Below are 144,179 nucleotides of genomic sequence, written 5' to 3'. Positions count from 1 at the left end.
TTACGGTGCTTGAATGCTTGAGGAGCTGCCACTCACTGCTGCTGCCTGCACCTTCCCATTAGTGTTTTCTGGAAGGTGAGTTGTCACTGATGCCTTTTGGCGTCTCTTTCACCTTACATGCAAGGACCACCACTGTGACTGTTTGCCTATGTCCTCACACAGTACAGCCGACTCTGATGAGAAATCATGTGATGCTGATGATCCAGGTAAGATTTTGAGAACAGACCTGATGGCTTTGCCTTATGCCCCTTTAAAGCCTAAGACAGATGAATGTGACAGCAATGATAAGGTTAGAATTTTAGGGGGCCATTTATGGTGCCAGAAGAGAGAAATAAGATAACCAATTTTCAGCTTCTCTACTTCTAAACAAACTCCAGTCATTTGAGGTATTCCAAGGGAGGGGAAAATGTGCAATAAAGAAAGAAATGAGATTTATAGGTATTAAACTTGTATAAAATGGAATACTTTACTACCAGAAAAAGAACAGGAGAAGAAATGGGTTGGTTTTTTGTTTGTTTGTTTGGTTTTTTTTTTAGTTTTTAGGCAGGTCAGGCATTCATCTTGTCAAAGGTGAGTGAGAAGTGTCACCCAAGTGGCATTCTGTTCTGAAGTGCAATTGAATAAGTCTGCAGGTATCTCAGGTGGCAAAAATACCCCTCATATATACAATGATACCTAATCATTGAATATCTGAGTTTCAGAAGAAGCAATATGACCCATACTAGGACTTAGCTTCACATGGCTTGTTCCTATACACATCTTTCCCCAAAGGCATTGTGTCTACCAGTGCAGCTTGCCAGCTCAGCGCATGATCATAAGATGAACACACAGTGATTTTCCTGTGTGTGAAGGCAATAAAAAATTTTTAGTCCTATAAAGACCATAAAGCTAAAGGTACATACATATATTCTAAAATAGGAACAGTAGGGGCACATGCAATATATAAGATATGTAGTACAAACTTTGACACATAACAAAAAAGCACTTCAGGAATCCACTATAAACCTGGTGGAACTTGGTGCTGCTAGACTGTAGCCGAGCTGTGAACTGTCCTAAGTAGCACAGAAAAAAAATAACTTGCCAAAACACGTGGAAGAAGTCTAGTCAATTCACATCTATTACTTAATTGTTCAGTAAAGCTACTGCTTTCCCCCTAAGAAATCAGTTTTCCATCAAATCCAAATGCTAAGATCACTGATTTTCTATTGTCTTGCCAAAGTACTAATTCACGTTTACTTAATCTAGTGTAATGGTACCCACTTACCCAGTATTGCATGTCAATGAAGAGCCATAAAGTATATACACAGGAAAAGGAGAATGAGAGCCTATTGTCTTAGAGAAAAATAGAGCACGTGATACATCTTTTTAAAAAGCCATGCTGTGAAGGTTTCCTCTTAATGATGTATTTAATTCACAGTTCCTTTCTGGAAGCAGAAACACTGTGGCCTTTCAGGGTTCACTTCACATCTCTATAACCATAGAGACCATAACAATGTCTCCTTACAAATATTTTACCTATTTTTATCTGCTATCTACTTATTATCCTGAGCTTTTGGGTAATAGAGCAATTAAAGATGGAAAGAGTCCCTGGAGCAGCATAACTTAGATCAGGTTGTTCAGAGCCTTGTGTAGTCTAGTCTTGAATATCTCTAAGGATGGGGAATCACAACTCTTCCCTTCAACACATTAATTGATGATCTGAATCTAAAGAAGACTAGGTAAAGTGTTGTTTACCATTTGTCCTCAGCTTCTCCCATGGCTTTGTCCATGTGATATCCAGCATTACATTAATTTGTTTTACTTTTCCTCTATGGTCCTGTAGCCCAGGGCTTGCACAAGCCACCATGTAATGTCAGTGCCCCAGATCATCTTTGCTGTTCTCTTGTCCTCCCTCTCACTCTGATGGTACATACATGCCATTGGATGCAGCGGTGCTGAGGCACTGGGTAGCAGCTGGGAGCAGCTTGGCACACAGACCTGGTCCAGTCCATTTCCTCCACATGTTCCTGTGCTAAAATAAGCCCTTTCAAATGGCAGATTCAGTGCAGAGGGAGGCTGAAACTGGAACTGAACTGTGGAGCTTTTTTTCCCAGGCCATGAGAAAATATGACTTTGGTTTTAATTTCTTCATATCAGAATTTACTTCCCAGCCTTCTTAGACCTCAGGCTGCAGAGCTGAGATGTCTGTTGCAGCTACAACCCTGTGCTCTGACATGCTCCATCTAGAAGGAATAACTTCTCCTCAGAAATATTAGTACATACTGGTGGCAATGTTTGGCAGCTGTAGGAAGTAAATCTATTGTTGCTGCAGAATAGTTGCTCCCCGAATAGAGTGGTTATAGATAGAAGATATCCCACTGTGCTTTAATAATCTCATGGTGCAGAAAAGACACCTGGGTCTTGAGATTAAAATACTGATGAGCCTGGTGAATTAATGCAGTGATGGTACAGCATTGCCTCTCAGCATTTAGCTTGACTGCTGTCTGGTGTATTTACAGTGAATTAATCCCCAGACTTATGAATGAAACTGAATTTCCTGAGGCAATGTGTATGTGTGTATGTATAAGGGCCAGCAGGGCCCTTGCTAACCAACACAGAATCATAGAATCATAGAATAGTTAGGGTTGGAAAGGACCTTAAGATCATCAAGTTCCAACCCCCCTGCCATGGGCAGGGACACCTCGCTCTAAACCATATCACCCAAGGCCTCGTCCAACCTGGCCTTGAACACTGCCAGGGATGGAGCATCCTGTACTATGTGTTATGAATGCAACAGTCGAAGAAGCTTCATCGCATGCAAAACCTGAATTCACAGCAGCCTGAAGCCTGTGTTGGTGTATCTGATACAGCTGACTTCCCAGGGGAGAGCTGGACCTCATCCAAGAAAGGCTTCAATAACACAGGAAATGGAAGGAACACAGCAGTGCTGTGAGCAGACTGTAGAATTCAGATCTTTAGATAGTGTAAATTCTGCTGGCACCATGAATGTTAATGGCTCATCAGGAACTTTTCTTCTTCCAGACCCAGCTAGAACAGAATATTGATAGCTTTACAGTAAATTCTTGTTTACTGCAGGCTAGATTCAATCATGGAGCTGAATGATAATGTGGAGGTAGAGTTTTCTAGAAAGAACCCACATTTTTACATAAGCTCTAATTCCTTACAGTCAGCCATAAACTATTGCATTTTTAAGGATTAGGCCAGAGCTAAGAAGAAAAAAAACATACAAGATGTCCTTGTTCCCTGTCAACACAAATAATCCCACATGCAGTGCTGAAATTTAGCCTAGCTCTTACATAGGATACAGATAGTTCACGGGAAAAAAAATCTTCCAGATTATCACTACTTTATTGTCCCTTATTGCCACCTCCTATCCCCAGAAAAGTTTAGAAAAATCATTGAGAATTCTGGTGCTTGTGTCTCCATGTAATAACCCATTACATTAAAAGCTCCAGAGACTGGGGCTATAATGTTAGGAGCAGACCTCCAAAACTGCCATTGTGTCACATTGCACATGAGATGGTTGAAAATGAATCAGTTTTTGTGCCTGGCAGCAAATGGCAGTTGTCAATACCAGGATGCCATTAGTGTGCCTACAAGCTGTCTTTTCCATTTGCCTTTTTGATAGCTGATGGGATGAGCAGAAACTGGAATTCAGAGCAGGGAACTCAGGGCAATGCCTTAGTGTAAGACAAGGAAGATCTTCAGTGCTTCAGTTTGCACATCTTTGTGTGCAGCTATGTAAAATATTGCTAGTTCAAAGTAGTACTGTAAGAACTGAATCATGTAAAGTATTTGTGCATTTCTGGATATAAAGTACCATTAAGAACACATTTCTTGACAGTGTTCACGGTCAGCACTCATCCTTTTTTCTGATGACAGGCTTTTGCATAATTAAAATAGTTCCAAAACATCCTTGATAGCAGAGGATACCCCACTGTGTACTACCTCACTTGCTGGTGCAGGCGTGTTCTCGGCAGCTGGGAAATGATTCAATTTGCTGTTTCTGTTTTGTCCCTCCTGAATTTTCAGTTGGCTCAGGGCACTTCAAGGTTACCCATTGGCTCAGGGCACTTCAAGGTTACCCAGAGTCATACAAACAAGAAGTTGTGCTTTGCATCAGGAAGCTCTGAAGGTCAACTTTGAGAAAAAAGTATGGATAAGCCAATAAAAAGATGAAAATGAAAGCCTTTAGAAAGGTCAATAAACTGCCTTTATGCAGCTAGGAGTAGAATTTTAACCATAATTATTTTTTTCCCCATGAATTATTAACACGTACCATAAAAATGCTATAAGCAGAGGACAAATAGGACATTCTGTGAGAATTTCAGAGCTTGATATTTTCACCTAGAAACCAGAAAGAAAACACCCTCTTCAATGACACAACTATTAAAATAAGGCCAACCATTAAAGCTGTGAAACAGAAAGAGTTCTGGTCTCTTGCAGCTACCTAAAAAACCCCAGAAGACTGAAACAGGCCTACTCCTCTTTCACTAGCAACAAAGTTTACCATTTTCCTGTTATAACCAAGAATTAAGGCTAGTTCTCAGGAAATAAGTCGAAACAAACCATTTGGTTATATAAATGTCTTCCCCTGAAACTACTTTTCTAAGATACTGAGAGAATACAGCTCTGCCGGAGATCAATGTTTTTTTCTTTTTATAGATTTAACTCCTACCATAAATGCTTCTCAGGAAGAAAGAAATAAACTTTTCCTGGAAAATTATTTCAAGGCATGTTTACTGGACCTCAGACTCAACAGCAGGGTCTTGCTTTGCCTTCTTGTTTTCTAATAGGCTGTGCAACACAGCTGTTAGTTTAGTATTGGTATAGAAATAGTTTTGAAGAAGCCATGTATGTAGGATTTATCTGTTCTGTAATGTTCTCAGGTTTGCCTGATCCTAGGGCAAAATATAAATAACTCCAACACTAACCTGAAGTAATTAATGAGGGAACTGGTCCTTGCTCCAATAGGTGAAAGATTTTGGCTCCCTCAAGTAGCTTCCTCTGGCCAGCCCTGCCGAGGAGCAATCTGGCTGCAGGTTTCCTAATTCCTAACTCCCAGTTAGAAGAAATCCTGACCTAGCCTGAATAACACACTGAGGAAGAGCAGGAAGAGAACAAACCTTTGGCTAATACTGCCAGCTCTTTTTCTTCTATAAACTCCAGTTTATCTAAATGCCAGCAACGTCTTTCATTCTTGAGGTTATCGATTTTCCAGCTTTCACCAGTACCTTGCCCATATGTCCATCCATGGGGAGAATTACTCTTAAGAAAGGAGAGAAAAGATGGGCTGCATTGGAGGCAGCCACTTTCATAACTCCTCAGGTGCTGCAGACTTGAGCAAATATAGTTAGTTCTCAGATTTTAGGGGACATAAGTAGCTATGAAGAGTGCAATTGTAGACATTTGGTGAGGCCATTAGTCCTCTTTCCCCACAGGGTTCAACCCTAAATTTGTGATCAGCTTACAGATCCCTTAGGTGCACTATGTGACTCAGTCTGCAAAAGGTGAGAAAAAGCTTTGGACCCAAGTCATGCCTGCCTCTTTCCTAGCTCAGCCTCCTGCTCAATGAGGTCCCCAGCTGGGGAATAGGAAGTTTTGGATTGCTTGATCCAATTACCCTGTAAAAGCCTAGTCCTAAACTGAATAACAGCCCACAGACCCAGCCAAAGATGCATGCACCAAAACCCCTCAGATATCAGCATCAGCTACACTGCTGGTGATGGTCAAAATCCTACTAAATTCATGACAAAATTCTTGGGTTTTGGTTTGGTTTTTTTATAACCCTCACAGAAACCGTAACTTGGCACAAACTCTACCAAGAAAGAAAAGCAAAGCCCTTCCAACCTAGGATAACCAGCTGCTTACCATCTCCTGGGCAGGGGAGGCTGCACCCCCAAGTCATGGTGGGGGCTGCCTCCTCTAGGGCCCAGTGGGTGAGGGACAGCCCTAATACAGAGCAGAGACAAATATCTTCGTCATCCTGCAGTGTGAGTAACTGTGGCTAGGTTTCCTAGAGCTTATGCAAGAAACACCCCCAAAGGCAAAGAAAAAAGGTGGGTGATGCTGCAAGTTGGGCCATGGCCAGGCATCTGGTCTGCCCAGGCTGTCATTGAGGTTCCGTTTGGTCTTAGGGTTAGGGTTAGTTTATTGCCTTAACACTAGTAATTCAAAGAGTCAAAAGAGTATACCTTGACATTTTTGTCTGTTCTGACTCCAATGGTTTAGAATAATTAGAACTGATGGGTATATCGAGTAGAAAAATAACATATCTGTGTGCTGTGCAGCCAGAACATACTGCGGATGTAATTAAAAGCTCAACACCTGCTGCTTAAGTGACTGTACTAATCTGATACAAGCAATCTTAGAGTGGTTAACAGAGGTGCACAGGGCAGGGGATTTCTGAAGGCGACGCTTGCCAGGAGCAGCAGTAGGTGCAGGAGTGCAGACAGCTCGGCAGTGAGCCAGGAGGGTGGGGAGGAGGAGGTTGTCAGATGTAAGGCAAACACCCATGGCCCCCTGTGGGGAAAGGGGAGACACTGCTTTCCAGAGATGGTTTCAGGGCACCTGGATCATGAGGGCACCCTGATGGTCTCAAAAGCATGTGAACATCAAGGCTGCTCAGGACAAGCCATTGTGGTGTAGGAAGAAAATAGTTTTTGTACCATTAATTAATTAAAAAATAAAATAAAAACAACATTTGTTTCACATTTATCTCATCCTATTTTAATTTTTGTTTTTGTGCATGTTTCATAATGTTCATGCTATATTAGTACAGTTGTATATAATTTGTAAATAAATATACATATATTGGAGGTGCATGCTCAAATTTACTGATTTGCTTTCTCACTCATAAAACCAACCCTAACAGCAAACGTAAAACATGAGTTTCCTGTGGTGGCAGTGTCCATATTTTACAACCAAAGTTACAGAAACAGGCATGTGAGCTGTTGATGCCAAATCCATGATATCCATAACTGGTATTGTTGCAAAACTGTATCGATGATTTATACCCTCTGAAAGCTGTGCATTGGGTGCTGCAGAGAGTGAAATAACTCTCTGCCTGTTTGTAAGGAATACAGGAAAGATAACCACAATGACAAAATCCATGGCTCAAGACTCAAAAGATCTTTGAGAAAAAATTCTAGCTCATACCAGAAATTAAAAACTGATAAACGTATCATTGGGGGAACAGGGTCATTTTCTGCAGGGGATGGATGTGCACTGATAGGCATGGTTGCTGCAGCAAGAGAGCCCAGCTGCTGGGACCCACTCGGGGACTGTTAAACCACAGTCAGAGCTTTCACAAATCCACAGTGCTGGAGGAAAAGCAACCAACTTGGTTTTAAAATGATGTGGATGACCATTGCAGCAGGGCTGCACAATGAAGTGCTTCTTGCAGCACTGCAGCATTTTGTGTTGCCAGCCCTTTCACCAACACTGGCAATTCCTCCATCTTTTCCTACAGTGATACTGAGTGGATTAACTCAGTTGTCTGTAGTGCATCAGTTTGTGTCAGTAATTCTCTCCCAGATGAGAAACTCTCTCTCAGACTTCTTTTCTGCCTCTTTCAAACCCATCAGCCCAATATTTAGGTCTTTGTGAAAAACATTTTTACACTGCTTCTGATGGAAGCTCTTCACTTTTTTGCTCTTCATCTGGAAAGAAATTATGAGGGCAGTTACAGCAACATCAGTGAAATTAAACTAGCAATGACAACTTCATGAGCTAGCTATGGATTTCTGTACTCCACTTTGCACTCCTCATATCACTACAGCTGACACCAGGCAAGCATCTAATTAATAATTTTGTTACCAGATGAATCTTCACAAGGGCTCCTGCTCTTATTCTCCCTTTCCCAGCAGATGAAATGCAGATGAACTTCAGTGCCTGATTTATAAATTTTATTCTCCCTCTGGAGCCAGAAAACAGTAGTTGCATATATGAATCTCTTGAGGTGATACAGATGAATTAAAAATGTGCTGCCCAATTTAATAGGATTTAATTCTGCAGTCACTATCTTTAATCTAAGAAATAAATAGTTTTTACTAGCTTTCTTCTATTAACAATATCAACCACAGAAACCTCTCACAGTCCTGTCTAGAAGAATTAAATTAAGGCTTTTCAGTTGATGATGCTTACAGTACAGAAATAGATTGTTTCTAGTCAGCGGGATTAAAGGAAAGAAAAGCTCAGCAAGAATAAAGTTGCATTGCAGAGTTATCTCTATGTAGGCAGCAGACTGTAATTTCCATAGCTAGAGAGAAAATTCTCTTCTCACCACCGCTTTGGAGGTCAAAGACCCATTTTTAAATTCTCTTATCTTCTCTTCCTTAATTCCATCACTCCCTCCCCTTCTTTGCTTTATTGACAGTGAAATGTAGGAAAAAAACAGACTCAATGATTTTTTTAAGTATTTTTAGTTGTCTAGAAAATAGCTTATTTAGTGCAAATTGAAGACAGGGGAGGGGAGGAAATGCCCTTTAACGGTACTACCTATTGCAAGTCATGGTCGCCAAGGATGGTAACTGCGTAACTTAAAATCAGTATGTGACCTGTTTTTTACTACCAGGGTTGGTCCTGTAGGCCTCACTCCTTACTGCCTTCCTTGAGCCAATACTACCTTTGCCCAGCCAGCTGCTGAAATTTAACCTGTCAATGGCCATTACAGAAGTAAAGATTAGCTCTAAGCCAGATAAACTGTGGGATCCAGCTTATTTGCTGGCAATGTGAATACTGGTACCACTTTGAGGGACACCACAACATGTGGTCAGTGGCAGGCTGAAAGGTGATGGAGAGAAGATAAAAGCAACTCTTTTGATACTAGCTCACCCTTAAATCAGCTTTAATATATGGCGGAGCAGAACCTTCTTCCAGGCAACGTGAGGGCAGTCATGGAGCTTCCCCGTCAAAACCATGATTTGCACTGGATCATTCCCTATACAGGATATTGTAATAGGTGTCTGCTGTAACCCAGGCAATCACTTGTCCTGAATATAGTAAGAGAAGAAAGCTCCATTAATGAAATATGTAAATTGTAAAATAGTGACACTGATTTCTTTAGTCTTTGATTCAAAATCTCAAGATGACAAAAGTTAAATAAGGAGTAAAATCCTATGGTGGTACCAAGGCAGAGTCAGGTTGACAGCCCTGCTTGAAGTAATGGTGTGAAAATGGACATTGTGAGGTATGAGTCTCATGGCTTGTCAAAAATCCACTGAGATTAAACAGAAACTGTAGGACATACATTTTTTCTCACTAAGGTAAAGTTGCAGGAGGAAGTCCTGGCAAAGCAGACTGCCACTGGCTCCCTTCCCCTGGCAGAGCAGCCACACAATAGGGAATTTTGTCCACAGCAGTGAGACACAGCACCTTCCATTGCACTGCAGGGGATCACAAGGATGCCCAGACCCTCTCTGCACTATTTAACATGTATATGTTATATGTACATGTATAAATACATACATGTATATGTTAAATATATAACATATGTTAACATATATATAACACATATATATGTATGTATAATATATAAAATATGTTAACATATATATGTTAAATAATATATAACATGAATATATAACAACAATATAATTGTTATTTATTACTACTACTATTGCTGTTATTGTTATGATGGTGTATTTTTAACATCTCAGTCCTCAGTAAGTAATTAAATAATAACTTTGACAACTTTTTAATATCAGTATCCAGGTTCAAAAGAACAAACACTGGAGATGTTCATTTTTTATCTTTCCGTGGTAAAAAAAGAAAAATCTCAAGAAATTTTATTTATTCCTCCAAGAACATAATTCTTGGTTAGCCTATTCAAGCACAGAAAACCGTAGGCCAAATACTCAAGCCTTTCCAGTTGTGAGTGTGTAAAACAATCATACTTTTGATAGAAAAGGTGTTGCAGAATACCTACATTGAGTGCATACTTAAGAACTTAAAAACTAGTTACACACATTTGTTTTTCCCCAAATGTATATGCATGTGGATAAATATCAAAATACAGAAGACATTAACTGCAATATATACACATACCTAGGAGAAATATCTGTGAACAGAACATAATGAATAACATATCTTTTAAATACTTGCTCAGTAATAAATGTATTTATTCGCCTGCCTTGCTATCCAAATATCTTATTCAATTAATACGCCACTGGTTTGTCAAGCTGGCATGTTTTTCAACTAAATTAATAGCAGGGTTTATGGGCTCTGCTTCATTAATCTATTTAGGGATGGTACAGCGCACCAAGGAAAAGCAGAAAGGAGAAAATCATCACACCAGCCTTCAAGTCTTACTATTTCTTAGTGCCTTTGCATTTGGCTACAGCTCAGGGCAAGCCACTGTGCAGCCTCCTAACCCACCTTCAGAGGGGCTGAGCAAGGGGCTGACTCTGTCCCATTTGGGATGCTGGTGTTGCAAGCCTTTATCCTTGCTCTGCTTTCCAACTTGTTGATAGTGAAGCCATGATCTGAGATAATGCCAATCCTTTTCTTGTCATGACATGTTTTTGCACATCTGTCTCCATCATGGGAGGAGGCAGAGCCACCCAGGAGGAGCTGTGACACCACATCTTGGCAAGAACACCACAGGGGCAGGGGATCCCACAGGGACCATCACCCTCATGTACCCATTAGTGTGGTTCTCAGGGACCACACTCAGTGCGAGCCCTTAGGATGCCAAGAGAAGACTAGCTTTGCTCACACTTGTGTTATGTTTGGCACTGAGATAATTGGAAGAAATGAAGATGGAAAAGCAAAAGATTATAGTAATAACAGGAGAAAACCATATCCATGAAGGCTGGCAGGAGAGCTCCTTTGCATTTACCAGCAGTTTTTAAACATTTATGAATTTTAAACATTTTAAAATTTTTAAACATTTAAAACTATTATATTGTGATTTCTATATACTAACTGAACCTCTGCACTTCTGCACAACTTTTGCACAGTGCCTGTAATGAAATTCCAACAAGGTTATCTGGGACTTTCTGTGCATATTCAGCTGTGATTGACTCACAGCTCCTGGGAGTCTGGAATAAAATATATGCATGGCAGTTTTCTTAGCTCTTAACTTGCAGCACAGTTACAGACACCTCTGCGTGTTTGCATCAGTGTGATTGAAGATGAATGCAAAAAAGACTTTATTATTATGCTAGATCTCACCACTATAAAGACGCCACACACTTGTTCTGCAAAGAAAAGGAGGACTACATGGCATATTTGTAGGTTAAGCTCTGAGCAAAAGGGGTGTTTGATAGAGGTTTACACATAGCTGTTGTAAATTCTGATCTATCCCTGCTAATTTTGTCTCTGCTTTCAACTAAATAATAAATCCCAGCTGAGTATCTGAATCATTAAACGCTGACAGGACTTGCTGAGTGGAATAACTACAGAGGTTGTCCATGCTGCCAAAGTGAAAAGGAACTCCTTTATTCTGCACAGCTTAATCCCCATCAAAGCCCCCTTCCAAAAGCGCTTCTGAGGCCCATTACAGATACTGTATTGCTTGGGCTAAGGAAATTTCACAGGACCACATTGGGCAAAGAGCTGGGAGCCCCTGTCCCATCCCTCACTAACACACCTCCCAGGGCAGAAACAGGTATGTCCTCTGGGCAGTCCATGCAGACTGCTTTCAAAGCAGGTCTTTCTGGCTCCCGAGAAAAGCAGAGCACAACTTAGGTGCTGCCTTCTGCTCTGTTCCATTCACACAGAGACTGGTAGCAGCCCGGCTGTGAACCATGTGCAAACCACCAGCTTTTCCTCCTCCACACACAGGTTTTCCTTGGTCAACAGCTTTGACAAGAGAGACCAGGGGTTTCAGAGTGGTGAGCCTCCAGGGTCAGACTTGGTGCCTTTTAATAAGCACAGAAAATTTGGCTTCAGCTTCTTTTATTCCCAATCCATTGCTGACTTCCAAACAGCAGCTGGTATTTACTGCTGGGAAACATGTGGGCATCAGGCAGGGAAGGCAGAACAGGTTCAGAAAGAGAAAGAAGGCAGGAAACACAGAAGGCAGGTAGCAGAGATGGAAGAGTAAAGGTTAGGACCATAGGGAGGAAGATATGAAGGAAATTAGTGTGATATTTAACTCTGTAACACTATTGCTTGACTGTGTTGATTCAGGCAGATATACTGCTAATAAAACCTTTTCTAGTATTTAAGGATCTCTCCTGCACCGTCCCCTGGAGCATTTTTATTTCTTCCTTGGAACAAGCCCTGTAAACATCCTCTTCTCCTCGCATAAAAACTGGGCTCTTCTTTTTATCTTATGTTTTCTAGGCTGGCATGAGGCCCTCTGAGCTGCAGTTTCTTCAGGAAGAGTCAGCAGCTCCTTCCCTTTGGTGTCTGCAGAAGAGTCACACGGGAAAAGAAAACAGCATCAGGAGAAGTACCCACAGGTCTTTCGTAAGGCATCTGCTGGGGACCACATCATAGGCTGGTAAGCTTCCAGAATGAGCTTTAGCTGCAGTGTGGATCAATGCTGTGGCAGAATATTTGGGGCCTGGGGTGTTCCTGTAACAGTGGAACAGCAAAGACTGCGCTGTGACATGGAAAAGGAGAACTTGGGCTGCATCCACTGTTCATTCCAAAGGTGGCCCCAGCAGCCTGCAGGTACCTGCACTAGTGGGGCTGGGCTGCTCACACCAGAGACCAGGGGAAACTGTTGGGTTTCTTGTGTTGCAAGTGCAATAGACAGCTTTCTACCAGGTTCCTAGTTCCTATCCATCTGTGCACATTTATAGGAAAATTAATTATGCCTCCAAAATATATTGAAGAAAGTAAGTCACACAAACTGGTCCTGCCATTCTCCAGGGATCAAATGCTTTTTACTCAGGATCTGGCAATAAGGACTTCCTATTAGCACTGGTGCTACACCGTAAGCAACTGGGCAGCTTACACCTTAACTTGAGCCCGTAGATTGCTGGACTGGCCTAGTCTTGCACCAGCCTAGCCAGGACTGCATTTCCTGGGGATGTGACTTGGCAGCCACGGTGTACACTGCTATTCCTTGTGAAGCCATGTAACACTGGGCTGCAAAATGCAGGAGTTTGGGTGCAAACTGACACTTTGCCTCTCTCTCAAAGGCTGCAGGCGCCTGGCTGGGGAACACCCAGTGCGGCTCTGCTCCTCATTAGCTTACCCCACAGCCCCAGCACCCAGGGTGCTTTCTTCCTCCTGTGGAGACTGTTTTTCAAACAAAATATTCAGGACAAATGAAATGCACGAGGGAGAAAGCTTGCTTGCAGTATATGAGACTCTCACAGGACATACCTTGGTGATGGACAAAGGGTTGGACAGAGCCTTGATTGATATAGTTTAGTGTGAGGTGTCCCTGCCCATGGCAGGGGGGTTGGAACTAGACGATCTTAAGGTCCTTTCCAACCCTAACTATTCTATGATGTTATGATTCTATGCCTGTATGATGGTGTAAGGTGGGGCTGAGATTTCTGTAGTTATATCTGAGTTAGCATTAATCACGGCAGCTCAGACTAGTGTCACTGAAGCAGTGGGTTCAGCCTGGGCTCACTGCCAGGGGGTCTGCAAATTGCATTTGGTTGTGTATTTGGCTGACAGCATTGAGAAGCCTCAACTGACTCGTCTTTGACTCTGCATTCCCCAACCGCTTGCTCTGCCCTCGCATCACCTACTGCTTAGTTCTGGTACTGTTGTTTCTGCCATTTTACGGTGACCCAGGTACAGCTGAAGAATGAGCAAGCTGGAAGTGCTCCCTAAGCTTCCTCATCATGCTGCTCTTGAGCCTGAGAAGTGGGCAGCTGTGCCACGGTCACTGCGTGCCTTGATGCAGCTGGAGGAATAGCAGGCTAAGGGCTGGCTGGGCCAGGGCAAGCTGCCTTTGCACTGACCATGCAGCCACAGCCCAAGGTGCAATGGTTAAGGCTCCAGGTGCCCACACACAAGCTGTTGCCTGAATAGCAGGGGATGGTGCAGTTTCAACCCAGGGCATTAGGTGTAAATTGGAAGAAGTGGCAAAGCTCATGGATGCTGTGACATAGCAGCTGAGGGCCAGGACAGCAGCGAAGGCAGTCCCCATCTAAAGTCTTCCACAGATGAGATGATGCCATGGCCACCCTTCTGACTTCCCCGGTAACCTCACTCACACAGTTCTGAGCCATCCCAGTGGAGAGCCAGACAGTCAGACCCAGTGGCGCTTGTTAAACTGGAGTGGGATATTTAAACTTCTCTTTGTTCTCTGACATGGCTGTTTCCCTTGGACAAGCTGACTGGTTAACTTTTTCCCCCTTTTGCTTTCTTCACTGGCTTAACTTTCATAAATCAAATGGTCATGATTCAGAGGCAGGAAGAGCAGAAAGTCTACCACGGATGTCTACCTTGATCTTCTATGCAAACCACAGGACTACTCTGATTTGGTCTTTGTTACACTCCTGGTCAGTCTTTAAAAAAAAAATCTAGTACAAGCCAAATGGGTCATGAACTGGCTAACTGGGCAGTAGGTGTGTGTGTGCAATGAATGGGCCAGCTGGCATCTGCGCTACACAGAGTGAAGCTTAATCACAGCTGCCTTCCTCTGGTTGAGAGCATGAATGTGCACAATGCTCTGCCCAGTTGTCAGGACACTTATTGGCTGCTCATGTCTTTGGGATTTCTGTTTTCCTACTGCCTCACCTCAGTAACTTTGGTTGTAACTGGGCAAACATGTTTAAGATATTTTAAATGTGTCTGGGTGGGAGAGAAGTAGGAAAAACAAGGGATGGAACTGAAAGATGAACAGACAGCCCAACTTCATAAACTGTGCTATCCCTAGGAAACCATGTGAAAAATACTTTATATTTGGCCAGGTTGATTTTTCAGCTTTTGAATTTGTTTGTTAGCTTGAAGCCTAATTGTCATATCTCTGTTCCCTATGTTTAAAATGTGAAAAGCTCCCTGGCCAAAATACTTTTGAATAAACTAAATAATTCCTTGATTTCTCTCTCAAGAGACATGTTTTCCAGCCCATCAGTAATTTCTGTGGCTCCTTCCTGAATCTTCCCCAGTTTCCTCAACATCTTCCTTGAATTTGTATGCATCAAAAGGGACAAACATTTCAGCAGAAGTCTCCCTGTGGGCATGACACAAACCTCTCTGTTCCTTTTGCTCTGTGCTTTTATAATTGGGATATAAAAGATGATATCAGGTGGTTTTGCCATCATCATTCTGAAGCTCACATCATCATTCTGAAGTCATGGATGATGCACCACGACTTCCACTATAGTCATCCCCAGGACTTGACTTGAAGTCTTTTGTAGAGACATAGTTTCATAATGGGCCACACTCAAATATAGATTATTTACTTGCATCTCATTTACTGACAGATACATGTTGTTCTGTATCAGAAAACTGTTTTCTTCATAACTGATTAGTGCCCCCCCCTTTTTTTATGTTTGCAAATGACTGCCTTTCTGTATCCTGTTAATGATGAGTTTTAAATGGTATAATGCTAAAAATTTATCTCTGTGGGAACCAGTTGAAATACAACCATTAAAACAAAAACCCCCATTACATTTTGAGACCTACCAGCCAGTTTTTAATTCACTTTGCCTCTTAATCAAAATGCCATGCTGTACCACATCATACACCCTGCAGAGTCTATTACAACAGCCACAGTGAGCTTTTGCAATCAATCTTGTAATATTATCAACAGATAACAAGCTACTTTTTCATAATTGCACTTTGTTCAGCATTAGATAAACTGCTTCCTTTTAATTTTTTATTAGTTGACTGTCAGATCAGCCCCAGAATATTTTACCTGGAATTAGTTTCAGGCTATCAGGCCTATAATTACATGGACATTTTTATTTGTCCTGCTTGAGAAGGTTGGCAAGATACGTCTGATTATTTGGGCTTTTTTTTCCACAGATGCAGCAATCGGTGTTTATCCAAGTTAGAACGTGACCTTGGCTGGACTTTTTTTGGGAATATTTGTATTACAAGATGAGTGCATGAGACATCAGCCTTTTTGTCAGCTGGGAAGCTGCTGGGTTCTGGTCTACTGCAGAGCTCCTTTCTCTGAGTCTAAAAATTCCAGAATCTGAATGCTTTATCCTCCAAAGTCAGATAAGTCTTATCCATAAACAAAGGAGTGAGGTGAACCTCAGGTGTGATGCCAGGAGAGCAGGGGGAGAGCCGCAGGGATGCCGTGAGCGTGAGGGGAGTGTGGCTGTGGGCCACAGAGGCAGCATTGCTCTTGGTGTCCCTGTGCAGGACTCAGTTCCTTATGTCATGCTTATCACTGCTGCTTCCCTGAGCCTCTGTTCTTTGTGCTTCTGACCTCTTTCAGGTAGTGTGAAATTCCTCTGTTCTCTGGTCATTTGTGTCCCACCTCAGTTTTTCAACAGCCAGCACTGGAAGGGATAGAAACTGCAGCTTGCTGTGTTTCTGTTTCTTATTCTGTATCTACAAAAGAGACCTTGTATCTGCCAGAGTTCAACTGCTACTTGGATTTCCTGAAAAAACCCACCTTTCTCCACATGAAGCTAATGGAGAGAGGATGTTGCCTGTTTGAGATTTGTCTGCAACAGCAACATTGCTTTTCTATTTTTACCTTTGGCTTCCTCAAAAGGATTTTGATGTGCATACGACTGCAGTGGGAGGGGGTTTCTAGCTAGAGCCCAAAGCCAAGAACAATGCCTTTGGTGAAGCACAAGCCTGTGCTCACTTTCATTAACAGAGTGTGGAGTAGAGCTGAAGCTGGTGTGAATCAGGAGAACTGGTGTCTTCAGTGGACCTGTCCCTGGTGACATCTGTTGTGGATCTGACTCTGAAATGAATAGCATGCTGCACGAGCAAATATGGGAGCAATTATCATTTCTGATTATGGAGAATGGGTAGGTTCTTTATATAGAAAGAGTCAAATAAAATAGCTGAGATAATAAATGTGCCCTTTTGCCCTTCATAGGCAAGTAGAAAGTAAAATCAGCTCTTTCATTAAAACAATTTGGCATTAGAACTAGATTTGTTGGGTCCTTGAGATCATGCCTAAGATTTGTCCCAGTTTCCTCTTTTCCCCCGTCACCTGCACCTTTAGTATCCCCCTGAATAGTTGTAAAACAAAGACGGTGCTGGAAAACAGGGTTTATTTATTTATTTACTTTCATGAAACGTCAGTTTTAAATCCCCTGTGTGAATAAATAATCCATATGCTACTTGCATCTTTCATGACATGAATCCCAAAAACCAACTTGAAAAGCTTTCTCTGTTGTTTTGGAACTAGGTCAGAAAACTAGCTCAGGGAATTTTTAATGAGCTAGGCAGCCTCCCAGCTCTGGGTTACTGGTTCAAACACGAATCAGGTTAGTAGGGAACAGAATTTGTTTCTGCAGCTGAAGAATTAGGCCCAATCCTCACCCCACCCACCCTCATTGCCATGGCAATAGTGGCATAATGAGCACAAAACTTAGGGAAAAATGGGGAAAGGGTCTGGAATATGAGGACTGCTCAATCTCCTTTCTCTTAACAGCTGCTCTTTAATCCGTGCCTTAGCTTGGAGATTACTCTCCTGTTCCCTTAATTTCTTTCAAAACCCTCTCCACTACCTCCAGCTGTAAAGGGACCACTAACCACAGTTGGCACAGATAATGGATTAACTCCTTTTGTCAAAGGAAATCTTAACACAGTCAAACATCAGTTAACAGAAGTTGACAAAGTATCTTTCTCTGGAGTTCTGAATCTTCACTCTTGACAGAATTACAGTGCTTGATGTTGTCTTAACCAATACAGAAAGCCTACTTTTGACTCTATCACTGCTTATTACATCTTGTACAGATTGGCTCTGCCCAATTTTTTCAGGTTTTTTTCCCAATAATTTTATTAAGATTTACTCTTCCATGCTTCCTTTCTTCCTCATGCTTTCTCTGCCTTTGTATCTTCTACAAATTAGTAACAACTGTTTTGTACCACTGGTGTGAATCACAGAAGAACCTTAAGGAAAAAGCTCAGGGAGAAAAAGTGAGATCATGGAAATGCAGTTGATGAGATTTGTACTTTTTTGGTATTTTTAGATATATCTGTTAACATACACAGAGCAGGTTTTAGGGCTGTACCTCAATCTGTCTGACTGAGACATACATGTTACAAAATCTGATAAAACTCGATCGCAAGACTTTCAGGCTGTACTAGACAGCCCTGCTATCTGCTCACAAATCTCAATTCCCTTTTGTCCAGATGCTGGGAATGAGAAGATCTCCAAACAAAACAATATCTGTCTAACAGAAGAGAACCAGTTAGTATAGTAGGACAACCAATAAGGAATGCTTCTTTTTTATCCCAGGATAGTAAAAAAGGTGTTTTTGAGACATCACAGCCAGAGGGAGTTGTTTCCCGTGGGACCTAACCCCGTCATTAAGAAGCCAGGGGAATGATTCTCTTCATGCGTATGTCGATGGAAACTGTGATTATGCCCTAAATATCCAAGCATGGCAATTTTTTTATGCTGAAGGGAGGCTGTGAATTGCACTGGAGAAATTTTACTGAGTTAATATAAAAAAGAACTAGCAATAACAAAATACAAATAAGAACAGAAAATATTTACTATTTTATTTTACTTATTTCTTTTGTCAGCTGAAGAGCAAAAATGGCATGCATTTACTGAAGATATTTTGTGAACACTACAGATAATACCAAAATAGGCACTCCAAATATAGTGACCTGTTTACAGTAAAGTATCTAAGTGTTATTTAGGGTGGAGTAGAAAAACTAATTCTCTTCTCTCTCCCAGCTAAACCAGTCAGGCATTTAGGATCCTTTGGTTTACCTGGAAAGAGAAAAGCCAAGGTTAGGGCTGGCTGAATGACTCAGGAAAAGCTGTTTCTGGAGGAAGGAAGAAAGGAAGTCATAATGAGACAATCTGTGAAGACCCTAAGCATAAAGGCAGAATTGTTGGGCTGGGAAACAGTTGGGAAAAAATTGGCAGGGTTAGAAAGGTTAGAAGGAAGGCCATGTCTTGACTCCACTCCCTTTACGGAACTTGTGACACTAAATAAACTATACTCCAAGAAAAGCAAAATTGTGTTTGGAGAGGGGTATAAATAGCTTATTTCTCAAGCTCAGCAGGCAACATAATTGACTGGTCTTTGCTTTTTGGCACCAAATTCACTGTTATTAAAACTTAGGGGAAAAAAACAACCCGTATAATAGCTTACTTAGAGATGCAGAAGATGGTTAGTAATAACCAAATAGCTGCTTGCAGAGACCTGGAAATAATACAAGATTGAAGGAGACTGCCAAGGTCACTCAACCACAGATCCCAGCAATTGTATCAGGTGATCCTTTTCCTAAGTGCTTTGTTTTTAGGCTGGTTAGGTTCAGGACTAAGAAGCACATCAGCCATTTGCTATCAGGCAAAATTTAAGTAAGGGACAACCATTTACACAGATGACATTTATTTGATTTTTATCTATGTCACAGTTTGACATGCTAGGGTATTTTGTCCTAAATCCAGCAGTATCAGAGTCATGTCTGAAGTGCTGAGATGAGAAGAAACTTCCTGGGGTGTAATTACAGACAAATGGCCTTTGGCAATTTCTCAAGAGTGAAATGGTACAAGAGAGGGCATTGGGCTAGTCTTTTCCCAGGTTGCAGTTCTTAATTTTTTAGTTCATGTCTGCTTTCCTAACAGGAACAAATCTGGTTTTAGGCAGTAAGGATGAGTATTTCAGGTGTGTGGTTAATGATAAGAAAGTTTCCTCTGGTTTGGGTGTCCGAATGCGCATTGCCCTAGCTCTATAATACTTAGTTACAAAAACAAGCAACTGGTGAAACACCATACATAAAGGTGGAAATACCTCAGTGCATTTTGATTTGCCTGACTGTTGCTTTTTGCTTTGAGTTTCTTTTGCTTGAGTTTCTGAGGACTCCGAATTTCTGCTCCCAGAGAAGGCCTTGCAATCTGATAAGTACAAGTGATTTGTTCCAGTACTGATCAGGCTAAACACGCGCGTTTTGTTCTTTGTGTTTCAACAATGAAGGCATTGTGGTAGGGCATGGCTCCTTGCCACCCGGGAAAGAAAGAACAGAAAGAGCCCAGCGCCAGGGCAGCCATGTGGCTGAATGCCATGTCAGTTGGCGCTTTCCGGGCACTCTGGGGCATGTCACTGTGACAGACATCCATGAATATCGCACCATTAAATCCATAAACACTACCTACTGCTGGTGTGCAAAGGCAAGTCATGAGTTTTCAGCAGACTGAAGTGTGATCGGAGGAAACTGTATCGACTTCCTCATAGCAAATTGTTTGTTTAAGTAATTATAAGCAAAGCCTGTGAAATCTTGACACCACCATGCTTGCTGCTGCTCCCAGTTCCTCTGCAGTTCCTCATAGAGGACAGCAGGATCCAGAACAGGAAGGTAGCTACATCCTGGGACTGCATTTATGGTCCCAAAGCTGGGAGAGAGGATTATTCCTACAGACACTTCTGCAACCGTTCTTCACAGATATCTTTAGCAAGCACCTGCAGGAGAAGAAAAAGTCTTTCCTTCTTGGAGGGGAACTTCAATGAAGGAAAGGGATTTGTGGGGCTTTTCTAGATAAATTCCAGCCATCCAAAATCAACTTTTAAAGCCCAGAAACTCTCAGGCTCTTAGGGGGAACAAAGAAAAAAAAGTAAATTTTTAGTATAGTTTTAAGACTGCAAAATAAAAAATCAACCCCCAAAATTTGAGATTGAAACAATCACCAAGAACACTGAGATACAGCCCTTGATCACTTTCATTAAGTCTGTTTTTAATCTTTCCACTTCTCTATTTGTTCTCCTGGTGCTTACTCCACTTCCCAATTTTCCTCAAGCCAGTCACATTCCTGCCTCATAAAGAAGGAAAGAAGGGGTAAAAAGTGCTGAAAAGTCATACTGGGGTGAAAAGGTATGGAGATAAAGAAAAGATGAAAAGGAAAGTAAAAAAGGACAGAAATCTGGTCTGTGTATCTTATGCCCTATGGACTTGGATATCCCCTTCTCCAAGGTGTGTATGACACAAGGATCTTCCTGGGCCATAGGGTGTGTGTTCTCCTATTACTGTACAATGCCCTCCCCAAAGTATTCAGTTGCAGTCTTTAAGGGGAATTTGAGTTTTACCTCTCACTATTCGGCAGGAAGGCATATCAGCACTTCATAACTTTGATGCTTAGAAATCTCCTAGGGTCATTGTTATAAATGTCTGGCTCCTATATGTATATTCTTGTGACAATGCTGTCCTTTATCTTCAGTACCTCCTTTCATGGTTATATCATTTTGGTACCTCATAGCCGTGAGTAATGAATGCACCTAGGTCTTGGTCCTCTTAATGATAACATGCAGGGGAAACATATATTGTGAACTTTTAATTTGTGTAGCTGAATAATAGGAGTGACATTTAGGTACTAAGGGATGAGTGTTCTTTTGATGCTTTTGGGCTGAGACATCTCAAAGTAGATACAATTAGCTTAAAATACCATATGATATCTTAAAATGTTATGTCCTATTTCATTAAGACCCGTCAACCTGAAAATAAGTATTTTATCTTCTTATTTGTTTTGCATTTTCTCCTACAATCTGAGGATTTCATAGACACTGTACCCTTTTCTTTATGCCCGTTTGTATTTCCTCTGTCCTTGTATTTTCAGCAGAGGACCATACGGATGTGGTCTTCCAAAATCTCCCTACCAGTAACAGCAGCAGCAGCAAAGCTAAAGATTAAGAAACACCAGATACAGAGAAGGAAGATGAAGAATAAATATAGTAGGAAGCAAACCCAAAAGGTGCCTTCAAGGATCATTAGGGCACAGAAACTTACTAAACTCTCGCAAAATAAATCAACAAAGAAACCACAACTTGTTCAAAAAATGTCCCTGTACCCAAGACAATGAAGACTCTTCAGATTCTCAGTGAAAAAGCTGTGTGCCCCATTGTGGTTTTCAGTTCTTCATTTAAAATACTGCTGTCAGGTAACAGTTGTACTCATTAATAAATGCAATCAGAACTTGTGTCTAAAACCCCATGCTGTTAATAGTCAGCAGTTCATGGTGAACTTCACTCTTTTCTCATGCAGAATTTTATACTAAACATCAAACCAAACATTGGTTTACAATGTGGACCATCAGGAGCCCTAGTATGTCCTAAGGAGGGCTTCTTGGCTCACAACCTTTCATCTTTGCTGCAATGAGATGTAACTTTTAAATTGTATTGTGAGTCTAGGAGTGCCAGAGACATTGCAATCTCGCCACAAATGGTGAGCAAAGGACTCCCTTCTGGTTTAAGAATTTGTCATAAAACATCAGAGCTAAGGACATCTTTGCATACAAGCCTGCTTGGATTTTGTCAGAGTGAGGAATGTAGAAGTTATTATTTCAAGGTCTTTGAAGGTGGTCAGTTTTTTTTGGTTTGCCTTTTTTCACTATTAAGCTCATTTCATAGATATGAACTCACAGTCAGACTACACCTTACTGAGTAAAAAATCATTTTGATGCCAATGGGATTTCCCCCACCCCCACCCCGGAATCAGTGCTGCAGGATTGGCCTGACATTAGGATCTCTGGAAATTCCAGATAGCACACTTATCTGTCCTGCCCTGCTGACAGCTATTTATACCATTTTCTCTTTCTGGAAGATCAGCAGTTTAATCTGGTAGGACAAGGTGCTGGATTCTGCAGGACATGTGTAAGCCAAAGAGTATTAAAAAAAACCCCAACAAACTAACCAAACCAACCTAATTTCAAAAGCAATCTCTGTATCACCCAAACCAGTCACAAGAACAAATCTCTGGAATGTTCTGAAACTGTGTTCATTTACCTTTCTGTGGAAAACTTACATATCATTCTTGACCAAAGCCTACCAATGCCAGGTTTCAAATTGTGAACTTAAATGGATGCAAAGTTTTCTTTATCTGAATTCAAGGAAATACAAACTTACACAAATTTCAGCTTCTGCTAAAAAACCAAAACCATTCCTGTCACCTGCCAGTGTAACAGCCTCTGTGAATGACACATAGCTGACTTCTTTCCCAGAGGGAGCCAAGTAGCCTGTTCATTTAGAAATCCGTTATATGGCTCAATCAGTGACTCTTCTGTGCTGTTCTTCTCACTGGCTTTGCTCAGTTAGTTTACTGTTATGAAAATCAAGAAAATAATCAATAAACACATAAATGTATGTCATTTCTAGAGACCCAAAGTATTTCATTGCTGCTAAGGGACACCACTGCTTCAAATGCTTTTTGGGTTAAATACTGGTTCAATAACCCAGACTTAGAGATATCTTTTCTAATATGCTAAATACCCTCCAATCCTATTACTTGCGGTAATTGAAGGTTGAAATAGCCTAAGTGGTGAAAAGCTCAGTGTGACGTGTGTGGCAAAGACAGCAAAGCAGCACCTGATTGCATCTCCTGACACAGTCTGGTGCAGCAAGGGCTTAGCCTGGTGTCTGATAGGATCTCCTCCTGCCCAGCTGCCCACTGGCTGGCTGGGGAAGCATCAGGGCACACAGCCATTTCCATCCACCACCCATAACTCCCACCAGAGCTTGTTCTGGCTGCGGGTGGCTGAGATTTGAGTGTTGCCCTCAGAATATTCCCCAGTTTCGCCTCCCAAACAAAATTCTGGTCTCGGTTCAGTGCTGTAAGTTTAAGTTTAAAAATAAAAGAAGCAATCCAGGATCCTGACGTGCACTACCAATGTTCAGAGTAAATGTGAGAAAAAGGGGTTTCCCTCTGTACATATCCAGGGAATTCAAAGAAAGTAGGGGTGGACTATAGAGGGCTAATATGTGACAGAGTGTGAAAAATACACAGCAAGATACACTTCTCTTAATTCAAGCAAAAAGTTCTGCCAAACTTAATTTAGGCTGAGAATCCAAGAATTTAGAAGGCAAGAAGGAGTGCATTTATGGGTATGTCCCTTGTAACTAATTTTTCTAGCTGAAAATAATGATGATGATGATGATGATAATGATGCTTTGTCTTGAAAGCCCGGAGAAGGCTTTCAGGAGAAGAAATCCCTGTTTGGCACCTTTGCCAGATGAGTTTGTTGACTTACTGCTGCACAATCAGCTGGGAGAACCTTGGTGGCATCAGGCAAAACTTCACTCCTTTTTGTACAAACTGACCTGATGCTAAAACACGGTATTCAGATAGCCATTGTGTTCTTCAGCCCTCAAAGAGGAATCAGCATTTTCCACCTGTCCAAAAGCTTTCTGATGGTGGTAGAAGCCTGGCTAGTTGCTGTTCTCTACATGGTGAAGGAGGTTTTCTATTTACATGTTGTTCAGAGTGTGCCTATGGAGGTCTTGGTAGCAGATGTGAAGTAAAGAGGGACACTCACTTCCAGATATCCAGGAGCCCTTCCTATTGCCAAGGTCCTCATGGTATCAGCCCTTTCAGAGTGCATGGTAAGTGTGTTGGACACACACATGCCTACCCACACAGTGACAGGACAGCTTGCTAGCCACATGCACATCCTTCAGCCTTCCATATGTCAGCCTTCACTGTTCTGGGGCAAGGAGAGAAATAGGAGGTGAAAGTCAGAGTCCTGTGGGCAAGATGTATGTTCCTGTTTTGCTGCAGGAACTGTAGGTGGTCTTGGTCCAGCCCACAGCACAGGCTCTGCCTGAAGGTGCACCCAGCTGGCAGAAGTATACACATTAAGAAAACACTTTCAATGGTCAGTCTTCTGAAATGGTTTACGGTGTCTGATTTGTGAACATCTACACAAAAAGACAAGGGAGGGGAAGGGAAAAAAGGGGAAACATTTTAATGTTGCGGCTTTTTGTCCATACAGATGAATATCAGCCCTTACTGGGCTTTGAAATTAGGATCAAAAAAAGTATTATTGGTTGCTTGAGTTTTCCTGCTGGAAAGGCCAGAACCTCAAAGTGTGCAGGAAGCCCTCCCCCAGCTGCTGGCTTGGCAGGAGACAGGCAGAACAACAACCACACAACAGCATAAATACATTTCTGAAAAGGCTCTCCATTAAAAAGAAAAAGATTGTATGTTTCAACCCCATGACACCAACACATTCAGATTTGTATTATATGACACATACTTTGAATATGTACAAGACTGATAAGCATATTAATGAGCCAAGCTTTGACAGGAAAATATCTTTCAAAGCTTGGATTTCTTTGACATAGAGTTCTTCCGTGCTGGAGATAATTAGCGCTGCCTGCTTTCCCCTTGTTCACAGAAGAATTTTTTCCCATAGTATAAACATTAGTCAGAGCTCTCAAAAATCCTGTTGAGTTAAATCCAACTAGTAAAGAATGGCACAGCAAATGTCAAATAAGAGACAAGGAGAAAATCGAAATAAAAAGTGATTAATTTAAGGAATTTGAAAATCAACTCTGCATTTTGTTTTGAGTATGAAATAGCTCATAATGAATACTGATTTTGATGACAATTTTTACTATTTTTGCTAGACTCAGAACTGCATCCAGCATTCACCTCTGAATAGGGATGAGCAAACCAGCTTAGAAAAATGTGTTTGCTGCTTCAAGTATTTTCTGAATCTTTTCTCATTTACTGGATGAAACCCAGACTGACAGTCTGAATTTCAGCATCTATGTGAGTTTCTGGTTTGGAACCCATACAGACTAGATCCACATCTCTTCTTGAGTGGTGGCCTTTTCACTAAGAGTGCGTTATGCTACAGTAAAGGTAGGGCCACTGTCTGCAATCTAGCTGGTACTGCAGGGTGAAATAATTGTGTAATGAGTGTCTATATCTCTACAGATTAAGATATGATAGTTCCAGCATCAACTATCTCATCCGTAATGGTGATGGAGGCATCCCACCTTCAGCATGACTTTTCTCTATTGCTTTATTGTGCAGCACATCAAAGAGAAAAGAGTTCAAATATTCCATCATTACTTTTGCAAAGCAATCAGTCTGAAATTATTGTCATAGCCTTTCTGGCTTTTTTCCTTCAGTGCAGACTCAGGGGAGCACACACTTGCATTGTGCAGACCCCAAACAGGTTGTGACAGAAGACAAGCATATATTAGAAACATTCCTGCAGGTCCAGCTGGGATTAGGTGATGCTAGAAGAAACTCTGTGGCAGAAATCAGCAGTAAGCTGGGGAATCTCTTCTTTCAAACCTCCTTTCCTGCCAAGGGCTTGCTGCTGGCTTGTGTTGAGCTCACTGCCACCAGGACACTATGGCTTTCCTCACAGAACTTCTTCCCAGCCAGCCTCTCCCTAGCCTACACCATTTCCAAGAACTCTTCCTTTCTAGGTGCAGGACTTTGCATTGTTCCTTGATGAATTTCATAAGGTTCCTATCAGCCCATCCATCCCTTCTGCCTGTCTATGTGTCTCTGAGTGACAGTCCTCCCCTTGTGGGTATTGGTCATGCCCACAGTCTGAGTTCATTTGCAAATTTCATGACAGTGAACTCAATCATGTCTTGCAGCTGTTAAACAGGACAGGTCCCAGGATAGATTCTTCAATTTCTCCAGGTATATATTACCTGCCTCCAGGTAAAACATAACCTGATACCTCCTGTTGCTTGAGCACAGTCTCCCATTACATTTTTACTCAGTTAGTTGTCTGCTCATCCAGACATTCATAGACTTGGATGCAAGGCCACCGTGGGAGACAATTGAAAGTCTTGCTAAAGTCGGTGTAAATGACATTCATGGCTCTTGCCTTATATGCAAAGCAATCAGGTTGCTCAAGCATGATATATCAGCAAGCTGGCTTTTCCCAGTCATCTCCTCCTTCATGTGCCCATAAATATGTTCCAAAATTAAATAAGCTTACAATATAACAAGTAACATTTCTTTCCACAAGAACCAAATGCCTCTTTGTCTCTTCAATAAAGAGTATCCACCCTAGGAATCAACCCTGTCCATTGGGTGCTATTAGGAAGCCCTGCTAGCAGTTGCATGGCATTCTGATCCTTGAGCTTAATCTTCCATCTTGGTGTTAAATTGCAACTTTTATGACTCTTTAAATCTCACCCCTCAAGTTGTCTCCAGAGAGAGCAAGAGATGCATACTCTAACATGCCTTCAGCATTTCTGCAAAATCCAGATCAAGGACTTGGCAGGAACAGATGCTGTCAGGCTTACCTCTGATGGGAACCAAGGTTCAGTATGCCAGGTGCAGGCTGGAGCATGTCCAATTCTTGCTCCAGGACAGGTCAGGAATAAGGATAGCCAAATTGACTGCCAGGACATGGGCACTCACCCTCTGGACCCTTTGAAGTCCACCAACATAGATGTAGGTCCTGTAAAGCCAGATAGTTAAGTCTGTACTGGTGCCTGAGTGGAAGGGACATATCAGAGCAGCACTGCACCCCAGAAGAAAACCAGCAGCTCCACCTCTGGGGAGATATTAAGTCCATGCACAATGAATATACAGTTTGTTTCCTGAGGACTGACTGTAAAATGTCAGTAGACACAATCCTCATATGTTCTTACCTAGTCCTTTTCAGGTAAGAAAGTAGGAAGTTTTAGCTAAATGAAGCAAATAAAATCTGGCTTGGCTTAGGCACAGGAGTTAATATTCAAATCTTGGCAAAACTTGTAGCAAGCAGTGGTGGCACAAGAAGTAAAAGAACTGTAGACTTTAATCACCTCTGAAGTATAGCACCTGAAGCATCAATAGCATGAGCCGTAACTTCAGGAGAAGGGAAGAGCACCATCTACTGAATGACAAAGGCGGGTTTTGCTTTTATTTTTTAGGAGAGGTTGCTCATTCACAGACAAACCAGCAGTTCCTGGATAGTTATGGGTCACTGGGGAAGTTACTTAACCTGCAGTAAGAATTAAGAATCAGGGAGAGGAAAAGATTACATCCCTTTAAACCTTTAAGACCTTCCTGGAACATTGATAGTCACAGTAGCCGTAAATAATGTCTGGACCCTTTCTTCACACTGCTGCCTATTAAGTATGTGTTTATCTAGTTAACGTAACTCATCAAACTTTAAAAGTAGTTTAAAATAAAAACAAAGGCAAAAGAAGATTTAGTTAAAGATTAATAAATGATCCTATTAATGTAATAGACTGTGAGTCAACCAGGAAATCAGTCATTTGGGTTGACCTTCTTTCCTACTATTGTAATAACGTGCTTTTCCCACATCCCCAGTCCCTGTCTCTCCACTTAGGCATTCTCTTAGAATAAAATAAGCCCCAGATTTATATTTCTAGACTTTTCTTGGTCATGATTTTATTGATGTTATCTCTTATGTTGGCTTTTTAAAGCACTTGCTAAATTTGCATGTAATATGAAGCTACAGTGATCCACCATCCTCCTACACTGCAGTCTGTTCTAGCCTACACCACATAAAGACTCTTTCGCTGTCACAGGGTGGGAACTGTGCACTGAGGCTCCTAAAATAGATTTAAAGGGAAAAAAGACTGGCAAAGAAAAATGGGGAAACACTGAGAGCTTGGTTCTGCTCTCAGGACACACTGCATGTTCACTTCACCATGTCTTCTGACAAAATTGCCTCTTTTGAAGGAAACTTGAGGTCATCTCACTATTTTGATTCAATTTTTGGAAGATCAAACCTTCTTGACGGTTCATTTCTAGACCCTATCCAGCTCGCCAAACACAGCTTTATCAGCTCTGGGAAAAGGAATAACAGCTCTTGAACCAGAGATGTGGTCATTTTATTTAAAAATCTGGCTTGTATGTATTACATGATTGGTGGGAAGTGCCAATGTCCACAACAAAGCCATTACCAAAGACTATAATCACAATGAAAGCTCCACCTCCATGCTTCTTTAGCTCATGGTACTTCACTAAATATTTTACCAAAATTACATCATGACTTCTGATTCACTCATGCTGTTGTCCAAAAGAAATCAATACATGTCATGAAAATGTTCTATTTCTTCTTTTAGTTGGAAGTAATTTTTAAATGATACTAAAGAATCCCCCAAAGGGTGGTTTGTCATCATCGCAAATACAAAACATACCAGGAAGAAACAGTAGGATTTCATCAAAATTCTACCTTTCAGAAATGAAATTAATGCAATTTTTAAAAAGTAAAGAAATACAACAGGTTAGGTTTTACAAACAAATCAGGAACAAAGCCTGGTCATCTGCTCAGTTCAAGGGTGGTTAGTAAATGGAGTTTCCATTTCACAAAGATTGCCACGAAGACAGAAGACAAGTCTGACTAGAGATAGAACAAGCTTGAAGTAATCAAAATTTCTCAATAAATTGATTTTAAAACCCCCTAAGGTTATCAGTGATTTTGTTTTGCTTTTAACAAATCTTTAATTTTTATTTTGTCTAACAAGTACACAACATTTTAAAACCTGTAATAAAAACTTATTTTGAACATTAAAAACAAATTGATGGTGAATCATTTCTCTATTTGATTTTTGTTTGTTTGTTTGTCTGTTGAAATCAATGCAGTGCAAAATACTTTTGAGAAATTATTGACTTCTGATGGAGAAGCAACCATCTTCAGAGCTTTTTGATTGCAATTGGCTGTGATATCCCTGCTCATGTCCTGCTGAGCCCTTCTCAAACACAGCAACTCTACTTTGAAGGTGATGGCAAATGTGCACTATGAGAGGAAGTCGCTGTGTGGACAAGCTCTCTGGGGTGTTAAACAAAACCCATCCTTACTTATAAAGTGCTGCTGATGGCTGTAGTGTCACGTTTTTCTCGAGACCAGATTGACATAAATAATTCCTACAGCATGGCACATTGTCTGCGGGACCTCTGGACAGAGAGAGCACCTGTGATTGTAGGTGACTTTGGGCACTGGTACCATCTGGTGTTTCTGACTTTCAGCTTAGCACATACTATTTTATTTTTGAAAGCCTGAAATATCAGGTCATGCCTCTGAGCTCACTGGAGGGAAATGGACTGATGTTTACAGGTTGTGATCTGCAGAAAGTCATGATGCCGATGTAGACAGATCCCTCCCGACTTGACTTTCTGTAAAACTGATGAACTACAATGAGAGCAGTTCCTCACAGAAATATTTAATGTGATAGAGGAGAGTTTGGTTGGTTGGTTTGGGTTTTTTCCTGTGGTAGGGGGAAGTTCAGAAAGCAAATATGGAGGCAGAAGAATGTATAACTTATACATTGCAACTCTTGATGCTCTGTGCCCAGGTTTCATGGCAGTAGATATGCAAACTTTGGTAGAAAGAGTGGATATCAGGCTGCATTTTCTTGCATGTTAATCTCCAGGGAACAGTAGCAGATACAAGCCACTGAACTGGCAAATGGTGGATGTCAGATTGGCAATTTGGTGGTATTTTTGTCTGAATCTACTTGTGGTTCTGTTTTCTTCCCTAATTTTGCACTATTGCATGGTTGAATGCCTTGAACTGAGTCCACAGAAGCTTCAAAAAACATGGAGAAGAACAAGAAGGGAAAAGAACAACAAGGAAATCGTGCCTCCGATTAATGCTTCAAAGGTGTTAATATAACAGTAGTTGGTTCTAGCAAGGCTACAACAGAATACATGACCCAAGGATTAAAGGAGACCTAAAACTTCTCAGAGCCGAGGGGTCAACAAGGATGCATCAATGAAAACACCGACAGATGGGTGAAGATCAGCACAGGGGAAAGGGAGCACCCTGTGGAAGTGGAGCCTGCTCCTTGCAGGTGGGCAGAAGTGTCTGAGCTGTTGTGGAGAAGTTACACTTAAGGAGATATAGCTAACTTTATATGAGGACCCTATATGTCTTGGACTACTTCAAGAGCATTGTATTCTGTTGGAAACACCTCTGACCATTTCCTTAGCTATATTGAACTCCTGTTGGTATTACTGGTTAAGGTTGTGACTAGAAATGACACCCAGCTCATGACTTGGGACTTGGGAAGTAGCTCAGTTCCACCTCAGAGAAGGTAAAGGCCAAGGCCTTGGTGGTTTGACTCAGAGAAAAGGAACAGACACTTGTGATATTCTGGTTTCCACAGTATGGGAAAGGAGGATTATTAACTTTGTCTTCTTGAAGCTGACCTTTCTGTGTTTCCATCTGCACCAACTTTCTTCTCTTATGGAAAGTTGTGAAGACCTTCCCATGCAAACTTGGTTGTTTTATAGTCTTCCAGATACTTGCAAGGTGCCCCCATGCTCTCCACCCTCACAGGAAACTTTGGGTGAGTAAAACTCCTGATTACATAATGGGATAGAAGTAGCAACTCCAATGCAGGGAGGCTGAAACATAGTGGAGTACAAAAGGAGAATAGAGATGAACTCTAAAAGTTGGAGACGCTTTTTAGAAACCCAAAGCCAACTGCAATTTAACAAGTGAACAATTCTACGCAATAAAGCAGTTGCCCAAGTACAGAGGAGAAGACATTTGTTAGCAACTGCCCTGCAGAAAACACAACATCATAGAGGTGATCACAGCCTAAGGGCAAGTTAAAAAGTAATCGTCATACTTAAAAAAAAAAAGAGCATTATCCCAGAGTGTAAAAGCAGGAATGCTGATTACACTCTGGTGACACATAATTCCTTTGATAGACTCATTACTGGTGAAGCCCAACTGCAGAACAAAGTCCAGTTTTGGTACTTCAGGAGAGCCACTGAGCAATGGAAGAAAGTGCACCAAAGAGCAACATGAGTTGCCAATGGTGTAGAAAGCAAGACCTACTAAGAAAGTTGGAAGGAATCAAATTTGTTTGGCCTAGGTAACAAAACAAGCAGAAAGGGAATGACACAAATCTTCATGTGCACAGAAGTGTAGCGGCTAGGAGAAAGAATAATTTGCTCACAACATTCACTGCGGAGAAGGCAAGTAGTAAATTGTGTCAAGGAGACAAAAGATCAATTTTCAACCAAAATGAGGACACTAAATCCTCAAATGAGGATTGTGAAGCTCTGAAATTGATATGGTAATATTTCTTACTCATACCTATATCTATATACTCTTATTTACAGACACAGCAGCTTTCTGTTGAAATTTCTTCTGCAAGATTACTTACCCATGCACTCCACTGACAGATGCACTGAAAGGTTGATCATAAGGCCAAAGGAAATGGTCATCTGTTTCTGAAGAGTTAGTGTTGCCTTTTGCTATGTAGCTAGGTGAAACTACATCACAGCAATGAAATTCTGAGTTTCTCTCCTTGCTGTTCATTGCCACTGTGCTTATTTTGTCAAATGTGCAAAGACCAAAGACTAGGCAGACACAGACACAGACGGCATGTCACAGCGGACCTTGACACTGTTCTTAAAGGTGATTGCCAAGAACAATTCAGTGAAGTAATTTGCTTACTGTGTAAAGAAAATTAATAACTGTGTAGCCAAAGTCTGCAATATGAGGCAAAGGCCTTCACTGTTACATGTCTTTGTGAAAGAGGCAGCAAATAATCTGTGTGGGCAGTAGTGTACACTAGATCAGAATAGATGGATGGCAGTAATTGATAGGTCCAATGACCACTTTGCTTTAGCATCCTCCCATTGTGATGTGGTCTGCTTTGTTTTTAAACCTCAGCTTAGCTGCAGCTGCTTTTTGTGATTAAACTGTGGCTAAAAAATAGCAGCTTCTCTGTGAATGCATCCCAGCAGTACTGCTAAGCAGGAAGAGTAGGTTGCATTCAGTCAGCAAGTCCATCCTCAGAGCAAGCTTTTGCTCTCTTCATATATTATTTGTAAACCTTGTGCAAGGCTTGCACAAGACTGTGCATTATGAATAATAAAGAAAGCCTGCATCATAACTATTCTTTGTGACATACAATTTGCACATACACCACTGTGTTTTGCTAGACTTAAGAAAAAAGAAATCAGCATAAAATTCCAAGTTTGAAACATGTTAGCTGAGTTATACAATATATCAAATAAGTTTTCAACGATATAAAGATTTAACTTTAACAGTGAAGAAGAGTAAAGTATGAGATACCACTGTTCTGCAGCACTGTATGGTGTCTAGTGTCCATCCATAGTAGAAGAGAGAGGAAAAATCTTCCAGTCTTGGAGAACAGAAGGACGCTTTCACAGGACAAGTGCTATGGTTGTTCCTTGTAACAACAGAAACAGAAAAGCTGAAGCTCTAAAACCAGTCAGGGTAGGGAGTACTTAAGAAAGTTGCAGAGACTAGTTACCCTGCTCCAAAGCTGAGACACTTGAGCATCAGGTGGACACATTGGCAAAATGGAACGACACACTTAAATGTTTTACTTTTTTGCAAAATTCTGTCTTTAAGTATGTAGATTCTTTAACTTCCAGTTCTTCCCTATTGATGCTGCTGGAATGTGTCTTAATTTTAGAGCATGCCCTTCTAATGGGGTGAAAATTCTAAAAACCTGTTCACTTTACTCTTTCAAAATAGCCAGCACTATGCACCCATTTTCCTAGATATGCAGAAAGGTTGTGGAATCTCCATCATTGGAGATATTCAAAAGCTGTCTGGACGTAGCCCTGAGCAATCAGCTCTAGATGATCTTGTTTGAGCAGGGGGTGTACCAGACAACCTTCAGATGTCCCTTCCAGCCTCAGCCTTTCTGTGATAAGTAGAAATTATCTCTGCTGATATTAGGTAGTGTGAAGCAAACTTGAACCCTGAAGATATCAAGAAAAAGAAATGATGTGATTCTATTCCTGCTCTCTGCACAAATCCCTGTTAATGTTTCTGAGGTGTTTTTACAGACCAAAAGCCTTTTGTATTACACAGGAGTGTGACAGAGCTGTAACTTGAGTTAGTTCTCACAAATATGCCTTTTTAGAAGTACTTCCTTGTAAAATTGAAATAACTTATTGAATTATATATTTCAAAACAAGATTGTGTACAAGTTGGAAGTACAGTTATCCAGGGACCTGACCTTAATCTGTTTCCTTATGCCATCAATATGGTGCTTTGCAGATCTATGAATATTTATGAAACATTATTATGGGTGAACTGGATGTTATTATTCAATGTAGAGTAGAATCATAGAATTGTACTTGCTTGAAGTTTTGATTTCTTCTTCTTGTGCTTGCATTGAGCGTAAAACTCAAGCTGTTTCTCAAGAACAAAAGTCTTGAAGAAACTGAAGGTTTTGCTGCTTTATATTTCCACTGACATCAGCAAAATTCCACCTTTTTTCAGCAAAACCATCACCTTCCAGGGGACGGCTCTTAGCAGGTCTTCATTTCCCTTTCCTTTAATCCCTCTAACAAAGGCATTGAATCCTAAATTATGGGTGCAAAAATCCATTGCAGGACAGTTTTTGAGCACCAACTCTTTCACACAAACCATTAACAGACAAGAGCAATCGGATAAGAATTTTCACCCAGCAGCAGAAATAGCAGAGCTGCAACTGAACTCATGACCTCTGTACAAGCTTCCACAGTTAAGCCATCACCAGGTCATTAGTCAAACATTCCCCCTTTCTTTCCACATCAGGAGCATGAGCTCCTGATGGAGCAATGATCATAATTGTGGTAACAGCTGTGACAGTTACAGAAAACGGAGGCATCATTGTTAATTCCACTGCAGTGCCTGCACTCTCAGCCGAAGATTTCCCTTCATTTTGGAAGCTGAGCATCACCCAGTAGCTAACGAATAATTATAGCCTTACTGCTATTCCCTACCTGGTGAAATGATTTAAACTGAAATCCCTGTGATCATTGTTTCATGTAAGGCTTTTGACCAAATGTCATCTGAAAGGGCTAGGCAAAAAGCCAGGTTTCTGAAGGTAGTGTTTGGATGAAGCAATATGTCATTGTGCACACAGAGAACTTCATTCAGATTGTCAGCCAACTGCGTTTTTAATAATGTCCTCAGAGCACTTAGAGTCAAGTTGCTTTTTGAAAACTCCCTTTGCCATTCTACCAAATGAATTTTTTGTCTTGGAAATGAGTCACATTTCTATTTATCTGGAAAAAATATATCAGAGGCCAACATACTGAATTAATGTGAGAGATTTCCACTTACTGACTCTGACCTCTAAAGCCCTTTTCATTCCTTTTGGTGCACCTGCCCAATCAGATTATTTTCAGTCCTTGGCTTTTTGTCCAGACATCAACCTGGCTGGATCTGGGTTGCCCCTGCAGGTGTCTCCATGGGCTTCTCAGAAAGTTCAGGCCACTTATTAATTTCACAGCAGCACAGGTTAATGCAAAACATGTGCCTCTGGTTCATATAGCCTGTCCTGAGAGCTTTTCAACCACACTCTTTATCTCTGAGATTTCTGTTGAGAAATACATGTTCTCCCTCTTCCATTCCCAGTGATCATCATATTTTTTGGAAAAAGCTCTGGGAAGGAAAACTCAGATTTCCATGCTATTTGCTGTGGCAGGAAGATGCAGCCCACATAAAATAGTACCATTTCTGGAAAGGCATCTGCATCCAGAATGGACTATTTTGAACCACACGCTTTAGCTGATGCCAAGGGATATGAACGTAGTGTCTGAGCAGGGAGAACAGGCTGCAGGGTGGCAAAGACTGACACCCTCACTTGAAGTAACATTGCAGTAATGTACCATGTAGGTATATCTACTGCTGGTCTTGGAGCTGTGAACACTCTTGCCAAAAGACCTGTAGGCACCCAAGAGTACAAGAAAAGGGTGGTGGTGGAGGCCTTGAGAGGCCTGGGATGTGTCATAGCAAAGGGCCAGGATGTAAATATAAATCAATAAAATAAGTACAGGTCATGGAAGGGATACAGCCTTGAGAGACAAAAAGTATCAAAAGCATGTATGAAAGCATCTCTCTGTGGTGTGAGCACAAAGGAAATAACAAGCAGGGACTAAAAAATGTTAATAAAGAAGAGAAAGAGAGGAATGACTTCAGTATTATCATCCTTGCCATGGACTCCATTCCTCACCAATGCCACTACATACCTGAAGCCAGTCACCCTCTTCTTCAGTAGTCAATGCTGGTTTTTAAATTGCCACTCACCATATTTTGTACTATACATTGGCAATTTATATGTGAAAGTACTCTACACTTAGGTTAAGTAAATAAGAATTTTAATTCTAATTTAATTCTAAAGTACCCTTCAGATAACAGCAAGCTTTACAAGAGTAACACCCCATTTAGCACCATATATCAAACACAACCTTCTAAAATTAAATCTCATTAAGTTTTCACATACTTCAGGCAGCTGTAGGGCCTCAGTCTGTAGGAGGGATTTGTCTCTGTGCAAAGAGGAAACTGATGTATTTGTCTCACGTCAGTACCTTCCTAATGGCCAAGTCCACAGTCCAACTGAATCCAACAGCCTGAGGGTTACTGCATGTGGTGGTCCCTGGATTTGGCCTCTAACTGCTGAAGTCTGAGTAATCTGTTGGAAGAAAGAATATCTAAGCCACCTAAAAGCGGCTTTAATAAAATCTTTTCCAAAATCAAACCATCATACATACCATTTTCTACTTTGTGTTTGACATCTGCACTTCTCATCACCATGACAACGTAGAGATGTGACCCATTCATAGATTCTTATAACATTTATAAGCCAGGTTGCTTATAAAGAAGGCAAAAGATTCTTATATAATTTATAGCAAGGTACTTTATCAGCTTGTTAATTCTGAACTAAGCCTTTCTGAAGAAAAAGAGCAGAAAGGTTCCTGTTTGATAAACTGAAGTGCAAATGCACAGGGTTCCCAGGGTCCATGGCAAACAGAAGTCTGCAGCACTTTCAGAAAAAATGCTAATCATTTTGAACTACTTTCCTGTTCAGAGAGAGAAGTGATGAGATGTTTTTACGCTCTTTTTCTCTTTCATGCTCTGAAATCATCGCTTTTCGTACTTAAGGTTTTTTCCTTGTATCAAAAATCTAAAAAAGTACTACATGACAACATGTTGTAAAATATCCATCAGTTTCAATACAAACCTGCAATTAAATGATTAACGGATTTTAAATGTGATTTAACTAAATTCACACAAGTTTTAAAGACTGAGAGATCTACTATTGTTTTCTCCCCTGAAGCCTTTCTGTGCACAGGAGCAAACCACTATCACACAGTGGAATATAGGATGAGAATAGCTGGAACAGCTTTTCTGTGCTTGTCTCAGTATGGCAGCAACTAGATTACAAGTCATGATTCCCTTAAAATAGTATTTCTGAAACAGTGTACCTGGTACAAACAGAGGAGAAAAGTGGGTAGAAATGAGTAATGTGAGAGTCTGGGTACCCACAACATACTAGGCAGCAGTGCAGAGCCTGAATCTGTAGAAGCTGAACGCAATGTGCTTTTGTTTATACACCTGTGAAGAATAGAAGGCTCAAAGGAGATGTTATGACTGTCTGCAGCTCCTTGATTGGAGCATCTGAGAAGACAGAAGACATGAAAAATTACAGTTAAATATTAGTGAAACCTTTTTTGCCAAGAAGATTTTCCAGTACTAGGACAGGACCAGGAAGGATGGGGAACCTCCATCCTTAGACATCTGATTGGACACAGCCCTGTGAAAGGTGATCTACCCAGACCTGCTCTGAGCAGGAGGTCTAAGTACGTGGGTTCTCAGGAGATCTCTTCCCACCTAAATTATTCTGTGATGTCTTAAATCAATGATTCAGACACACAGACCATGGCAGTGATGGGCCTTCAATCTTTGCTCATTGTTATGATCCCTCTCTGGATATGTTGAACACATACAAATGGACAATCTAGACAAACTCATCCTTCTATTTCCTTTAAACACGTTCAGTGGAATTAACCAGGAAAATCTGTATTTCTGAAATTCTGGACAGTGCTGCTCCACAGAATCTCAGGATTTCAATCCAGATTTTTTTGAGGGTGAGAAATTCCCTTTGCCAGACGCAGACTTAGAGCCTGATACAGATTTCCATCCTTAATTTCAGTGACGCCTTGCCTGAGGACCTTCTGGAGGTATTTGCAACACAGATGTACTCAAAATGGTGGTGAGAGGTCACTGCATTATGAACGAACTCCTGGTTATACTCCAACGTCCACTCCTGTTTACATGCAGAGGTGTAGGCTTTTGCCTCTTTTGTGTTACTTGTAGGGTTTTATCAGGAGCCCACCGAAAATAAATTACTCTGAACATGATTAAACAGTCAGACCGTTGAGGTCTGATGACTGTCCATATGTGCATGCTGAAAAAAGCTGATACAGAATTAGGCATTGATATGATACAGAGAAAGCTGGTACTCATTTCTCCCACCACCTGTACCATGAAGGAACCTCTGCCCCTCAAACTGGCCAGGTCCTTGTGGTTCACTGGGGTCTCTCTTCAGGCTTATGAATTACACCTGAGCTGACACAGACACACAGAGATTCATGTTCTCATCTGTTCCAATCCTAAATTAATAAAACCTTAATTATAGGAGCAGGAGATGTAACTATTTTTGAACAAATTAAAATACTCTACCACGTGCGTTGTGATTTTTTTCTAAGCAATTGGGTTTTTTCCCCTCCTCATTAATGCTTTTCTCTGAGGATGCTAATGACTCACTCAGTAATGATGCCACTTCTTTTAGTTAATCAGTGCGTTAGCTGTCACTGTTGGTGTCAAAATGAAACCAACCTCCTTTTCTCCCATTGAGTATAATTCACACAGTGAATGTTAAACAGAGAAAGCATTCACAAAAAAAGGTATGTCATAAAGTAGCTTTTACCCAGAAACCTTTCTGTTGCAACCATCATACCAAATTAATCATGATCTATTAATATTTGTTCTCCATAAATAATAAATTCCTCTGCATTTTCTACTCATCTGCAGAGGGGAACAGTTACACAATTAGAAAGAAGTCTAGCCCTCTATAAAATGGAAAGAAAAAGGTCTCAGTTGAATATTTTTTCTGAAGATTATATAGGGCAGGCAAGAAAATAGGCTACAGCAGAAACTTTTGAGGAATTATCCATGTAACATATCAGTATTGTCAGACTTTGACATCTGGAACTGGAGATCCTGATCTTGATACTCTTAGGTTTTTTAGTACAGTTTAGGTGTCCATTTTTAGAATAATTTATCTTTTGTAAAGATAAGTAGAATATTGGTTTCAGATTGCAAGAGGCCTGGATAAACCTCCTGTCAATTTTGAGGTTTTCTTCCTCTGGCAGAATGTGGTGGGAACAACTGGCAGGTATTGACACCTTGTCTTATTGTCATGGTAGACAAAGGATGTGAAAAAAATACATGAATCAGTGAAGAGCTGACTGAAATTTTACCATTTGATTGGTTTGTTCTTATTTCTATAGGCAGATTGACAAGAAATCACTGATATCAGGGGATATGTGAGGGGACTTACATTCAACACTGAAAGCACAAAGACTCCATGCATCAAGGAGAGCATGAAAGAAGTGGTAGTCATAGCACTGGTGCTCCTCAAGCTCTGTGCTTTGCCCTTCAAGGAAAAGGAGTAGCTGGAGGAGAAGGAATAGGGGTGCCTGGGAGGCTCAGGGAAGGAATCATTGCATTTCCAACCCCAGATCTGATATGTGTCTAGGAGGAAGGACTTCACGTTGCTGTCCCTATGGAAGAAGGGCATAAACACAGTGAGTACACTCATCTTTTTTTCTTTGTAAGGCATGCACGAGAATTTCAAGAGAAGTGCATTTCACTCACAAAGCACATGAGGTACAGATGACAACTACGGTTGTGCTTTCCTCTTCTTGTGTTTTCCCAGTAATTTAAAATAAAACCTAAAGCAAGAAAAGTAATTCTAGATTGAAAAGTAAATCCTGCATTTTATAACAGGCTGGATTAATTTCACAATCTTCACTTTGTCCCCATAAATTTTCCATTCTGAGTTCTGCTCATTCCTGTTTCCTTATTTCAGATTTTATTTTTGGCTTTACCCTCTGCTGCTGTATTTTGGACACTTTGTGATGGACTTCTCAGACCTGTCTTCTCCCATTGCAATACCCTTCCTTTGATACCAAGCTGAGGCAGCAAGACGTACTGCCCATGAGTAAGGACATTAGGATGGAGGATACAGAAACTTTTGAGGATGTTGTTTTTGATTTCTATCAATCTCCTGTCAGAGTTAGTAGAAAGACTCCCATGAACTTTATTAGTTGCCTTTACTGAGCATCTACCTTGACAGTGATAAAGACAGAAACTCTCTATTTAGCTAACACAAGGGTAATAGAAAAGTAGTAGAAATAGGTCAAGTTCAACACTGTTGGATGTTACTCCTGCAGGGAATGAAAAGCATAGTTAAGCCTCTTGGCTGAGGAAGAATGTCAGGACATCAACTAGGATTCCTGTTTTCATTAATTTTGGTTGGCCTAGAGTAGAAGGTGCAAGGAAAGATTTTAGGAAGACCCCCTTCAATTTGCTAGCACAATTAGCTAAAGTTAGAATTTTTACTCAGTTTAGCTTATAGTCCTTATGCAGTATCTGATCAAACGTGCAAAGCACCCCTCTGAAAACACCCTTGTATGACACAAGACCACAGCTTCAGTGTAAGCTCTCTCTTCTGAGTTTTGATCTAGTACCTTAAAGAGGATTCACATCCTCCAATTGGCAGCACAAAGGCTTTCAAGGTAAAGCTGTTGTCTTCTTGTTGGACTTGATGCCATTTCGACAGACATCACTGACAAAGCATGCAAGTCTTACCACCCAGATGAAGGAGAACCTTAGCATTTGATGTATGCAAGATTAATGCAATAGAAGTTCTCAATTTCTGTGGTATTTTCAAGAGAAGGCAGTAGAAAATTAAAGTTCTTCAGGAAAGAAGACAATTTACACCTGGTCTCACAGATCTCAAGGGTAGCGAGTAAATAAATATATGTAGCTATTGTTTGTAGGAAAGTGTAAACCACTTTTTATCACTCAGTTCTGCCTGCATTTCCATAGAAAATGTTTTTCATAACTAGCCTTCAATCTTAGTGAATCTTGCAAAATGAGAACAAAAAAAAACATTGAGAGGCTTCTTGACAGAGCAGCCTCAACAGTCTTTGAAAATACATATGTATACCTCCTGCAGCAAAGCGAGTTTTATACATTATTGGTTCACTTTAGAATAGTTAAAAATATCTATTTAGAGAGAAGATCCATTATAAGGATTGTGTGGAACACATTCCTCATCAATTCATTTTTCTTATTCAGGTGCAGTATTTATAGGAGAATCTGGGTCACTAAAGATTTATTTCCACAGCATGTTAAATGCTTTCATGCTCGCAGCTCCAGTATCATCTACCTTTGCTGGACCTTACGAACAAATAGGTGGAATTCTGCCCCTTTGCACCCATATTCATGAAGTGACTGGGTTTTCAAACTCAATAAAGGACATTTGCTGTCAACTCCCAAGCAGTGATAAAAGACACATAACTTTTATTCACCACCAGACTGTGGTACAGTCAGTCAATCAACCTCTCTCTCTCATTTAAGGCAAAAGCTGTGAGTATTAGGACAATAACATAAAAAGCTTATTCTTTGGCTTATAGTGATATGAGTGCTGATGAATTCAAACTAGGAAATTCATAGCAAATTAACTCACTAGGTAGCTGCTTGTTGACATAATTTGCTCTGTTTGTAATCTAAATTATTCAAACATAAAAATAAGGCAGTTTCCTCCTTACATATTTTTAGAGCTGAATTGGTACTTGTAGTGGTTTAACCCCAGCCAGACAGCTTTTCACTCACTCCCCCCCCCTTCTTGCCCTCCCCCTATTCCTGGAGGGACAGAGAGAATCAGAAAGAATGCAACTCCCACGGGTTGAGATAAGAACAGTTTAGTAACTAAGGTATGACACAAATCACTGCTGCTACCAACAATAATAGTAATGATAAAGGAAATAACAAGGGAAGAGAATACAAGACCTCATCACCAGGTGACCGATAACTCGCCCCCCCAGCCCGACTAAGCACTGACCGATACCTCCTCCAACTCTGCAGTCCCAGCCCTTCCAGGTAACTCCCAGTTACCTCCTGGGCATGACGTGCTGTGGTATGGAATACCTCTTTGGTCAGTTTGGGTCAGGTGTCCTGTATCTACTTCCTCCCGGCTCCCCCTCCTCCCTGGTAGAGCATGAGGCTCACAAAGTCCTTGGCCAAACCAAAACATCATTGTTTTCAGCTCTGTTCCCAGCCTGAAAGTCAAAACACAGCTCTGCACCAGCTACCAAGAAAGAGAAAAATGACTGCTACTGCTAAACCCAGGACAGTACCAGTGCTTTTGTTGTCCTAATCCTCCTTGCCAAAAAGCCAAACAAAGGCCCCTAATGCTGTGTCATAGAGAACATTGTGTGGTAAAATGACCTCCCCACACAGGTTTAAGAGGGGCTGACCTTGCTCAGATGAGGGAAATACACAGAAACCATCATTAAAGAATGAGTTTTGTGCAAAGAAACTTGTTAAAATAAACTCTTGAATGTGCTCTCAAGCTGCCAGGCAGTAACCACTGGTTAGTCCAAGGATACTTACCATGTTTGTAATTGACCACTAGCTAAAGGTGAGGGCTGTGGGAACACGCAGTGAGACCCAAGACTCACGGGAAGCATGGCAGAGTCAAAGTGAAGGGAGGGACCACAGGAAGGTATTGGGATACAGAGGGCCAGGAGACAAAAATTAGGCTTTTTTAAAGAGTTTCAGGAGGAACACAGAGTGAAGGTGGATCAGGTGTATAAATGCAGAGGTTTAGGTCCACAGGTGAACAGTAGGAACTAACTACTTACTTCTCCAATCTTGGAAACGGCTTTAATTAAGCCAAAACAAATCCTATCCTCTCAGATGAAAACAGCGTAAACAATCTGATGATTCATCCAACTAAAACAACATATGTTGTGCGTAATTAAACTCCTTTCAATTTTGTTTTCTAATTTTGCTTCCTTTCTATACCAAAACCTGTTGTTTTGAGTGAAACATGAAGTTGGATATTCTGGTCCAACAGCATTGACATGGAGCACTTTGACATTTTCAAACCAAGACTTTGTTTCCATGTCCCTTTGTTTTTTACTGTTCGGGCATTTTACAGATATAAATTTATATTTAAATTTAACATTTAATACTTAAATAGGATTTCAGTTCTACCAGGATTATAATTTTTCCTCCCCCTGATAGAAGCCTATATTAAAAACTCTTACTTTGCGCCATCTGTTAGTGGGGAATAAACAACCCTTCTGGAGATGGCTTTTGCTATTCTCGTACTGTCTTGTGGCCTGCTATATCACTACAAGATCTTTAAAAAAAACAGAGATTTCTCTTGCTCTCCAAAAGCTTTTGTGTAATCTGCCCTCCACAGGTTTTCTGTTGTCAGGGAAATGAAGTGTTTGCAGAAATGGGAAATGTAGCAGTTGGCTGTAGCAGAAAAGGCTCCTGGTCAAGCCATATTGCCTTTGTCAGAGCAAAAGTTTCTGATTCATACAGGGCATATTGCAGTAGAGATGTGCTAGGATAACCTCATACAGTATAGGCTGAGCACAGCACTATGGCTACACTGCTTGGCAGGATGAGGCACACCAAAGCATATTGGGTCACAGAGACATTAATATCACTCACTGACTCTGCATTTGATGCGGTGCAGTCTTGCTTGTCCTGCACTACCATGAATGACACCGTGTTTCAGCGTGGCTCTCAGAGGTAGTTGGATTTGCAAGGCAGGTTGGAACAGCAACAAACTCAGCTCTTTTTAACCCTTCCTGGGATGGCCCCTCATGCTAGGTCCCCTAACAGGCAATCTCACTGTGCCTGTCTTAGGCTGGGAGACCGGTAGGTACTGCCTATCCCTCTGCCTGTGTCACCTGAAAACCCTTCCTGTGAACCAACAGCCCATTGGGCCTGAGGAATTAGGCTATGCAGACCAGACATTGTTCAGGTGAACTTCAGACTAATCCACAGCATCTCTGCAACTCACCTTGCTCTCCTCACTCCCAGTCTGTGTAGGGAAGGTCTCTGCACAGCAGGAGAACACTGGAGTGCTCTTACCTTCCTTCCTGATCCATGCAAAAAACCACTTTCTGCCTTTTTATTTTTTTTTTATTTCCTTGCTATTTTACATCCTAATCAAAGTGCTTGTGAATCCCCCACTGTGCTATCGCAGCGTTCTAGGAGTTGGAAAAGTTATAACAGTCTTTCCCTAGCTAACAAATAATGAAGGAACATCGCTGAACTTTATTGCTAAAATAAAACCAAGAAAAACAACTGATGGGTATAAAATCTTGCATGTGATACACTTTCTTATCTTTAATGTAGGATTTGTATTTGTGTCACAATTTGGTATACAATACATGCACCTGGCTTACTTTCAAACTTTGTAGTGCTTGAGCAAAATCCAGGTTTGCATTTGTTACTCTTGTGGGGTTTTTTTATTCTCTCATTTACCCTAATACACAAAATTACTATTCTGCATATTATTGAATACCTTGCAACACTTCTACTTTGCTAAAATCAATGGAACACTATCACATCAAGGTTTATTATGGCTACAGCACTACTTGGTGTAAAGGTGAACAACCAAGCTTGGATGAGTCCATCTATAATCTGCAGGGAATTTATATGACAAGGGTATGCATTCTGAAAGAGCATGCATTCTGAAATGGATCATGTACCCAGTTTCAGTCTTTTAAGATAACCTTAGCAAGGCAAAATCCAGTTCCCCTGGAAGTCAGAATTTTTTACTGAAATAGTGACATTGTATTATGATGAAGGCTGTAATACTGCATTTAGTGCCCCCTCCTCAGAAAGATATTCTTCTAAAATGCAATTTATTGATCTGGTTTCAAGCATCTCAGCCAAAAATATGAACAGCAGAGGACTATTTCGCAGCATTCCCAGCAGGACAAGCAAAGCTCTTGACAGGTGCCGTGTAGAAATCTCAAGGAAAAGCAAATGTCAGAATCTGCAGATTTCTGCATCTTTGAGGATCTGGGGCTTCAGAGCACCCGATGCAGCATAGCTGTGCCTGAAAGCCCTACTGAGGGGAATTAAAGCTTTGTTTTTTAAGTCACTGAGAACAGATGCAATAAGAGTTTCTGTCCCAGGGAACTTCAGACCTCGTATGTGATGAGCCACAATAGACAAACACACTAAATATGTAGGGAATTGGGCCAATATAAGACGATCACATTTAGTATGAGCCAATGTAAAATGATCATGTTTAGTATGAGTTGAAGTTGAAAGATAGTTTAATATTCACTTGAAAACTGAGGGGAATAGCAAAGCTGAGTGCAATTTTTTCTCTGTGACTACTGGGATTTCTAAAGCCTTAGTACGTTATCTGTCTTCCTTCACGCACTCCTGAACCTCCACACAAAATTTGCATGACACCACCCAAACCTTTTTTCCCTTCATTGCCCGCAGGTACAAGCAGCTGCTGGGTTGGAAGCAGTAACTTTGGCAAGGCTCTGCTGCACTCAGCAAATGAGCTTTTCTTCTGAATGTCCAGAAAAATAGTGGAAATGTCTTTGTTATGAGAGGAAGACAAGAGCTAGCCAGATAGAAAAGAAAGTTTCCCTGTACCAGAGTTTATCACGACAAATTCCCATCAGTACCCATTTCTGCACAACAGGTAGCAATGAGATGAAAAGGCAATTTGCAAAGGCTGGAGAAATCAAGGCCCAGCTCTTCATCTGATCAGAAGAGAAGGTCATTTTTTAGGTCATTTTGGTCTTGCCTATTTGCATGTGGAAAAAACACAAGCTCCAGCTGCCTGAAGGGTTTGAAGTTTGCTGTCAGTGATATGATTGTTGCTTCTGGTTCTTGCCTTTGGTTGCGTAAACTCAATATATTAATCTGAAGTGCTGAAGGCAATGAGATTAGCTGCAGTGCATTGATAGGCACACTATTGCAAGCTTAGAGCCTGTGTGTATAAATCCCTGGTAATTGGATTTACATACACTTGTGAGTGAAAGCTCAGGTTCTGCACTTCTCACTAGGGCTCTGTTTTCAGCACTTTTGGGACCTAGGAGGGCCGGAGAAACATCTCAGCTTTCATTTTATTCCACAAAACCCTTCCTGTGACCATAAAAGTGAGGGCTGTATTCCTGCTGTCACCTATTCAACTGGGTTGCCTTGTCCTCAAAACATCAGACTCCTGAAAGAAGAGCTGAGGGCACTCCCATTGCGAGGGCAGTGGACATGGTGGCCCTGTCCTACCCTGCTTCTTGCACCCCATTGGAGTTGCTGGAGCCATGATGGCAACATGGAGGGGTGCCCCAAAATTCAGTGCATGAAGTGCAAGCAGCACTGCAGCAGCCATCCTTGGCTGCCCTGGGACCACGATGGAGTGATCAGTGCATAGCCTGAGGCCTGACACACCATGTAGGCAGTGAGGAGGGGGAAGAAGAGGAAGGGAAGAGTGGGAAGAGTTCCCATTCCACACATCACTTGAAGGTGTAACCAAATGCCCAAGTTTGCCTTCTCTACTTCCAGGGCTCAACTGGGAAATACTTGTTGGGGAAAAAAAACACTGGTTTAAGAAACAGGGATAGTGCAACCTGAAGAGTGACCTCCTTCACCTCTTCTGGTGGAAGAACCATCCCCTGCATAGTTTCTTTCACATCATGCATTTAAGATGAGAAAACAAGACAGACTATTATTACCCATAAGAGTGCATTTTCATGTTGAAAGAAAACTAGATGTCCATGTTGTCCAGTTGTGCCTGGAGCAGCCAGAGCCATCATACCATCCCCACACCTAATGCCAGGCAGGGATTACAGAGCGGTGCTGAGTCACAGCCTGCCAGAGATCACCGTTCATATCTGCTTACTTGTCTAACCTATTCACTGGATTCCTGGTAGTACCACAAGGGTGCTGTTTACAGGAAAAACAACTTGATATACAGCTGAGAAAATGATGAGAGTCGATTTTTTCCTGATTTACAGCTGTGATGTTGTTTCACCTCTTTGTAAACAAGGAGGTGAAAGAACCTTAAGAATGCCGTGGCACAACACATGGAAGGATAAGCACAGAAACCTCACAGTGAGGTGGAACAGTTTAATGAGGGTCACCATGTGTCAGCCACTATAAATACTATGGAGCTGCACCACTACCACACAAACCTAGCTGAAAAATACAAGCTCTACTACAAACAAGCTCTTAGCTCTCTTCTGAACGAATACCTGCTGACAGTTTCAAATTGTCAAAGCTCAGGTACAGGGATAAATGGAATTGTTTGGTTGCAGGGGGCTTGTCAACAGTCTCCCCACACCTTCACTAATGTTTTTTTTGTCCTCCCTCTGTCACCCGTCTGCAGGATGAAGAAGTCCAAAAAAAAGAGCCGTCATGCTGCTCCTCTTGCTGAGGGATACTCCATGTCATGACCTGAGTCCAGAGAGGGTGGTACGTATCCTGGGGTGATAACTAGGATTGTGGACAGTGATTTCGGCAGGAAATGTCACCCACACAGGCAAACAAGGGGTGTGTAGAACAGCTTATGAAACAAAAATCTATAGGGTAAACATGAACCTGTGCCTGAATGCTTATGCCTCTGTCTGAAACTTCCTTTTGTACTCTCCTTTCTCTGGAGAAAAAGAGATGCCTTTTATATTAAGATATACCTCTATCTTGACAATAATTCTACATTTTGGCCTGGGATTCCTGAATTGTGGTAGATTTGGTATGGTGTGCAGAAGCTATTAATTCAAATCCTACAGATGCTGACCAAAAAACTGACGATTTTCTGTGACACACAGAAACTGGGGGAGCATGTGACAACAGTGACATCACAGGAGCACAGGTTTGGGAACCTCTGCAAAAGACAAAGCAGAGACTACCACACTCAAGGGAAAGGATGCTCTTAGCAGTTCAGTTCATGATTTTTCCTCTTATTTCCTGTGGCCACCACATGGTCCTGATTGTCACTGTGTATATATGAGTACTTTACAGTCTCCATGGCTCAACTGGGAGGCAGGGAAGCCATTTGCCATAGTTTACTGATAGACAATAAAGGCTCAGTGAATCTCAAAGCTTTGACTAAGGTGTCGTGGTTTAAGCCCAGCCGGCATCTCAGCCACGCAGCCACTCACTTACTCATTCTCCCCCCTTCCTCCCCCTCTCCTGGGGGGATGAGGGGAGAATCAAAAGAATGTAACTCTCACAGGTGGAGATAAGAACAGTCCAGTAACTAAGGTATAACACAAACCACTGCTGCTGCCACCAATAATAATAATGATAAGGGAAATAACAAGGGAAGAGAATACAACCGCTCACCACCCGCTGACCAACACCCAGCCTGACCCGAGCAGTGATCTACCCCTTCTGGGTAACTGCCCCCAGTTTATATACTGGGCATGATGTGCTGTGTTATGGAATACCCCTTTAGCTAGTTTGGGTCAGGTGTCCTGTCTCTGCTTCCTCCCGGCTTCCCCTCCTCCCTGGCAGAGCATGAGACTCACAAAGTCCTTGGTCAGAGTAAAAATTACTGAGCAGTAACTAAAAACATCGGTGTTATCAGCGGTGTTCTCAGGCTGAAAGTAAAAAACACAGCACTGCACCTGCTACGGAGGAAGCAAATGACTGCTACTGCTGAACCCAGGACACTAAGGTTACCTGGGAAGACTGTGTCAGAGAAGAAAATAATCTACGTTCTGGCAGTCCCTTCCTACACCTTAACCATGAGCCCATCATTCCTTAGTGGTTTGTCAGCATTTTATACTTTAAATTTCAAATACTCCCACTTCACAGGGTTTCATTCTAATGCTTTTTTAACGATGTCCTACTTTTCTGTCTTTTAGCTTGTCTAATTTTAGGGAGAAAGACAGAGAACTGATGCCAAGGAAACATATAAATCACTTTATATAATTTGCAACACTACTGAAAAATCTGTTTGGGATTTATGTCACTGCAAATGAAATATGCCATTTGCAAGCTGCGTTTTATAATTTATTAAGCAAGTTGAAAATGTTCTTTAAAACAAGATTTGTCAGCTTGTCATCTAGTGGAGCAGAAGAAATGGTTTGCATATGGATCACAGAAACTGGATTTTCATGGTGCTCCATCCATTTCAAAGGGCTTTATTTTCTTTGATGGCTGACATAAAATGGCACTTCAGAAGCATTGCATGTGCTCCAGATGACCATTTCTGTTTTTAATTCATTTGACTATCCACCCTGCATTTTCCTCAAGTTAGCTGAACACCATATATTCCAACACCTCAGTCGGAAAGAAGAGTTATATACACACAAGTTAAATGTTCAGGGCTGATGTGATGCCCATTTGAAAAGCTTTCAATGCAGCATTTGTAACATAACCTGCTTTGGACCATCACTCCATACAGAACAAACCCCACTGGTGGAACCTGGTGGCTGGTGTGTGTGTGCCAGTCCCAGATCCAAATCCCAGTGAAGTGACGACAAGATTCCCCTGAGGTTCACTGGGATTTGAAAGAGGACCTGAAGGAACATGTCTAGCAATCTCTGCTTTATAAGGCTTTCTTACATGAACCAAAACATTGTAAAAGTGACTAGAGCAGGGACTATCATAAAGGCTGTACCAGTATTTTGGGATAAAACACTAGGAAAACCTCCAGTGCACGACAGCTTGAATATACTACATTCAGTTTGTAATGTAAATAAGGCCCAGACAAGGAATGTGTACATAAAAATCTGTTTCACAGCTTGCAGTACTGCAGGATCTGCTTGCACACTGACTGGCTGGAAATGTTATCAAGCCAGCATCTTCTTGAGTGTTGATTTCATGCACTAAGAGAAAAAGAGAATTCAGTTATAGCACCCTGTTATTTTCATTTAGGCTAGAGTGTTCATTTTGAACAGAAGACAGCAGTGGCCCCAACTGCCTCCAAGAGGTGAGAGCAACATCAACAAGCTCAGTAAAACTCTTTGCAGGCTGGGAGGCTGAAGAATTGCCACAGCTGATGTGATAGCCTTTCTCTCGGAATGCTATGGAAAAGAAAATTACATAGTGACATTCCTTTGCAGGTGGCAAATGTTTAATCATACTCACGTGTTAGGGTGATTGAGAGAAAAAAAAAACAACAAACCCTAAATGAGTATTTTTCTATGAACACTGAGTGGCAAATATGGTTCACTGCATTTTCCAGAATGCTGAAAGGCGTTTTTAGATTTCCTCTGAAAATAATAATGAGAAATCACAGTGAATGTGCTTCTTAGTTTCTTGATTATTATAATTTCTCTTGTTCTTTTAAAGACAAGAAGTCCTGTGCCTTCATCAAATGGCTACTTCTGCTTGTGATATGCATGCTCAGCTCTTGGGTGCTTCACATGCTCATAGGGGTGAGGAGCTTAGAACAGCAGAAGCTTGAATCCAGTGGAAGTTGTGTCCACTAAGATTCTGCAGAGGAAAGCTCTGATGACAGCAGTGAGAGTTGGAGCATGGAATGGTGACAGAAATGGGATAATGCCAGCATGGAGACTGTGGAAACCCAAGATTTTGCAGTGGTTCCTGGGCTGGTCTGTCATCTCTCCATTTGCTCTCTGGGTGAGAAAGGAGAAAGCTCAGGGGTGCAGGAGCCGAATGCAGTGGAACCCAGGAAGGCACAGCCCTCCCCTCATGTGCCTGCCTAGTTGTACCCTGCATGTGGGGTAGACTTAATCTCAAGCACTGAAGCATGAGAACTTTAATCTGAAATCCGGCAATGCCACGTGGGGAATCATACAAAACCTCTGGCCTCGATTTGTCTGCCTTTTCCTGCAGAAAATGCTGAGTAAAAACATGGATGGCAGAAAAAAATCCAAAGAAATCTCACAGGGAATTTGAAATGGTTGTCAGAGTGCAAAGGTGACAGTTATTACTGGTCAAGGGTTATTCATCCTTTTAAAGCAAATGCCTTTGTCTACAGTAAAATGAAGTAAAAAGAATTGACCTAAATTATAAATAGCAATATGACACAGGATGCATTCTGTGAAAGCTTTGTCCTTCAAAGATACTCAAGAGGTGCTGCCCAGCACTGTACATAATGGAAACACATCCTTCTTAAAAACTGCTCAGGTGGCATTTCAGTCAGAGGAAAGACTGCAAATTATCAGTCTAAGAAAACAGTAAACAGTTACAGCTTTGCGAGAGGTTTAAGGACAGGAAAGCAGTAACTGCTGCTGCTGGGTTTGTACTTTTCTTTTTTCCCCTGTGGATGGAAAGAAAACCAGATTCCTCCAATTCCTCCTTACAGGAACTTCACCTCTGTTGCAGGTGTTACGAGTGTCAAGTTGAAGCCATGAGCTGGAATAATTGGAGCTCCTCTTTCAAAGGGACAGGTAAACTGCATCTCTGGCTTTTGTCAGACCAATCTAGAAATGCTTTTGGTTGGAGCGTGTGAGGCTGCAAATGATGAAGTTGCCACTGACTGTGACCTTTCTTCGAGGCTGTTCATTCCTTTTGTGTGAAAAAAGGGGCTTTGTAGAAAATATGGAAAACTCTAGCCATGATTTTTCTCCTGGGAAGGAAAAGAAGTTTTCACAAACATCGCTTGCAGGACTTACATTTGTCTTCTTTGTTTTGACCTTAACACAGAATTTGTTTGGGGAAAATCTGAAGTTACTTTTGTCCAGTGTTCACAGCTCCTCAGCAGTATCTCACCTCACCCATCTCTTTTGGTCTATTTCTCCAAACAGAGCTCAAAACCAGCTATTCAACTGTGTAAAACTGAGACAAATATTAAAAGCAGGGCATCATAGTTCTTCATCTGAGATCACAGGAAGGAAAGAGACTACGAGGGTAAGGGCCCTGCTTCCAGCTGCTCTAAGCATTTGCACTCAGTGCCTCCAAAAAAGGCATTTCTCTGGAAAAAAACTGATTCTCCAGATGACCTCTCATAAGGGGAGTGGGCACAAAGCCACCAAAGACAAAGAGGTGACATGGCTGCTGTGTGACCGGCACTTCCAAAGTGTGGGCACATCCAGGCCTAGAGACCAATTATGGGCATGGGCTCAGTTCTCTGCATTGCATCCAGCAACAACAGTCTGTGCTATGGTTTAGTTAGATGAGCGCTGCGCCCCAGATCTTTCTTTCTAACCTCTCAGAGCTTCCCTCCATCATTGATCTACTTCTAAAGCTACTCACTCATCCAAACATACCCATTCAAAACTTATGACTTCATTTCATGCTGACAGTTCTGTACTAGCATGTTCACACAAGTTGCATCAGCTACCTGCAGCATGGAGGCTTGGAGATGCTCATGATGCCAAACTTTCCCCAGGCCCTGCTGCCTGCTCAGCCTCTTCCATACCAGCTCCCAATGAGGATCCCATCCTGCAGGAGAAAAGTAGTTTTTATTTTCACAGTTCTATGGTTAGGTAGGAGAGGAGTCAGTGGGGGCAGGAAAGAACAGAATAGGTGAGAAAGGAGAAGTGGAAGCCAGTATTGCTGCTGAACTCTTCCTATCATGTATTTTAACACGGCTTTTGCTCTGGGAGCAATGCTGATTCTGAAGTGGTAGAGGGGATATCCTCTCTGTCTTTCCCCTTTTTATCCATAGTCAGAGCACTGCTGTTGATAAAAAGAGGTGACATGCCAGCTGAAGGCAGATGCCTCCACTCCTTTAATTACACCATCTATCCTTGTAAAAAAAGCAAGTATAAAAATAAGGGATTTACTCCTGTGAGGGCCCTTAAAAGCATGTTTGGCTGGGGCTTGACAATACCAAAAAAAAAAAGGCAACAGAAAAGATACTGACATGATAAGCTACAGCCAGATCTCCTTTCTGCTAAGTTATGTCTTAGCAGTAACAGCATCAAGGAAGGAAGGAGCCTACAGGGATTTTAAGAGAATTCAACTTCACAACCCTTCCGAGAACATTAACACTTTCCATTCCCATCTGTTTATCTCATCCTCACCTCTTGAGGCCCTTCTCCATTTGCCAAATACCTCCATAAAGTAATCCAAAGATATCACACATGCACCCTGATTTTGCAGCACTTGCAGGAAAACTGATACGCTAACAAGAAAACGCAAGAAGTTATATTTTTCTCAAAGTACAATTATTCTATTTCTGCACACCTTCATTTATAGGTTGTAAGTTCTTTAGTGCAAGAGACTGGCTCATTGAGTACCTTTGTTTTATGCTCTTTACTTTGACAGTCGTCAATAAATAATGGCATGCCTGAGTTATAGCTGCAATGGGAAACAACACTGAATTTCTAAACTCCAGTGCAATCACAGATAATGCCATGCTGTCATTTCACACTGAACATGCTAATTGTATTTTATGCACCTTTCAGTATAACTTTGCTAAATTTAAATGTACCTGCCATTTCGAGAGCAGCATTAGGAAAATGTGCTTCATAAAAAAGGAAATAAGGAAATGCCATGACAGATATATTCACCATGTTAGCCTGGAACAGGCCCCTTCAAGTCTTGTATCTCAGAACAAGTGTTACACAGGACTGTCAGACTGTTCTCTCTCCACTCATTTTTCATTCTTTGTAGCCATCATTTATCCATTTGTAATGATGTGAATCATGAAACTCACTGGCACTTGTACGTTCTTTTCCTGCTTGTTTTGCTTTATTCAACATGTCCTAGACATCACTAGGTGTTGCATCCTACCAGCACTAGATTGGATGGTATCCATACCATCCAGCACCTAGCTTGACCAGTCAATCTCCCTTGACTTGATGAGCAGTAAGTGGGAAGTGGCAGGAACCTTCTCTGAGGCCAGTTGAGAGCAAGAACCAAACTGCAGAGGCTCGTAGTCATCTCTCCTCAGGCTCTAGCTGGCCCTCAATATAACATAATCTTCCTGATTGTCTCTTTAGTCAAATGCAGCTCACCTTTTGCTTCAAAGGCATCTAGGTTGCTTAAAAAATTTCCTATGTGGCACTGAGCTGGGGGCAATTAGGTGTAGGGGCATTTCAGCTTTTTTAATTAAAAGTTAAACTATGAAGCAGCCTGGACCTGCTCAGTATCAAAACAGGGTTAGGGCAGAACTAGTGAACCTCTGCCTTCAGTGGCTGATTGGAATCCATCGTGTTCCTCTCGACACACACAAACAGGATCCCCTTACATTTTAGGAGAAAAATATTAGAAGGCACCTACTTATCTTTACAACAGCTCACTCCTATTAAATCTGACATCAGATGCACACCACCAAGTCATACATCAATCTGTGTGAAACACTAATGAGATGAAGGACCAGACCCGAACAGCATTACAGTTCACAAGAGCTTATACAGAACAGACATACAGAGGAGTGAAGGAAAAAAAAAACACCAATCCAAAAAACAAACCACCAAAACCCCCCAAAACAACCCCCAAACAAAGACCTTTCTTTCTATTGAAATTACTAGGTTTAGGATTTCTCAAAGAAAAGTATTAGCAAGAAAAGTTTTAGTATGAATTTATGAAAGGGTGACTAAGATTTTGATGGCAAGGTTCACTCTTATTACTTACTATATGAATGTAATGTACAACGGAAAAACAGTTAGAATTGAGCTAAAATGGTTCAGGCTGCATATGCAGAAGAGTAAGGGAAACACTCCCACTGAGTCATGAGGTTGAGAGTGGATCCCCTTGCTTTCCAAACTCCTGATGGAGCTTGTATGTGGCTAGGTCCAACCTTAGCCTCAGACTTGGACAGTGGTTAAAAGTTCCCCTCCCCGTCCACTTCAAATTTCCCCATCGGTGAGGGCTGAGCCTTAAGGAATGGGGAGTCTTCAGCCTACACTGCATCACCGGCTTTCAGCATCTGTCCTCTGAACCTCACAAACTTGAGAGTTCATGAGCTCTGAGAAGACTCAGAGCTCAGAAATGAGCTCTGTCCACTCAGAGGGACATGCTTGGTCACAGGCCAGCGCAGTCCAGGAGAGAGCAAAGGGCCTCACTTATGATCACTGTATACAGGGTTGCAAGATGGTTGGCTTTAGTTTTCAGTCAATTTCAATCCTTGACACAATCTGAGTTTGTACTTACTGGAATTTTCAAAATTCCAGTAACAATGGTATTATTCTGCTCAGGCTACAACCAAGGTGAGGAATGTTCCAAAGCTGTCAGGGAATGACTGATTATTCCCGCTCTCACTTCCCACCTTGGCCAGGCAATGGGAGTTCATGGTATGGTCACTGCTCCTCCCACCTTAGCCATGCAAGAGCTCCTGGTACAGTCAAGGGATGCTTCATCACCCAACTCATTATACACAGGCAAATGCCCAACAGAACTCCTGAAATGGCAGAGCAGCCCAGAACAGGGGGGTGGAAATGTACCACAGGCTAACAGCAAATGCATAAATGAAGAAACAGGGGGGTTGGGTGGGAACATCTCTGTTGGGTTTCTGGATCCTAAACCAGGAAAAGAAGCTTGTGCCTTACAGCACAACTGATTTGCTGAAGGAAAAAAGGCACAGTGGAAACCAAAAACACTCACCACCTCTTGGAGTTGCAGAGGGTACCACAAGTTAAATATTGTGTGCTCATTTTATTCAACTGTTCATTCACTATTGTAAGATCATTTCAGCAGTAGGCATAGTGGGAGTACACTCATCCTGTGGAGAGTCACAAGAATGTGAATTCAACAGTCAAAGCAGCCGTTTAAAATGATACTATCCTCATTTTTTACACCTTCAGAAAAGACTGCATGACTTCAGGTATAGTCTGCCTAGCCACAAGTATTCATTTACATCCTAAAATAGTCTTGGCGCTAAAAATCGAAGTGAAATACGCTGTTCTTATCTATTGCTTACTTTTTGTTGTGATTTCATACAAAAATCCCTCAACTCTGGTAACTGTTGCATGTGTCAAGTGACTGGCTGCCCTTTAAAAAAAAAAAAGAATTAAAAATCTGTGATAATTTTGAAATATTAAAAATCTTGATATTTGTTTGGCAGATTTTGTAAATCCCATAGTTCTAGGGAGTCCTCCAGCAAACTTATTTACGAGGAAGAGAAGTATCAAGGTGTATTTTAAACATCAAGTATCAAGCACATCAGTGTAAGTTGCTAAGTCTTGCATCAAAATGCTGGTAGATCGAAGGAAGATCCGAGTGTTCAAAACGGTGCATTATACATGCGATCAACTGAACAGCAGATTAAATCTTTTGAAGAACTCTCCCTCTGGTGGTTAAAGAGGGAATTAATTTTTTTCTACCCATCTGTTGACTCTCCCAGCCATGTAATAATAGACTGTTCAAGACTTACTAAATAAATATTCTCTATAGAAGTCAGATGAGGTGGAAAAAGCCTCATACTATTTGTGAGCTCCACATGCTGCCTACCTGTAATCTGGCATACAAAAAAAACCAACCAAACCCAAACCAAATCCAAAGGCCAAAGCCAAAATCTCAGGTATCCTTCTCTCCTCACTATTCACAACTGGTGAGAGTTCCAGCAGATCGCCAAACACAGTATTTTGGATTTAAAAAAACAGCCATATCACAGCCATAATCAGTTACAAACATAGGGCTGAAATTACCCTGGAATTTTGTCTTGCTGTGCTAGTACTTCAGAAAGTGAATTTGGTTACCTGAGTTTTAAAGTGCAATTTATTTAATTCAAACCATCATTAAAATTGATTTTTAGATCAATAGTGCTGAAGAGACAAGTGCAGATTTTAGTTGAAGAGATACCATATTCCAGCTAGTGAGAACACCTTCAGAAACCTGGTGAGTTTTGCAGGGCATAAGAGTGCACACTCGGGAAGACAGAGTCTTCCCTTTGCATTCTGTAATACATGAACCACGTAAATCACTAATACTACTACGTAAGCAAGGGCTGAGGGTCCTGATTTGTAGCCCTGTTAGTGGGATACACAGCTTTAAGCTCTAAGTCAAAAGTCTGAATACAGTCCAGTACTGATGAAACTGCAAGTTTTTCAATTATTTGCTCATGCCAGCCCAGCTGTGGTAAATCACCTCCACATGTGCAAGGCCAACATATTGCAATCAACCTCTTAACATAACTGCATGTCTGGTAGACACAAATCTGAGCGAGGAAGCTGTTTCTGTATACCACTGTTGCCTGCCACAGCACTGAAGAATTCAATTTTTCAGATGTACAAGTAAAAAAAAAACATCCAAACCAAAACTAGAACCACCCAAAGCTTTAAAGAATTCCAACAGCTCTCATGATTTGTTTCTGAAGACAGTTATGCAACTTCCTCAATACAATCTCTGTAACCCCAGTGACTGAAAACAGGTGCTACTTTAAATACTAAAAGGGACACTCTGGGTCCCACATCAAGCACCAAAACTACTTTAGTATGAAATAAGACAATTCAGACTGATGCCCGAGATGTTAGCATCACCTCAGTTAGAAAATGTATGCAGAATAGCCATGAAACATGCTGTTTTTACCGACTATTCTCTTCTTTATCCCAAAAACTGTTTAGGAACAGAAGTCTTAACACAGTTTCACTGCTGACAGGATTTTGCAAACTCATGACCAGAATTTTGCTTCTCAGGTCCGCCCCAGAAAGCCTATGGGAATGTCTGTACAGAATGGTCCATTGGATTTTTGGAGACCAACTCTTTTCATCTTGTTATCAAAAATTAAGCCCGATGGTATTAAGTCATGTGACCCTGGAATGGAATAAAAGACCTTTTAAATCAAACACACAGTATATATGCCAGACAGTCTGTTTTCTATCAGTCTACAGTCATTGAAGAGGACTCACAGTTCCCTGTTACTCAGATTACACTTGGCAGAATTTAGGATCCAAGTACAACACAAACAACAGCAGTTTCTAGCAATCCAGGTTTGCTACCCTTCAAAAAACAAAGAGACTACAAAGCCTTCCATCCATTGAATTCAGAAGTCCTTTTCATACCTGCTACATTTGTAAAGAAATATAAATCAGACCTGACCTTACTAATTTGGGCTCTACTTGTAACAGGATAAAACTATCACTATTGTAAGATGACAGACTTGGGACATGGAGATATACTTGCTATGGTCATAGAATCACAGAATCATAGAATCATAGAATAGTTAGGGTTGGAAAGGACCTTAAGATCATCAAGTTCCAACCCCCCTGCCATGGGCAGGGACACCTTGCTCTAAACCATATCACCCAAGAACTCGTCCAGCCTGGCCTTGAACACTGCCAGGGATGGAGCATTCACAACCTCCTTGGGCAACCTATTCCAGTGCCTCACCACCCTAACAGGAAAGAATTTCCTCCTTATATCCAATCTAAACTTCCTGTTTAAGTTTTAACACATTACCCCTTGTCCTAACACTACAGTCCCTAATGAAGGGTCCCTCCCCAGCATCCCTATAGGCCCCCTTCAGATACTGGAAGGCTGCTATGTCTCCATGCAGCCTTCTCTTCTCCAGGCTGAACAGCCCCAACTTTCTCAGCCTATCTTCATACGGGAGGTGCTCCGGTCCCCTGATCATCCTCGTGGCCCTCCTCTGGACTTGTTCCAACAGTTCCATGTCCTTTTTATGTTGAGGACACCAGAACTGCACACAAAACTCCGAGTGAGGTCTCATGAGAGCAGAGCAGAGGGGCAAGATCACCTCCTTCGACCTGCTGGTCACACTCCTTTTGATGCAGCCCAGGATACGGTTGGCTTTCTGGGCTGTGAGAGCACACTGAAGCTGGCTCATGTTCATTTTCTCATTGACCAACACCCCCAGGTCCTTCTCCTCAGGGCTGCTCTGAATCTCTTCTCTGCCCAGCCTGTAGCTGTGCCTGGGATTGCTCTGACCCAGGTGCAGGACCTTGCACTTGGCATGGTTAAACTTCATGAGGTTGACATCAGCCCACCTCACAAGCGTGCCAAGGTCCCTCTGGATACCATTCCTTCCCTCCAGCATATCAACCGAACCACACAGCTTGCTGTCATTGGCAAACTTGCTGAGGGCGCACTCAATCCCAATGTCCATGTCAGCAACGAAGATGTTGAACAAGACCGGTCCCAACACCGATCCCCGAGGGACACCACTCAATCCTTAATGTAAAAGTAATGGGTACAGAAAACAAGTAAGCTTAACAATACTGAATACAGACTTTTTAAAGTGGGTTTTTTAATAAAAAAAAATTGTCAAACATGATGAGTATTTACAAAGTATTGAGCCTTTCAATTTTGTTATCAAAACCTGCTGAACACAGTACACAAAACTTAAAGTAGGATATTATATAAATCTAAAATATAATAAAATTTATGTGATTGACTTAATAAAAATTACACCATCTCCAAAACAGGAAAGATAAAATATAAACCAGCACAGCTTGAACTGAATATGCAGACTTCTAACAGATTCATTACAGACAGCCTTTCGGTCGTAATCTAAAAATCTAGTAACTGATGCTAGGTCAAATCCATTGCTCACCTGTTAAATGTAAACTGTACATACAAGATTTACAAGTATTTTCAAAGGCTCATTCTTAGTCTTCGGAAAGATGTTATAATTAGCTCAGTGCAACTGGTGCAGTCTCTCTGTCTAGGAATGTTTCTGTATCAGGACTTTAACTGCCTGCCCCAAAGAAGTATAAATCTCGTGCAATAATAGAAATTTTTAATAAGGCAGAACCCAAATTCACAAGGCCATTTTCTACCAGGCTACACTGAGTGTTCTTTTGTATCAGACAGACAGAAAGTAAAAATCCAGAGGACTCAAACCAGAATAGGGAGGAGAATATTGTAAACTCTTCAGAAATCCATGCATTTGCTTGCAGAGAACCTTTACTCAGTGCTCTCAGAGAAAGACAAAATACACCTCATCTAGCATCTGGTATCAATAGCTAAGACAACTGGCATGCACAGAGTACAGACAGCTTCATTATGCGAAAGAAAATGAAGCAGAAGTCTGCATGTGTACACAGCATACCAGATTTCAGATCAGATAATGTTTCACCTTGATCAGTAACAGAAAGAAGCCTTCATCTCAAGGCCAGAACAATGCTCCATTTCACTGTGTTACTGGCAAAGCAACATTAACAGGCACTTGGCTAGGCTGCTGTGCAGGCGACCCATTATTGAGAGGTTGTTGTGGAACAGCGGCTGATTCCATTTTGCTGATGTGTGTTATGAACCGTAACCGAAGTTTCAAAGCTGGTCTTAAATTACAAATTATTTTTTCAACCTGTTAAAGAAAAGAAAAAAGAAAAAAAAAGACAGACATGCACTGAGTAAAACAGGAGTATTTCGACATAATGTCACTACTATACACAAACGTCACATTAGCACAATGAAAAAAGCAAAAAGATATAGTAAATAGTGGTATTTATGCTAATATTTTATTTATCACGTTAACTTTTTTTTTTACTAACCTTAAAAATCTTTCCCTAGTGTAACAGTTGGAACCAAAGCTTTGCAAAACAATTCACACAACTGACACTTATAAAAGTGCATACCCTTATAAACTAAACTTAAATCGTGTGAATGATTTTTCACTGAACATGGATGCATTCTTGCTTTCATCACATTAAGTTACATGAATGAATCAGAAATTAGGTAAAAACTTGAAAGATATATAGATTGGTATAAGGAAAAGGTATGAAACATCCAGTAGCTTTACTTCTGGTGACTGCTTTAATACTACTTCTTAAAGTACCGTCAAACTGTAGCTTAAATCTCAGGCTACAGAAATCAACCTTGAAATCTGAGATACTCTGTCCACTGCATCTAAAGCTTTCTTTTAAATGTGCAGAGGTGCAGCAACTTCCTCATTTGTCTATAGAGACTAGTCAACTGTTAAGCATTTTGTTGTAGTGCTATCTATGAATGTAATTCATAAAAAAAATTAGATTTCTATATGGGAAGAAAGATAATGAAAGTATCAATAGCTACTGCTCACTTACTTGGTCTTTCACACTGTCACCTGTAAACATATACTTCATATGATACAAGAAGTCACATATAGGATCCATGTAGTTCAGGTGGGAGCTGTACCGATCTGCATTCAGGAGCATTTCATAAAATGCCACTCCAATCTGTTTCCACAGACACAAAAAGCACCCCAAATGAATACAGGTTTTTAAATGCTTTAGAGTAGAAATACACCTAAACAGTGCAATAAAAATATGTACTGCTTTTTAACTATCTGTGATTCCTAACCATTTGCTTTCTTACAAGGACAAATTGGCAAGTCTAACTCAACCCACTGTGATTAACTAATCTCATTTTTTCAATTTAACTTCCAGCGAGTGCAATGATGGTATTTTGGTACATGGTGCATAATTAGTGCTTAAACATCACTGACTGCAATATGGTTTGAGTTAAGTGCCAGAAAATTTGCAAAAGTATTGCTCAATAAATAACCAGGAAAAGTTTAGCACAAGATTTGAGTCTTCTAGAGACAAGACATTACAGTTTCCAACATTCAGCTTGTACCTAGTCTCTGGCAAGGTCTCCAGCATACAGTGCATTTTAATGGTCCAAGCATTCTCTACAAAGAGTTTAAATACGGCAGTCTGAAACTTGTGACTTAAATGACCATGTACAAAGTTCACGATAGCTGCTGTCTACTCTGAGGACAGCAACTCCTTACAATTTCCTCACACTGAAATCAACTCCTCACAAAGAAAAAGGAGATGGGAATATTAAGACATATGGAAAGACATGAGCTTTTTAGTTTTCCTTGTATTTTTGCTCAATCCAGACAATGCAGGCACAGAAAAGATTTCCTTCCTGACAGAGGAAAGAAGAAACCAGTCAAAGCAATACTTGCTAGCAATTTATAGTGTTATACAGTAATCTATAAAATGATACTGATCCATGTAGGAACAGTACTTTCTGTTGCTCTCCAGTACTTTTCCTTAAGCACTGCTTTATGAAACAACTTTTTAGAGTTATGTTTATTGTAGCTTCAAGACAAAAAAAAAAAGGGCAAAACAAAACAAAACAAAGAAAAAAGACATTTGTAAAGAACTGTACATGTATTTTTTGTTTCATACTTCAAAGTATACTTGAAAAGAACCAGAAAAAGCTGTAACTCAGGAGTAAAACTGAAGGAAGTATGTAAACTAGTACACAGAACCATTGGCATGTGATTATCTACCTGATACAGTTTCTTACAGTATCCTCTGTTCATGATATACCCAAAAACATAGGAACAAACGTTACGGATCTTCTCCCACTGTGTATGCATCCCTGCACTTTTGGACTTCTTCACAGATCAGCGTTTGAACTGGGAGTGATGGGCAGAGTTGCAGCACAGAAACTAATGGGAGTCAGATACACACTTGACATACAGGCTTTGTGTATATTTAATGACAGCACAGGTATTTTTAAAGAGAGGATTCCCAAGTTAAGTTCTTCTTTCTAGAAGGATCTTTGCTACCTGCTGTTCTTCAGCTTATTTACCTACTGGCTGGCTCCAGTTCTTTTCTCCTCCCCTACCCTTATCCACACTGATAGGAATGCTCCTCTGACCACACAGTTCAGCTTTTGTGTACTTCCCTCCCCTGCCTATAAGCTTTTAAAACAGGCAGTAAGTCTGATGCTATTTTGAATGCAGTTTAGGGGCCAAAGCATGCACTGCTTCTTATTCTGGGGCCGCATTTCTTTTTTGGGTTTAGAAAAAGTGCTAGGTGTTTTATCCTAAACCAAGGTGACAAGATTACAGTTAACTGGGTAGCTCAGTACCACCTCATCAATTCAGATCCTTGAAAGTAGTTTACTTTGTAGAGAATTTAATTCTGAATGTTTATGAAAAATCTCCTGTTAGATACTTCTTTGTAATCCAACTGCAAAGCTAAAATAACATATACTTTATAAAGGAGACCAAGAGCTACACCTTACCTCTATCATGCATCGTGTCCTCTCCTGCTGGAACCGTTGTAGAAAAGGACCAACAAGATGGTAAACGTAGAGTAACTGGAACTCTGTTTTCACTATGGGTATCAATACATCTGTGAGGAACCTGCAGTATTTCAAGACTCTTAGTACTTTTCAGGCGGATTTTTTTTTTTCTTCTTTCCCCTATCCCAGATTCTAGCCAAAAAGAATGGGCCCCACAGATTTAGGCCTTTATTACAGAAAACACAGAGAAACTCTGAAAATATTAGATTTACAAATACTAGTTATTTCAGTGAAGTTACAGAACATTTCCAGGCATCATTACTGAACTACAACAGCCAACAACTCTAAGCTCAGCAGAATGCTACACACAGCCAAAAAGCTGTCCTCTGATGTTTTAATGCTAGCCTTAAATAAAAAATCAGGATTGAGGGAAACACCTCATACCGCCTTAACTTTATTCAGTATTTTAAGACTTTGTAAGTGAAGTGCATTAGTTCTCTCATTAATGTGCCCCTGGGGAAAGTCTAATCAACTTTTTATTGAAGTAGTTATTTTTTACTTGCTTTAATGATTAAGTGGACCACTATCACGTCCTTCAGTCAGCAAAGCATCTCAACTTGTGGTAGAGGGTATTTGCTAGAATTAAGGATAGATTTAGTGATTACAGTTGATACTTTAGGAATACGCTACAGTCAAAGGTTTAATAAAAGTTATATTAATAAAAGAATGAAAGCTAATAAAGATAAAAAAGGTTAATTAAAGATATTCTAAATGAAAGTCCCAAAGCTTACAGGTAACAAAGAGTGCTGGAAAAAAAGTATGATCTATCTGGTGAGTTGTGAAGCTTCCCTGTACATATTTGCTGATGTAAGTGCTGGAAGTACAGCTCTGTTACCTACCATATGTGTGGAATTTAAAAGACAAATTAAATCATCAAATACCATTACACTTACTTAGGAATGAGAGAAAGCTGTCCAATGCTAGAATGATGCCACACAGCATGTGCCAAAGCCAAAGTGTAGCTACAGCTCATCTCAGAATATGACTGGTGACATGCTGTGAAGTCAAACAGCTGGAATGGGTAACCAACCCACTCTGTCTCTGATGTCAAGCTGGGACTGTTGATAACGCTCACAATGCGATCATGGAGAACAATCCAGTATGGCTCCTGGAAAAAAACAAAAGGTCAAACTGCTTCTGAGAAGAACACTGAGACAATGCCTCCTCAACATTTTCTGCTATTAGTGCATTTCTAAAATGTTTTTGACCACATGGTAGTTTATAATCCTGTCTGACAAACACAGAAATTAAGAAGCACAATACTGCATCCATGTTAAGGGATGCAGTATACTCAAGGTTATGACATTATGAAGACCCATTTCATTCATCTAATTATTTAGTTAGCGAATATAAAATCTAAAAGAGAAGCAGCACTGAGGCAAAAAGCCCTAATGGAAGGAAGGAGAATTTTCTGAGGCTTCTAACTGCCAGGACAAAACAGACTGAAAATCCAAAGATGGAAACAAGAAAAAAAAAAAAGGTACAAAAAATACAGATGAAGGTGCAAGGAGAGGGAACACAAAGAATAATAAGAAACATAAAAATAATAAGGAATAAATCCATGATGGCTTTCTTCCAAGAAGACGAACCATACTGTTGGGGAAGAAAAGTCGCAAGGAAAGGATAACTGTTGCAGATACAAGCAACAGATAAGCAAGATTAAAATTATTCAGGGAGTCCTGATCAGGTACAAGGGACATTATATTCACAAGATCAAAGTTTCTACTGATACACAAATACTGATACTGCACACATGTGCTCTTGCAGTTTTAGTCATGTCTCATTTACATGATTTAAGGACATGGAAGTACAAGGACTAACACAAAATTAGCATCAGAAACCTTACAGATCTTATTTCATAGCTCCAGTTCTCAATTCTATACACACAGTATTTAAACATGTTTCCAAATAGGAGTGATCTACTACTTTTCAACCTAGCCTCAAAACTTAATGGAAATTCAGAAAACCCTGTCAATTTTTCCATGCTGGAGGAGTAGATGTTTCTCAAGCACACAAGCAGCCTTCTGAATAGCATTCTGCAGAATCTACATGGAGGCTCTAAGTTCTTAGAATATACTCTAGAAAGATGATAAACCTTACATGGAAGCAGAGGGTTTTTTTTTATTTTAAAATACAACATATTGACTCACTGGTAAGGCTGTGATGATTAATCCAATCGCATTCATCCAAGCTGTGATATTCTCTCTTGGCACCAGGGGCTGACTGGAGAACAAAGAAAACTAAAGCTCTGAATTTCACAATTTTAATTTGTGCTTCTAGTGCACCTAAAGACAAAGTGTACTCATGCAAAGAACATTTCTCAAGTTGAGAGAGCTATAAAAACATATACAAGTATTTAGGAGAGCAAACAAACAGTATAAATGCTACTGTAATGTTACTTGCAAAACTTTGTTCCGGCATGATTTTGTGTTAGCAGCATGTTTTCCTCAAAGGCTCTTATCACACTGTTCTTTATACCAAATAGGCATCAGTGTTTAAGGTGAGCTTGTCGCTTTATTGACTCCAAAACAGAGCTAATGATAATATATTACTAAGCTGAATAGGCTGAAATAAAACTACTTCAGTTTGTCATTGATCAAAGATGGCATCTGAATCCCTGTGATAATGCCAGGTTCCTCCTTTCACTTCAGGTATTTTCACAGTGGCTGAGCAAGAAACAGAGCTGTGGGTCAAACTTAACGCACCATGACAAAAGGTTAGCCTTGGCACACCACTCTGTTTCAAGTACCTCTGATTTTACAACAGTATTATCAGGAGGATTCAGAGTCCTGCCAATGCTTCCTGCTCACTTCTTTGCATTCAAAGATGCTGTCATATTAACTGATGAAATCTCCTCCCAGCACAGCTGAAAGAACAACAGACATTTTCGAGCCTCTCTCCACTGAACCCACTGGGTCAAGTTCTTTGGCTGTGCGAGGTCTTCCCTCTATCTTTTAAAGGATATCACACACACAGTCCGCTACAGCACAGAAATCTAACTAATTTTCTCTTCCATCCCCACAGCCACCTTCTCAAAACCATCAAAGAACCATGTAATGTTTTGGGTTAGAGACCTTAAAGATTCTAGTACCAACCCCCATGCCACAGCAATGGACACCTTCACATAATAAATCTTTAAGTATTTATACTTAATTAAAAACTTATAAAAACCTAAGAAAATGACTATCACAGACTACCTTAACAATGCATTAACAATGTGTCTCTTAACTATGTGTTGCATATCGCAGAAAACACTTTCAGAAAGCCAACATACCTCTTCAGCACAACATTCAGTAATTCATTGCCTACATCTTTCCCTGGAACAGTCAGAGCCATGAGCTCAACACAGGTAACATGGAGAGCATGGGCAGCTGGGTTAGGAAACTCGTTGAATCTCCAGTCACAATTTGGAAATGGACCTGGTGATTTGCCTGCCATAGGTGACAATGATTAAGGAAAAAAAAGGTGCCCCAACACAGACTAGTGTAAGCAGCACACTGCCTCACACTAAACTGAACCAAAAGGTAAGTCACTGAGAACAAATAAACCAACTGTATTTCATAAACACAAGACATATGGACAAAAGTATGAATATGAGGCAGTGATACTCCACTTTCCCAACCAAGACTTAACTCATTTGAGCTATACACAGAAAAGATCTCTGAACATACTGTTAACATTTGCATAAAAGCAGGGGTTTATATGATTTTAGTTTGCTTTAGAGCGACCTAATAAACTGATTTCAAGTTACACGTAAAAGAAAAGCAAGCTCAGGAAGAGGAGTGAAGGAAGACACATAACATGCAGAAAACTGGTCAATTCCAATAAAGCTGACACAGAAAGAAGACAATGTCCAGGGCGATTACACTGGTACTAATCTCTAGAACACAGATGCACAGATTCATTAGCTATTTCCACAGAAATTTAAATCAGCAGTAGTCTTAACTATTAAAAAATAATAAAAGGCAACAATTAAGAACATGTAGGTTTGTGTTAAAAATATAACTTCTATTTTTACTTCCTAAAAAAGAGATTCTCAGATGTTGCTAACATCACATATACTGATCTTCAACTAGACACAGTTATATACCATCTTGCATGTGGCACTGCTTACAATATTTTATTCTTAGTAATACTGATAATGGCATTAGGGAAAAAAAGTAGCCTCATTTTCTACATTTGTTTGTTAAATGTAGAAATACTCATTTCTACATTTATGTACTCATGCTTTGTATCAAGCTGATTTTATGTGGCAATTAGAATTCAATTTGGAATACATCAGTATTTGTAAGTGATGCATTAAACAGTGAAATATTTATAGAGCTGTACTGTTCTTTGTTTTCATGATACCTTTCAAGATGGTTTACAGCACAGTTCCTGTGTTTTAAACAAGTACACTGCCATAATCTAATACAAATTTTGACTGATATAAGAAGCTAAATAATGATTCCAAGCTTTATTTCAAATCTGAATTGACAGAAATTAAACTTTATATTTTGATGAAAAGAAGCTATATGACATTGGCACAGCTTATTTAATGTAAACTTTAAGAAGGATATTGTCTACTAGTCTTCCAATGAGCTTGCAATAGTAAGTGTCATCAGGAATCCATGGATTTTCTTCTCGGGCATTCATAGCACATTTGAGATAAGTATCACTTAGACACCAGCCTAGTGGGCGATTATCTTTGAGAGAGCCAATAATGGCATGAACGAGTTTTCTTTTAAGGTTTGTGCGCTCTCTGAGATGCATCTCATAATAGTGAAGAGTGTTGTACAGGTAAGTCACTGGACGGTCTACCAAGAAGAAAACAACAAAGATCAGAAATAACTTTTAGCATCGCTATTATCTTTATGGTGGCAAACATAAAATTAAAATCAAGAGCTCTACAAGAATATGTTGTATGTATTTCAAAAAAGTGTATATGGAATTGATTAGAATTCTTCACTATACAACAGTAATTTTCCTTACTTTTACATACACTTCAATGTTTGTGCAGAAAAGTAGAAGTTAAGCAAAGAAAGTATTACTAACAGTTAATTTCTTAATTATAAAACTAATATATTTGTAACTAAACTGTCCCAATCATCTCTTTGTATAAAGATATTAATATATATCTTGAAGAATTTAGGTATAAAGTCACAGGAAAGAGAATACTGTAAATTGTCTAGGCATAACGTAGCAATGACATCTACACAAAAAACTCGTCATAAAGGCGCTGTTATAAAAGTGTTAAAAAAAAATATCAACTATTTGAACCTTTAGTAAGGACAGTTTCAGTCTTGGTAACAGAAAGTTTGTTAGAACACAGGTCCAAGTACATACAACCAGAAGGTAATGAAAGTTGTAGAGGAAGCATGAATTAGCAAAAGCTACCTGAATAAAAGTTCACTGTTATTAGGCTTAAATTTGCTAAATAGGGATTTTACTTCTCTGTGGAAATGTACATGGGGCTTACAGGATAGGAAAGGCTTCAAGTGCTGTTGTAGTAGATGAAAATTACTAATGTAGGAGAAAAGAATGATGGCAACAGGAATAAAAATCTATATTCATAGGTAACTTACCATGGAATTTGTATAAACCTCCCAGATGATCCAACAAAGTTTCTAGTGATTTGGACACTGGAAGCAATTCCAGAAATCTATGTATTACAATGTCAAACACTGGCAGAAAGCGCAGACATACATTTCCAAAATAAATTGGTAGGTACTGGGGCTGGATCTGAACTGGGGGATTGACTTGCTCTGCCAAGCCTTCAAAATACAGCTTTTCAGGATATTTCTGGAGGGAAACAAATTCAACAAAATCAAAAGCCCTTTCCTTAAAAGCAATGTGTTAAGTATCCAGCATCTACATTGTTTTAAAAAGACAATTCATAGCCCTCATTATCTTGTATGACTGCAGTGAGATGATTTCACTGTAAGGCTTAAGAAGAAAGTTGAAGAAAATTCAACTCTAATTATTTAGTTATTAGACTAGTAGATAACAAATTCTTCAGAAAAAAAAAGAAAAGCCAACAAAACAAAGTTTCACCACCACTTAAAGTGGCCACAAGAGAACATTAAGCACCCGAGGCAAAGCTGAAAGCAGCCAGCACTTATGTGTCCCTTACCAAGTATTGTAAGAGAAACTCTAAGGGAAAATCAGCACTGCTGAAAGCTTTTGTATCATATACTAAATCAGAACACTAGAAATAGTAACTCCCAGGGAAAGAACTAGAGTGCACTCAAATAAAGATAAGTAGAGCTGAAGGCTGTGCTTATAGTGTTTTATTTGTGACTGAGATTTCTACATGTCAGATGGGGTCGATAACTGTGCAGCCATGTCAGAGCACTTCCCAGGCTAAGATAATTTGCTTTCCTGCTACCCTTACACTTTTAGGCACTGTTAAGACACTGCACGGCTAAAGCAGAGAGCTAATACAGACCAAACAGCTTCTAGATCAGAACGAGACTGTATGTGTTTAGCTACACAACTTTGCTTGCATCTGCTTAATCTCAGTGTTGATTTATCTTTTGATAGAACCCTGCACTGGTTCATCCTCTTCTAGTTAGCAGAAGCCACTATGTTACAGCAGCCTTCAAATCCCAGCAATTCTCTTCCCTGACATAACAGGATATCATGTTCTTGCCACACAGGAGATGGCAGCTTCAACAATTAGGAGAAAATGTAGGTTTAGCTATTGCTGTACTCATAAAACACCAGAAGGAAATACCTTTTCTCTGATGCACAGACTGTTCTAAAAGAGTATCAGTAAAACCAAGACTTTAAAACAACTGGATTTAGATGAGCAAGAATGAACCTCCAATCAACTCCTCAGCTGCTTCTATCTTTGAATATCACTGCACGATAATTTTAACATCATTACATAATCAGTGATATTTTTTTGCATATATTTTTTTATTCTAGCCCAGATAAATTACAACTGACTAACTCTAAAACTTGATAGAGCTGTCCTGTCATTCGCAGAACAAAAGACTCTCTGGATGATCTCAACTCCACAAGAAGTTTATAACAACAGAATTTTATTAGCTTTGATACCTTGTGATAACTCATATGCTTAGTATGCCAGTCATTCTGCATCCAGTGCTCCGGAGAATTCTCCTTCACAAAATCACTCACTCTGTTTCGGAAATCATTAGGCTTCAGTAAAAGTAACTGAATTATGAAGTAACAGACTTGAGCTTCATTTCCTTCATGACTACGCATAGCCTTAAAAGAAAAGGATCACAAACCACAGAATTAAAGTTGATGTTGCTGTCTGCTTTATAACCCCTAAACACTGGCTAGCAAACGTGGCTACACAGCAGGTACATCTGCACATAAATTCACACTGAACATGGAGTTTCAACTCTATTTTTCAACTGAAGACACAGAACAGGGACAGTTTCAATCACTTTTGTGAAAAGTACCCATCACATTTTTTATTACGTACGCAGAGAGTCTTACAAACTCCTCAGTGATAACACATTCTCCCAGAACTCTAGCTCTCATTTAGCTGTCGATACTCTTACTGAAAGTAATCAATTAATGAAGTTAAAATTGCTTCAAATTTCTGGCCATTCTGATATGTTTGGACTTCAATTTGAAAACCAAACTAGAATTCAAATGAGCTTTAAGTTAAAATCCCATTTTAAAATATAAGAATAATTACTGAAGGAAATTTTCGTTCTTGCTAGACATGTTCTGCCTTATTTTGTAAGATAGCCTGAAAAGACAGAGAAGGCCATTTCTCTCTTCTGATCACAGGCTGAATTCTAAGCAAAGAAAGCATACTCTAATGGGTACAAGATTTTCATTTGATTCTGAATCATGTAATGTTCCTACAAAAGGGACTCAAAGCAGATTGCATGAAGAACTGTCATTTTACCTTCTAAGACAATACTTACCAAACATAGTATCAACCTATCCAGTGTTACAATGTTGTATTTCCACACCATGTCATTGAGAATCTCAATACATTTATTGAGCTGCTGACCTCCTGCAGATGTAGAGAATTCATACACCAAAAAATCTGCAAATGTCCGGACGTGTGCCACCAGAGCTCTGGCCCCAATTCTATCTAATACTCTATCAGGGCAGAAAGGAAGAAAAGGAAAAAAAAAAAAAGCAGCAAGCAATTGTTACTGTTTTTAATATTTTTAACTGGTCTATTTTATAACAGTTAATGGGTTTTAATACATTGTCTTAAAAAAAAAAAAAAAAGGACAAAAACCTCCCTTTATTAAATGAAGAACACCCCAAAGCAAGGAAAAAAAAAAACTTTATAGCAAAGGAATTCCAAAGTATAAATACTAATCAGAAAAAATGCTTCAAGTTCACCAGCTCCTATGTACAGTATTCTGCTCAGAACCCACACTTCAGTTATGCATTTTTAGTTAACACCTCTTAGCACAATTCTCTGCAACTCCTTTATTTTCCTGCAGTATGCTTTTCGATATAACCAGAACATTAAAATACTGGTATTTCATCATTGCACAGAAGAGTAACACATGAGATCAAAACATTAATTGTTGCAACAGACCTAATAATGACTGGAAAGAAAAAATCCATTTTTCACAGCTACAGCTGATGATGCTACTGATGAGAACAAGTAAAAAAAGAAACTGTAGGACTACTACTTATGTAGAAAATGTTCATCTTAATCCAACATTTATTTTTTGAAAAAATACTTGGCCTTTACTCATATTTAAAGGTTAAGTAGATAAATGTTTTACATTTTCTGGCTGCTATTTCAGATTGCCTGAAATACTGCCTTTACAAGTAAACTGCTTAATTCAAACACCTCACATCCTTGTCTCTTACCAGGAAGAATATGTACTGCAGCCTACTGTGTGGTGTAACCAGTCTTTAACAGTGCACAATTATTATGATATGGTTGCTAACACCTAGCTCCGCTCCTTTTTTCCATGTTCTGTATGTTCTGAATTAATAAAAAAGCACAAATCAAGCTGTTAATCCTGTTAATGCACAAGACTTATATCCTCAGAACTGAGAACACTGCTATAACAACTTTGAAATAGCATATCTTTTAAGCTCACCTGTAGCCAATTTGATTAATGTGATCAGTATCTAACAACATTTTCCACAGGAGACAAAGGAAAAGCGGGGGTGAACCCTGCACAGAAAAGTGTGTTATTATGTCATTCTCCTTGGTCATAGACTTCCACTTTCGGTATTCTTCTTCCACATTCTTCTTCAAGTTAAAACGGCTTTCCTGAGGTACATTATTCTGTTTGAAGAACACCTGAAACAAAGCAGGCTTTGCTGTGACCGAGAGCCTACAATAAAAAAAGTTGAACAAAATTCTACCTGATTTAGCACCTTATGAGTTCCTACTTCCTTGTAAAACATAAACCTACCAGCTACATGACAAGCTGCCCACAAGAAAAAAGGCTTTTCCACCTTTTCTTTTTATTTTTTTTATTTTTTTTATTTTTTTAATGGATCTGATTTACCTTCCACTGGAAATATCACTTGGCCAGATTCGGCTTTACAATAATCCAGCAGAAGCTAATGCATTTCTGAAGAAACAGCAATGTTACAATTATACTGCATTCTTTAGACTTGAGATTAATGTAGTCCGGACAGGGGAAGAATCACATCAACTTGCAAAAGGCAAAGCATCTTGTTAACAGAGTAAACTCTAAGCAATTTTAACTACAAAATCATCAGTTTGAAACTATTACCTGCAGAGGAGCTGGAAAACAGCTTAGTGTATGTGATGCCCAGTTATGTGGAGTAAAACTCATTATAGTCTGCAGTATATCCTTGCACCAAGTTCCCTGAATGGAATCAGAGCCTGTGAAAAAGTCTAGAAAATGGATTGATGACATTAAAATTTCACACACACACACAAAATTCTTACTGGTATTCCTTTTGTAGTCACATGCATCAATTCTTTTGTTTCCTTTTTGGTCAACTTCTCCCATACCTGTTTTCTGAATCTTATTTACTCTATAGTATAGAACAAGCTGGACATTATATTTTTTTATTATATAAACAACAACAAAATTATTTTTAGGGTCTGAACTACATATAACACAATCATGATTTTCAGATTTTATATTTAATTTCCTGTAATGACAGTACAAGCTTTTGCTGATTAACTGATCAGACTTAAAAAAAACCTGAGGAAGATAATTATGATGAAACTGCCAGATGCCATTTTATATTGCTTTAAAAACGCCACTCAGCTTTCCCAATGAAGCTGTAGAAATACAACACAAGCCTCATACCCCCAAACCCAGTGTTAACATTAAAGGTTGAGGAAAGGTTAAAAATAAAATTAAACAAAACCCCTAATACAAAGAAGCCCTTTCCCTTTCAAATCACCCTTTTGTGAAATCACCTGGTTTAACTCTCCAGCAAGTCTTCAGACAAAAAAACATAAAAAAGGAGAGAAATATCCCTCTCAAAGCTAACAAAAGCCTGATCCATGCCATTGTAGTACACTGTTAAAACATTAAAACACACAATAAAAGCTTCCCCCTCTCCATTCCCCAAGAAAGCAAATCCAAAATGCACACTACTTTTTCTTAGAGGCAAGCTGTAGAGGGCATGGGTTCCACATAAGCAACATACTTGCTGTGAATATTCCATGGTCATTTTTAATGACATGTACCAGTAAGCAATCCAAACTTAAATTTAAAATCATGACACTGAAAATAAGACGGTAAGAGAAATTTGTCACACTATTTCTGTATAAAAATGAGGTTTTAATGATCTTCCATTTCACTACTGCTTTAATAATAGCTTTTTGCCTGAAAACAATTAGTTGGAAATTAATGATACTTTTTTCAAAACCGGAATTCTTTGGGATATGGTTTATGACTGGGACATTTCCATGATACTCTATTAAATGTTATTTTAAAGAAATGGCTTGACTACAGCTTTCACTTAAGATGTTATTTCCACTGCTGCCATTACCTGTCACATGTGTTGCCCTTGCTAGAGTTAAGATCAAAGCCCTGTTGAGTTCTTCTGATTCTGCTGAAAGAACTGTTTTGGGATCACTGAGGAATCGCGTAAACTGTGGCTGGACTTCTGAGCTGCCCAAAGCTGTGATTAGCCTTAGAGCAGTACTCTCAACACTGAAAGAAGGAAACAGTCCAGTTAGCAAACAATGCTTATATTGCTAAGATTCCCAAAATACCTATTTTTGCTCTGTTTTCTGCTTCAAATAATACAGAAACATTTGTTTTAAAACGTACGTTCTTAACCTATCAGAAGTTTGCTTTTTTCCACTGTTTAATAAATCTATTAGCAACTATTTAAGTACTTTATTTTCAAATAAACCTCTCAAAAGTTGATTTTGTGAAAATCCCAAGTGCAGAGCCCCTGCAAAAGATTCTCAAGTCTGTCCAATTTAGAGCATCTCCTCCTTCGTTATCTTTTTAGCATCTTCATCTAAACAATAATATGTAGATAAATGTATGCAAAAACAGAATAAAAAGGCATGAATAATGCATAGGAAGTTTCAAAGCTAACTATCACTTTGAAGCATACAGTGCTAAACTGTCCTTATTAACGAAATTATTGAAAGCACTTAATTTTCCAGTGCTCTAGTTGGAAGCGCTTTTCACACCAGGTAGCTTTCAGTAATTTAAAAGACTTTTATAGCATTGTGTCTTTGAAATGCCAAAGCCATAGGTTAGTTTACTCCAATCTAGTTGCATTCTGTGCTTATCAAAAGTGACTGGTTAACATCCATATTTCACAGACTAAGATGACAAAACAAGATTTAGGTGAATAAAAAAAGCAAGACCTTGAATTTAAGGAGAAACTTGTCTTCACTTATCACAGACTGGCTTGGGAAGCAACCTTAAACATCACCTAGTTGCAAACACCTGACATGGGCAGGGACACATTCCACTAGACCAGGTTGCTTAAAGCCATGTCCAACACGACCTTGAACACTGTTCTCTTTATTCTTGATAAAGGATAAGCAACAGAGCAATTTGAATCTGGGCTAAGAAATTAGTACGCAATTAGACTCCCTTGATGTCAAGTGATAATTATCAAGTTGTTCTGTCCCCCTCAAACACCCCCACAAAGACGTATTCTACTATAAGTGTGAACGGACACTTTTCCTCAACACTTCTAGAACCCCAGATTCTACACATAAACCAAACCTCACACCCTTTGTTAACAGTAAGTTAAACTCAAACCTTTTCCCTAGAATTATATCAACTCTACAGCTTCTTTATCCAGCTTCTTCACCTTTCTTGCATCCAAATTAGCCATTGTTTTATGCATGGTTTACACTGGTGTAAGATACAAACCACACAATGGAAGTGACGCTTTCTCATCTACTCAAGTTCATGTATAGCCACCATAACTTTGCACCAACACCTTCACAGCTGCAGGCTCAACCAGATCATTTCTCTGATCTGACTGAAAATTAACTTCACAAAAGAATTAACTGGAACCAACTTAACTCTTGTAATGAAATTAAACATACTCTGCAGGAGTAAATGAGCACAGTCACGCTGGCAGACAAACCAATGACTGTGACTAAAAGTAGCAGGCAATGTCCTTTATCTCTATTTTTCCAACAGATGTTGACATGACACTTCTGGTGCACATCCGTGTGTTCTGACCTGCAACACTGCTGCCATGTCTGTGCAACAGACTGCCTCATGCAACTCTGTGGAGTACTACCACTAACATCCATCTGTATTTCTGAAACACGACCTGCTGGGATACCACAATTTAGCCACAGAAGTAAGATCAGGAAGTACTTATTTCCCTTTTAAACATAGTTCTCACACAGCTTTCCACATACGATGGAGAAATCTGACATTACGATTAAATATGGTAGCCATCACTCACCACAGATGAAGCTGGTTCTGATTAGTCTGTGGCACAGCAGCCAAGGAGTGAAGATGGCTGAGCAGCTGCACTCTGTAATGAGGCTGGATGTGATGCATCCGATAGCTAAACATTTCTAGTAGAGTGTGCAGAATTCCCCATGCGTGAGATCTGAACACTGTTGGCAGAAGCTGACCTTATGAAAAAGAGTTTGTAAAATAAGTTTTTCAAGCGATTACACTTTAAAATACAACTCCAGAGTACACTATGGAGAGAGGTTGTATTAGGCTGCACGTCAGGTATTTGATTTGAAAACAGTATTACCTACAAGGAGTGTGCAAGCACTGTCTGAAGATGCTGTAAATGTGTAGAGCTCAATCTTTTGAATGAACATACGCAGCAGACGTGCAAATAATTTTAACAAGAGCAACGAAGTATCATTCCTGCCCAATTAAGTAACTTTGCTTATGCTTTTCCACTAAGCATATTTTTGCACAGTGCAGCGTTAACTAGCGAGGTCCTGATCACACAAGTGATGGCATAATGGGAGAGCAGGACATTCATCTGAAATTTACTGCAGCACTAGCATAAGTATTACAGCTTCTTTTATATTAAAATAATTTATACATGTATTCAACATGCTGCATCATTATTTTCATTTTTACTATGTTCTCTAGTTGCCATTAAAAGAAAATGCTACTGAACAAAATGAAGAGGGAAGAAAAAAAGGTTTTCTTACTGATAAAGCCTTTGATGCCCAAGGATTCAATTTCCATATAAACCAGCAGGCGACTATAGGTTTCCACAAGAGCAGGAGCCAAGGCCACACTAGACTTTGCATGAGCCAACTTAATTACCCTTGTAGCTATGCTATGAATCAGACTGAGGAAAGAGAGAAAAGTATTTTTCAGTCAAAAACAAGATCTTGAAAGTTAAGAAATTTACCAAGTAAATAAACAGATCTATACTTATGTCCTGACATAGGAAAGCTTTCCTGATAATAATGAGTTAAACACAGATTTACAAGAGAAAAAAATTTAAAACCCCACAAACGAACAAAACCTAGCTGCATACTGTACCTCATTTTAGCATGAACTGTGAGTGAGTCCAAGAGGTTCATTGGCAACGGGGTAATAGACCCCGATGCCATGCAATTAGTCCCTGGAAGAGGTATCCTCATGTTGCCATTTCCATAAATAGTTTCTACTAGCACTCCCATTGGCAAAGTGAAACACTCTGAATTAGTTGAATAAGCATTGCACAACAAGGCAATCTTGTAGTCATTCATCTGCAAGTTCTTATTTCTTAAACTCTGTTGCAAAAACCTGTGTGCCAAAGATATTAAACACTGAGTAGAAAGTAACAAGCAGAACACCACACATTCATTCCAAGAGTACAGCTACAATCACCTCAACCAAAAATCCATTGTGAAACAGTGGAAACCCCAACATAATTATTAATTGCACCACATCAAAATGACTACACCTTACGCCAGTTTCACTGCGTGCAATTTTCTTGTATCAGAGAAACAACTCAGGAGAAAAATATGCTTTAAAAATCACTTTTCCAGACAAAACCTAACATACTGCTTATTCAGTTTCCAAACTACAGCATAATAAACCCTGCAAATTTGCTTTCAAATTCTCCATCAGTAAAAAAGATTCATTAATTTGAGGTGTAATACATCATTTCCATTAGCTGTACAATAAAAAGTATTTCACTTTTCATGAAATATTTTGACTTTGAGCTCTCGCTTTTTTAATAACTGAGCTCATTCCTTTGATAACCCTTATACAGCACTTAATCACACAATACATTCTGAATACAGACTTAAAGCTTCCTATTCTGTTATGTCTAAAGACAAATCACAACATAACAAAACCCTCAAAACTCACTCATGGTGAAGTTTAAGAGAATGAGGAATGGGAATCTGTAACTTGGAGTTGTCACTATGGGCCTTCCGGTTCAGATGTATCCAAATACAGGTCATTGCAAAAGCATGAGTTGACTGGGGTTTGTTAATATCAGGTACAGGAATATACTAAAGAAAAAACACATGAATGTGACATATTGCACGTATTAATGAACAGAAAAACAACTTAGACAGCCAGAATTCACGTCAAGTTTTGCTTTTTCTGACTTGCAATACCATACGCAACATTTTTACAGAACAGATTCTACCCTCATCTGTGTTTGTAATTTTAAATATCAAGAGCTCTGGAAAAGACCTGGACCTCAAATAAACAAATAACCTAAGACCTCAGCAAACAGAAGCTCATGCTTTGAGTATAGAAATTCAAAACATATATAGTTATGATGCATATACTTTTACTCTCAGCTTCACATTTATACATTATTCAGAAATCTATTATTCAGAGGTTCACCAGCATTTTCTGAAACATCTAATTTGTCTAGCATCACCATTGCACTTAAAGATTAATACACTTCCTAGGAAAAGGAACAGATACACCCCAGAATTCAAAAGGTTTTGGCTATAGACTCAGGTATATTACTGGCATTGGAAAAGGCAGTCTGGCTCTCTCCTTTGCCAACATCGTAATTTCTTTCCCTTTGGTACAGTTTCCACCACACAAGCATTCTTAGTAGCACAAGTGAGACAACAGCAACACATAATAAATAAGAGCAAGTAACCAGGACTTCATGCTGACAGTGCTGTCATGATGGAAGTTTAAGAAGTTTCCTAAACTCCCCCTCAGGAACCTTATTTCTAGAGGAATGCACAAACGTACAAAGCATAACTAGGATTTTATTTGCTATGGAATAAATTTAATGTGTCTTGTTCAGTTCTCTGCTGAAAGCATCTCTCAGTATATTATTCTGTTACAGCAGATAGAACAGTCAAATTCCACACTATTCCTTAACAGTATCCTCAGTGCTTTAACAAACTCCTTAGAACCTTAGTCAAACCAAAGTCAAGGAAGAGAGGAGTCAACAGTCTTTTTCACCCCTAAAAACACTGCACAAATGTGGCTACTAGAAAATCACAGCTAGGAAATCCTGAAAATTTTCATTTAATTATGAAACACCTCTCTCCAACTGCCCAGCACACTGCTGTATCAGTGACTCAAGAACGATATTGACATATGAAGGTCTCAAATTGAATTAAAACCAAAACTTTTAATTTCAGAGAGAAGACTTACTTCTTTCTCAGGATACAGGAGGTCAAAAAGCTTCATAACGGGGAGGAAGTCAGCCAATGCATTCTTCTGGATGCTGCCAGAGATGAACTGGAGTAGCACCCACATCAGATGGTCTCTTCCTTTAATGAGGCCACGACCTGCCAACTGTCAAACACACTCAGTAACAGACAAATACTACACGCAGAAGAAAAATTATTGCAAAGACTCCTATAAAAGGGCAGACTAAAACAATTCCAGCAGAGATTACTTGGAATTTTATAGCAGGATTTAAGCCAAAATATATGTCATGTTTTCAGAAGGATGGCAAACAGGTAGTAGCAGTTGTAATACAGTAGTAGTAGTTGTTGTAGTAGTTGTAACACAGAAACAGACTCTGGGAGAACCATAACAATTAATGGTAAGATTTAAAAAATTATTTAGCTCTTGAGGATCACCATTTTGAAAAAAAAAATAGCAACTCATAAATGCTGGATTTAAGTTGTCACCTTGTAGCCCTGTAGCCAAGTACAGCCCTGCCACTGCTAGCAGCAGGCCACAGGTTTTATATTAACTTTACCTGCAAAGAAAGTCTCTGAACCAGAACCTGGGCTTGCTTCACACGGACCCATTTGCATTTATTTTCTTTGTTATTCAACTTCTCCATCTGTTAACAGCAACTCTCTAATGACTAGTACTATACACTTAACCTCTACTCATATCTAGCTTGCTTTAGTTTTAGATTAGATTTGTGCAGCTGTGTTGCATAGCATCCGTTGTTTCAATGGTTCATTAAGAGTAATTAAAGAAAAGCAACCCTAGTAAAATTAAGTTCAGGGATACCAAAGAGAACAGAGAACTAGATTCCATCACAGGTAAAACATAACATACACAGTAAATTTTGATGTAACATGGAACTGGGAGCAAATGAAGATGGAGGAATGTGTTGTGCATGTCAGAAAACATCTAAATTGCCACAAACTAATCACTTGCAGAGTGAGGAGAAAGAACACCTCTTTCCTACCATCGACATGGTACTTTCTCTCAGCAAAGTGTTCAGGATGTTGCTGGCTTACTGTAACCCCCGCTCTCCTTTCTTATGAAGGACTGGCAAAAGTACCTCCCTTAGAATTCAGAGAGGCACTGAGGCCATAGAAAAGTGTAAATACTAGACAGTGTATCAGTCTTACCAGAATTATTATTAGTAAGTAATAATAACTTTTCACTGTGATTGCCAATATCACTGTAATTGGAAAAATGATCTTTGATTAGATAACTCTGATTAGACTGATTAGACAAATTACAAGTTCTTGCATCCATTTATGTGGCATGTTTCTTTAGCTCACAAACTGAACTGGGAGTTCGCTCTATTTGAAGCTTGGTTGTAAATTGGATGCAACAGCACAGTATTTTTATCTTATCAATTATGCCAGTTTATGTCCTTATTCTAGTTACTAGCACATTTTAAATCCAAATATAGTGCAACATCCTGTAACTGAATACACTAGAAACAGACCCAGCTCACAGGGAATTTCACTTGTGAATTTGACAGCGAGTGATCAAAAATTTAATTCTTACACATCAGGAACTTCTTGCAGGGGTTAGGGGTTTTGTTGGTTTGGGTTTTTTTTCCCCTCAAAAAAAAATTGTTTTGTTTTTAAAATCTCTCTTACCATGTGGGAGCGATACAAACAATTTACCTTTTGATGGAGTGACAGGACCATATGAGGAAAACTTGCAAACTGAAAGAGCACAAAGAAAATGAGCTGGCTGGAGAGATGCTGCCACAGAAGCTGACTGGTTCCACCATCATCAAACTTCTCTTCAGTCTCAGATCGTTCCATGGCATACACCACAAGATCCACCAGCTGGTCCTCCAGCACAGGGCAGCGCTGCTTGTGCTGTAAGGCAGAGATCAGATACAGTATTCCAAAAGCCTTTCCATTAACTTCAGAACTTGTATAGTTGCAGTTACAGTACAGTATTTTGACAGAAGGCTGGGAAGCATGAAATGAAGTCTGAACTTAAGGATAATCCAGTGTATTAAAGCTGCACTATGTTACAGGTCACAATTATTTTTACATTTTATTGCATTACATAATTCCCTACTCAGTTCCAAACCACAGGTTATCAATGCACAAATAACATCTGGGGGTTTTGTGGTTTTTAATAAATTCATACAGAATGTTATTTCTCTGATCTTCCATTAATGGAAAACAAAGTCTATTCTTTTCATATGCTGGTGGGGGTACTTGTGTTTGGTGGGGCAGGTTGATGTTGGGGGTTTCTGTGTGTATGTATTTCCCCCTCTCCTTTCTTCTTTTCTCCTTTAAGTCCATTTCAAAAATAGGGATCACCATAAAGATGTATCAGTTATACCACCAAACCCAGAGGGAACATCCCAACACACAATATAGAAATTTAATGACTATTTTTCACTCATTTTGGGCTCACCTACAACTACTAGCAGAATTAACATCTGGTTAATACACATATATAATTAGGTGCTGTCCTATTGATGCAGTACCACCTGGTACAAGACAAGGTCAAAAAGACTTAAAAATTAATCTGATAAAAGTAGTATGTTCTACATACTGTGAAGAGGACAGAAATCAGGCATGGCGATGAGTCCTTCAGATGTTAGATTTAGACTGCCACAGTCTCCACAGTTAAGCTATGCAAGCACAGAAATAATTTAAAATACACACCTTCCCTGATGACTTTTAATAATGATTAAGGAATGCATTATATAGCCAAATACATGTTAGTACAGACGTATGTAAAGCAGGTTCACTACCAGCGATTTGGAACTCAGATTATTAAATCTTCAATTTAAGATCATCAAGTATAATGTCACACATCATACATTCTTTAGTGCAAAAACATTTTTCTACCTGTGTTTGTACGGTTACTCTCTACAAAAAGGTGTGTGGAATTTAACTTACTTCAAACAGTGCTACCTAGCACTTTGGAAACAAACCTCTGTTTGATTCATTACAACCTCTATTCAAGAATGGTCAGGAATGTTTTGGTTTGGGTTTTTTTACAGCTGATGCCTGTAACATAATGCAGCCTTAAAGAAAACATTATTACTTCAATGATACAAAAGAAAAGGAGCTGAGCTGCCCAAACACTAACCATGAAAATGCAGTATCCTTTTCTAGAGGCAAAAAGGTGTGTGTGTAAAGAAGTTTAAAAAGATCACCCAAGTACTCATAAAATATTTTAGGGATGCCTTAAATGAGTTCTTTGACTTACTAGCCAGGCAGCCTAAAAAAACCCTTTTAATTAATAAAGAAAGAAATAATAAAAGTAAAGAGAGATGCTGAAAGGAGATGCTTGTTCTACCTTCATCGATGGTAGTCTTTTGCTATGAAAAAAAAAAAAGAGATTCTCTTCAATTAAAAATAAAATGTAAGAGTGGGAGAAGTTGACAAAATAGTGAACAGCATCCCCTGTTGCATGCTCTTCATCAGCTCAAAACTGCAGAAAGCTACAATTCCAGCTGTGGTTTCTTAAAGCATGCTTAATGCAAACCTCCAACTAAAACAGAAAGCATCAATTACAGTTTCACCTTCTCTTCCAGTACGCAATGCCATTATCACGGATCAACCACATTACAGGTTTACAGAAAGCAGTATTAACACCACCAGTTGAGAATACTTCGGGGGTTTTGTGGTTTTTTTTTCCCCCCCTCCCAAAGCAACTAATTATGAAGCAGAGCAGGGTGCAACAGACAACACTACAGACTAGTTTATAATCCAGCATGCAAAACTACTATGTACAGGGCTTGAAATTTAATAGTTTGCTAAGCACCGGGTTAATGTCCAAACGCCTAATCATGTTAGGCTATATTAATTTAGAATAATGTTATTCAAAGAATACAACAGGAAAATATTACTGTTAAAAAGAAAGCCAGAATTTCCAGCAGGAATTTTAACTATTCTGAATAATCCTAAAATTGGGAAAAGTTTAGGATCCAGGAAATTAAAAAAACAAGTTCATTCTTTTACTCTGAAAATCATGCTTTTATTGACTTAAGAACAATCTTCATAAAGAAATATAGCAGTACTTCACATTCTATCTTCATTAATTTAATCTTCTGGCATTTTTTTTTTCCTTTTCTGTATTTTCAGTGAATATATATTTTTGCACGAATTTGCACCAGCCCTCTGATGGAACACTGATACTTTTCTTAAGTAGATCAAAGCTTCAATTGGGTTTGTTTTGATTTGGTTTGGATTTTTTTCTGGTTGGTTGGGCTTTGTTTTTGAGGGGGTGGAATGGGAGGTGGGTGGGTGTAGCATTCAAAGTGTTCCCTAAAAGAAGAATACTTTGAGAAGTCAGTAAGGCCAGCTGCAAGCTACTATAGTTATTTAATATTTTGAACAAACAACATCTAGCTCAAAAATATTTAATAAATATTTGCACTTAAGAAATGGATTCAGAAGACCAAACCGCAGAGCCCCAGATGCCTGCAAGAGTAAATGGTGTCTCCAAAAGTCTAATTCAAGGCTGTGAAAGTTAAACACTCGAAGTAGCTAATACAAGACAGAACTATAGCCACAGCCACTTCCATTTTCCAAAACTCTATGCTACCAAGCCACAGAACCTTAAGACTTCATCTTTATGTCTGATTCTATTTCTACCAACTTCAGCGAGCATTCTCAAGTTTTCCTCATTAAAAAAAGGAGTAAGTTTCAACAAGCAAGTTGCACTCAAGTGTTTCCAAAGCACACTCTCACAACCAGAAATACATGAAAATATTCACACCCCTTAATTTAAGTACTTTGCCATAGTAACACTGGTAATACTGGAGAGTAAGTTCCCAGCATCAACCTACAATATTTAAAAAAAAAAAAAGGGAAAGGGTAAGTCAACTTTTGAATATTGCATTATGTCATTCCTTTCACTTAATCATTCTGCTTACACAATGCACGGACAAACATGAAATAATATCTTCTATAAGCAAATTATCCTGGTTTGTAGCTAGGAGAAAACACAACTACACATTCACCTGAATGGAGTATGGCATAGGTAACTTCTTATTCAAAAGCTGGAGATCACCGCTGCTGGTTTAAAAGGTGACCAGCTAAATATACTATTTAAAGAGCAAAATCATTAATACAATAGCTGCTAATTAAAAGTTTGTGTAACATCGCAGAACCAAGACACCGTAAAATTACCTTCTCTTTCAAATATTCTCCAACCCAGAGAAATCAGTAACAACATTTTTCATTGTTTAGAGGACTGTAATACAAACCTGACTGCAGTTATGAAAGCAAAAATGGCATTTTATCCTTCATGCAAGTCTGTACATACAGACAAGGTAAAAACAGAAACCAAAATGTCTGAGGTAACTTCATGTCCTTAAGACATTACTGAAGCTCAACTGTAGAATTTCTAAACTTTAATTTGGCATCAGTGTATTAAGACACTTTGAACTGCTAATAATTTTTCAAAACACAGGCTGTTATATATCTCAGCAAATTCCTTAAAAGATAATTAAGAACTGGGGAACATCATCCAGCTAACAGCAGAATAGAAATTGACGTAGAATCATAGATTCATTTAGGTTGGAAAAGACATTTAAGACCATCGAGTCCAACCGTAAACCATGATAACACACATGATAAAATACAATTTAAATCTCTACTTCCTACAGACCAGTGCAAACAGGTATGCAAGAGAAGACATAAACAATAGCAAAATATAAAAATCCCCAGACTTCAACTGAAAGAACATTTTGAAGTCTGTACTTTTACACCTGGACTTGAATCTATATACTTGATAAAGGTATTAGAAAACCTCATCTCACAACAAAATCCCACAGCAAAACTTAGAATCCTGAAAGGCACATATGAATCTATAAACTTATCAAATTTTACCTCCATTTTTCTCTCTGCAAGGTTACAGGACAGCTGGATTTGTACTGTTTTTAGTTTAGGGTGTTTTTTTTTTGTTTTGGTTTTGTTTTTTTTAATACATCTCAGAGATGGCTTGAGTGATCAGTTTTCTAACATAGAACTATTTTGTTAAAATTGAACTGGAAAATTTCATTTTTCATCTTCAGAGTTTTGAGAACTAGGACAGATTTGGCTCAGCTATACATAGTTTATGATGCCAAAAGATTCAAAGGGTCCAATCCCGCAGCTGGATCTCTAGAAATAGTTGACAGGGCATACCAGAATCTTCACAAAAATAATTAACGATCATAAATAAATAATGATCACTGCTTTGAGGTGTTAGTGAACTTATTTTGAAACAACCTTGGCAATACTTGCATTTCTAAGTGTCTTATATTACAATTTACTTCTGCAGTTTAGTTCAGTTCTAATGATAAAATACAAAATTATCAGCCATTTCACTGAAAGCATTGATACAGTTACACAACTTCTGAAAAGCATGCTACTATTTTTTGTCAAGTGGCTACATTAACAAATCCAGCTATAACACGAAATTAATTTGTAACTAAAAGCAAGTCAAATTTTAATGTTTTCCACAGTTTTAAACAGAGCATATTAACATTTAAATGGAAAATTACTTCTTGTTCTGTATCACTACACCACTCTTTGTACTTTTAACTCACAGATTTTCAACAGCCCAAACATCTTTATGCTGATGTAACTGTAGTAGCACAGCTATAGTTCATGTTCTGTCAGCATTTCCTTTATAAGCTACATTCTTCAAGTTTGCTCCTTGGCCATTAAAATTCACGCCAGGTTGAAACTTTGTGTAGGTATTCCTATACTAGTAAATAAAATTTAAGAAATAAAGTTATATTTAGATATATATATTTATATATCTATATTTCATTACTTCATTTAAAGTACTTTTGAAGGACAATAAAGCAGGAGTTAAAACCCAGCATTTTTAATATCAATGTTTTTTGATCTGAAGGCACAGACCATCCAGAATTATAACAACAATATATTTTTTGTCTAGATCTTGTATTATTTACCAGCTACAAGATGTTTAGAGGCATAGTTTGATTAACTGAATGTAGACACAGAAATAGACACAGAATACAAATATTACTTATTTCAACACTAAACCTAGCAGCTCATTTCCAAGGGTTATCATTTCAGCTGCTTTAAGTTTCAAATACAAAAGATTGTCATATACAACACAAAGTACTGTTTGCCAAGATGCAGGAATCTGCGCATTCAAAACCATTGTCCCAGTCCAGAAAAATCACTGGTGTATTTCACTTACAATGGGAAATATACACAAGGTTTCAGGATCATGTAAATTTTATAGTCAAGTTACAAATCTGAAAAAAGTCTCTTAAATGGAAACACTGACACAACCTTCACTATAGTATTGCAAACAGCAACGCTATTTTAATAAATCTTAAATAATGGGTTTTTTTTAATAGATGGGGAATTTATTACCGTAACAAGGGACCAACTGTAAATCTAATACCCATAACTTCAAGTTTCAAGCAGAAGTCCACTTGGTTGATTTATTCTGACATTCGTTTATTTATTTAAACAAATAGTCAAATTTTAAGGAACTACTTTTCATATGGTATTCTGCACTACTTTTCTTTAACCTAGCTTGGAGAGCATTATAATTGCCTGTTGGGAAGTTTCTTACAGAGGCTTCCTAATGATAAGAAAATTCCACTAGTAAAGCTTTTTTGGTTTGGGTTCTTTTGGTTTTGTTTTTGGTTTGGGGGTGTGTGCTACAATAATGTATTTACAGCTTTATAATTTTACAATCAAATGCAGCAGATGTTTTTCCACCTGCATAAGAAATTCTGAACTAAGAATCTCTCCTCATCTGAAAATTCCAGCAAAGTAAAAGTTCTTAAGACTGGTAAGGGAAATTGTAGCAGTCCATTCCAATGAAAATTTTAGGACAAAAGGACCACCAACTGTCAGCTTTATACTACATCTCTTGTATCTCTAGAAATTTGTAGTGAGAATTTGCCCTTAACTAATGGTCCTGCCAATTTCAAGCCCTGACTGTACATGTATTCTCTAACTGGAATCAGTGGCTACAAAGCGGCCAGCGTATCGTTAGTCACAATACAACAGTAAGGTTGTGAACATACCTGAGCAATGTTCAAGGTCTAGAGCATTGGAGGATGGGCAGGACAAGACAGGACAGAACAAAAATAAAGGAAGAAAAAAAGAAAAGACAAAACAGTGACTATGAGGCCAGCCTCAAGGATCCCCAAGTCAGACTAAGCCCTCCCATTCTACGGTATAAAAAGGAAAAATGTAACAAAACAAACCCCAGCTTTTCAATGTCCTAGTACCATAACATGCTAATATAAGAGAGTATAACACTTTAAAACCTAATGAACAATAACCATTTTTATTGTTTGAGCTAGCAGTCTCCTACTGTCTGTCAAAGGTGTACTTGAGGCTGGCCTTATAGGAAAAAAAAGCAATGCAAAAAAAAAAAAAATCATATTTTAAATCTCTACTTTTCAATTTAACATTTGTAAAGCAATATATAAATGATAGGAACAACAGTGTCCAATTAACCTAATACGATCTCATAAAAAAATAAAATAAATTAAAAATTCAGTCTCTGGACCTAAACTGTTTTGCTTAGTTAGCTATAGCAAAGAAAAGAGAAAAAGAATAGTGCAGATTCTATGCAGAATTAAAACACATGTTATAGTATAGTACAGTACCTGCTTATTCAGACCTAGCATATTGCAGACCATATCCCTTGAATATGGTTGTTCCAGCACATATCTCAACAAAGCAGTCTGTGGCTCAAACAGATCCTTAAAAAAAAAAAAAAAAAAAGAAAAGCAATCACATACAAACATATACTGCCTCAAGATTATGCTTAATACTGAGTTTATGTTTAACTGAGTTCATGCAAGAATGGGTGTTGAATTTATGCGGATAAGTACTATCTGGCATATCTTTTTGCTCTCTGATACCCAAAATCAAGAAGGAAATAGTCATAGCTCCTAGGAAGTTACAGCTTTTACGGGGACCAAACAGATAAACCTTATTCTTCCAGTAAAAGGATGGCATACTTCTTGAAACAGCCTTGAAGCACTGGAAGACCATAAGGAACTCGAACGAACTCAGGTTAAGACAAATGAGGAAGCACAGGACCAAGATATATAAAAAACATACGTAGTGTAAAAAAATCAGGTATGGAACAACTGCTTACTGTATCTTCCAATAGCTGAATTACTTTAAAGACAAATTTTATCTCAAGCTAGACCGAAAGAGGAGCTGATTCCTCATGCAACATGAAGTTCAAATGTGGAACTACCTGTCAAAGGGATGTTAAGGACGCTAAAAGCTTACAGGGGCTCAAGAGGAGACTGAACAAATATTTGGAAGAAGAGTGTTTAGTAAATAATACAGAAACAACACCTGTATCAGGAAATACCCAAAATGATAATGACTGTAAAGTGTGAACATTATACATGCCATTAGATACTCTACCCTTATATCCTTCCTTAGACATCTAGGATATGGGGAATGGGAGGCTGGACAATGTGGATTTTTGCTCTGATCCTTTAGTTTTTTTAATTCTTTCAGTACACCACTATTTCACACTCAATTTTAAGTATAAATAAGCTAACTTAGAAATTTAACTGTAAAATTATCTTTCATATGGAAAAACAAAGAGCACAGAAAGAAGATACTATGTTCTCATTCTCTTCCATCTCTCCACTGCTAAACTAATTTTCCAGTCTATTCTGTGCTCTCATTTGCTCTCTCACACACACATTCCCACACAAAGCACATCAAACATCTCATGTTCTTCAGTATCCTGGGCAGCATTTATACCACACACTACTCTAAAGGTCCTCAGCATATAGCCTGAGATCATCAAAATATGTAACACCATGAAGAAACCTGTTTTTAATGTTAGCTTAGCTGGAACAATCAGATATTCACAACTGATGTTATTCCCCCCCCTTGATATAAAAGCTCCGTATTTATTGAATATGACATTTGTAAGAAGCTTAATAAGGCATACCTTATCATATGGTAAGAGACCTTTCAAAGGAAAACGAAGGGTTGTAGGATCCAGCTTCCATGAGTTACACATGGCACCCGAGTTATTTACCACAGGAAGAAGACTACAGCGACCTACATGCAATGAAACATAAATTCTAAGACAGTGAAACTGGTCTATCTCTTAATCATTCTGATCCAAACCTGACCTCACCCACTTTTGTGTGCCCCTTTAATTTCCACTGTTTAAAGCTTTTCACCATAAGATTGCTTCAGGCTGATTTTAGATTTAGAACCGATTTTCGCCTAATAAAAAAAATCTAAGGAGTAAAATCACTATTTATTCAGATTGAGTACCCTGAAAAAGAAAAGTATTTGCAAATATTAATCTAAAAGTGCCCTTTTAAGTTACTAGAAGACTGTTCCATTATTATTGCTTGATCTAGGGATTTAATTTTGGCATGTTGACCCCTTCCACAAAGAAAATGTTATTTCTAAAATAAGGGTATAATCTAGTTTTCCAGTTTTCACCCTGTAAGACAAATACTAGGCAGGATTCCGTTAACTAGTAAACTGCTAAAAGTAAAAGGTCAATAAACCAGTCAAATACAACCACCTGTAGTCCAATGGAGTACACCTATCAAAAGGAGATCTAGTCAATTCAGTCAGCGTAGGCCAATATGATTTAGCCATCGTACACAAAGTTTTTGTACTGTAAATTTAGACTTGTTAGTATAGGTTAGACACCTGAGATTTCTTTCAGTTGCTAACATATAGGCATCTGAACTGAACCTCCTAGCACACCTGTGTATCAGCATCTAAGTTTAGGTGTTTCAACTTTGACCTAAACCTTACTGTCAGGTCAAAGTCCATGACTTCTATTGCCCAGACTGGCCATATCACTATCAGGTAAAACAAGTAAAGAAACCTTTCTTCCCTTCAACCATATCTATGCAAGACATTTACATGTACAAGTCTTGTAAAAATTTGTGTGTAATCCCTCCAAGTCACATGCATAAAAGCTATGCCACACTTTTAATACACGAATAACTACATGTTTCTGAAGTACGTAATGCTTTGAAGCATTAGAATGAATTTACATTCTTAACCTCTGCACTGAGGAAGCTCAGCTGCAATAGACCTTTTTGAGACCTAACAAATAATGCAGCTCCTAATAAGCTACCTAATTCACAAAGAAAACAGAAGATTTTTATCTTTTGGAAGAAAAATGCACAGGCATCACGATCAAAACAGCTAAATTTTAACCTTCTGATTTCTAGCAATAAACAAAGGTGAGTGTTTCTTTCACAGAAAAGGAGAGTCAGTACTTATCTGACCTACTAGGAAATGTTCACACAGAAGCCTGCAAGAACAGCAAGGCTGAGCAGCTACAAAAGCTCCAATGGAAATACTCCATGACTAACATACCAGTAGATTTGTATTAACTCAAAATCCTTGAGCTTAGAAAAGCTACAATTTTCTTCACTTACTGTAGTTAGAAACTACATGACTATGTAACAAGTAGTATATTTCCACTGCCAGCTTGTAGTAAAGAATATTCTGATCAATATAAATGTTCCCCTTCAGAGCAAAAACTGAAAAGTCTGTAACCAAACCAAGAATAAAGATTCAAGAAACATAAGCTCTGAATAATTTAGCTTAAATAAATATACGCCCCAAAAGGTTATAAGAAAAAAAAAGAGTTAAAAATTAATTAATTTAATTTTAAGTCACTCATGAAATCATTCTCTTACCACAAATGGAATTTATTCTTGCGGTAGGTCTGAAGGTATCCACAAAATCCGATACTAAATTACCCAGTAACTAGGTGAGGCCAAAAAAAATTAAAAGAAAGGTAAGGGTTTATGTTCCAGATACCAATAAGATGTTATAAATAGTTTGTATGTTTTTATAAAATACACAGTAGTCTCATAAATAACTGGCTTACTACACATTTCAAGAAGTCAGAGAAGTAATCCAAAACCTAACACCACAAAAGCAAAAATGTGCCCTTATTAAGAAGGGTCAGGAAGCACTCTTCTCAGTTTGCACTCATGTAAGAGTTTATATAATAACTGAAATAACACAGTATGCGTAAGAGAAACAATGCACACCATTTAAAAAACAGATGATTTCAGACAAGTTTAGAATTTCTGTTCATAACAAATCTGCCGTCACATAACAATTTCACAAAGCAGCTACATAAATGTATTAATTAAATAATTAATTTATAAACTAAATTAAATTAAATCTTGGCTCAAAAGAAGTCAGTAATATTTTCTCCATTAATTCAAGGGAGTCAGGACTTAATTCTTTTCTCAAAACTTAGTTAACAGAATACAAAAAAAACTAGATCAACATTACATTCTTTTTGGAAACAGTGACCATTTTCAATGCATGAGAGCCCCAAATATTTTTGTATGACTGAATTTAAACAAAAAGAAAACACCAGTCAGCTATTTAAAGTGACTCCTCCTTTCTTGAAGCCACAGAGAAAGCACAAACTGTTAGATTAAGCGGGACCTGCATTTCCAAATGCATTCAACAGAACCAATTCAATGCTTCTAAGAGTTTTGAACATTAAATCAGAGGTCAGAACTACATCATCAATTTCATGCAAGAACACACAGAGCTGCTTGCAATCACATCAAGCCTGTATAATTTAATTCACAAGCCTGATCACAGACCTTACTGTTGAATAGAAGATTTTAAATCTTTGTTTAAATTTTGTTTATAAAAACATAGCTCATTTTGGTTTATGTGGAACAAAACCCCAGATTATATGCTTTGATATCACGTCATTACCCAATGGGGAAGTTTTCCTTCAGGATATAATTTTCTGATTTCTGTAACTGCAAAGTAGGCAGGTAACAAACACGCATTTCTTTCCAAAATGTAAGCTACCACCTACAAATAAATTAAAAAAAAAAAAAAAAAATCAGTGTAAAAGACTTTGGATAAGGTAAACAAAGGTGTAGTCTGTCTACTGAGGCAGCCCATGAAAAAAGATACAAGAATTAAATACTTCTTCTTCAGTCGTCTTCTGATAGAACATTAATTTAAAACCTGCTTTTAATCGTACAAATGTAAGACTGTTTAAGCCTGTGTAAATCTCTTGCTCTCTGCCTGCCTACTAAGTATTGAAAACAATTACTATTTTTATTCAATAAAAAATTAAGAAATTAATCTCAATATTGTAACTATTATATCTTATCTTAGGCAAATCAAACACTGGGCCTGACCCTCCTGTTACAGATTTTAGTGCTTACCTACAACTCCCCAAAAGTTGTTTACTGCATAAAATTACAGAAAAGAATTAGAGCACAAAAAGTAGTTTTTGCTGTTGAACTGTACCAACTCTCAGAGAGTCATCCCAGCTACCAGGAACTCACTAATAATAAAAGAATGAACCCTATCTTCCTCTATAGTGATAATGTACAGAATTCAGATAGTTACCTCTCTTGCTGCTAAAAGCTGCTGTACAACAGCTGAGCTCACAGTGTTTGGGATTGTTAAGATTTTCTCTAGGATCACTTTTAATAGATCACGCACACCCTAAAAGAAAGCACACAAAATTAATTTTCCCAGATACTCTTTATTTCTGGCAGAATGATTAGACAATCAATATTGTCAGACACTACTTGGACAGACACATTAGTTGCACTAATGACGTTAAGCCCCTTTATGGAACTTCTTAATCTCAGGATATTCCAGATGAGAAAGTAACTCTTGAAATTCTGATGTGCATCCAGAGACATCCAACCTACAACGGGTTGTACAGGCTGAAAGAAGTACCATGTTGTGTTTTATGGCTTCTTGGCCCTAACACACTGACCAAAGCTCGTGAGATGATTCTCTGCAAGAGATGCAGTTTCCTACTCCTTCTGCTAAGAGTTGTACTCTGCCAAAGACTCGGCTTTTAAGACCTTTTTTTGACATAGCAACATGGGTTAGAGCAGATAACAGAACACAAGCCTCCATGCTTGACAGTATTACTTTCCCACATCTACCACTTCTGCAACTGCATTAGGGGTATTTACCTTGTAACTGACAGAGGGATGAAACATGACTGTGCAATAGAGTAGGAAGAGTTTAGTAGTCCACACAGAATTATCTATTAAGGTAAAGCTCAGCTACAAAAAAGTATTAAAGGTGGTCTCGCTGAATTATCTTTTTCTTTCACAATCAAAGCAGACTTTGAAATACTGCGCGTCTCTGGCATAGAATCATAAAACAAAGCCAGAAAATGAAGCATCTTAGGACAAAGAAAGGAACAGGTGGAAGATACCTTGTAGTCTACACCTCCAATAATCTTGCGGACCAATTTAAATGTTAATGCCCACAGCTGGGTCCTTTCCCATTCAAGCGTATCGGAGTTTATCAGAGATTCACAAACCATCCTAGCAGAAGGAGACAATGCAAGAATGAGTGACAGATAATAAGCACGTGTTCTCCAGCAGTCACTTTACAACATCATCATAAAATAGCCTCCAATATTACAACTTCCACAATCCCTATTAATCAATTCATTCTGACATAGTTACTTACCTGGGTGGCAGAAGTCCAGTTTCTACTGCCATTGCTAAACAGTCATAAAGAAAAGAAATTCTTTTAGGACTATGCTGGCTATGAATGAATCTTACAATCCACTGGACACACTGTTCATGGGATTCCTGAAAAAGCAGTAGAGGGGAGAAAGAATGTATTTACAGGCAGTGAAACAAACCAGAATTCATATAGTACCCTACCACAAAGAGATGACACTAACACAAGAACAAGATTATAAAGCGTATTTGTCCAGTTGTCTTGTTTTTCCTACAAGTCTTTTGATCTTATTTTGAAGCAGTCCAGTTGCTCAGTACCGGAAACACCCCATGGCTGAAACACTGATTTCTATAGTCAACTTTGGTTTTCGCATGAAGTCAGCAGAAAATAGAATAAAACTGTTTTATATTATTCTTTCCCTTTTACAGTTACAAATTCAGTGAAAACAAAGATGACCAGGTCTCCAATTACAGAATAGAGCCTAGAGGTATCTGACTTCTGGAAGGTAATTTTTTTAACACAAACAACTGTTTTCCTTTTTTTTTTTTTTATTTTATTTTATTTCTCCCCTACTTACTCACTTCTACTGGAAATCTTGTAACAAACTCCCTTTATTTCTTCACTGTTATACTTTCATTTGCTTATCCCTATTTATACTGCACACCAACCTCTGCTGAACAACTATATCATCTTATAAATGACCAAACTAATTTTTTTCTTGCAAAGTCTTCCTATATTCTTTACTGCAGCATATCCGAAACTAGATCATGAATGACTGGACACAGACCTTAGAGCTTAAGTGCTTGCCTACTAGACAATGTATCACTATATTAAAAAAGTGTATCGAGTACTTGTAAGAAACAAAGTTAAATGTTAACCTGGGAAAGACTGCTCCAAAACTGTCTAAAAGCACCCAGGCAGCTGATCAGCTTGGTTCTCTCATCTTCCGGAGTGTCCATAAACATACTAATGCAAATAAAAACATTAGTCATTAGCAGTATCCATTGAAAGAACGTAAGTTGAAAATCACATTTATATATCAAAAGTCTTGCACAAATAAACTAACATTGCACTCACCCAGGAAAAGCTTCTTCAATTACTTCTGTTTTCTGTAAGAGAAAAATTATGAGTGAGCTATTGTGAGAAGGTTTCCTATGAGTATCACACCACCAGGACGAAGCTCATACTGTTACAGGACTGAAAGGTTTATTTCTTCTGCTACACTAGACTCTTCCAAAACTGAGATTGCTTTTTTTTTTTTTTTTTTGCATAAAAACAACACACCTTGTGGATTCAAACTAAGGCTTTTTGATTTGTTTTGGTGGAGTTTGACATGGGATGGGTGGGGTTTTATCCTTTTTCTTCTGAACCCCTAGATATTAATTTACTTTGTGAAGTTGGATAAATTTTTGATTGTTATTGCAGCCTTCTACATACTTTGAAAAAAAAGCATTATTTTTTAATTCCATTAAGTTTTTGTCTCCTTTATGTTGCATGACATTCAGTAACACAAGCCAATTATTGCAGTTACTTTATCATCTTAGTTTAGATCCATTGCTTTTTAAATTCCACTGAGTAATTATATGGCCTTCTAAGAGGTGAAATATATAGTGTGTACATATATATATACAAAATATATATAATAACATATATATAATACATAATACATACATATATTACCATAGACCCATAGAACGGTTTGGGTTGAATAACTCCTTAAGATCACCTAGTTCCAACCCCACTGCCATGGGCAGGGACAACTTTGACTAGACCAGGTTGCTCGAGACACTGTTCAACCTGACCTTGAACACTGCCAGGGATGGATGGATATACGAATATACAGCTTATTTGCTCTAAAATATTTTTTTCTTTTTTTGTCATTACGTCCTCCCACTCCACTTTATATAGAAAAAACAAAACAAAACAAACCCCTCCATTTTGCTCAAAGGCTTCTACATCATTATTCTAATACATCAGCAAAGAAGTTCTGGAAAATACTATTCTACAACTATTTCTACCTTCTGTGAGAATTTCACACTATACACAGGTGCGACCTGTAACTAACCACTATGTATTTTCATTTTATATTGCAGAAATAACAGCATGTAACCAAATAATCTTTCTGGTGAACCTTTTCAATCACACAATTAGAACCACCATTGCTACTCACAGCTTTCTCAAGACACAAAAAGGAAACTGATACTCATCTGTTCTATATAAAAACTTAAGGTTCGTTGCTGTCTACCAAGTCAGTAATAGCAGCAGTGAAAGCAACAACTTCCTATTTTCTCAGTTCTGGCTTCAAACATGCAGTGAAACTTTGTAAGGGCCTTTTTGCTTCTTCCATAAAAGTTTTAGGCAAATAACATTGCTTAGAAACAGGCAATGTGACAACATAGTCAAACTGCAATGTTAAATATGAGAAAACATAATCTGAATGACAGTGCCCAAACAAGAAATCAGTTGGGTATGGGCAATTAATACGCTATGAGCAACTTAACACCATTTAAAGAAAAGTACATTGTGCATCTTATAATACAAATTTAAAACAGGAAGCAAAACTCAACCTTCCCTCTACAGAGTTTCATCTTATAGACACCACTTTCAAATACACCTCTCCATGGGACCTACATACTCTTTCCAGTTCACACAATTTGACAAACCTCCTCTGTCTGAATCATCAGTCAGGCTCCTGTTCACTATGTTATCAGCTACTGTTACCCCAGTGTTTCCAGCCATGAAGCATCTGGCTTGCAACTGGTCACAAGTGCTGTTCCTCAGGGCTTGATTTTAGGGCCAGTTCCATTCAGTATATTTATCCACAATCAGAATGCAGCAGTTAAATGCACCATTAGCAAGTTTGCCGATGATATCAAACAGGGAGATGCCGCAGACTCTCAAAGGACAAGAGGCCTTGCAGAGGGATCTACGTACACTAGAACGCTGGCCTATGATTAGTGGAATGAAATTTAACACTTTCAAATGCCAGATCCCGCACGCAGAACAGAGTAACACTGGGAACAAGTATAAACTGGAAGAGAAATGGCTGGAGAGCAGCTCTGCAGAAGGGGAGCTGAAGGTGCTGGTCAACAGCAGGCCCAACACAAGTCAGCAGCATGCCCTGGCAGCCCAGAGGGCAAACTGCATCCTGGGGTGCATCACACAGAGCATAACCAGGTGGTCAAAAAGAGGTGATTATCCCACTGTATTTAGTGTTGGTGAAACCTCACTCTAAATACTGTGTGTAGTTCTCAGCCCCAAAGTTTAAGAAGACTGTCAAGGTCCTTGAATGTATCGGAAGGAAGCCAGCAAAGCTGGTGAAAGGGCTGGAAGAAATCTCCTATGACAGAATCAGCTAAAGGCTCTGGGCTTGTGTAGGAGAGGAGACTGAGGGGCAACCTCAGGGCTCTCTACAGCCTCCTGAGGGGGGGAGGGGGGGGGCGTAGAGAAGGAGATGCTTATCTCTTCTCCCTGGCATCCAGACAGGTTCCAAGCTGCACCAGAGGAGGCTTCGACTGGACATTAAGAAGCATTTCTTTACAGAGACAGCAGTCAAACACTGGAAGGGGCTCCCTAAAGAGGTGGTCAATGCCCCAAGTCTGACACTGTTTAAGGATGCATTTGGGCAATGCTCCAGATAACATGCTTCAACACGTGATCAGCACTGAATTGGTCAGTTGCACCAGATGACTGTCATAGGCCCATTACAACTGAAATAGTCTATTCTAGGCTACTCTTAATTACCTACCAAACCATGCTTCATTTTGGAAGTACCACTGCGTGTCCGTATTTCCACAACTTACGCCATTATGGTGGCTTAAAAGAAACGTCTCCTCAAGACATTCATCTGCTCACAGCCTCCTTCGAAACGTTGCCTTAAAAACTACTTACAGTGAACTTGGCACAATACAGCTTGGTTGTGGGTAAGCAATCCGCGTCAGGAAAATAAAAACCCTTATTCTCCCCGTTTTCTGTTCTTCTTCAGGATTCCCTCCACCCCCCCACCTCTCAGGGGGTGCACGGCGGGCCGCACGGCCCTGACCCGGCCTACTCACAGCGCTGCCCCCGGCCCCGCGGCGGCGCTCCGGCCACGGACTCACCACCACCTCCTCGAAGATGCTCTGTAACTGCGTCTCCATAGGCACCATGGGAATCGCCATGGTGGCAGGACCAGCACCGGTGCCAGTACCCCGCCGGGCCCTTTGTCAGGCGGACACGGCGGTGGGGAGACCCCTCCCGCACCGGAAGTTCCGTCCCATATTCCTGATCCAGCCCCTCCGCGGGAAGCAAGTGCTTGGCCCGGCCGTTCCGACGGGCGCAGCGTTCCGCCTCTGCCCTCCCGCTGCCGCCCTGGCTGCGGGCTGGGAGCGACCCCTGGCGGAGCGGCGGGGGAGGCGGGAAGAGAGGGAGAAGCGGGGAAAGGAAAGGGCGTTTACAACCTGGGAGCTGACTTTTGGGGATGTGTTTGTTTGCTCTTTGTTGTTTTGTTTGTGCTTGTTCGGTTGTTTTGGGTTTTTTTTTTGTTAGGTTTGGTTTTTTTTTTTGGGGGAGGGTGTTGTTGCTTTTGGGGTTTTGTTTTGTTTTGTGGTTTGTTTGTTTGTTGTTTTTTTTTAAACCAGAATATTTGGTTAGGCTTCTTTGTTTCTTGAATAATCAGTTCTTAGAGTAATCTGACAAAATGCATGTCCCATAGCAGGGGGTTTGGAATTAGATGATCTCTAATGTCCTTTCCAACCCAAACTGTTCTGTGGTTCTTTTCACTGTTCTTACGGGACTATAGTTTGCTGTAATTACTATAAAGTTGGAATTACTCATTCCTGTAAAAAGTCATAGAATAAACTGAAAATGCATTTGTCTTGACAACATATGAGGACACATCATATATTGGCAGTGGTTTTGAAATTAGAAATAAATGTAAAATGCCAACTGAAGACAGTGTCAAAATTTTGTGGCTCTTTGACACTGTGCTTTCTGAGCTGCCTGAGGATGCTTGGCTGTGAACTTAAATTCAGCTAGATACAAACTTATGTCTACAGCAGAAGAATAAAGCTGATCATCTCAAATTCCAAGGTCCCAGAACAGCACAAAATCAACATTGCCAGCCCTGGAGTTGAGTGGAAAATAACCCATAGTGGGAAAACTCATGTGGAACTGAATAGAGGATAGTTTGTTATAAACATAAACAGCTTTTGTATAAGCAAGACTCAAAGAATACATAACATAAGCAATGAGAACAGTTATAAATAAATTTTAGATGTACTCCAGGAATTTGTGATACGGAGGGCACCAGCACTTGCCCAGCTAGCAGAGAGGCGTGCTGTAGCGAACAGGCAGTAGTACATATGGTTGAAGTCAGTGCAGTCTTGTCACTAACGGGAAATGCCTGGTTGGAAAAGAAATAATGCTTACCTTTAGGCTACTTACCTACATACACATGTAATGAATGATCACTGGAAACAGAAAAGATACAATTGTACTTGCTTGTGTTTCTTTTACGGTTGGGTTGCCTTCAGTTTTAACAGAAAGCTATTTGTTCTGTAAGAAATGTTCATTATCCTCCTCACTGTGTACTTATTTAAAGTATGTTGCAGTACAATCTGATATGCCTTTGGATATCCTGTTAACATCTAGTGCCAGTAGTTGCCCATCCTGGGCAGATCAGCTCATAGTTTATCAAAATGGCAACCCCCAGGATAGGTGTCTACTCTAGTTCTATGCCAAGCTCCTAATCCATTCCCATCATGACCTATAACAGAACTGGAAATAGAGCCTAAAAGAAGCATTCTTACTCATCATTATATCTTATCCTTTTTCTGAGGACCAGACTCTTCCTAGTCTTACTTTTTTCTGCTTTACTACTCTGTCACACTCACAGGCTAACAGCCATTCCTAACTGTGCCTTGGGCTCGAGATCTTGATCCACTCTTGACATGTATCAAGCCAGAATCTGTCCACCGCTTTGTACCTAATACGACTTTATCATGATTTTCAGTCATTAACCGACATTAAACTGTACTTACCATGCCAGCCCAAATTTAACTCGTTACCTTTTATAGACAGACTTGGTCTATCCTTAACTTAATGTCAAGAAGGAGAAGCAGGAACATATCTTAGGCATTGCCTAAGGTGTCTCTGGCAAGGTAGGAAGCCCTATCAGACTCTTCATACTAGGTAACACGGAGCCACAAGCCTCACCAAACAAGGAAAGTGGCATTTGCATGTGGAAGAAATTACCCTCTTCATCCAAAGACAGAAAAGGAAATGGACTTTTTAAATTGACTGTAAATATGATGTAACTCTGGCAAAAATCCTTCACCAACATGACTATTTTTTAAAGAATAATAAATATTTAGGAGGAAAGTGGTTAATCTTTGTTGCTTGGTTTCTGTTGTTGGTTTGTTTTTTTTTTACCTAGTGTCATTCATCCATAGAAGATGGATGCCAAATAATTATAAAGGTGTCTTTTAACTGGTGATAAGTTCTGTCTAGTTGTTGGTGGCCTTAGAGGACTTTCACCTGCTTTATATTAGTAACTTATAACCACAGGAATTGTAGTGAAAATTGAAAGTGGCTGCAACAAAATGCTATTCTGAAATGTCTCTCCCTGTTTCCCTAAAGTTCTTGTTAACATGTATATATGGCGAGATGTCCTGCCTGTGGTCTTCAAAACCATCTTCGCATTTCTGGAAGTTCCAGATAAACTGGGGGCTACCATTTGACTGTAGGGGAATGTGTTTGTTTGTACCCTAGCCCTGCACTTGTATAGGGTCACACTGTAAGCAGAATGCTCACTTTAACTTTACAATTCATTAACTGAGAACAGAAAGGATAATTGATAATCTCCTCTTCGTTGTTGGTTTCTTTACTCTTAAGTATTGGTCATATGGATTGCTTTTTTTGTGTGAATTGTCTTTTGGTAGGGATGAAAAGAAGTATTTTTAAACTTGTGAGGCCCTTGATCTTTAAAGAGAAAAGCCTGGGTTCTTGGCTAATGTTCATGAAGTCTTATGTTCTTATTTTATCAGTGAGAAATTTCATAGAAATTAGTCATGTGGGCAGTGAAATTGAAAATTTGTGAAATTCAAACAATGATTAGGTAAAAGCAAAATCAAATATATGAGATAAATTATTTTGTTTTATATCCATAGGATCAGAAATTAATCCTGAGTGCCTATATTGATGATTCACACTCTCAGTGGTCAAATTTGTTTCTTCTGTAAATTTACGTATTGGTTTTGGCTGGGATGGAGCTAATTTTCTTCATAGTAGCTTCTATGATGTTATGTTTTGGATTTGTGATGAGAACAGTATTGATATGCACACAGAGTTTAGCTATTGCTGAGCTGTGCTCAAGCAAAGCCTCAGGGCTTTCTCTGCAATTAAGCTGGGAGTGCACAAGAGCTTGGAAGGGGGCACAGCTGACCCCAGCTGACCCCAACTGACCATTGGGACACCCCACACCATATGATGCTGTCCTCAGCAATGAAATCTTGGGGTGAAAAAGGAAGAACGGGAGACTTTAGGGAATTATGGCGTTTCTCTTCCAGAGTAACCACTACACATGGTGCTTTCCTGGAAGTGGCTGAACACCTGCCTCCCAAAGGGAAGTAGTGATGGATTCCTGATTTTGATTTGCTTGTGTGCATGACTTTGCTTTACCTATGAAACTCTTGTTTTCTCAGTTCACAAGTTTTCTCACTTTTACGCTTCCAGTTCTTCCTGCAACCTGCTGCAGGGGAGTGAGAGAGGAACTGTGTGGTTCTGAGCTGCCTACTGGGATTCACACACAAGAGTGCTTTTCTGTGCCCAGTGTGGGGTAAAGTGGGGTTCAAGATAACAACAGGTTTGATTGGAATGTGCTAGAGCGGATTTATAACTAGTACGGCTGCTTAGCTATTGTCAGGGTCCTGCACTTGCCACAGGACTTGCTTACTTTACCATATATTAGAGTCTAATGATTGTTAGTGGCTGCTATTTACTGTAGTGCTTATCATCTTATTCTGCTGTGTCTAGGAACATTTCTGTAACAGCACTCACCACGTGCCTGGGCTGGCACATGGCCAAGGCATTGCTTCTGTTGCTGTACTGCTGTAGCAGGCATTCTGCAACTCCAAAGGGACTATGACCTGTAACTCCATGCTGGAGCAGATACACCCCAAACTGTCTGTGGCTGTGGACAGATCCACAGTGAAGCAGGTACAGTCATGAATCATAAACTCAGATAGGTCAAAAAGATCCTTAAGGTCATCAGGTCCAGCTGTTAACCTAGCACTGCCAAGTCTACCACTAAATCATGTCCCTAAGCACCTTTTAAATACCTCCAGGGATGGTGACTCAACCACTTCCCTAAGCAGCCTGTTCCAGTGCTTCACAACCGGTTTTGTGAAAATTTTTTCCTAATACCCAATCTAAACCTCCCCTGGCACAGCTTGGGGCCATTTCCTCTTGTCCTATCACTTGTTACTGGGTAGAAGAGACCAACACCTACCTTGCTCCATCTTCCCTTCAGGTAGCTGTAGAGAGTGATAAGGTCTCTCCTCAGCCTCCTTTTCTCCAGACTAAATAAGTCCAGTTCCCTCAGCCACTCCTCAGACATCACACTCACACACATGACACTCACACTCACACTCATCATCACCTCCTCACACTCATCAGACTTGTGCTCTATACCCTTCACCAACTTCGCTGCTCTTCTCTGGACCTGTTCCAGCAACTCAATGTCTTTCTTATAGTGAGCAGCCCAGAACTGAACACTATTCGAGGTGCAACCTCACCAGTGCTGAGTACAGAGGGACAATCACTTCCCTAGTTCTCCTGGCCACATTATTTCTGATACAAGCCAGGGTGCTGTTGGCCTTCTTGGCTGCCTGAGCACACCACTGGCTCATATTCAGATGGCAGTTGACCAACACTCCCAAGTTCTTTTCCTAGTCCTTTTTGCCAAGGGAAGGTGCTGCAACCTGTGTATGAGTTCATGCCAGAATGTGGGCAAGGGAAGGAGTTTATTGCAATTTTAAACTTCATAGCTTCATTCAAAGGGACCAGATATAGTGGTGATTGTAATGGATATAACTTAAAGTTGTAACCTGTTGTTTGTGTGTTATAGGAAGTGCTATAGCAGAAATCACCTGAACAGAGGACAATCCTCACAAGAAGCCCTGCTAGTGTGACCCTGATGCACAGATTGACTCCACAACTCGTTAAAGTTGTAAAGTAGATATGCTTTTTATTCAGTGCTGAGATGCATAGGGATAATTCCTCAAAGTCATGCGTGCCTTAGTGTTGTTTCCCTCTACATTTGTAAGGTTGCACCATATGCCTATACATATTCATGTCCTATCCCCTCTTCGTATTGCAATGAGCTAGAAGGTCCTTTGTGCCTGCGCAGTGCCCCCTCTGGTCATGGGCAGGGGTCTCAAGATGAAGTAAATGAGTCTTCCTCCTGTGGGTAGGGGTCTTCAAGATGAAGTAAATGAGTCTTCCTCTTCCTGAACTTTTCACCTTTTAGTCTTCACGTATGGCCTTAGGGTTTGGTCCCAGCCATAAACCATCTGCTTCTCCCCCTTAACAGTAGATTCAGGCGTCTGCTTTTCCTTATCAATAGCTGCTTATCAGTAGAATCAGGCATCTGCTTTTCCTTGTCAATAGAACCAAGTGTCTGCTTTTCCTTATCAATAGTTAATGCCTTTGTTCTGCTTAGTAGGCATGATAGGTACAGACAATACCTTTGCTTAAGCAAGCAAATTCCTCTAACCCCCCTGTACAGCCCCCCCTGTACATTGGTCAACCCTCTGCATCAATCCAACCTGAATAGGTTTTGGTAGCCAATAACGCCACTGCACACTGTCTTTCCAGTCCTGAGGAACTACAACAGATGAAGCCCCGGTCATGAAAGAAGTGAACTCAACGGGCATATTATGGGCATTTCCATAGTCTAAAGGAATTATATCTGTATGCATATGAAAAGAGGGGGGGGTGTGCGATTAATGGAGATGTATTGGATAATGTGGGACCTGAGCATGACACAAACGGTAGAGAGTAAGGGGTAGAGACTGAACTGTTTTGGTCTGTAATGGAGTTAATTTTCTTCATACCAAGTCATATAGTGCTTGGTTTGTTTTTTTTTTTTGTTTGTTTGTTTGGGTTTTTTTCTTAATTGCAGATATTATAAATTTAGTTATTATAAATTACAGCTCATGTAGTGCTTAAGTTTCAAATCAGATCATATTTGAATAGTTACACTTGCATAGCCTAGTAGGCTATGAAGGTACATTTTTGTAACCATCAACCAGTAATGCAAAAATGACACAAATTAACCCCAAATTGAAAACCAAGTAATTTCAAATTGTTCTTAAATGAAACCTTTTTATTTTTATTAAAATTTATTTGGATATATACATTTAGTTTTTAATGTGTATGTCTATTACTACTGAAAAAAAAAAACCCTACAACAAGCTGAAAGAAGTATGTGACAAAGATGGATTGAAACTAAACGGGAGGAGTCCTCTGGTGCTAAATAAGGCAAAGCACCTGAAAACGGGCTTGACAGAGCAGGAGTTAAGAAACTGTTTACTTTCATATTGATTTTGTCTGATATATTTAACACTCTCTTTGAAGATAACAAATACTCTGGATGACAAGCTTTTAACTAAATAGTTGAGTACTTGAATTTGTGTCATTTTTGCATTTTATTGCTTAGCAACATATTACTCCTAATCTCCAGTTAAGAGTTTACTTAGTGCCGTTCTTATCTTGTGACAGGTTCTCTGTACACAGATAATTCTTTTAAACCGTTGACCTTTCTGAATCTTTTTCCTGCTTACTTTGGCTTCCTGCAACCCTATTACTGATGCAAATGCTAGGATCTCATAAAAAACCTATGAACAAAGTACATACACACTTGAAGCAGGAGTAGGAGCCTTTTAGTCGCAGCTAACCCAGCTGGGGAGGCTGAGGAACAGAGCCTAGAGGCAGATATCAGCAAAATGGAGCTTCAGGATCATATTATCAAGCATCAAAGCGGACATTTGGATGGGGTGTATTTAAACCCCACAGACTATGTGAAGAAAAAAGCCCTCCTGAAATACAAAGTCATCTGCGCTGTAAGTACGTGCTGTTCTTGAGGGCTGCTGGTTTAACAATTCTCAAATTGCAGGATTTTTAGAAGTTTCGTTGTATTGATCATTCAGGGTAGCTTGGTAATTGGTGCTTGAAGTTTTACTGCATGAACGCACTGACTTCACCGGCAGATTTCTGAAGTTCTTCTGGTATTTATCAAGCAAATTGTTTGTTTGCTTTGCTTTCTGACAGTTAACTGCACTTTCTGTTTTACTACCCTAATCTGACAGTTCTTTTGCACAGCAAAGACGTAGCTTCAATACTTTATTGTATACGTTTGTTTAAAACTATGTGTTTGTGGCCAAAGCAGCCACATTTCCTTTTTGTTTACTTTTTTTATCTTTGGATTTGTCATTAACAAACCAGAACATGTAGGCAAAGTGTTGGTGAAAAACACTCAGGAAGCAGGGCATGGGAAAAACTGATGAACCGTTTCGGCTGTCTTGTATATGATAAAGTGTAGCGGTTTCGTTATGTTTTTAAAATCTTTTGTTGTAGCCAATACAGTTTTAAGCTCCTGTTTGTAACCACAAAAGATACAATCATTTATATATATATGTATGTGTATACGTTTGCACAAGCTCTTGCATCTGTAAATTGGAATTTAGAGAAAATGGTAAGTACTGATTTTATTAAGACTCAAAACTTAATATTGAAAACAGCACTATGAAAGAGAGATAAGTTACAATATTCTTTAGCTCTATTCCATCTGTACAATTGGATGTAGTACAACTTCCTGTTTAATGCTGCATTGGACAAGGATTGCATAACATATGAGGGAAATACTGGAAATCGAGAAAAAAATAGAAGATACAATGGCAGACATTCCTTCCTTAATTCTTCACTAAAAATAAATGAATAATGAGGAACAATGTGGGAAAAAATGCCTAACTATAAAGGAAAGTAATTTATACTTTCAAGGGGTACTTGGAAGAGTAAAGTGGGAAATAGAAGTATCCTAAAACTTATTAATTCTTTCAAATACATTAGTTTCAAATGAAAAAAAAAAAAAAAAACAAAAAAAAAACCCCAAAAATCTAAATATTGGAAGTGTAAACTGTTAATATAATTCCACACCATTTATTTACTTTATATATAAATATATATATATATATAATAAACTATATCCATGAAGTACTTCTTTGGCAACTTTTCCTGAAAGCTGAGGCAGAAAATTGTGTACTCACAAATAGCAGTCATACTGTCTAATAAGTCCTCCAGGTAGCAGAGCGTATGCATTAGGAACAACTTTTTTATGAATAAGTAGAAGTAGTCTGAATTTAGACATAGAATTTAGCTGTGGAAAGTCTGAGGATTTGAATAGGTGCTACTGATGTTATTTCATCTTAAGGATGAATGTCCCAAAGTCAAGGGGTTTTCTGTAAATAATATAAGAAATGCAGTATCTCATCTGTACACCTTGGGTTTGGGGTTTTAGGTTTTTATTTCATCTCTGTCATTGTTTGCAGTGGTGGAATGTTTGCTGTTGTAATAATTGTACTGTCTACTTAGTACAATCTATTTATTTCAGTTACAAACTGAGTTTTAATGAAATTACAAGGTAAAACTATAGTGAACTTCAAGGTGAAGAATGCATTTCCTGGTGACTGAGCTTATCTGTACTCAATGAAAAAAGACCTGTTTGGTTACTTGGTAGTGTTATCTTCCCTGCCCAGAAAGACTGATTGTCAAATGTGCCCTCTTGTGTCATCTGTACAATGATGTGCCAAAACGTGGCCTGATTCTCCATCTTTGCTGACTGGATGTAGGATTAAACTGCTGCCTTCACACTCGGGGTCTCTTTTTCAGGGACTTCAGTGTTTGTGCCACTGTCCAAACATGCTTATCTCACTTGTCTCTCTGACCCAGTTCTCTCACCAATTCCATTTTCATTCCTGGTTTGTGGGTATTTCTCTTGTACAAAAACCAGTGAGTGAGCAGCAGAAAGAAAGTAACTGTGGGAGAGAGAAAGAATGAAAGAGAAAGCATGAAAGAGAGAAAGAGAAGCTTTTGCATTGCTGGCATTTGATGTTGCTTGGGAAAAAATCAGTGGCATGAGGCTGAAGAGGGTGGGCAGCAAGGGAGAAACAGGAAATTCTTGAGCAGTTTCAAGGAACATAGCAGCAGGAGGAGAAAGTGTGGGGTCTGTAAGAAGCCCCTTCCTCTGTGTCTGTTCAGAGGAAGAGGTATGTGTCATGCCAGGCTCACAGTTAAGTCTCCTAGTTGTCCCTGTTACAGAGCTTGTTGATAGTGTGCCACACTCCTGAATTTCTCACTTGTGTGCGTGGACCTTTCCGAGCTATGGGAAGGAGAAATGTGTGTGTAGACTGTCCTGGTGTGGAGCTGCTCCATGGCCAAATGGTACGCCCACACCTGAGAGCTGAGCAGCATTCCTTGCTGCCACACTTATGCCTAGTACCTGCAAGGCAGGATGGGCATTGACAAAGAGCATAAGGTGGTTTTGTGAGCAGGGATGTGCAAAAGGTAACAGGGTGGTGTATTTGCACTTGGTTACATCCTACCATACATTTTTTCTCAGCTCCTTATAATTGCTATAGTCTCAGTTGAGAGATTCCATTACAGTAATACTGAGCCTCTCTTATTTCTGCTTTATTTTGAATCTTATTTGCTAGTACCTGCTGGTCCCTCGTATTGGCAGGAGATAAAAGAAGGCTCTGACACAAAAATGAGGAGTAAACCAGGATGGTTTATGGTGCCCTTCTGTGATATGCATTTTCTTTTCCATCACTGCCTTAGTGAATATGAACATATGAATGTGCGTGCCCCATGAAATATTCTTGAGAGGGTAGTCACTTTTCACTGCTCCTCTCAGCCAACATATGTCGCCATTCATATTGAGTGCCTGTTAAGCTAACAGAGGTCTCCTCAGCTCTTTCCCTATCTCCCAGACCTTATGCTTCTTTCTGTTATGGGATTTCTTTGAGATGTTTGTCACTTTCTATGTGCCTCTTTCCCATCTCTGAGCTTGCTAATTTATTATGAGAAACTGGCATGTGGTCGGGATTTGACACTTGCAGCCCCAATCCAGCTGAGTTCAAGAAATCCTTGGGAACACTTTAAGAAAATACAGGAGGTAAATAAAGGAATTACCTTCTTTTTTACACAGATGAATAATTTGCAAACCAGGTAAATATGTTGATTACTTCCTACTATCTTTTTCCCAGCAAAAATTTTCTGGATTGCAACATGGGACTGACAGTAGGTTAAAAGTGCGGTATTAAGGCGTTGTCTTGTCAGCAGTTCACAAGTTTATCATTCTTGCACTGGTTCTATCTTCAGGCTCAGAATGTCTCCAACTTTTTGATGAGCAAGTTCAGAGAAATTATTAGTTAATAAGAAATCATAGGTTCACAAAAATAGTAATCAGAAAGTTATTTCTAATAAACCTAACATTTTATCACAATTGTGAACTTTAATTTTCTTGTGTCTATGTGACAGGTTCTGCTGTGTGCTTTGCTGGTTGTATCCCTGGGATTAGGTCTGGGACTAGGACTGAACCATGGAGCTCAGGAGCAAGGTATGTTTATAATACTTTCAGCATAGTTACTGCTGAAGCTAAATCTGGTAAAAATGCGATTGGCACAGTTCAGGTGGCTAATGTTAAACTGTTTATGAATTTTATCTGTCAACTTCAATTTCTATAAAGCTATGGTAAAAAGGGAATAATTGATTAGGTGGAATGTAATTTTTTAATTAGAAAAACAAAGTAACGTTTGGATGTGAGGGGCAAAACCCTATGAGAACAAACAAACTACATGGTAAATAAAACACTTCCTTTAGAACCAAAAGAATAGTAATCTCATACTGGAGGAGTTCAAGGAAGCACAGCCTCTTTTCATTCCTAATTAACACATATTGAACTTATTTACTTACTTATTCATCACGTATTAGCTCCTTCTGAGATCTTTCAATATCATGGGCCTAGCAAATAGGATGAGATGGAACTGTAGTTGCTTTTGATAGTGCATATGTTATATTACAACTTTCTGTGTAAAATATGTAGATACCAACAGCCTGAGTTTCACTGGCATTTACATGAAGATCTTGGTCACAGGTGTAAGTGAAAGATGGCACCAAATTAGCATGTTAACATTTTTGTGACTAACTGCAGGTGTTACAGAGGAACCTTAAATAGGGACTGACTTTATTTCCTACTTTCATAACTAGAACTATTTGGAAAATATGAATTAGATACACACAATGTTATGCTGAGTGGGAGGTGAAGCCTCAGCCCTGAGTGGCACACACCTTTTTGCAGTTGCATGTGCTATGAGGGCAGTGGGAAAGAGAAGCAAAAGGGTTCACAGTCCATATATGTGCTGAGTCTTGAGGATGGAGTCAGGAGAACCTGGCAGTCTGTATGTTTACAGATTAGAGCAGAGTTTGCATTTGGTGATAGTACAATTGATTCTGTTTGTATATTGAAGTATATTTCCTTATAGCTCCTGTAATTTTACTGACTATTCTAAATAAAAGTTAATGAAATACTAAATTCCTGACCTTGCACAGTTATGTAAACGCTGTAAAGAAATTAGAAGCAAGAGTTGCCAATCATTTGGAGTGTGAGCAGTTGCATTTCACACAGAGGAAAAGGGTTATATTTTTATATTTTCTGACTTAGACATTCTGTACAATTTTAAACTGGGTAGACCACCTAAACAACTTTAGGTTATTTAAAAGTCAATGGATAGAGGAAAAATGAAATATGCTAAACTTCAGCCAAAAAAAAGCAAATTCAGACTGAATATGTATATTTGTGAAAAAATGTAGGTCTTCCTTGACAGAACAGACTCCACTCATGAAACACGTAACTCTCAATTTCTTCTTCCCATCTCTACTTTTGATGGATACACTTATGCTCATTATATATATTGTTATTCTAATTATTTGTAACGCTTTCTTGCATTGAACTATAGTTGTTGATGCAAGCTCTTAAACTGCAAAGTACAACATGAGAACTTTCTACATGTGAAACAAGGTGGCTAACTTGAAAAGAATAATTTGTAGCTCTATGTGTTTTCTACACAATGAATATTAAAGCCCAAATTCTGTAGGCAGTGCACCTGCAAAAGCATGAACCTTTTGGCAACTGTAACAGAATTGCACCAGAAAATCTGAGTAGCTGTACCTGTAACTGTCTAACACTGAGTGGACAAGAAAGCTGGAAATATAGGTGTTCAGGGTGCTTCAGACTATTTCTGCAGTACAAAGAACGCAGACAAAAGGCTTGTCGTTGTGGAGGCTAGTGTGGAGCTGCAGGTCTTGTTTAGAGATTTGAACTTGTCCTCAGTTGTCTTTGGGTGTCCTTGGGAGAGCCAGAGACTTCCCTTCACCCTGCCTGAAGGTGTCAGAGCTGTGGTGAGAAAATACACGTCTCTGTATCCAACTTGAGGCCCTTCATTTGGACACCTTTCAATCAAACAACCAAACTTGCAGATTTTCAAGGGATGTTGTAATAACTCAGGAAACAGATTTGGGAAATTACTCAGCACATTTTTCCCCATAGTCCATGCCTGTGATCCATTCAACTGACTTGTCTTGGACAGGGTTACCCAAGCACTCAGACCCTGCCTTCTCCTTACAGTCAGCTGCAGACACAAGTGCAATGAGCCACACAGGAAAGGGATGCCCGGCTGCCACTGCGACAGTGACTGCAGGGAGCGACAGGACTGCTGCTGGGACTATGAGGACACCTGCGTGGAGCCAAGTATGTTCCCCAACAGGCAGTGCTCACTGGTTGCCATTATATTTTGGACTTGTTTTTTTTCATGTGATAGTCATAGGAAAGGAATAAATTCTTGTATTTACATGGATATACTGAAGTTATGTCACATTCTGTCAGAGAGCGAAGGACATGTCAGTGTCAAGCTGCTTCTGAAATCAAATGGCTGTAGAGGCCCATAACTTGGTGGCCTGGCAGGACACAAAATTTTCTTGTGTCTTTCTCAAATCAGATCCCTGTGTTTTTGTCCCCCATGGATAACTGAAGCATTTGCAGTGCATATTTCCTGTCCCAGGTAAAGCTATGGATGGCTGTAAGCATAAATTATAGTTTATCTTTGACCAGGGCATCTCTTGCACTTTTGAAAATGCATGGCTGTTTCCTGGTGAGGTGCAGTTTCCAGCCTCATACAGTGCATGGTGGAGGCTTGGTGTAGGAGGAGTGCACTCGCCTTCCAAGGGACTGGCCTACCTCTCCACTGAGACCAGACTACTCTTACTTTTTCTGCTTTCCTGGCAGCTGCTTGGATGTTTTGTCATCCTTATCACTTCTTCTGCCTGTTTCAGCCAAAAACATCTCTGTTCTTGCTGTCTGCTGAGACTTGGGTGCAAGAGCTGGAAAAGGACCCATTTCCTTCTCTTTGTTTTGTGTAGGAGAAATATGGGTTTAATTATTTTTTTTTAATCTTCTTGGAAGGGTGGAAGGCACTGAAGAAGGTGACTTTGGGAACCTTTGCAAAATAAATTCTTCTGTGACTCAGTGTTACCATTCAATGGCTGCAGAAATAAGCTTTATGTGTTAAATGAAATCTTGAGTTTTCCTTTCAGAAAAAAATTCTAAAACAACTCAAGCAGGACATGTAAATTATAGCTTAATAAAAGCTTTTTTGTTTTCTGTGCTTGTTTGTGGTATTTCCACATAAAGGAGTTTACATAAGGCTCTGTGAACTGAATCTTAATATTTTTGTTCCAATTTTGAGCCCGATCTTGGGGGTGCACTAATTTCCGTTGTGGTGAGACACGGATACCTGGAAGTTACTGTTCCTGTTCTGATGACTGCTTGCAGGAAAAAGACTGCTGTGTAAACTACAACAGCATTTGCAAAGGTAAATAAAAAGTCAAAAAGATTTATGTATAAATAGTCCTGCGAAATAAATATATAGGCAAACATGGCAAATATAAAGGTGGATGCATTTGTTTCTCAAGATTAGAGTTCCAGTGACATTCTGGAAAATGAAAACATTTTGAAGTGAAGCTTTTGGTATTTTTGACTTGGAAAAAGTTTCTGAAGAGCAACGTGAATGTGTGTCAATCATAAAAAAGACAAAATGTTTTGAATATTGCAGTAGTATACCAAATGAGATGGTTCAGGGTTGTTTCTTGTTATTAAAAATAGATGGAGGCATGTTTTCTGTTTGGAATTTCATACAAACCAAAGTACACATTGTAGTACTTTGTAATCTCTAAAATCTCCCATCCTTTTTATTAGCAATTAATTTTCAGGTTGGGTTTCTTATTTTTTACTTATTTCTGAACATCTTTGTTCATGCCGGATTGTTTCACACAGGCTCCAGCTAAACACAAGGAATAGCGCTGGTAAAATCATACTATAGGAACGATACCTGAGGATTATACTGGTGGTGTAAAACAGTGTATTTCTTATCAGAATTCCTTTATATTTTGAGGTGGTAGATATTTCAGGCAACTTTTGCAAAATTATATTTGTCACTTAAATGCAAATTAGGCTAAACTGTCATAGTGATTTCTTCTCCATTTTGTTTGCTTGTCTGTGTAATATGTGCCTTGTTCTTAACTTACAATTGTAAGCGTTAGCCCTTTCAGGGTTTGAGGGCAAACCTATTAGAGGTTGCAATAAATGATTTCAAAAGGCATCTTTAGCGCTACATTTCTATAATTTCATACTGGAGCATAAAAAAATATGAGGAAGAGATCTAAAAAGATTAACTTGGAAACTTCTTTGTTGTTTGCATGTTGGGCTTAATGCAAACTCTGTATTTTCTTTTGCTCTTTTAGGTGAAATCCCTTGGGTAGAAGAGCCATGTGTACCACTTGAAACTCCTCAGTGTCCAGCTGGGTAGGATAAAAGAATTTTGTCTTCTTAGCAAATAAAATCATTGTGATGGTGAGAATTACTCCAATGGCCTGAAGCAGGTCTTTGTGAGATTTTCATATTTACAAAGGATAAGGTTCCTGCCTTAAGGAATATTCAGAAGAAGCAGTTTGTGCCTAGCAATGATTTTTCTTACTAAAAGCTTTGTCATTTTGTTGCATATGCATTTAACATTTACAGTTTAGAGCAAAGTACAGAAGTTCAAATCCAGATTGAAAGTCAGTTTGTAAAGACCTGGAAAACTTGTTAAAGTTATCTAGAGTTCACGTATAGCAAATTGTTCATAGTCCATTTTATGTTACTATACTGTATCTGTGATAATTCAGATAAATCACCTTATGCAAGCTGTAATAACTGTTAGAATCTGTGACTGCAGTTCTTTATCTAGGTAACAGGGTTTTGGTTTTGTGGGGGTTTTTTTGCTTCAATTATTTTTACTCCATTTAATTTCAGATTTAAATCAGGAACTGTTTGATGCAAACTGTTTTTATATAAAGTATTGGTACCACTGTAGTTCTGTGTTTTGGAAAGACCACTGTATAAGAAGCAAACTGTAACAGTGATTACTGTAATAGTAGTATGAATATATAACTTTTCTTTTTAATAGCCATCACTCAAAATATTACTCAAAAAATGGTTTGGAGTCAGTTACCAGTAACTTCATTTTATCAATAATTTTCTCCCCCAGTATTTCCAGGCTTATTTAGAGAACCATTCCTATAAATTAAAAATAGTTTGGATTTTTACGTTTCTTTATACGTTTCTAAAGAGACTGTGGAATATATAATGATAGTTAACAAAAAGGCTGAATTTGCAGCACTAGATGACTTGATCCTGCGGACGTCACTTGGTGTTATGAAAAAAGGTGATATATCACCAGCACTTCGTAACTACTAATGCATTTTTTCCTAATAGCAGTCCTTTTAGGTTGGTTAAGAGATGTTTAATAACTTTGAAGTTTATTTTCACAGCTAGCACCTCCTAGTTAGAATTTTCATAACAATTTAAACACTGTTCTAGAGACCAGCTGCTTTTGTGCCTATTTTATCATACCTACTGTATGAAGTCAGATCTGAGGCTTTTATCCTTGTTTCTTTACATGAAGTCTTACCCTAAATGTATTAGCAGCTGCCGCATTCCTTTTGTAGCTTTGAGTTCAGTTTGTCGGGGGCCTTGAGGCAAAGAAATATTCTCCAGTTCCATGAGAGCTGGGAAACTTGAAAGATATAGTCCACGAAGACCATGGACTGCTTACTGATGTCTTCATAAAGGGAATGTGGTAGAGTAAGATGTTAGCTCAAACCTGGCATTACAAAAAGATTACGTTTCTCAGCACTGAGGTTAATTGACCCTAACTGCTAGCTGGGTGACTGCAGTATTTTTACAGTCTTTGTTCAGCTGTCCTAGAAGATTTTTTTAAGATGCATTAAGGGACAAGAGACAAAATTCAATCCATTACAATATACAGGGGTACTTTAGCTGTTCTATACTCTGGATTTGTATTGGGAGGTTAGTCTGCTGCATTTGTATTTATTTGTATTTGTAATTAAATATTTGTAAGTAAAAGATTAACAAAACCTAATTTCTTTTTCTACTTTCTATATGTATTGAGTAGCTTGGTTTTATTCCACCAGGTGTTTTTTGTTTGTTTGTTTTGTTTTGCTTTCATTATGTTTGTTTTTCAGGAGGATTATATATTTGCTTTCAAAATTGAACTCTGTTTATCGCTCAATGTAATGTTAATTTTGAGCAGTACATGGAAATTCAAGATCCTGCTTTTAAAAATAGAATCTATATTGTTAAAGATCTCAACAAGTAACAAACACTCCAAACTCCTTTACAATGACAAACTCACATTTTCTCGTAGGTTTGATCTGCCACCCCTTATCCTTTTTTCAATGGATGGGTTTAGAGCAGAATACTTGCAAACATGGAGTTCTTTGCTGCCAAATATTGAAAAACTCAGTAAGTTACCAAGAGTGCTTTGCCTGTTTTCTTTAGAAATCTGCATGCAACCTCTCCAGTCCATTTTACTGCTGTCATGCATATGTGTTGCTTATCAATAAGAAAATCACAAATCAGGTCTCCCTCATCAGTTGAGTATTTTCATTATATGTTCTACAGTAATTCTTACATTTGAGTGCACAGCACATGTGGGGCTTTTCTGTACAAGGCTTTTCATGCTGATCAGCAGGTTTTAATTAAATAAATGGTTGGAAATATACTTTCAGATCCAGTTTAAGACTGGGAAAAAAGTTCCAAAGAAGGATTTCCTGCATTCTCTGTACTTCATTGAAAAATTCTAGCTGTTAAAATAATCATTAACATATCATACAAAGAGAAAATTCATTGGGTTATTGGGAAATTTTCCTCAAAGATGCACTTTTTCAAGTCAGGTATTTTAAGATGTTAAGGAGAACCTGCATATTTGAAAGTATGCCAGTGAATATTATTATATTAGACTTAAACACAAAGTATTGGTATAATTTAATATATTGATATGATTGCAGCAAGGTTCAAGTAACTGCTTCCCAGTATTTGCTAATATTGGAAGAAAGAGTAAACTGAAGGCCCTTATCTTGTGCTGTAAAGGGCTCTAAAAAGTGAGACTCATTACTGCACCCTTCATTAAAATTTCCTGAGTATTTTAGATGTCAGGCCTCAAGATATTTTGTATCTAGACAAAATGTCTGATTATTTATTAATTTCTTCTCAGCAGCAAAAGTTCTAAATTCACAGTGTTTGTGTCTGTTCTGAATAAATCATATTCTATGTCCATTGTGATCATTTGAAAACTTCACATGGATGTTACAAAGTACTACATTTTACTGAATGGTTTGTGGATAATGAGGTTATCCAGAAGCCTGAACTTGAAGCAGTGTGCAACCCTGACTTTGTGTGCAAGTATTTTATTCTTTGATGTTATTATGACTTTGGAACTGCAGAAGGCAGTGCTTAATCTTTTGAAACAGGTGAAAAGAAAATGCCAAACTGACAAAAGGCATGAAAATCATGCTATGTGTATGTTTCCACAAATCCTTTCACATAAGAACAAATCTAATTCAGTATTACTCATATTTATGATCAATTTTAACAATTTCTTATGCACATTCATGCTTATACTTCTCAGAAATCTACAGTAAAAAGGAAATGGAAATTCTTTGCAAAAATAAAAAAAGTAACTCTGATTTGTAGCATAAAATATTTCCTTGCTATTAAGTCCATTAACCTAGGATTTTCAGTAGAGCTAATCAAGTTAATTGTTACAAAATACCTACACTATGAATGTAGCTCTTTCACTGTTCAAGAGAAATCCATGAAAATTATGGTGATTTTCTCATGTACTTACCAGTTATTCAGACCTTCTTTAAACACTCTTTAAATTTTTTTTTTTTTTTCCTGTACCACACTGGAACAGTTTTGTTAAATAATTTCAGGCTTTCATTGCTTAGTTGAGATGGTTTAGTTAAAATCCATTTCTGTTCTTTGCCTGAAACATTGTACAGAGAAAAAATTGTTTTGAAGTCTGAACCAAATAATCATATGACTACAGCTTAATACAGAACTGTTTCTCCACATATGTTTAAAAATGTCATTAGGGCATTTTCTAGTCTGCACACCTTTGTTTTGTGGGTAGATAACTTAGATACTATGGTGGATTTAAATATTACAGATATTCAGTCATGGTAGGTGCCTTAAATTGCTGAAAAATGCACTATGTTTGGAGACAAAACAGGATATCTGGGTGAGATTCAATCCAGAGCAGGACACCTGCATTTAGATGTGTTCTTGGATGTAGGTGTCTGCATGTGAGATGTCTGCATACTCACTGTAGTCTGTTTATGGTTAGTACGGTCTGTACAGCACAGTGCAAGAGCGAAGAGAGCAAGTCAGCTCAACTGACAGACAGAGAGGGTGCCACAGGACAAATTGTTGCCTTAACCTCTGTTTCTAGTATTCTTCAGAGTGTTGTGCCATATCCTAGGTGGCCTTTAGCAGCTGAGACACAAGAACACAGATCTCAAAGTGTTCTTACATTAAAACTGCCAACTTTCATGCAGATATGTTGGATATCAGAGGTTATCTTAAATAGTACTGGACTCCAGTGCTAAAGCAACTGATTCCTTCCCATACATCTGGTCACCAGACACCTCTCCAGAACATCTTGCCTGGTCTGACCTCAGGCTTCAGTCTCCTTGCGTAAAGTGTATGTCTAATGCCATTTTGGTTCTCAGAAGTATCTGAGACACTCATTTGTGTTGCCAGACAGGATGTAGAAGCAGCATCTGAATGCCAGGCAGGATCATTAAAGCTGTTTCAAATGGCCCTTGGCACCTAGGCTTCAGGCTGCTGAATTGAGTGTCCAGGATGTATTGACTGCAATGGGGTGGTAAGCCTAGCTCACAAGAAGACACCAAAATGTCTGCGTCTTAATTTAAAGTCCCATTTCTCTTTTAATCACACAGTGACTGACTCTGGTGATTCTTTTTTGTTTGTTTTCAGGACTGTTATTTTTCAATTAAGAAAATGTAAACAAATTTATATTAACTCCATGATCTGTTGCAGAAACATGTGGCACACATTCAAAATACATGAGAGCTGTTTATCCCACAAAAACTTTTCCAAACCACTATACTATTGTCACAGTAAGTGAGAATTTGCTGTTTTTTATTTTCACTATCTGGGTGACTGTTGTGGTTTAACCCCATAGGAAGGCTTTTTGGTGCCAATCTTTTTGTGGGACATGGGGAAGCTAGAGGGGCAAAAGAGACAGATGCTGAGATAGTACATGCAGGCATGATCTATGTGTCTATATATGTAAGCTATCTGCTTCTGGCCTATGAACCAGTTGTTCCTGATCTTTGTCAGTGAAATTGGGTATGGGTGAGCATGGGTGAGGACACAGCCATTTGGTAAGAGTAGGTGTTTGGGTTTGGCAGCTGATATACGGTTATGTGGTGCTTAATCTATAGCACATCAGGTTTAAATTGGGCTGGGGAGAAAAAACAGGGAAACTCAAGGAAACTTGAAAAGGATTCTGAATTCATTGGCAGGAGGAGTATGATGATCTGTGTGAGTTAGGAAAACATGTTCTGCTTCTGCGATAAACCAGGTCTAAGAATAGTTGCAACACTGCAGCAGTGTGCATTGCAACATACTTCAGGTTCCACTTGATTTCAAGATTCAGCATTTTTTTTTTTGTTTATTTTCATTTTTCAGGGATTGTACCCAGAATCTCATGGTATTGTTGACAACAACATGTATGATGTAGACTTGAACAAGCATTTCTCACTTTCATCAACAGAAAAATTCAACCCTTCATGGTGGAAAGGGCAGCCAGTAGGTTTATTCCTTGTCATGGTATTCTTTATGTCTAGAGTGTCTCATGTGCCGTATTATAAAACAAGATGAGAAAAAATGCAAAGCTATGTGATATATTTGCAGTATGTGCTAATTTGCCCTGTGGGCTTCATATAGACTGCTTACAAAACAGTTTGCTACCTGCTTATCTTATGAAAGTGAAAGAAATCTTAAAATGTTAATGCCAAGACTTAACAATTTCACTTAATGTGGCAGTTAATAAAAAAGATGTGAATATTTTGGATAGTACTGCAGTGGATCTCTTGCCATAGGAAGCTCCAGTAAATTTTGGATATGGTTTTATTGTGGGGTATTTTTTTTGTTTGCCTTTTCACAACTAGCTACAAAATGAAATCTGAGAATCTACTTCCAAGTTATATTCATTTATGAATACATATACAGAGTCCAGGCATATGAAAGCAAGGAAGAGAATAGAAAAGAGCTGAATTTCCAGCAAAATGAACACATATATTAACATATGGCACATTTCATAATAAAAACCCCACCCTGATTGTACCTATGGTTATGATTTATATTATGATTTACTGGAAATATCAAGCTACTATTTATATATTTATTTACCTGTATGTGTATTTGTCTATGTGTGTATATATATGTATATATGACTATCTTTGGATATTGACCACCTCTCTAGGAAGCCCATTTCAGTGTCTGACCACCATCTTCGTAGTGTTTCCTAATGTAAATTCTGAACGTTCTTGATACAGCTTTGAACCATTCTTCCACTGACATTTGTCATAGGAGAAAAGAACTTGTTGCCAATTTTGGAAATACTTCTATGATTTTTTTCCTACATTGAGAATACATGGCAACTTTCTGGTTTCCATATTACTAATTTTTCTTCAGAATATATACATTAAACAGTCTTCAAATCAGATATGGTCTTTAAGCAAATGTGTGTTGTGTGAAAGAAGAAAGAGACATGCATGCTTGCAGCCCATATTTCTGATTCAGTTATGTATTTTTACTTTGGTGATCTGAGGACTTCCAGTGGTGTAAATGCCATAAAATCATTTGTTTGTATCTTTGCCTATAGGTTTGGCTGACAGCAATATACCAAAATTTGAAAGCAGGTACCTTCTTTTGGCCAGGTTCTGATGTTCCGATTAATGGAACATACCCCACCTTCTACACTGAATACAATGGGTAAGTGTAAATTACTTTTAGTAAATTCCTGTAAATTACTTGTAATAAATTTGTAAAAAACTTGTAGTAAATTCCTGTAAATTACTCCAAAAATCCAAATTGCCTTGTAACAGTCGAAGGAAATTAAGTGTAAGATTTTTGAACAACAGTTTGAGAGGTAAGTGCCTTCTCACATCCTTCTGGTCATAAATAAACCATATTTAACCATAACTACCAATACTAGTTGAAATTTTCAAAACCATTTTGGGAATTTGCAATGAGAAAGTCAAAGGACACTGTATATTCTTCTCTCCTCGGCAGTTTTGAAAGTTTCAGCCAACTGCAATCCATTGATCTCCCACTAGGAAAATATCCTGTAACTGATTAGTAGCCACTGCTGAGCTCTGCCATTGATTACCGTATTTCCACACATAAAATCTACACATACTATATAGCCCTTTAAAAATAGTTGTACTTGAGAATAAGGTTTCAGATAACTTCTGCCATAAGACAGTGAGCACAAACTTGGAAGTTTGTGTTTCCTATAGTATCTTGTAATGTGAAGGTGATACATGCTAGTGAATTATTTCAATTACTTTATTATATTGCTGAACTAAAGAAATGGAACAATTGATAAAAATGTGGTGAAAACTTCCTAACATGCAGAAACTAAGGACAGGGCTCAAAAAGCTATCACTGAGTGAGTTCAGCTGGTACCTTCAAAATTCGAAAGATACTTTACATTAAACATGAGAACTTCAAATCACTAATTTAGTTCACAGGGTGCTTTGGGTTTTGAGTAATTCCATATTTGTATAATGTCTTTATAATGCTGTGAAGTTAAAGTTGAGTAAGGTTTTTAATTTTTACTTATGGCACACCAGTATCTGAAGGGGGCCTATAGGGATGCTGGGGAGGGACTCTTCATTAGGGACTGTAGTGGTAGGACAAGGGATAATGGGTTAAAACTTAAACAGGGGAAGTTTAGATTGGATATAAGGAGGAAATTTTTTCCTGTTAGGGTGGTGAGGCTCTGGAATAGGTTGCCCAGGCAGGTTGTGAATGCTCCATCCCTGGCAGTGTTCAGGACCAGGTTGGACAAGGCTTTGGGTGATATGGTTTAGTGTGAGGTGTCCCTGCCCATGGCAGGGGGGTTGGAACTTGATGATCTTAAGGTCCTTTCCAACCCTAACTATTCTATGCTTCTATAGCACGAGGCTATAGGAAGCAGAAACTAATTGAAGAGATGATGCTGCATAAGGAAGCTACTGAAAGAAGATGAGCTCTAGATCAATTCCCTCTGGTCTTGTTTGTGTGTGATAATGTGCAGACTGCTGCTGAAAGATAGTTCTGTGTGTTTTGTCTAGTTAATTCCCAGGCTATGCATGTGAAAATATAGCAATTACCTTCATTGTATATAATTTTTAATATAGAACACTGATATTAATAAATTATTTCTAAATATTCATGTTGATTTCAGTAAATCTCCCATGATTCTGCACATTTACAAAGATCTAAAACAAGTATATAAGTCTGTGTAGATAATAAAAGATTTGCAGTGATATGCATTTAGTATAAAAGCTGAGTACTGTAAGTAACTAACATAAATATTGTGTATGACTTTGGGAGAAAGCAAAGTTATCAATGGGTGAATTCCTTCATAGGAGAAAAAACAGGATCTCAGAAAGATTTTGCTGGGCACATACTTGGCTTTAAAATATGAAAGTCCAAGTTTTATACGTGCTATAAAGGATAAAAATTATTCTGACTTGTACTTCAAGCTTATGTCCTGAGCTTGGAATCTCTTTTTTCATACATATAGATATATGGGTAATCCCACCAACATCCTGTTTGGGTTTGCTAAATTTGGATCTGTCTAATTTAGCATTAAAATTGAGTTATATTAAATAAAAAATAAGAATAATAAACCTGATTGCTTGTAACTTGTTCAGATGCATCATTCTTGAAATCTGTATCTGTGACTTTACTACATGACTAGAGAGTGGACATTTTATATCCTGGAATTAGAAGGGCTTATCACAAAAGCCTTGTTAACATACTTTTGGGTTTTTTCATATTTTTTTTTTCCTTTCAGTTCAGTTACATATGAACAGAGAATTTCAGGAATATTGAAATGGCTTGATTACACCAAATCTCAGAGGTAACTGTAATATTTATCTGATTTGTGAAACTACAGGTTACAAAGATTTTAATGCTTAGCAATTGAAATTTCAGTTGGTGTTTGTGAAACATGTAATCTTCCTCAGATAATTTGCTGAATTTAAGCCTGCTCTACAAGTACAGCTAGTCATTTAAAGGATAAGATTGTAGATACTAAAGATGAAAAAGTGAACATATATCTGAATGGAATGTACTGTAATTTTTCTTTTATTGTTGTGTCTTTTTCCTTGGTGCATGGCCTAGAGGAAACATGAAACACACAGTGTCTAGTCTAAGTGTATGGATGAAAGATCTTATATGGAAGATATTGCACAAGAAAGGTTACATATCTGAAAGTAATTGCAGACAGTTAATTCAGGATGAAAAGCAGATGTCTACTGATTGTGGTGCTTGACTTTGTGACATGTAACTAAGTGCAATCTTTTATATGATAATTTGTTAAAAAATTTCTAACATGTTTGAAGTTAGGACATACTCTAGATCCTCACTGCTTAAACAGGAAGAGATCCTTTAGGCAGTAGTTCCACTTATATCTCAAAGGAACAGCTTGCTTTGCTTTGTGAGATCTTGAAGTTTTTCTGAGAGACTTCTGAATACCAATTAAAGATACTGGATACTGTTTCTGAAATTATAATTTCAAATGGTCCAAGCTGATTAATTACAAAACTCAGAGGAAGCTGAACAATTATGTTTGTTGTATGGACTTTTATTAAGGTTTAAAGAAGATATTTATAATTTGACTTTAAGTTTCGTGGGTTTTGGTTTGTTTTTTTGTTTGTTTGTTTGTTTGGTTGGTTTTTTTTTTTAATGAATGTTCTTTTATTGCTGTCTTCAAATTCTCATAATATTCCATTCTTATTTATTTCTAACTTGAGGCCTGATTTCTACACTTTGTATATTGAAGAACCAGATTCTTCTGGACATTCTTTTGGACCAGTTAGTGGTGGTGTAAGTATTTTCTTGTGTTTTTCTAAATCACACTAAAAATGGTGCTGTACTATGAATTTAAGCAACTGCAAATCTGTTCCTGTAAATCAACTAGCAAAGAACCATCCTCTGTGAATGGCTGCAGGGCAGGTAGTACCGGATTTCTCCCATATCACTTCAGTGGTGGTCAGTGGTTTTCTGTAGGAAATTTAAAGGGACTATATATGAGAGAAGGGCACCATGCCTTCTTGGGTACTACAGTGGTCTTATAGATAATATGTGTGTGTAAATATTTTTTTGAACACTTCTCAATGTTAATAAAATGTTAGTATTCATACAAAAATGTATTTAATGTCATAAATCTGATTTTTATATAAATTTGGTAATGAGGAATAAATTTGATCTGAATGTCTTAATCTTTTCTTTTACTAAATGCATTGTAAAGCGTTTTTCTAAGGTAATGGAAAAAAATAATTGTGAGTCTGTAAGTCACATATTCGGTGATAGAACAATGGAACTTTGCACATAATTAATGGTGATGGAAAAAAGAAAAGAAGAATCAATGTTAAGAACCTGAAAACTGACCGAAAAGATGGCTTTTCAAACTTTGATGATTACACTTAAGTGAGAACTTGAAATCAGAAACAAAAATTCTAACAAAACTGGTTTATCTCACAGGTACTTAAAGCCCTACAGCTAGCAGATCAAGCACTGGGGATGCTAATGGAAGGACTTAAACAAAGAAACCTGCACAAATGTGTAAACGTCATTGTTTTAGCTGATCATGGTAATGTATATAGTTACTTTTTCAATCTAAATTTTACTGAGACATTGTTTTATTCGTCTGTGTAATATGTGTCCTTACTAGCTCTGATAGATTTTGTAACTCATTTTATATTCCTTGCAATATATTGCATATAAAAAATAGCTGTTTCTATATTACCCTTCAGGGATGGAGTCGACCTACTGCACACAATTAGAATATATGACTGATTATTTTGAACAGATTGATTTCTACATATACGCTGGGCCTGCATCTCGCATTCGAGCAAGAAATGTTCCAGAGGACTACTATACTTGTAAGTGTGGATCAGTCCTGGGATTGCACAATCAATATAACAGGAACTAAATAAATAAATAGAGAAAAATGGATATTCAGTAGTAATTAGCAGAGTGAACAGCCTTCTGTTCACTGAACCTGGCTTAAACATCCATGGAAGATTTTTTTTAAGTTTTTGTTTGATTGTTTTCAAAAATGACCCCTTTAGATTAAATTGAAGGTTAGAAAATCTTGTTGCAGACTCTGATTTGCATTTTCTTGGCATGTGGAAAGATGAAGTAAAGATCATTCCATTGTTTTGACCTGGAACTTGAGGTCTTTCGTAACTGCATTGCTCTTCAGAGATTTCTTGTGCAACATTGGCAGACTAAGTCTTTTTCAAGCGGTGACTATTTCTAACCATGTATACAAAGTTATGGAATCTGAATCTTAGCACATTGGGATCTAAGCCTTGATTAGGCCCTTTAGCTAGTATTACAAAAGAACACAAAATTGAAACCATGTGAGCTGACTCTGACTTGGAATACATATTGTGCTACCAAACTGGAAAAAAAAAAAATCCTCAGACTTTCTGTATGCAGGAAAAGAATGAAAGAGGTAAAACCATGGAAGTACTCTATTTAGTGAGTTTCTAGAATTCATAAAGTATTCTAAAATGCATAATTGTTTCAGATCTCAAATAAAAGCTGGGATCCATTGTACTTCTTTTTAATCTCTTCTAATTGTATTTACATTTGTAGGCACAATATTTATACAACATGAAGCAGGCTTTCCTTGGTTTAAGTAGAAGTCTAAGACAAGAGCAGAGTAATGAGCCGAACAGAGAAAAATGATGGGTTTTATGTGTCTTAATCTTAATGTAATTGTTGACTCCTTTCCTCTAATGGCCTTCTTTTTTCTGAAGGAATTTTCCTTCTGTGAAGTGCTCATATTTGTTTTTTAGACAGCTAACGGCAAAAGGTTAAAATCAGTCTTTGAAATTGTGGAAGGTGAAAATACTAAGATAGATTGAACTTTTCTCTGTGACTGCTCATGGAAGCAGAAGACAAGTGCTCCAGGTCCAGTTCAGGGTAAAAATGGTTATACTTCAAACAGAGGTTATGTGGGAGAAAAAAATTTGGTACTAATGGTGTGTCAGCTTTAGGTGTAGGCAGTCATCACCCTGGCAGTATTCTACAGTCTTGTCTTGATGTGCCCAAAGTACTAGGTTCTTTCACAGGCTACCACACTTACAGACAGTTACCCTTGGAAATGTAAGAGTCCTACCCACGGAAGATTATGGCTACCATAATCTTTATAGGCTAATGAAGAAATTTGATTCTACAGACAAAAAGCATGTTCAAATTTTTCTTATGAGGCTTTGAACCTTCAGCTGTTCTAACATATGTTAACTCATCTTTTCTTTTTTAACAGTTGACTCAGAAGGAATTGTTAAAAACCTCACAGTGAGTAAATATTTTCATATTTTTTCCTCATAGTTCCTCTTAAGAATCTGATCAAGAAGCACAGTTCATGAAAAACTGAGACTACTGTGCCAGTTTAAATAGCGCAGTGTAGTTCTGAAAGCTGTCCAGAGATGGTGCACAAAGGTTTGCCATGGGGGATCTCTGTTCAGAAGAAAAGTTTTCTGTACTTCGCTTTGAAAGAGAAGAAGTGGATGGCTTCACATGGAGAAAGTAGGGTATATCTTCATTATAGAACAGAATACCGCACAAACATGCTTTAGGTAACAGGCATCTGTTAGCTGTGGGCCACAACTGCTACACCCACACTAGGTTAAAGCAACTTATCCACACAACATAAAATGACATTGTAAAGCACATTGCCACAGGATGTTGTAGAGACTGAAAATATAAATAGATGGTGGGATTTTGGACAAATTAATGGAGGATAGGCGCATAAGGGCTACTAAACAGGATCCATAAGCAACCTCTGACTAAAGAAATCCCTGAAGCCTGGAGCAAAAGAAGGTTCATTCAGTACTTGATTTGTTCTTAGACACTTTGTCTCTTAAGTATGTAAGTAGAATAACTTAGACACTAAGTCTTTACCTGATTATGGAAATACTGGAGATCTGGTTAGAAATATAGCATTAGCCAAGATTGCCGTTTTGCAATATGTCCCTTTTAGGATCTTTTATGACATACCCCTTAAGTAATTGCAGTGCTTTTAGGTATGGGCCCCATACCAGTATTTTTGTTTGGATCCCTGCCAGACTGTTTTGATGTAGCACTTCAGGGCAGGTCCAAGCTTGTGTGTGTCTCCCATGTAGACTGTTGCTCCTTGTGGGTATGTTCTGTGACAGCTGAGCTCTGAAGGATGCAAACAAAGGACTGCAGAAAGAGTGCAAAACAAAGGAACACCAAGCCTATATTTACTGAAAGGTGATAAATTCGAACTGCTTGCTCTCTATGTATTGCCATGATTTTCCTTCCTTTCCTTCATTGCCAGTTTGTTTTCTATTCTGTGACTAGTCCTAATCCAAGCATTAGACAGATGTTCCAATACTTTTAGAATAAATGTTCTCAGCTTGGAAAAATTCTGGCAGTCTCAGCTGGGTATGTTGCAGATAAATCCCCACTAGAGGTCTTCCTTCAACGTGTTGAACTCACTTGTGCAATATTTAATGTAGATTTTGCTTGCCACTGAAGTCCAAAGGACAATGAGCATTCCTTTTCAATGTTCCTGTTTAATTTTTTCTATATTCTGAATAAATAGGAACACATCCTTTATTCGTCAGTATCCAAAGCAGATGGAGGAGTAGGATATCAATAGATGGGAATAGCAGAAATCTTTTCAATGCAACATCCCCTACCCCATTGTATGGTATGGAACCTGTCACATGAAAAGAGCAGTACTGTGAGTGGGATAATACAATTTGCATGTTTTCTACCCCAGTTGAAACTGCAACTGCTAATGGTTACAGAGATATGACATCTCTGCCTAATAGGAACAACCTGGTATCAGAACACCTCCTCTTTCCTTTTTTATTCATAAAACTTAGTGTATTTTTTCCCGTTCAGTTCTTAGAATGAGGGCTTTGGGAAGTGAAGGATACAAATACAAAATATTTGTATATTAATTGCTAATCAATAGACATAAGATCATATTCTATATTGATTTTCTCTATTTTTCCCTTTAGTTAGATTATCCTTTGTAGAATGACTACCTCTTCTGGGCTAGCAAATCTACTGAATCCTGATTTTTCATGTTGCTGGATTCTACTATGCTTCTTTGATGGCTATCCAAGCACATTTACTCAAATTTCAGCTGTTAATGTCATTCTGTGCAGGGTATACGATTCTAGTACTCAGAGCTAAAGGTGTCAGATCAGACTCCAAGCATGTTACAGTTTGTACTGCCTGTGTGGTAAAACAAGTCCACTTCTCTAGCTTACCCAGCTTTCCAGCAGCTCTTTCCTCAGCATTTTAGATGTTCTGTTTTGTCACAGTGCTGGATTCCTGACCAGGACCAGCACATCTGAAACATTGCCATGATGCTTGCAGCCAGCTGGAACGGCTCCTGGTGGCCATATGTTGTTAAAACTGCAGTGTGTCATATGGTTGTCATTAGGCTCTCAGTGCTAAACGCATTCATGGTGTGCCTACTAACACAATAGTTATATTACCACATTAAATGTAGATGTGAAAGATAAGACCTTTAGCTAATAGCTAAGCACTGGACATTTATGTGGCATAAATGTTCAGTCTTGCAGCTAAAACCCTAGACAATGCTATATTATATATACTTGGTTTGTTATTAATTGAATGGTAAAGTAGTAGAAGATGGCAGAAATAAACTGCCAAGAAACTTTATCTTGTAGAGTGTAGTCTTACATACTAGATACCAATGATATTAGGATGGACATATAGACAAAAGAATACTACTAAATGTCCTTCAACCTTAAGTGTACTTTTTCCACATTATCTGTGAAATTGCTATACATATTATAGCAATATATTTTCAAGCAGTTCCAAAAGAAGACACTTTTCTTTCCATTGTTTCTTGGGCCAAAAAGAAGATCTGCAGGTTATCTGAAAAGCTATCTGTGAATAATGTGCTTTTTGCTTAAATTCCTGTCACTGAGGTTGTTGTGATAATTTTGAATGGTGGTTTATATTTGAAACTGAGCAAAACTCATGATAGTGCTCTTTCCTCTTGCACAGTGCAAAAAATCCCCTCAGCACTTCAAGCCTTATCTGAGTCCTGACTTACCAAAACGACTCCACTATGCTAACAACATTCGTATTGATAAAGTTAACCTTTTGGTGGACCGACAGTGGCTGGCTGTGAGGTATCATAATTTGTGGAACTGTTACCTTATCTTTTTCATTCTGTTCTCATCCTTTTAATTTCCTTCACAGATGCCTCATTTCCTGCTTTGCTTTAGACTCGCTACATTTCCATGTTTTTTTGCCTTTAAACTCTTACTATATGTAAAAAGGAAACACACCTTATACACAAAGCCAAGAATGTATTATTAGTATGATTCAAATCTTAACATTGTAATAAAAGAATTATCATTACTCTGGATCAAATTTTTACAGAAGAAGGAAAGCAAAAGAAAACAAGCAAATTAATATTATTACACAGAAAAAGTCTCAAAAATAATGCAGTTCATGTTGTTGTACAAAGCCTTCCTGGAATCTAGTCTTTTTCTGGCTTTACAGTCACCTCTCCACTGCCCTTCTGAACCCTCAGGTTGATGGCTTCTCTCTGGTACATGTGTCGATATGGCCAGTAACCAGCATTATGAGTCCTTCATGAAGAGGAATATGATGTTGATGTTTCTTGTTCCTTACTCTGTGATCTGAATTGGGTCCTTCTTGTATGTATGCTAACACTACAACTTGCTCATTCGTCACTGGCCTGAGAGTTAACATTACATCTCAGTTCACTAAATATGGTGCATTCTACATGTATTAGATATTTGTCTTTTATTCTCTTTCTTACCTCTCTAAGTTTGGTTTTACTCAGTTCCAGATCTCTATTTCCTTAATTGACCATTGGTGAGTTCAGAGCCTTGGGATCTCCATTCTCTACAGAAACTGTATCTTTGCCATGCAAAGATAAGCTGATATGATAACAAATTAGACATAGCCAACTTGGCGTTACAAAAAATTGCAGTAGGAGCTAAACAATAAAACAAAATAGCTCTGGGCAAGTCAAGAGCAGTTCAGAAAACCCTTAATCCTGAGGCTTTGAAAACTCTATGCAAATCCTGTGGCGTTAGTAGCAGTACTGTGTTTACTAAGCTAGAGTGTTGTAGTAGGTTGGAATGTCCTGATTGGAATGAGCCTGCTTGGAATTTCAAGGCTATTCAAGTAGTAAAAAATACCTGATTAATATATGACTTGATTATTTTGATGCAACCAAATAATCATCCTGGACATACAAAAAGAAATACCCTGTGAAAAATCTCATGTTTACCCTTTTTTAAACTATGCTCAAATATTCTTACACCTCTTAAAACGTGATGCATGTGCTTGCAGCTGTACATTGAATCAGTATGGGATGAATACTTCTTTATCCTCCCATGTATCTCAGCAACGGGTAAATTAAAACAAGTGTTAGTCATTATAAATCAGACTATTCTGACATGTTTATTAATTCTATAACCCCTCCCACACATCCACATCCCTCCTTCACCGTTTAGAATCCATGATGAAAATGCACTGTCTTGTAGAACAGAATACCTTGCAGTCTTATTTATGTTGGTCCACAGAGACTAATAGCAGAGTTCTCACATTTTAAGTTCTGTATTAAAATGCAGATGTCACAGAATATAACTGAGAAATTTTTCCTAACCAGATTATACATGTTCTGAGACCTGAAGCAGGGTGAAGGCCTCAGTTCAAAAATGGCCATTTTTTCAATTAATTTTGAAAACATCGGTTCACTGTGCACTCAGTAACTGCCTAGGATAATTTATTTCTGTCCATAGCAATTTCTGTTACAGGAGAAAGAGAACTTTGTAAACGTGAACACTAGATAAGCAAAAAGTGCTACAATATAATGCGAGAGTCAGTTCTTCAGACATGATACAGTCTATTGAGTCAGGATGACTGTTACTAACGTTCTATTTGTGCCATTTTTATTTACGCTATGATGGTTTCTCCTTAGGGACAGAAGTTATACATACTGTGATGGGGGTAACCATGGTTATAACAATCAATTTAAAAGTATGGAGGTAAGATGATTTCTATTCAAGTCTTGCACCTTCTGACATATAAAACCATGAAGTACTAGATGAACCACCACAATATAGAATATGTGATAGTTTTTGCAGTGGGCGTTTGTTGGTATGGTATTGTTACTGGTTGTTGCAATGAAAACATAAAAAGGTGTGGATTTGAAACATAGCAAACAATAATTTTTGTAAGCAGCAAAATATTAAAGACCACCCCAATTCATTGTATAGTATAAAGTACTCTGAGAAATGAATTTATATTTTGTGTTTTTCTTCGAATTATATGCAATGGGAAAAGATTTGCCTTCTTTACTAGAATAATCCTGCATTTTAAGTTTTCATGATTGCAAAAAGACATTTTTTCCTGTGTCCCTGTTCTGTAAAATGCAAATTAATTGTTTTTTTTTTTTTTAATTTGGATTCCTTAAGGTAACAACTTTTATTTTATTACAACCTAGGCTATATTCTTAGCATATGGCCCAAGCTTTAAAGAGCAAACTGAAGTGGATGCTTTTGAAAACATCGAGGTTTACAACCTTCTGTGTGGTGAGTAGAAGCAATCCAGTACTTTACGTGATAAATTGACAGTGTTTCCAATTACCAGTTTCGTAAGAGCTAAAAGAAGAGTAACTGAAAATTGAATGTACTCATTCAGAAGCTAGGTTTTTTACACAAAAGACTGAAGCCATGCTCTTTTGCTTTATGTACAGTGCTAAAAGATTAGCTACCCTAAATTGTTATGCTTTGAAGTTTGTTTCTGATTGCACAAGAATTCCACTAATCAATCGGAGAGAAGAACTCTTGCCACATGCGCTTGCTGTTGAAATGACGCCTGTGGAATAATTGTGGGATAAGAGTCTTGTAGAGAGTTACTGCTCTTGCTCATAGCTTAAGAAGGACCATTGCAGTCCCCACAGTTAGTAATTAGGAAGTATGAGCCTCAGAAAGTATGGATTAAGGCATCACACAAAAATGCAGTAAGCTAGTATGCTTCACAATGTGATGCATTTGCAGTCAATCACATTTGTATTCTGCATTAAATCTAATCTCATGAATGTTATGGCAATGTATAAAACTGTATCAACAGTACTCAAATGCATAATTATGAAATCTTGATTCAGTGGAAGATACCAATGAACCTTCATATCTAGAAAATTGTAAGATGATGGTTGTAATTGCTATAATAGTTTAAATAACAGAATAAGCTATTTCTTCTCTATTTAGAATGAACGCATAGGAATTACGTAGAATTGGAAAGATAATGACTTTTAAAAATATCATTTAGTCTTAAAATCTGTTTGTAAATTTCAAATGTTTCAACAGATTTGCTGCATATAACACCAGCACCAAACAATGGAACACATGGCAGTTTGAATCACCTCTTAAAAACCCCTTTTTACAATCCTTCACATGCAAAAGAAGTCTCACCTCCTTCTTCATGCCCAGTTTCCCATCTGACTCCTATAGATGACCTGGGATGCACATGTATGCATGTAAGTAGGGGCATCTGGGATCTTTAAATCTTCTTAGTCAAATGTGTTCTCTTTTTGTTTGGTTTGGTTGGTTTTTCTTTCTATATTATGGATTCATTCTGAACGATTCTCTTATATTTTACAGATATCAAATATTTCAGTATTAAATGAGAGGTTAAATCTTACTACAGAAGAAAGTAAGTAGCAAGAAATGAAAAGGACAGCAGTATTTTTAAATCTATGCCTGACTTACATTTTATATTATTGGTTTCAGTGGGAATTTTTGCAATGTTAACTACAATTTAAAGTGAAGTAGGAAAGCCAAATTAGAACAATAACTTTTTTCTATTTTCTTTCTTATTTCTTTAAACAATGTTAATTGATACTGTTAGAGCAACATTCATGATTCCCATTAAAATCTAGCAAAAAAACCATACAGGTTTCAGTGGTCCTTGAAGAAAGCCTGAGCACTTTCAGGCTATATGTCACAACTCGTTCCCCACCTTGTAACCACAACTTTTTCCTTTCTCTCATCAAAAATTTCCATAGATATTTCTGTGTACTTTTTTATGGGGTTTCTGGAAATTTTAGGAACCACTGTAATGCTTCCTAGACAAATAAGATGTAACTTTCACACCACTGGCAAGATAAGGTAAAAAAAACTGTATTGATATGAAATCTTAAAGAAACAAGTCTGAAATATTACATTGACTTTTGTATGTTAAACATACATGAAAACTATTTTCTACATTTTTTTATTCCACTCAAGCTAAGAGCTGAAACACATACCCATGTTTACCTGTCATTTTATTTGTATTTACTAATGTTTTAATCTTTTTTTTCTGCCCTCTTACACCTTTGTACCATGCAAAATGTTATAGAAGAATGAATCAATAATTATTGTTTAAATTCTAGTTAAGGAGGCAAACACATATCATTTGCCATATGGGAGACCCATAGTTCTTCAGAAGGAAAATGTCTACTGCCTACTTTACCATCATCAGTATGTGAGTGGATACAGCTATGACATCTGGATGCCACTGTGGACTGCATACACTGTGAATAAGCCTGTATGTTATCAAATATCTTTACTATTCATAAATATGTAATATAATGGATTGAAAATGTAATTCATTCACCAGGAATCCTGGTTAAGGACTGACGGGTATTATGTGACTAAGGCCATGCTTTTTCTTTCTGAAAAAAAAATTTGATATATTTTAAATTTCAACTGTCTTAAAATGCTGTTTAAAAAAGTGGGAATGGCCATCTGTTAGGGACACAAAAGATAAAAGAATAGAGCTGCTGGTAAGTTGGTTCCGTGAAGCCTGTTTTGTAACAGGGATAAGTTGTCAAGACAGCATTCCAACTTGCCTGTCAATTCCTGAGGAAAAGCAGTCTGTGATTTCTGAAATCAGAAGTTTTTAAGCTTTCCTATGAATATCACAATCTTTTTCCTATTATCAAACCTCTGTATAAGTCCACAAGACAGTTTTTTCTGATGCATATTTCTGTATATTCTATTAATTTGCTGTCTATTACATTACATAATTTCTGAAAAACGTAATTATGGCTGAATCAGTCTCTGAGAGTTCAAGGTTATGTGGCTCTGGAATAAATTGTTGGAGTTTCCATGGTCAGTAAATGAAATAAAATTAATGGGGTTAACTCCCCCTATAATCTGACCCTTTTTCTAAGTTGCCATGAGGAAATACTCTTTGACTACTGAAAAGATTCCTGGAGGTGGCTGAAGTTGACATGACAGACCACAGCAGATGCACAATTTTGTCTTGGAATGCTATTAATTCATGCTTCCCAACATTAATTACTTGCTCAGTAAAAGACAATGACCTGTGTCAGAAAAGGTAATGCATGGTGTGATAGGAAAAGCTATTTTTAATTGTAACTGCTTTCTTTAGAAGACATTAAGTTTTTTTTCACATGAAAGATGACGAGCTAAAAGGGCTAAAGGTGTTGAATTGGTGATAAATGTTTTCTTATTCTGAGTTTTGAAGAGGTGGTTATTACTGTCAAGATCTCATTTCTTAGTAAATAAGCACTTTCAACAGCTTCTTTGAGAATCATTCTATTCTTACGGATAGATGATCTGTTTAAAAATAACTTATTCCTCTATTTTGAGGAAAGGAAATGAAAAGAGGTTTAGTAGAGTGAGTATATCAATTCCATTAGCAATATGGCTTGCAATCTGAGGTTATGTTAACTGTTGATCCCATTGTACTTGAAGATGACACAGACATAACTGAGAGTTCTCATCTCTCAACATTTTTTGGTATTGTTTACTTGCTGACTTGTAGAGTCTTGAAAAAATACCCTGAAATATTCTTGAGTGATTGCCTTTTCGTATTTTGAGACATCATAAATTCATTTTTTTGATGTCTTTACCTCCCAAATGTATGAATATGATAATGATGCATATGTGACAGACAGACAGATCTAAAACACTGACCTCCCACCTTGGCATTTGGATTAGAGATCATAGCCCATATAGACAGCTTCAAGAGAAGTGAAATAATAAGAAGAGAGTTGAGTGGTGTCCTCATCACTTCAAATTTGAGAAAATGTGAATGCTATTAAGAGCCCAGATTCATAATAGAGGTCAAATGTAGATTCCCTCCTGTATTTGGATAACATTAGGTGTGACCACTGTATTGAATGAGAAGAATGAAGTTCTCCTCAGGACAGTCCTTGGCATGATTACTCAGACCTTTATTACTTCGATTTAGGTTTTCCTTTGGAGACCATAAAGAAGTTGAAGTCATTGTTGATTACCACAGCTCAATTAGTATGTTTAAAATATTGGTTTCTTCAGCAACCCTGAGCTAATAACCCTGCCTTATTGATTTGGACACTAGAAAGGACAAAATGCTCAAATGAAATGGATATCAGTTTTGTGTTGAGATTTATGTTTGTTTGACAATTTCAGCTTATCTGTTCAGGCGTCAGTCTTTTGTCTTTTATATTTCATTCCATGTGATATATACAATTTCCATTAATATACAACCTGACCATAATATGGGCATCTAAAGGAATTCTCATACAAGTAACTAAGTAAGTAGGAGTACTAAGAGGCACAAAAAGAACATCCAAGTTCTTTTTTAACGCTTGGTCTTAGCCAATAAAATAAACAACGTAGTGAAAGTCAATTTAGATGTTTTACTCCCATTTATAAAAGTATAAGGCAAATAAATATGTTCTATTACCAAAATGAAAATAAATTACATGTAAATCAGTATGAAAAAGAAGATCCAGTTAAACACAGAAAAGCATATCCTGATGTTTTAGTTAATGATATCGTAAAACTATGGTAAAGGTTAAAGAAAAAAGTAAAGGTTATAGAAACAATTGTACTCATCATAATCACCTTTGGCCAGGTCTTAGCTGGTGTGCATGCTAACATGTCTCATTGAAGCTAGCCAGTAAAATATACCAAATTTACTGAATGACTTTATTTAGCCTCAACCCTTCAGCAGAGCAGACTCTTATTATGGAGATAGTATTCTCAGATGGTAAGATGAGGTGATAGCTTTGTCTTTATATACTAGAGGCTTTCCAGGAGGATGTGACATCAAGTTGGTGCTTCCAGAAATATGTGAAAGTGACAAATGAGCCAAACTTGTCACCTGTTTTTGCCTAAGGTATAACCTTTTTTTATTACTGCAATTTTACACGCTGCATAAGGATTTCCCTGAATTACCTAAAAACAGAAATAGAGGAAAAACACTAGGCAGAAAACATCAGTGTCTGTTACTTGCATTGACCTGATTCACTATGAAAATAGGAGAAGATTCAATGAAGTCTGTTCTAGAAAGTTAGAACTGTACAGGGCACTGGGTTAGCCACAGCCGTGGGTGTAATATTTTCTTTTTTTTTCCCTTTTCACAGGAAAACACATCTCCTCTTCCTCCCACTGTTTCAGACTGTCTGCGGGCTGATGTTAGAATCCCTGTTGCTCGGAGCCAAAATTGTTCCAACTACCCAGAAGGGCTGACCTTCACCCGCAGTTTCCTCTATCCTCCCAGTGAGCATGGTTCTTTTTATAGCTAGAGCTTAGAAAGTCTTAATCAGCTGGATGTGGGTTTATGTTTAAACATATACCCAAGCACCAAAACAAACTTCTTCGGATCAGCATGTTGGGCAGAAAAAGGTTTCCAGTGTTTGTAGACTGACCAAAACCAGGGCAACTGCTACTTGTATCTAAATATCTTCAGTTCAGAACATTAAAGTCTTTCTTTTAAAAATGGAACAACGTGGTTGGAAAGATGTAAAGGGTTGGAGCAAAGGGCTGTCCCGCTTCCTCAGTATGAATATTAATTTCTTGTTGTCAAATTTGATAATTACTTTATTGAACAGATTGTATAAATATAGAAATATGTTTGCAGTACGATCATACTAATGTTTAAATGTAAAATGTAGTTTAATTGTTGTACCTGCAACTTACAGTGACATATGAATCCCATTTCTTTGTATATTTATTTAATTTCATTAATTTAACTTTTTTTGTTGTTGTTATATAGACTTAAATTCATCTGCTCTTGAGCAGTATGATGCCTTACTCACCAGCAATATTGTTCCCATGTATAGAGCTTTCAAAGGTAGGTTGCAAAGTTTTCCTTAATTTTGATTCATTTTCTGTAATTATGGCTCTGGATTTGATAAAGCTAAGACAAGAACCTAAAAACATGAATGAATGCCTGCGTTATATCCAGATCTGCAAATATTTTTAGAACTTTTTAAAAGTAGACATTTGAAATTTTAAAATGCACCTACATTAATTTTTTTTTTCCCTGTATATAGTCCTGCCTGAGCCCTGTTAGGTGTACCTGTTCACCTTTGAATTTTCCCTTCATCTCCCATGTGCTCTCCTAACAGGAAATGCTAGCTATGAAACTCTCATGAAAATGTCCCCTTGGGAAATGCTCAAGGTGAATGAAAATGGCACTTCTTTCCTTTTGCAAAGTCTCAAGAGAAGACAGGACAAAGTCTATAAACAATGCCCTGATACAGTGTCTGTTTAATCAAGGAGAATCTCAAACCAAACAATATTAATCTTGGAATATTTATTTCATCAGATTTTTCTCATTTCTTATTATACATGTGCAGTAAGCTCATTTTCTTAGACAAAGGATAGAAAGAGGAAATGCTTAAGGAAAAAGCTGTAGGAAAAGCAATGATGTAGCTACCTTTCTGATGCATTCAGACCTCACTTATTCTTCTGCACATGTCCTTCAAAAAAAAAAACAAAGATCCAGAAAACCTAAGTGGCTCTCATCTTCCAAGTAAATCAGACATGAAAAATACAATTTTCCAAGGAAAATTGTACAAGAGATTTAAACTTGCAAGAAGTTACTGTGGACTATAAGCAAGAGGTAAATCAACCCTCAACCGCCAAAATGTATCTTATTATTTTTGCCATGGTAGCTGTAAATGGGTGAATAATCTCACTAGCTTATATCCTACAAATTGTATTTTCTCAAATAACATCTGTGGAATAAATCCATTGTCTAGTGACATTTGACATGAGTTCTGTAGAGTTAGACTAGCTCTCAGGTGGTAAATATTCCTCTTACAAAGCATTATTGCAGTTCCTACTAACTGGTACAGCTGCAGGTGCTAGCAGACAGGCCAGAAATTAATAACCTCTTAGCTCTAAAATTGTAGCATAGGCTGCAGATCAAATGCATTATCTCCAGGCCTTGCAGACCTATAATAGCATTTACTGTGCCTCTTTCAGCCTTTGCTGAAATACAAATTTTGCATAACAATGTTGATTTTAAAGGCAGTTTAGATTGAAACTTTTTATTATTAATCTACAGAAAAAAAAAAGGTTTTCTTTTTCTTCTGTAGTGATGAAATATCTTCAAATTTATGTTAAATATGCTTATATTTTGTTTTAATGACAGACATATGGGACTATTTCCATAATGTGCTTCTTCAGGAGTATGCTAGAGAAAGGAATGGAGTAAATGTTATCAGTGGACCAGTGTTCGATTACAATTATGATGGCCATTTTGATACTTTTGATGAAATTAAACAGTAAGTACTTGGAAAAGCCAGAAGTCAAACCCCAGATTATTTTCTACTCTATTTCCACACAAACAGGCTTCTATTCAAAACCAAAAAGTATTATGGAGAAGAGAGTACTCATTTTATTACACTTCATCCAATGTTACTCATATAACAGCAAACACTCTTGCAAACAGATACAGTACTGTAGAAGTTGAAGTTCCAGTAAGAAGAAAGCAAGCTTTGCATTTATCTAGGTACACATGCACAGATACAGACCAGTAATGTGTTTCTCAAGCTTATGTCTAGATTTTTGGGCCTCTGCAACAGAAGCAGAGGGAGAATATATGACACCCCATATATGACATATATGGCAGAATATATGACATCTAAATATACAGAACATTCTCTTAAGCATAATTTTCTCACTTTCATGTCATACTCACTTACCTGTTCATTGTTTCTCCCTGTTGTCTCAAACTGGTGTGTTTTATCAAAGATCAGATTTCTGTGTTTGCATTCACTGAATCATATAACTGGGAATGTAAAATGTAACGTTCTTAAGCGGTACTTTTGCATAGCTATGGTTTACACAGGTCACTTGAAAGCCTGACAACTTCTAGCCAAATTTTAGTGAGCTCTGGTAGCATAAAAAAATACATTTAAAAATCTATGTGTGAGTAGAAACAGGAATGAGAGAAGATTTACGTTAGAAGAAATTCTGTGAAAGGGAAATATAAAAGATAAAGACCAATTATTTATGTTAATAAAAGAGGAGAGGAGGAAAAAACAGAATAAGAACAATTTAGGTTGTTCCAAATATAGGGAAATTGCCTTGTGACAGTAAGATCGCTTATGTAGTAGAAAAGTGCTGGGAAATCTGCACAGCTGAGTATGTCACTGGAGATGTTTTATTCAAGGCTAGACTTAATACCACATCTGTCAAAAATGGTTTGAGAATGGGAAAATCAGCTCTGCCACGAAGTAGGAGGATGGAAGGGAGGAGAGACTAGAACTTCCTTCCAAGCAGAATGCTGTAATACCCAGCTAACCACATAATGTTGTCTACAGTTTGGAATAAGCATGTTTTATTCAGCATGGTCAGTCAGTTATATGAAGCAGTACAATGATTTCAGTGATGGTGTTTTGTTGAATACTGAAGCTGTACAGCAAATTTGGGAAGCACTCAGCTCCTCAGAAGTTTATATACAAAGTGACCATTTTCACAGAATAGCCCGAAAAGGGGGACAAAGACATTTTCATTCAAGTATCGTAAACTGGTTTCTATAGAACACAACAACAAGACATTGTTCTGCCATTTCTTGCTGTCAAGAAACCAGAAGCTAGTTTTCTCTTACTCTTTTCCAATTATGTTTGAAATTCTTAATGTAATGAAGGACAGACACAGTGCTGTATCCTGCCTCTTCCAGATGTAGAAGTGTCTGACTTTGGCAAAACAGTGTTGATCATGTAAGCAATCCTGTTGGTTTCAGTGTGAATGCTTGTAGCAAAACTACTAATCCATGAATGTTTGGCTGTTCGTGAAACAAATAATGAGACTGTCTGTCCCATCAGGTATTTATTTAAATTATAAAATAAATAAAAGTCACATAGTAGTGGAAGATCTATGCTGAGGTATATTCTATAAATTACTAATGGCATCAATAGTTTAAATACTTGATAAATCAATTAATGTTTGTTTTGTAGGCATGTAAACAAGACAGAGATCCCTGTCCCAACCCATTACTTTGTGGTTCTGACTAGCTGCAAGAATAGGTCGTATACTCCACTGGACTGTTCAGGCTCCTTGGATGTTTTGTCTTTTATCATTCCTCATCGACCTGACAACACTGAAAGCTGTGCTGTAAGTATAGTTCCATGCTCCTTTATGCCAGTGAGCTTTGTGAACTGGTTCCCAGTGGGATCCATTCATCTGGAGAAACTTTAGTAGTCCAAGTGTTTAATTCATTCCACATGAGTTGAGAGTGAGTTGAGAGCTAAAGCAATGATTAAGAGAGTAAGAAGCTCCAGAAGAATAGCTGGAAACTAGTGAGCTGATAGGAAGCAAGGAAGAAGAATAAAGAAGGGTTTGATAAGAGAACTTGAGAATGTTGGCACTTAAGGGCTGAGAACTGTAGCACACCTAACAGGGTGATCAGATAACTTTATGGAAAGCTGCAGGACAGTCTTTCTCCACAAGTATTAAAGGACTTTGAGTGTTAATTCCTCCAGTGTAGCTTGAAGAGTTCCTACAATCCTTTGTTACACCTATATTAGAAATTAGACATTAGGCATTTAGATGGATGATTCTGCAGTTGAAAGTCATACTTGAATTTAGTAAAATTAATTCTTAACAGTAACAGTGTAAATCTCATGTTTTGTAGCAAACAAATAAGTTAGCTGAGTGTAATATGTATTGTTAAACAAACTGAGCATCTATTCTGTAAACTATGGGATGCAGAAGGTTCCTTGGCTCAGTGTACATATTACAGAGTCTCCCCATTCAAAATATAGCTGCACAGAACTGACCCTCAAAGCAGTACAATTGTGTTGATTTAGTTTATTTATAACTTTGAACTCATAACTGCATCTTAGAAAAAAGCTGTGTGTCTCCCTATCACACACTTGTGGTGTGGATAATCCACAAATACTCAGTAATCTTTTTTGGTAGTTGAGAGTTCACTAAATATACAGTATTAATAATTTGGATGAATTAGTCTTTGTACTTTAGAATTTAACACCTGTTATTTCTAAAGTTTATCAGTAAACCCCAAATATTGTTGTACTTTGTATTCATTGTGTCTTGCAGCAATGAATTTAGAGAACCTTTGTGTCAGAAGCAGATACTGTTAATGGAAAAGCAAATTACCATCTGTTTGCAAAAAACTTTGTAGTAAACAAATTGAACAATAACATTTTTTGATTGATTAGTGCTTATATTTCCATTCTTTTCCCTGTCTATCTAGCAATTATTATAGCTGCCCAACAGTCAAGACTGAGATGCTGTAAGGACTTTGTTCAGGATTTCAGGTGCCTGTTGTTTGGCTAGCCTGAGCACTGCAGCTAATTTATACTGTAACTAAAAATATCCTTACTTGTGTGATTAAAACATGACTTGACTTTACTTTGTAGTCAAAAATCATACTTGCCATTTCAGCATAATCTTGCTTCTCCTTTGCTTTGGAGGTGGGGAGAAGGGACATCCATTTGATTCTGTTTAAATGAGATCCGTAAATGCAAGTCTGTAAAGATGTCTAGAGAACCTGAATGGAGTTTTATCAATCAGAGGTCTTTAGTCTGTCAAACCAGTTCAGACATTTCAGACACTGGTTATTGTCTAATACCACTACCAAAAAAACAGAGTTTGTGTTCTTGAACATTGTTCTTATTTGTTTTGGCAGGAAAATAAGACACTGTCTGAATGGGTTGAAGAGAGAGTTCAGGCTCATTCTGCCCGTGTTCAGGATGTGGAGCTGCTAACTGGACTTGACTTTTACCAGGAAAGAAAGCAACCTGTCTCTGAGATCTTGCAGCTAAAGACATTTTTGCCAACATTTGAGACTGAAATTAACTGAATATCTGTTAGAAAATTGACAGTGTTTGGAAGAAGGCAAATATAAGTGATTTAACTTAACTTTCCTTGATGAAGTAAGTAGGAAACAGGACTACAGCTCTTCCTTAGGAAAACACATTTAGAGGAGCAAATTTCTCTTTTCAAATTTGTGTACCGCAGTCAAGCGTTTAGTGTGAACTGCATAAAAATTACCTAAATTAAATCATCATTGCTGAGCCAGGCTATCAAAACAGAGAATATTTTACTAGTAGTGGTTTGTAAAATCTTCCAGAAGGATTATGTTATGTATAGTAGAGAGGCCCCAGAATTGTAAACTGTATAAAAATTGTTTCTATAATGGAGTGGAAAAGTGAAACAGTTTGAGAGTGTGGTTTTTTTCCCATTGTGTTTATCAGAAAGGTTATGGTTATCTAATACGAGTATGTTCTGAAGCATTCTGAATTTCTCTTTCTCACCTATTAATTCACATGGAAACTGCTATGTATTAAAAAATTGTATTCAGACTCACAAAAAGTTTGTATATAGTGAAAGTGTCTTCCATGATCATGCCCTGTGTTTTCCACTTGTGTTAATTCATTATGCTAGTAACAAGTGAAGTTAGAATAAATGAGTTGTATTTTGTACCCTTCATAAATCTTAAAGCTTTCTGAACATGAAAAGGTAAAAGAAACGCTCTAGCCAGAATAATTTTGTCTGGATATTTACCAGTATTTGCAACAATTTTCAAATGTCTGTCAATACCTAAATGTTTGTGTTTATTTTAAAATAGTTAAACCTGAGTTTAGAGCCCAAAGTTAGTAATCACATCTAAAAAACAGTGTTCCTTTCTGTAAAGGCTTTATACATAGCGACTCTCTAGCTCGCACTGTTCTGTACACCTATCAAGGGCAGGCAAGTGGGACAGGGAAGTGGAAATTCACAGATTCTGCTACTACAGAAATGTTACATATTTCTCCACTGAACATGCTGCTAAGCACAAGTATGAATAACAACAGACAATTACCCATTTGTCTGATTTACAGGCACGGTGAGGGAGTTTTAAAGAATCATGTCAAAGAGTGTTTCAATCTGTAACTAGTTGTGGACTGAAGAAGATATGTCTGTTTAAAAAGGAGATCTTTAAATACATAAATAAATATCACAGGACATTTTTTCTCCCACGTCTCAGATGATCAGTGTGTGCACATACACTGCAAACACAGCTTAGCAATCAAGGCGTGGGACCAAGCTGAATGTCAAGATTTGTGTATTTGGTTAAACGGTTACACCATCTCCTTGAACATGGAATTATATTTCATCTTGCAACACTGGCATCTGAGTCTATCCATCTAAATCAGAGACTTATGCTAAATGCCTCAATTAAGAATTCAACTGATTTTTCACTGCATAGTAAGTCATACCCTAAATCTAGTCAATGACTCTACATAACAGAAACTAATCTAGGCATGTAAATCAACTAGTCTAGAATCATAAAATTAATTTCAAAAATTAGAAGAAACAGTTTTTTAAGAGTATAATATTTGGCATGTCTACCTACATTAGCAATTTAAAGTAGAATTAGCTTGACTGATGTGATTGTTGTGATTTAATATACTTAAATTTGAATTCACACCATATCACCAACCACGGCAGCAATGCAAGCTTCAGGCCAATACTCTGGCTCAATTATGAAAGCAAATTTCTTGTGCAGATGTGCCTTTATGAACACCCATACTTGAATTATGTATATCTCTGGGTACCTGCGTGATGAAATGTCTTTGAGGTTTGCCCAGACTTCTGAAAATTAATTTCATCCATGCTACTACACCAGACAGATACTGGACTTATATAGCAGCAAAATTTATCTGCTGTCATCCTTCACAAGATTCTTTAATGTTCTTCTTTAACCTCACCTCACAAAAACACCCTACCCCGCTAATAAAAGTTGTCCCCTTCTGTGTAAAGATCCCTGCCTATCAAGCTGCCAAAACCTGTTTTTCTTGTTCAGTATTTGTATAGTATCTAACACAAGAAGATCCTGATCACATATTTGGGTTTTACACAAACTTTTATGATAATGGAGTCAGAAGTTGCAGTTACTTTCAGAAAGCAAATATGACAGTAGTTTTGCTATAGTCATGTTTATTTCCTCTACTATTCATTCAGCTGTCATAATATTTAGCGCTTAAAAGTGTAGTGTGTCATTTACAGATAAAAGTATGGAGATTGCATAGGAATATCTAAATGAAAATTTTCTGTGAGCAAAGGACTTGGTTCTCAGCTCTTTATTTTTCCTTTGACACTGATGTCTGGATAGCCTCTTCGCATGGCAGGGTCTCCATCTTTCTCAGAGCCAATTCTGTATGCAGTATCATGCAGCTTCTGTCACGCCCCGTAACACAAACTCTGCTACAAACTGCTTTTTCATAGCATTGTGTTCCCTCTAGTCTCCAGAGACTGTAATGCCCATGTTAGTTGATCATGCGGTTTCACAGGTCTCCTTAACTCTGTTACTTACAGGAGCAGTCACAGGAAATCTTTTTCCCCCATCGCTGCTAAGTTCAACCAGGGGGTCTAGTCATTTATGTGATTTAGAACACCTCTGGATTTCTGGCTGATTTGGAAGACTAAGTTTTCTTGCTTTCCCTTCCCTATTTCCATAAGTCAGTGCCTGCACTGGAGATTGGGAGAACTAGTAGTGAAATTGACATAAGAATGATTAGGGGACAGATCTGGCTCTGTGTACCGCCCTTGTATCACAATTAAAACTGCACATGGGAGGAAGTGCAGCCTCAAACCCTGGAGATTATGCAAGGGAAAATCATTAGCTTTTGAGCTTTGATGCCTGTATCTAAAATTTGATGCCTGTATCTAAAATCAGTTTCATAGGCTTGCACAGACACTGTTGTTCAAACTCGAAAATGAATGTATCCATTTATAGAAATAAAACTAAAACCACTTGCTAGTTCATAAGAAAGCACTCAATATTGTGTACCTATGTCTACTTACATTACCAGTAGACATACAGCCTGAAACTTGCACAGTTCCCTAAGACATTTGTATGGATCTATTCCTTTTTGAAACAGAGTAACTTCTATGATTTACATGGAGATGGAAATTAGCAGCTGCTTCAAACAGAATTTGTACACCACCAAAGCCACAAAGTAGAGCACAGTGATTCTGAGAATCTAGAAAGAAATATTTTATTGAAATAACATTCACCTGGAACATTTCAGCAACTTACATTTCAAGACTCTCAACTGGTTATCCTGGTTTGCATTTCAAAAACAAAGAATACTTATTCTTCATTAAAGTTAGCAAAAATATGAAAGTTCTGGCATGTAGAGATGGGGAGGAATATGTTCTATCTTGCAGTTCAAAGGCAGTGGAACTTTATGTGACATTGTAATACATCTACCTGGGACATGGTCCTTACCATAGAAAAGCAGGACAAAGGAAAAGTTGACTGAATAAAACTGATTATTTTTTTTTACTAAGAAATGCTGAGAAATTCAGAAATTAAGATAAAGAAACACTGAAAGGAGCAACAAATACATAATAACACATAGTAAAAACAGCATATGGCAAATATTTAATTTAAAAACATGGTTCTCCTTTGATAACCACTCTGCTTTGTGCTGAGAACTAAGAAATAATGCTTTTTCTGAATGTTTCAAACTTCTCCTGTTTTCTAGGGGATGTGGGTATAGCTTCCCAAAAATGGCAAGCCTTTTGTTTGTATGTTTTTAGACAGTTTGAGGACCCGTAACTATGAAACTGGAGTGGAATAGGTATAAATCAATTTGCTGACTGTAAAAGCAGATGTTGCTGAGTCCCAGCTCTCTTAGCTACCTTATGTGTGAGAATTAAAAATGTAAATTCGTAAAACATGATTTTCCATAGACCACTACTGAAGCTGAGAAACTGACCACTCCTGTAGCCATTGAAAATCAGAACTCAGAAGGACCTGTCTGTGTTCCTCTCTAATGAATGGGGGGCTTTGAATTTTAGAATATTGGAACCAGACCTGTAAGCAAATTATGGAATTTGGCACTACCTATAACTAATCTTCTCTCTGTACCTAGGCTGAGTAATAATGAAAGAGGGCAGGCAAGGGAAACACAGCTTACTCTGCTCCAGAAAGTCCTATAGCCAGAGCAAGGAAAAGCTCAACTATTTGTGGGGTTTTTTTTAGCAAGTGTTACCATTTTCCAAACAGCACGCCCTAGCTCTGTGAAGTCTGGCACCATATAAAATAAACCTCTTTTTTTTCAGTATTTGTTATAGAGACTGTGGGCTTTTTGTTAGTACCTCACTAAAGGCTACCTTCGAAGTTGAGTGCAGACATTTAAATGGCACAGAATACCCTTGACT

At 38.5% G+C, this 144,179-nt stretch overlaps 2 protein-coding genes and 1 long non-coding RNA gene across 7 annotated transcripts; 2 read left to right on the top strand and 1 right to left on the bottom strand.

Moving 5' to 3' along the window:
* The first annotated feature begins 29,483 nt into the window (after positions 1-29,483).
* On the top strand, positions 29,484-50,909 carry LOC133225622 (uncharacterized). Its single transcript, XR_009729213.1, has 3 exons — positions 29,484-29,556; positions 47,001-47,200; positions 48,481-50,909. It is a non-coding gene; the product is annotated as an uncharacterized LOC133225622 (long non-coding RNA).
* A 7,744-nt stretch (positions 50,910-58,653) lies between these two features.
* MED23 (mediator complex subunit 23) lies at positions 58,654-97,179 on the bottom strand. 5 transcript variants are annotated; one of them, XM_061378361.1, is made up of 30 exons: positions 97,001-97,179; positions 93,978-94,009; positions 93,779-93,866; positions 92,904-93,028; positions 92,644-92,755; positions 91,812-91,910; positions 91,161-91,262; positions 90,110-90,179; positions 88,378-88,490; positions 87,059-87,154; positions 86,468-86,485; positions 80,109-80,309; positions 78,433-78,576; positions 77,167-77,312; positions 76,351-76,596; positions 76,011-76,153; positions 75,293-75,467; positions 73,388-73,551; positions 72,148-72,272; positions 71,500-71,705; positions 70,348-70,528; positions 69,500-69,670; positions 68,023-68,239; positions 67,018-67,254; positions 65,733-65,898; positions 64,609-64,681; positions 63,352-63,566; positions 62,399-62,519; positions 60,457-60,588; positions 58,654-59,738 (listed from the first exon to the last, which is right to left on the bottom strand). In XM_061378361.1, exons 1-30 carry the CDS (start codon positions 97,058-97,060, stop codon positions 59,565-59,567), a joined length of 4,152 nt encoding a protein of 1,383 aa, XP_061234345.1. In that variant the 5' UTR covers positions 97,061-97,179; the 3' UTR covers positions 58,654-59,564. The 5 variants fall into 5 exon arrangements, with proteins under 5 accessions (XP_061234345.1, XP_061234347.1, XP_061234346.1 ...); XM_061378363.1 differs by lacking the exon at positions 97,001-97,179 and adding an exon at positions 96,649-96,861; XM_061378362.1 differs by lacking the exon at positions 86,468-86,485.
* A 6,629-nt stretch (positions 97,180-103,808) lies between these two features.
* On the top strand, positions 103,809-140,513 carry ENPP3 (ectonucleotide pyrophosphatase/phosphodiesterase 3). The gene is made up of 25 exons (XM_061378392.1): positions 103,809-104,002; positions 107,478-107,556; positions 109,624-109,746; positions 110,741-110,866; positions 111,795-111,855; positions 113,759-113,856; positions 116,458-116,537; positions 117,112-117,231; positions 118,310-118,419; positions 120,494-120,559; positions 121,455-121,527; positions 122,185-122,293; positions 122,457-122,585; positions 123,980-124,011; positions 126,733-126,860; positions 128,690-128,756; positions 129,215-129,302; positions 130,080-130,249; positions 130,374-130,425; positions 131,144-131,298; positions 134,132-134,267; positions 134,764-134,841; positions 136,150-136,282; positions 137,960-138,116; positions 139,654-140,513. Exons 1-25 carry the CDS (start codon positions 103,886-103,888, stop codon positions 139,825-139,827), a joined length of 2,661 nt encoding a protein of 886 aa, XP_061234376.1. The 5' UTR covers positions 103,809-103,885; the 3' UTR covers positions 139,828-140,513.
* The last annotated feature ends 3,666 nt before the right edge of the window (positions 140,514-144,179 follow it).

Source organism: Neopsephotus bourkii, unplaced genomic scaffold, assembly GCF_033783945.1.
Source record: "Neopsephotus bourkii isolate Nb327-2 ecotype Australia unplaced genomic scaffold, CSIRO-AGI_Nbou_v1 NB_1765, whole genome shotgun sequence".
NCBI classification, from domain to species: Eukaryota; Metazoa; Chordata; class Aves; order Psittaciformes; family Psittacidae; genus Neopsephotus; species Neopsephotus bourkii.
This window is presented reverse-complemented; position numbering and strand designations above follow the sequence as displayed.

Coding starts and splice junctions, on each gene's coding strand:
- MED23 (XM_061378361.1), bottom strand. CDS start 97,060: ATGGCGATTCCCATGGTGCCTATGGAGACGCAGTTACAGAGCATCTTC. Junction 87,155..88,377: donor GTCTCTTACCATATGATAAG/GTATGCCTTATT, acceptor TTTTTTTTTAAG/GATCTGTTTGAGCCACAGAC. Junction 65,899..67,017: donor CATTGGAAGACTAGTAGACA/ATATCCTTCTTA, acceptor AATCATTGTCAC/CTATGGCAGGCAAATCACCA.
- ENPP3 (XM_061378392.1), top strand. CDS start 103,886: ATGGAGCTTCAGGATCATATTATCAAGCATCAAAGCGGACATTTGGAT. Junction 134,842..136,149: donor CATGTATAGAGCTTTCAAAG/GTAGGTTGCAAA, acceptor TTTTAATGACAG/ACATATGGGACTATTTCCAT. Junction 138,117..139,653: donor ACAACACTGAAAGCTGTGCT/GTAAGTATAGTT, acceptor TTGTTTTGGCAG/GAAAATAAGACACTGTCTGA.